Source organism: Mugil cephalus, chromosome 4, assembly GCF_022458985.1.
Source record: "Mugil cephalus isolate CIBA_MC_2020 chromosome 4, CIBA_Mcephalus_1.1, whole genome shotgun sequence".
Taxonomy (NCBI): Eukaryota; Metazoa; Chordata; class Actinopteri; order Mugiliformes; family Mugilidae; genus Mugil; species Mugil cephalus.
In genome coordinates this window covers 2065393-2206227 of record NC_061773.1, presented here as the reverse complement: position 1 = coordinate 2206227, position 140835 = coordinate 2065393, and the positions used below count along the sequence as shown (strand labels likewise).

Sequence of the window (140835 nt, the reverse complement as noted above, 5' to 3'; positions counted from 1 at the left end):
GAACTCATCCGTGCAGCCACAGTCATTCGATCAGACCAAGAGGTTTGTCATAAAAACAAAAAACATGATGAGTTTTTTTTTTTCAACAAATCATCCCCAGGTGAGAATCAAAGGTTTGGAAGGTTTTAATATATATATATATATATATATTTTTTTATATGATATGTTTTTATGTTTTGTCTTTAATGGCGTAGTGATTTAGTTAATATTTAGATTTTTAAAGGAAAAAGAAAAAAGCTCATCTTGTAAGCCTTGAAATACACTTATATTTTATCTATGTGCACTTTGTGAAAACAATTAGCTTTTTTACATATATGTTTGAAGATGATTAAATGAAAAGGCCAAACTAAAGCAGCTGTGTAGTGTTAGTGTTGTCTTTATTTTTAGACCCACTATTTGTTAAAAATGTAAATACAGAATTATTCAGAGCGTCTCTTCCTGTGTTCTTATCTGTGTTTCTTATATTCCTCTTCTGTTAACTACAAAAATAATCTCTGTATCAATGTAACCACAGATAACCTTCCACAGATCACTCATCCACTTCAACACTTAAAGTCTGACTGTTTCACTTAGGAAGCTGAATGAAAGTAGATTCACAAAAACATTAAGCCAACTGCAGGTTTGTTCATATGAAGGTGTTAAAAGCACGACCTTTCATATCTGCTGTATATGGGTGAACATTAGGCGCATTATCCACACTGTCAACACTCCATGGGAATATTATGCATGTATAAAAGAGTTGAGGTCACATGATGAAGCAACACAATCTTTTATGACGTGACACTGACAATATGTTTCTCACTGTGGGGGTTTTGTATTTAAATGTTTTTAATTTAAATGAGTTCCCTTTCTGTCAGTGCAGTCCCTGGTTTATTTAAATTAGATCTGGATGTATCTAACTTGCTTAAGATGAATAATTCTTCTTCTGAAACAGACAAATTTTACATGAATAAATTTTAGTAGTTTGTATTTCAACTTAACCATATAACTGATGCTAGCAATCTTGTGTTACGACTTATTTGACTTTTCATAAAATAAGTTAAGAGGAGGTAGAAACTGAAATGACTGTTTAGTCTGGGTATAAATACAAATTTCACTTCATTTGATTTTGTAATTACTTATTAATCTGGTTTTGACTGCCCTTTAAATGAAATATAGATTGGTATTAAATGTGAGCTGTGATGGACGTGATTCCCCTCCCTGCCCCAGGGACAGGTCTGAGGGTCCTTACCAGCCCCTCCTCTCCGGGTCGCAGCGAGGTAACTGCCAGGTCATTGCCGCTCTCATCGAAGGCGTTGATGTCGATTCCCCAGTTGGTGTGCGGCTGCTTGAACCAGTTCTGCAACACGTGCTTAAAGTCAATACTTTGCCAGTGGCCCACCCTGGAGTTGAGCTCTATCTTCAGCGAGCGGATGCGGATGTGGCGGCTGCCCTGCTCCGTGACGGGCTTCAGTCGCAGGATCTGCAGGTACACGGTGGAGGTCTGCTGCAGTGGTCGCAGGTACACCCAAAGCTGCGCCTTCAGCACCTTGGTGAACATCAGTTTGGGGCTGAACTTGAAGAAGCAGCAGCTGGGCTTCCCGTTCACCTGCACCAGGGGCTCCGCTGTGGAACAGAGGACAGTCACGTTTCTGTGTTTATACTCCGTGATCATCATTTCACATGGACAGGCTGTTTCAGCCATTTCAAGTCACCAACACATTATTATTTGTGTTTCAATGCACAAAGCTGAGCGCCTTCTATTTTTATTCGGTCTCCCCCTTATGTAAAAAAAAATATCATTATTCACTCTAAAACAAAGCAAAAGAAAAACACTGTTGCTACAGCTTTGTTAAACACTGACTACATCACTGCTGCTCCTCTCTCTGTTTTTCTGTTTCTAACTGACTGGCCTGAGGCAGATGGGTCCCTCCATATGCCTGGGTTCTGCTTAAGATTTCTTTTTGCTAAAAGATCATTTTTCCTTGCCACCATTGCCTTCATGTTGACTTGAGGGCCTTGAAACAGTGTGTATTGTTATTAATGCAAAATAAATGAAATTGAGTTGAACTGCGTCCTGCGTCTCAGCAGTTTTCAGACCAACTTTTTGCTACTGTTTTTATACATTTCTAAAGTAAAAAAGTGCCCCCCCCTCAACTAAATAATCTGAAAAATTGCTATAATTTCAAGGAGTGAACACATTCTGCATGTCATGGAGAAATTACAATATTCTGGTAAATAACAAGAATAAGGAGTACTGCACATTTAATATAATTTAAAAAGCCACAATGATAATGTTAAGCAGTCACCCCCAGACTTTACTAGCAGACATCCTCTGCCTATCTGGACGAAGGCTGTGGGTGCACATGGTCCTGTTGTTTGGTCTACTCATTTACGTTACATTTGTGATTACATTAAGGTTGGAAAACAGATACATTTGCATATTAAAACAAGAATCAGCAATGGTGGCTAGTGGCCAGATGGTAACCTTAGATTCCCCTGGGTCACTCGTAATGAAATGGTCTATCACGACATTAAAACTAGCCAAATTAAAGTTTTTTTTCTTACAGCCCCCCTTGTTGAAATTATATTTGAGGTGTGGATTAAGGGTTATGTCAGAGAACACCAGGCTTTCCCCTAAAATAGGCAGATTTATTCCCGTCATGATCTCAGGCTCTGGTGTTTCTGTGATTTGCGCCGCATGTCAAATCTGCACATGGTTCATTTACATAGACCTCCATCTGATATAATGACATCCATCCATTCGATTCACACATTCATTTCCATGTAAAGCGTTCATTTATTAAGGGAAATTTATTCTGTATCTATCTGGCATAATAATGTCCCAGCAGAGTACAATAGAATATTTAATTTGCCCATTTTCTCTGAGGTCACTCAACATATTACAACTACAATTTTTTTGGGAAAAAAAAAAATGTTATTTATTTTTCAGAGCAGTTGTTGTTGTTGCTCCTCAGTTTAAAAAAGGGGGTAAATAAAAGAAAAAAAAAAGAAAAACTGTATGGAGCTGTCAATCATTGCCAAATCTGGGGTTGCTCAGGCAAACTGCAAATGCTTCCTGGGTCAAAAGGTTATTTGGCACCTCAGCCTAGTTAAGAAATGGGATCAGGGGTCAAAACCGTCAGCCTCTTTACATCTCAGGGGTGCCGGGGAGGGGCAGCCCTAACAGCCAGATTGAGTTTGAAGGTCAAGGTCGACCCTATGGCAATGGTAATATGTCTTTCTTCACATCACGCCTTTTCACCAGAGAATCATTTGAAATCTCTGAGCCACAACAGCGCTCAATCAGCCACAGTTTGTTTTTGTTTTGATTAGGGTGGAGATTCTCCAGCCAATCGTGAATTGTTTATCAAACCCCAATTGACCAGGGGAGAACACTGCACCGGGCTGTTTCTTTTTACACTAAACAAGTGTTGTAATTGAATTACGGGCATGCATTGAGGGATATGAATTCACTGAGGTACAGATGGACTATCCATTAGAAGAGTCCAGGGCGAACCTTGAATAAGGGCCAAGCCAGGGACAGACGTGGTCCTTCAGCCTGTATTTCCAAGGACAGTCATTAGCGAGTGTAAATTATACAGTGTCTCACGCTGGACAAACAATATGTCAATGTTCCTTTTGGTGGGTTGTTGGGGTCACAGCAATTAACGTGGGTCGTGTTGTGTTTGCTCATCAGCACAAAACTGGGAATGAATGATTCTGCAGTTTGCTTGGGGTTTACTTGTGATTACTACATTTGTTGTTTTTTTTTGTTTTGTTTTGTTTTTTGTGCAAATGGAGACAGACACACACACAAGCTCTTCCCCTGCAAATTGCTTTTGTTAAGTTCCTGGAACGGAGAAGCAACAAACCAGCAAACACTGCAGAGCTGAAAACGGTTCAGTTTCTCAAGCAGAGGCCTTTCTCCAGAAGGAGTAATCTGAGAAGGAGGGCCTGTGCTCCGTGATCCAGTTAGGACCCCTGTTATTAAACACACATGCACAACATATGAGCTACATGACGTTAAACAATGCCTGCATTGATAGGGGAAATCAATTTGTGCCTTTATAGATCCTGTAAGTCCGAGGCAAACCATGGAGTATAAATGCCTGCTGCTTAATTGCACCCCACATCTTGGCAGAGCAGTCCACTTGGGCAAAATGAGCCAGGCTGGCTTGTAAAGATCAGAAAACCAATGGGACATTTAATCCTTCTACCTGCTAACGATTCTCCTGTTACCATAACACACTGAAAAAATGATTTTACTGCAACCACAAGACTGCTTTTATGGTTTAATTTCCTGGGTAATGTGCCTAGTTATAGCTCAGAGCTTTAATTTAAATACTGCAGGGCGGATATGAATTTGTGAGTTCGGCGCCACCTACTGGAGCTATAACTCAGAAGCTGAACTGAAGATGAACATAACAAGCTAAAATCTGTACTTTACTTTTACTTATACTCAAACTCAGGTGAAGCATGGACTGCATTTTTCCAGAAGAAGAAGAAGAAGAAGAAAAGGGGGTTGTTTGCTTTTCCTCCTCATGTTTCCAGCCTGATTCATTATTACAGCAGCTTATTTCCCTGCGGTATAATTGCAGCATATGCAGCGCATGAAATTTACTGCCAACACGCAGCGGGCCTGCAGGTGAGCCTATCAAACATCTGGCGGACTCCCTGGGTACCTGTGTTCCATAGTTAGCCTCCTATACGTGTATGTAAGGGGAGGCGTATAGAATATAAGGGGTTTGTTCACCGTGCCATCTGTCCATTTTTATATGATTGCAGCCCATTTAAATGCTTTTAATAACCAAACGCTGTAATGTTGCTGAGGGGAGGAGGAAAACTGAGCCAGTTAAACTGTTGAAACAGACAGGGGGAAATTAAAGTGCGGTTACACAATAAATAAGGAGCATGTTATCATTGAGTGTGCTTAAAAAAGGATTATAAGCTTTATTAGAAAAAAGGTATATTAATATATCCTTGACTGTATAAATGTAAAGTCTGTTCAGACTTTCACTGGTGACCAAACTTTCTCATTCTACCAACTTTTGCAATATAGAGTAAAACCACTTTATTTGCTGAAATGACAACCACTTCACTTAATTATCAGAATATGTGCATGATTTTGTCAAGCAGCAGACGCAAAAGCAACAACTTGATGATGAATTTGTTTTACAGTACACAATGAGATAGACCAGCAGGCACAGAAGTTTTTAGCTTCCAAAACACCATTTCAAACTCATGTCAACAGTGCATTTGATAAAACAACAAGTAATTCAAGTTGGCTTCTTTATGCGAACTGTGTGGCAGCATATGCCAATCAGGTGAAAACACGCAGCTCAGATGGGGTGGGGAGAGAAATGGTCATCTATTGTTAATGTCCAAATGGATAATGCATAATGGTATAAACCTAGATAGGACTTTCATTTGCATATATATCTATATTTTCTTTTCTTAATGGGAAATGCAAATGTGCCATTTTGTGGTGAGTGTGTGTTTGAGAGCCTTTGCGTTGAATAAATGTGACTCTAGGGTATCCCCACGCACCTCGGCATATTAATCATCGTGACACGTTCACGACCCTTCTAATAAGACAGGGGCCACAGTGCACCCCCCCAAACATCCCATCCCACCCCAGCCGCACTCCCTCTTTGTCTCTCGGCCAGTCCCAAGGGAGTGGAGAGGGTGGTGGGGGAGGCCAAGCTCGAGCGGAGGATGGAAGGGGGTGTGTGTGTGTGTGTGTGTGTGTGTGTGTGTGTGTGTGTGTGTGTGTGTGTGTGTGTGAAGTTAGACCCCTTCATTCAGAAGCCCTCCCTTGGGACAACGGCAGGCACAAGACTCCTATTAGGACTGGGCACAGTAGCCCCCCAGGAGCAACAAAAGACACCTCCTAATGCTCCCTGTTCTTGCTCAGTGAACACACACATGGACAACACACAGCCACACGTACACACACATTGAACACAAGCTCCGGCCTGACTGTCTTCAACAAACATACTGAAAACTCATTCTTAGTAATGTTATATACGTTGTATTATAGGGGGGCGTCTGCTGGACAGCAGGGTGGGGAGAGTGTGCGTGCAGTGAAGTGCAATAAGGTGGACAGCTGGACAGCATGAAGCATGCTGGGGTCTCACCGGCTTGTGTTTGTGTGCATCCACATATACATGCAAGACATTAATGTCACGGGACAATGTTCTGCTCTGTTTAAAAAAGTCTAAACTTTTTGCATACTATACATAAGACAGATGGTTTTGATTGATTTGCAGGCTTGGTTTGTAATGCTGCTGTTTTGTGTTGATGACAGGCTTCAGTCAGAGTATGAACAAATGCTGATTTATCTGAATGCAGAGGTGCCATCAGGTTGTATTTTTTAACAGTATTTAAAGGAAACTTCACTGCAAGATGATAACAGAAAAACACATATTATATTATTAACAGTTAAGACTGGATATTTGGACCATCTGAATTTCAGCTTCACGTGAAAGACAGAGCAATTTATCCTCTTTAAGCTAAAATGAATATTTTTGATATTATATTAAAATAGTAGAAACACAGGTTTACAAGGACTTTACAGACACGATTTGCACACACACAGCACGCAGCAAACTAAAATGTAGTTGTAGGAAAGTTGCCTTTTACCAGAAATGTGTTGCATAATGTGCCTCTTCTAACTAAAACAAAGGAAAAATCTTATTTAGAGATTATAATGCTAGTACATTACTGATCTGGCCCCTTTTGAGATCAAATTGTGTTGTACATACTTGTAGTCCCTGAACTAAAATGAGTTTGACACCTTATGCTTTGGATGACAATTCATATTCACAGCACCAAGAGTTATAGTGGGTCCTAAGAATGGGAAACCAACCGCTACCAAAAGGAGGAACAAGTCAAAATAATATTTGGTATCTTACATTAAAGCTATGACCTATAATTTAACAGATTTTAATAACTAAGCAAAATATTTCTCTGAAGCATCAGTTCACATGTTAATGTGCACACTAAATGAGGTTATCGACGGGGGCATCATTCTGGTCTGAAGCTACTGGCACTGTTGATCCTTCTACATGCTTGATAAAGGAGGCCTGAAGTTTATTGGGTGGTTTCCTGTCACCACCTTTTGATTTAGTTTACTTAGGTCTGTATGGCATTCATTTTGGCAATTATCATGATTTCAAAAAGGGCCCAAGGCTTAAATCATCCATTATTATTTAAATGGCAGCTACGTTAAAGTAATACAGTTGTAAGACAGATATAGACATATATCACTCATTATGGTGATTCAATAAGTGTGTAATCTACAAGATGGTTCTACACAATCAAACTACAGCTGACCTATAACTAACCTGATGCACAAAGACGGGTTTCACATCTGAGAAGTAGTCCTTGGATACTAGAAAAGGACAGAGACTGACTGATGTCAACCAATCAGATTGCTTATTGCTGCCGCCTCCAAAGAGTGTCGTCACACCTAAAACACGCTTGTCGCTGCTGTCAGTAATTCCTCAAAGGACACAGACTGATCCAAAACCTGGCTAGATGGCTTCTCACGTGATCTTGCGAATCTTGTGAGAATCCAGCTGGTTAAACTTACAACAACACAAACAAATAGAACCGCTGCCTGACACATTTCTGCTGTTCTTACTAACACTCCTCCAGTTTGACCTTTGGGATCACATTCCTTTCTATTAAGAGAGGCATTTTATAATTTTCACATGGTGGTCAACAAGTAACCTACTTGTTTAAGTGATGTTGTAGTCAACCCTGAGGTTGACTATTACTCAAAAAGTGAAGTTATCACTTTTTGAGTAATAGTCAACCTGAAGACCCTGATCCTTCACTGACTTTCCACCTGTGAAATAGTATAATATTTTTTTGTAGGGAATTAAGCTTAATACCACTGGGATCTTGATTGTATACATGATTTTTAATCCTTCATCACCAATAATAATAAAACCGCATTTCATGAATATGCAGACGACACCTAAATTTAGCCCATCACTAAAGTGACAACCCTCTTACAGACTCTGAGCAGATGTGCATTCAAAAAATCGAGATCAGAGGGGTCTCAGCTATTTTTGGCCAAACAGAAACTATAACAACTATATTCATCCGCAAAAGGGAAACAATCTTGTTTTCTTTCAAACTAAAATGAACAAATTTCACACAAACTTTGTGTGCTGGAGGATTTTCTTACATTCCTCATCATCCACTCTGAAACCGTTTGAAATGCTTTAAATAAATATGTGCCACATCCTGTCACATCAGCTGTGTGAATAACTTTAATAAAGATGAACCTGAGCCAAGTCTCATGCTGACTGCAGTTCCAGCAGGCTGATATATGAACTGCTGTCTTGTGTTTGTTCTCAAAACTCTCTCCGTTTCTCACATTCCATTTCATTTCATCCACCTAAACAACAACAAGAATGGCAACACTTCTGCCTGGAAGTTTTCTGTCCAAACTCTGTCAGTTACTGAAAAACTAAATCCCTGAAGCCACCCAAATCTGTCAGAGCCTGAGCCAAGAGTTTTCTCTAAAGACAAAGTCAGTGTGACCAGATTGTGCCAAACCTCCCTCTAGGAAGCATGCAACATAAAATATCTATAGCTCCTTTTGTGAGCTTCTCTTTATCCATCTGTGTTGTACGTTATATAAATCAAACTTGGCTCCTGTCCCTAAAGAAATCACTTGATCCGTGTGTTCTCACAAGGTCCATAATGAATGTCCTGGGGGTGATACTGTGAAGAGAAATACAACCACAGGTATAGCAAGAAGCTGCCCTGCTTTGCTGCAGAAAGGAGGCTAATTAAATTTTCATGTAGATAATCACGAGGTAATCCACCGTTAATTGTGCTTCTTTCCGACACAGTAGCTCCCTTGTGGGATCCAACATTATGTCCATGCAGCGTTTTGTTTGCTTAAACGCCTCTTAGATTTAATGGATTCTTCCATAAACTGATCCTCAGCAGCTCCTCGCACGACCACACAGAGCCTGAACGCATCCATCAACAATAATCCCCTCAATGATCTCCATTTTATCTTTCACTCCCCTCCTCCTCCTCCTCCTCCTCCTCCTCCTCCTCACTCATGTCCCTACATAGAGCTTAATTACTGGTGTGAAGTAATTATTTCCTTTATTAGTGAAAAGTAACATCTGTTTCGGGTCTTTTTAATTGTACCTATAAAACCCTTCCATTATTTCTGTCCCTTTAGGATAGGACTGCGCTGCTTGTTGCTCCCTGCGGACTCACTCTTCCCTCCACCCCCTTCATACCTTCGCAGCATGAGCTGCGAAGCACCTAACTCGATCACGATCTTATAAAATCCTTTAAATAAGCATTGAGGAGCTCAGCAGTGATACACACCAGCAGAAAGGCCGTGCCTTTAAACTTAGATCAATGGAGTCATGCATCCAATCTCTTCTCATGTTGCTGTATTTTTGAAAAAACACGCATTCAAGTCTGCAACATTTAAGGCAGCATATTCCCAATTGCCAAGAGAAAAGACCGACTGCAGGGACTGGTACATTGGAGCGTGGGAATAGAGGAAGGAGGGTGGAAGGAGTGAGATTCCTGAGGTCCCAGGGAAATTTTGTCCCTGTATTAATAGACTTTGGTCCCTTTGAAATTTTATTAGCCATAAAGTTGACAGTATGTTGTGCAATTTCTACAGTCCTACCGACCTTTCTTAACTTTTTACTTCTTTTTAAACAAAGCTGTTATGCCCCAGCGACCAAACAATTTAACAATTAACTTTATCTTTCTCCAAACTGATGCAGCAACTACACAAGGAGAACAGGTGTCATCGTCAAACAGAGACCTCCATGGAATAAATAAATCTATAAAAACCTCACATAGTCATCAACTTGCAGCAAACACTGACCAGTGAGTTGAAGACAGTCCAACTTCTGCTGCTCTGTCCTTTTAGCGCTCTCCCTCTTAATTTTTATGGTTCCTGCACCTTCAGGAAATGACCCTTTTATAGGGTCAACACTATAAAAGACTTGTTTTTTTGTGGGAGTGGTTAGTGGATGAGTGTGTGTGTGTGCGTGCGTGTGGTGGGGGATAAGTGTTCAAGTTACTACCGGTTCGTCTTTGCTGCCAAAGAAAGAGACCTGATGAGGTTAATAGTCTCCTCTTCCAATATATCACATAGCTGTGAACTCTGTGACCCTTTTTGTCAATAGGAGAACTTTTCTCTGGAGTGTGTGTGTTACTGTGTGAGTAGGTGTGTGTGAGCATCCTTATGTGTCCACACAAGTGTGCACATGTGGAAATTTGCACATTCGTACCTTTACATGCATGCAGAGTTGTGTAACCTGGATTACATAATAGCACCACAGTGATGTTTCCTAATGTTAGTCTACACATAATGACAGTGCACAAAACTAAATGTGAGCATAAAGTAGTTTAAAAGTCTGAATTTGATGTCTAAATCTCAGTCTTAATCCAAGTAGAGGTGATTCTCTGCAAAAGGTCACTGCCTTCCCATATTTTGGATACATTGATACATTCATGTATTTGCTGGAATAAAACTTGAGGAAAATAATTCCACAAAGGGAGGTTAATGAAGTGCTGTTCTCTGCTGGACTCTCTGTTACTGGACCAGCTCAAAATGACAGTTACAGCACACAGAGTAAATTAACCAACGATACAAAAAGCTTTTGTATCTTTTAACTGTCCTGCACTAAACAATGATATAACCACCAACCAAGAGCGGCAATCGACAGAAAAGCTGTTTCTCCCCCCTCTCTCTACTTCTTCTTCTTCTCAGTGTTTTTTGACGGGATTCTAGAAACTGCATGGCGTGCAGATAATGAGCATCAAAACATACAGAGAAGCGCTAAACAGACAAAAAGAAGAAGGAGGAGGTCACTGGTGGCATAGGAAGACCTGGTTTAAATACTTTGGACAGGTGACAAATGGGAGACTAGTGGGGTCAAATCCTCACTCCGCCTCGGGCAAAACAAACTCAGCTCCATAACGCACACTTTACACACAATTACACACATAAATCAACACGTACAAATACAACCAGTGCAGATCATAGTTTGATGCAAATGTGTTTGTTAATAAAAATAAAAAAAGAGAAAAGAGGCTGCACTGGAAAATGACCCCGATGAACTGCTCACTTTTTATGCATGGGCAACAAGCGGAGCTGTTACCTACACGACGCACTGTATAGTGGGAGATGTTTAGAACATGAAGTGCCGCGATATGATAAAAATAGATGTACTTTTCCATGAAATTTCATAGTAATTAGAGACCAGGAAGCATGGACCCTCTCAACCCCCACTGCGGCACCCACGTACCTTGAGTGAATACTAAGAAGCAACTCTGGCACAGGTCCAGTTCAGTATGTACTGTGTGAACCCCCGTGGCCCATCAAAGGCAGTGTGCACGACCGTGAAAGGGTGATTGGGTTCGAGGTGCGCAGGGAATAGTGTTTGAAGTCCTCCTTCTATCAGAGAGACAGAAAAAGGCACTTTTAATCCTGTGGGATCGCTAGCGCGCCACGGGCAAAAAGAGATGCACTCATTCTCTCAACTCTTCCATGAGTACCAGAGAGAGAGAGAGAAAAAAAAGAAGAGGAAGAAGAAGAGAGGGGGCTAACGGGGAAGAAGGTGGGGGCATGCGTGATGGGGGAGATGGGGGGAAATGGGTGGGGGGGCAGATGATAAAAACTGCAGCTGACGTAGAGAGATGAGGCAAACAAGAGGAGAGAGGAAGTGCTGTAACATGACAGATTCAGCAGTAATGTCAGTCATTAACTCCTCTGGCTGGCACGGGGTCCTCAGAAATGCTCAATTATGCACCATCATGTGCACCTTTTCGCATCAAATGACTTTTGCACTGTAGTATTTTGTGCATGTGGAGGAGGCAAAAGGTTAAAAATAAAGTGTGAAGCTACTGTCTTCCCTGTAATGTTCAGTGAGAGCATTACGCATGCAGAGATTCAGCTGGCCTGTATTCATGAATAGGGAAATCAGCCCAGCAGAGAGATAACTGCAAGATATTACATAAAATCCTCATTGTCAGCATCCATCATATTCATACTGTGTGTTGTTGCAAGCGAAAGAAACAGACACACATACTCTGAAGTAAAGAACAACAAAGTACGTTCTCAGATTAAATCTTTCCAATGCCTCCACAATTCCTGTGTAATATGTAAGACATCCATTGTGCACTGACAAATGAGCAGCGTTATCATCAGGTACACCTTCAGGTAAAATAATCACTTCCTTAAAAAGAGCATCATTCAAAGAGAACAAACTGCTTCACCACCATGCCTGTCTACTCCAGTGTCTAGAATGAAACTTACTCTGACAATGATACGTGTGTTGCATGCTTTTATGACGTATTCTGAGATTGTGGACCACAGGATGTCTGTCCCTGTAGAGGGAGCTAATGTGGGAATCAAGTAAATGTCATAAAATAAAAACAGAACAAAAAAAAAACAAGATAAATCTCCAGAGGAAAAACTTGCTTGGAGACATAGATTTCCATGGATGATAAACGTGGCACCTGGAAGAAAATGATAGCTAAAAATTTAACAGCTGATGTTTTCTGCTACAGTGAAAAGGAGCGGTGGGCCTACCATGACAGGTGAAGAAGGAAAGGCTGCAGCATTGCTAAAAAAGCTGATTCTGAAATTTTAAAACTAACCAACTGATGAAGGACTGGAGAACAACTAGAGATCATTTAAATAGATAGATAGATAGATAGATAGATAGATAGATAGATAGATAGATAGATAGATAGATAGATAGATTTTCTGTTTAGTCTTTGTTCAGTCAGTATAAGGCTTATCATTTGGAGTGTGTTTCATCAGCCTTGTGCAGAATATATTACGTGTGTAAATGTTGTTGAGCCCCGCGATTTGCCAGGAAAAGGTCACACACTCCCCTCGACCCTAAGTGATTCTCCGTCTTTGTGTACTCGTGGTGAAAAAAAAACCGAGCTGCGCCTATAAACTTCGCATTTAAAAGGCAAGTGCGGCCGACGGGGGGTGGGGGGCTGGGGGGAAGCTGCATGAGGGGAACAATAGCAGCTTTTTGGACACACTTTTTCTCACTGCGATGAACAGCAGGGAAACCGGTAGAGTCTCCTATAAAAGACCGATAGAGGACAGCTGCCAGGGTTCAACAGTAATTTTATAAAATGTCTCCAAGGGCCCTGGCTGCGGTTTATCTGGGGATTTATGGGAACCTATAAGAGGGCGAGCAAATTGTTTAGGGGCCAATAATCAGGGGGGATAGCGACAGGATCATAACTCCAGAATTTAACGCTACTTTGGAAATAAATAAATATAAAACATCCCGGCCAAATGCAGCATTACCGTTAATAATGCACTTGACATTCAAACAGGTCTGCCGTCAAACACAAACATTTGGTGGAACTGATGGAAAGTTTGGACATGACAGCAGGAGGTGGACCGAGGAGTCCAGCAGCTAAACACAAAACACTCAGCTCCACCATCATCATTATCGTCCTCATCATCATGAAAACAAAAGTTCATCAGGCCATATTGGAGCTGTCTGTCTCAGGGTGACGAGGCTCTTTATGCAGCCGATTATTGATTTATCAGGCTCACACATAATCCCTATTTTGACAGCCGTGGGTAACAGCTGAGCAGAGTCATTTGTCTAATGTTATCAGTCAGCTTCAGGCACACAGAGTGAACCCCCAATCTAAACCCCCCAAAAAGTAGGTTAGGTTCACTGACATGAATGAGCCCCAGCGGCAGCAGGCCCGAGTTACTTGAACCTATGTGCTCCGCAATTACGCGCATGACGCATTTGGAGACAATATCGTTGTTGGGTTGTAAACTATTACTCACGCTCAGAGGCCATAGTGATCACGGACTCCGTGGTGGCATGGTACTCATCCTCCTCCATAAACTCATCCTGCGACGACGCGTCCCCCTGGAAGTCGTGATGGTCCAGGAGCTGCTGGAGCGGTGGCGCCTTGGGGAGCAGCTGATTGACCACCTCCCGGCTGATGTTGGGCGCCTGCTTCAGACGCAGCTTGCTAAGGATTTGGGACTTGATGGTTTCCAGTCTCAACACTTTACTTTGCTCCCTCCAAACACACGCGGAGCACTCGTGGGAACCGGCGTCCTCGTCCAGCAGGGACAGCCCGGCATCCGTGGGCGTCTCGCTGGCAGGAGGCAGCAGCAGATTGGGCTCATCGCTCCCCGACAGTCCCAGGGAGATGAGAACCATCAAGCACAGTAAGAAGTTGTACCTCGGCATGACGATGCGCGGACACCAGGAAAAGCAACTTTTTCTGTCTTTTCTTGCCTTTTCCCTTGCTTTATTCCGTTATATCCCCTCTCTCGGATCTGCGCCGCTCCTTGCCTTTCAGCCTACAAGAGGCAGGGAATCAGTGACATGCATCTAATCCAATACGATCACCCAAAGTTGCGTTTTGTTTTGTTATTCTGAAGCAGCAGCAGTAGCAGCAGCAGCAACAACAACAACAACAACAACAACGGCAAGAGATTTGGCAATAAGTTTTCCCAAAAAAAGTGCGTTCCAGTGTGTCTCGGTTGAAGCTGTTTTGATTGAAAGTTAACAAATTATCTGCCTGGTGAATGCATAGCCCGCTCACGTGTGGTATAATGGCTGTTTTGGGGTCTTCTCTACAATTTAGTCCATGGAGGTGTGTGAATGTTCAGAAGTGTCACTGAAAAATGTGCAAGTGCGGTCAAAAAGGGGCTCTTTATATATCTCAGCTGCCCGGTGTCGTAATCCGTCTCCATTGGCTAAGATTGCAACAAAAGGCTTTTAGGTCTGTCACCAAGTCAAGAGGGACAGAGCGAAGGGAGGGTGCGCGCACTGTTATGAGAGTATAAATGTTTTTACAGTGCACAGTCTCTCACATTACGAGCATTCACCAGCTAGGTTATTAAGATAATTAATTATGATTTAAAGTGCATTTAAAAATAGAAAAAAAAACGCGTTATTGATTTCTTTCGAATTCATCACATACTCCTCTAAATCCAAACATTCGTGGAGCATTTTAAAAACAATTACATTGATGTGAATTATTTATATACCAGACTTTTATTGTACGCACATTATTCAGAAGTTGCGTGAGATTCTCCAGTGCAAGCCTCTCCAACCTGCACTCAAAGTATAAACCATTAAAAAGTCATTACTGGGCTTTCCTTAAAACCCAGGAACACTGAATGCACCAGCGTAGATTTAAAAGGTTTAATATTGTAATGATAATAGGCTAATAAAAAAGGTGTACTAGCCCGTGTTAATTCATTTATAAGTCATACATAAGCAGGTCGTTATAGACTCATTTATAGTGCTAAAAGGCTTGATAATCCATATATTTAAAACTTAATTTATAGTATTTAGTAGAAATATGAAATTCCTGTTAATTATTACTATGACATTAAATATTGTGTCATATTTGACTCAGTAAAATGCATATCAATATCAATACAAACGTACCAAGATCTCATCTCAAGGTGGAGAAGAATCTCAGACAAAAAGAGTATTCATATGAGAATAACTGTATTTTTTTTTTTTTTTGTCATCAAAGTTTTCATATTGCTGCAGTTGCGAGTCTTAAATCAGTGAGTTGCCTGTGTGGTGGTGGGCTACTAACCCACCGGTGTCACCTGCTGGTGGAACACAAAGTTGCAGTTGCAGAGCAGATAATTTTAGAGTTCTGAGATTCTCAGTCATACGGGTTACAGTGTGTCCAAAGCCAAGCTAAACAGAGGCAACTGGAAGTGCATGAGGTTTTTTTTTAAAGAAGGTTTCACCACTCATTCAGTTTGAAACTCATACAATTCACGAAACATCTTCAAGAAACCTTAAGAAAGTCCAGTCCCCTTAGTTCAGAGCTCTGTGTTACTGTGATTGGACTGATTGTGTGGAGTTTCCCTGTAAAATAGAAACCATGAGGTCAATGGTCTTTCTAAAAGAATTGTTAAAAGAACTAAAATAAATTATTTCTGTAGAGTGTGAAAATGGGCATTTTAACTCATCATGTGACATTAGCCTTTAAAAATTCTGCTTCATGTACCTGATACCTGAGTGGCGCATCCAAGGCATTATTCTAAAAAGTAAAACTCGTGTTTGCTCACTTCTTTCACTCTTGTTAAAAATGCCATCATTTAACAGCTTTGCTTCAGTTTAACTGAATCAAATACACAAACCACAGATGAAGGACCAGGATATGCAGACAGAAAAATAATCATTGACATTACCTGCGCTAATTAACATCAGCATGTAACCGTATCTTAACTGCAAGAACTAAATCTCAGACAACCTTTTTTCAGATGGTTGGGACTGTTCGATAATTAAAGAATGCATCCTATCTTCCATATAAAACCAGAACCTTTTTTATAAATTCACACAGGAACAAACTGTTCTTGGGTACACCACTCTACATTTCCACTGGCTGTGCAAGGTCTGTGTTTAATCACCTTAATCAGCCACACCTGAGAAGACTGAATAAAGGGCCTTGTTGAAGAGGTGTAGATTAGGATGACTTTCCAGCTGCAGAAGCTCACCATAGTTAACCTGTTGTCTTTTTGTTTTCTTTTTAATGAAAGAAATTTTTATTTTTTTGTAACTCCGTCATGTGTCATTTTTATGTTGCGCCTCTTGACTCAAGTCATAAAAATACCTTACATCTATTTCAGCAAACCATCAAAGACTTGTCTTGTGTTTGCTATGGGTATAAATAATTGTAGCTGTTACACACCAGAAATAACATTTTTAATTGTTTAATTGTAATTTAACAACGTAGTCATTGTTCTCAAAGGCCGATGTATGTCCCATAGCAGCTATAGTCAGCAGCACCAACTCTCGTTCTTACACTGTTTGCACTGCACATACTGTTTGCACTGTTTTGTATTGTTTGCATAAGTTGCACACTTTATGCTCAGTCACTTGTCAGTCATAGGACTTAATCCTATGTCTTCAGGTAGCTCCATGGTCCAAGAGGAACTTACTCTGATTTCACTATGTACTGCATTTGCTATACATGACTGAGATGACATAAAAACCTCTTTGACCTTTGACCAACCACTAAAACTATTCATCACAAGAGAGCTGAGGAAAGAACAAATAATCCAGGACACCCAGTACAGTCACGACCCAGACGAGCTGGTTCACAGTAGGAATGGTATATTTGAGTTTCTCTGACTTAAGTTTATCACCTCAGATGTGAGTAAATGTTAACAGTGCTTTGTTGATCCAGTGCATACACTGTACTGTACACTCCCCAGATCTAGATATCTGACCCTATCAATGTCAGAATGTTTGCCTTTTCCCTTAGCAGTATTTTTATTGTACACACGATCTCATTTTATGGAATCTGAATAAATGCTAGAGTTAGCTTTACTTGTATATGCCCTGTCTAAAGGTATATATGTATGTCTAAATATTTCTTGAATATCTGTGGGAGCAGTGGAAGTGAACCACAACTGTGGACTTGTGATCATATACTCAACACAGTCTTATTAGCAAACACAAAACATTCAGGTCTGTGGAACCAAGGAGCTTCATCCTCTTTAGCCATCTTCGGAGATAATGGCTTCAGGAGCTTCTGAGAAAAACAAAGCAAAAGCAACTTTAGATGCATCTGATAGCAAAGATGTAAAGTTGTACATTTCTAATCCTCATCTGCTTCAGTTTCATGGGATACAAAGTTAATATTTCCTAGTACGACAAGGCAGCACATCGGGTGTGTCTACAGTGGTGATAAATAACCTGACAAACCCAACACAGGTTCATGAATAAATCAAGACTATTATGATTAAACAGAGATACATCAATGTAAAGGCTGGTCTCTGTAGATACACACGCACTTTGCGGACGTGGTACTGAGCTTCTTTTCTTCTGACATTATTTTGTTCTACATTTATCTGCGGTCCTTACCACAGCCCCCATCAGTGGTGGAGACCATCAACACTGTGAGCATATGGCATAATGTTCACACAGTATGTTTTTGCATTGAACATGTTGACAAATGGAACTGACGGAGCCATGAATTCTTCATTGTAGCTGCTTTTTTTTTTTGTGGAAAAAAATGGTGTTTATTATATTTTGATAAACCATGGCTCACCATTTTGTTGACACTGACCCATAACTACTTTTCACTGGCATTATTTGGTCATTTGGGACACAGTTTTGTTTCATATACATGAACATGATTATGTTCTTACAATATTTTAAATTGACTTCAGAATCAAAATGCATTCATTGTCCTTGCACGCAATACAACAAGAGTTTAGTCATCAAGTGGTTTTGTGTAAGAGCAAAAAAGACTAGTATAAAATACAATGAAATAAATCTGTTTTAAAAAAGAAAACCAATAAGGTGCAGACAAGAGAACACAGTAGTGTTACTCCAGTAGACAGTCAGTCATTATCTGGGCTCTAATCTGAGTTGCTGTTAACTTGCGATTTCTGAGGCTGGTGACTCGAACTTATCCTCAGCAGCAGAGGTGACTCTTGGTCTTCCTTTCCTGGGGCGGTCCTCATGTTAGCCCATTTTATCGTAGCACTTGATGGTTTTTGCGACTGCACTTGGCACACTGACACATTCAAAGTTTTTGTAAATTTTAAGGACTGACTGACCTTCAGTCCTTAAAGTAATGATGGGCTGACGTTTCTCTTTACTTAGCTGATTGGTTCTTGTCATAATATGAATTATATATAATAATATCAACAGTTGTCAAAAAGGGCTGTCAGCTGTATACCGATCTGACTTTTGCATAATACAACAAACCCATTAAGAAGGCAAGAAATTCCACAAATGAACTCTGACAAGCCACACCTGTGAAGTAAAAAACATTTTTTATTCTTATGTTTGTTTTATTGTTTATGTGTAAAATGAACTTTAACAAATAAACTATTTCAGATGACTACATCATGAAGCTCACTGAGAGAAGGCCAAGGATTTGGACCACAGAGTGGCTACTTCGAGGCATCTAAAATATAAAACATATTTAGAGTTACTTAACAATTCCATATATCTTGCTTCACATAGTTGATGTCTTCACTATGTAGCCACAATGTAGAAAGTGAAAAATGAATGAGGAGGTGTGTCGAATCTTTTGACTGGTAATGTAAATGTAACTGCTAAAGAATATGTTGTGTTTATCTTGGTTGCACAAGTTTGTATGCTTTATATCTACAATATATTATTCATTCATTTGGACCTGAAACGAAAATGGTTTCAGTGTTTAAACACTTTTATGTTGTAAATTCCAACAGTTGCACAATATTTACGCCATTTTCAAATTCAATGAGACATGTGCTTCTTAGACATTCTAATTAGATCAATAGTGTAACATTTGATATACATACTTAATATGGAGAAATTCTTGGTCTGGGTCAAAGGCATTAAATTTGGACAGAATCTAGGTCTTAAGAAAAATAAGGGCAATTTTGGCACATTGCTGACATCTGCTGTTGAGTTCTGGGTCCCAGTGTTGTGTTAAAAGATTGCAATCCTTTGTGGACAGATTTGTGTAGATTGTATATAAATTTTGACAAGTAAGTCGCACCACACTTCTTCTATTGACCAAACTGAGGCTATTGTCCCGAGTGTACAGACGCCGCTATCTTGCGTGTTTTGAGCCAGAGTGTGCGCAGTACAGTGAGGAAGTGGAGCCACATAAAGACAATGACCCAACTACACGTCCTACTTGTATACTACTTGTATTAGAGATACACACTTGAAAGAAATGAAACCTAAAATTACGGTTAAAGAAATTAAAAAAAAAAATAAAAATAGCAAAAATATTTATACCACATTTACAAGAGTGATATCCCTCTTACCTCTGAAATCCCAGACACTGAAAAGGCATTAAACTATTTTTCAAAGAACCTCCTTGCAATTGTGGTGGTGTAGATACTCTTCACCCATTCTTTTTAAAACTCTCAGTATCATTAATCACGGAGCAAATAACACACATATTTAACCTGTCTTTATCAACTGGTATAATTCCCAGTATCTGGAAGTCAACTAATGTAATTCCTTTGTACAAAGGAGGAGAAAATAGTGATTTATAGTGATTATAGACCAATATCCAAACTTTCTTGTCTGGCAAAAATTCTAGAATCGCTGATGAATTACCAACTCAAATTATTTCTTTCAAGATACTCCATTCTGAGACCTCACCAATCTGGTTTTAGACCCCTGCACAGTACAATATCTGCTGTTACAGTGGTTGTGAATGATTTTGTTACCGTTATGGACAAAAAGAAACATTTTAATGTTGTTTTTATTAACTTGTCAAAAGCTTTCGATACAGTTGATCATTCTCTGCTAATTCAGAAACTGTGTAATATTGGGTTCGATTCGTCTGCCTGTGGATGGTTCCAGAATTAGCTATGGGGAAGAACTCAGTGTGTGAAAGCTGGAAATGTCCAATCAGAATTATTATCAATATCAAAAGGTGTACCACATCTTTACGCAGATGACACTGTTTTGTATTGTTCTGCTGACACTGTAAAACTTGCAGCTTAGAACCTACAGCTCTCTTTTACTGGACCCAGTGGGGTTTTATTCAACCCGCTTAATTGACTATCTTGAACTTCAAGTCCCACAGATTCACTGTGAACTACGAAAATCTGCTTTTAGTTTTTGTGCACCAACAGCATGGAACCATCTCCAAAATATACTCATACTGACACTCTCATTACTCCTTTTACATTTTAAGATACTGCTCTCAAACCACCTCGCCTCAGTGTGCACCTGCCTCACAGAACACTGAGTACTGTTTCCTAATGTTTTCATTTTTATTTTTTTTGTTTGATTTTGCATTTTTATGTTGTTGTACCTTAACATCATTGCAAATGAGGGAAATCTCAATGATTTTATGAGACTTAAATAAAGAATGAAATATATATATTCACAGTACTGTTGGTTACTCACAGGGCCTGCGTTGTAGAGTCGTATGTCCTGAGGGACAAATGTCTTCCTCAACCTATCCATGGAGCAGGACAGAAAGAGCAGCCTGTCACTGAGCGACTTTCCCTGTCCCACTATGGTGTCATGTAGAGTTTGGTGGACATTGTCCATGATGGACCAGAGATCATACATTGTATTTACTTGTTATCGCAGGGCTTTCTTCAGGGTTGGCTGGCAACTAGCACTCACCATGATGTCACATCCTGTCTAACGTCATAGCTTCAAATAAAACGAAAAACCCTCCTTGACGCGTATTTTACATTATTTTAGTGTTTTAGTTGGGCCCTATCTACTAACAGGGATGGGGTGGAGTTTATGACCTTATGACCTAACCTTGGCCAGACCAGCAGCCAGCCGCAGGTAGCTAGTTGCTTTAGCTTAACTTCAGAGGACCGTGGCAAATAACATTATCAGTTTGCCTGGTGAATGATTGCAGTTAATCTTTGCACATCTTTGGCTGTGCAAACGCATCCCGCAAACTAGACTGAACCATCTGGTGGGCCGCAGGTTGTTAATGTCTACTTCATGTTTACAGAAAGTACTTATAGCCCATCGCACTCACCTTGGTGCTTGGCAAACCTTGTCACTGATTAAACAAAGCGTGTGCCTTGTTGCTTATTTGAACTTTAAAACAAACTAAATCCCATTTAACGCCTCCGTGGTTCAGGATTGACTTGTGTAGTCGTCTCGTGTGTGAGCCCTGATCTATGGTTCAGGGGTTGGTAGTGGGCGGAGTGAGCACGAAGGCGGTGTTTAAGGCGGTTTTGGTCCCCGTGGCTTTCCGTAGATCAGGGCCTGGGCGTCGTTCGTTGCTACAACCGCTTCGTAGGAAACAAACACCAAACACCACTTGAGCTCAACAGTTCGGAGGTGTCTCTTATATAAAACTAAAAACTCAACCTAAACCATAAAAATGCATTCAGTAGACAGTAGCTCGCCAAAGAAGCGGAGCTTTTCTCGGGGATTAAGCGAGGACGAGTCTCTCCGCAGTATTATTAAAGAGGTGAGGAGAATCACGGCGTCCCTACTGTCTAACGAAGGAGCTAAATCTAACCTCGACGTTCACGTTCTTTTAAACCATATAACATTACTAAAGCTACTCAAAATCTTTTTTAATTAACTGTCTTTGACTGTATAACAACGGCTAAGTATGTTGTTGTTTTTAATAGACTCACGGTGTCCACTTCCCCATTATTAGCTCAGTTAGCTTCCCTGTATTTTTGTTGTGACTGTTAACCCCTCCTTTTTTTTTTCTCCTGATCAGACCGAGTCATCATCCAGACGTCTGACACGAAGCGACAGCCGAGCAGGCACCCTGAAGAGGAGGAGTGACAGCCAGGTAGGAGCCAGATAAGATGGGAATTCAGATATCTGGACACACTGTACCAGTGACTCCAGCTAATCGAGTCTGATTAGATAATACAGACATACTTTTTTGGTCCTGCTTTTTACTGCAATGCCTTTGTCTGACAGGTAACTTCTCAGATTTGTTTCTTACGTATATCACAAATTTATAAAATACAATGTACAGCTAAACATTAAACTCTTTTAACTTGTGTCCAGTTAGATAAAAGATAAAAGATTAAGCTTTACTGCCAGTGCATATAGAACAGGCACATACACAACGAAATGCACTTGAGCATCTAACCAGAAGTGCAAAGTGTACCCAGTAGTAGGGAACATTAATGCTTAATGCTGTATTATGTAAGTCAGTATTTTATAGTAATAATACATGTAAAAATAGAGAGCCTAAACCAGTAAATATGTACGTACACATATACATAGATGATGTGTCTTTGTGCTTGCACTTGTGTCCTTTTGTCACTGATCATATGTCTAAATTAACCATAAAAGGACATATTGTAGACTTTTTAAGTTCTCTTATCAATATGGGTGTGGACAAATATGCTCGCTCCATGCCAATGTATATTCAAGGTTCATTTATTCATCGACATTCTGGACACGTTGACACATGAAAAGAGTGGTGTTCATAATAATAGTAATAAGAAAACCAAAAACTTAACATCAACGTTTGGTGATGTTTGCAAACATTGCAAACTTTTCAACAAGGTCTGCTTTTGGCAAGTGGAGTGGGGAAACTCTGTGTCAGTGTACTCTGCCTATATGGCAAACTTTAAAAGATGAACTCGTCATTCAAAGACCCCTTTTTCTTTATTAAATTCTGTTCAAGAAGGTGTATGTCTGCTAAAAGTTAAACAGCTATCATTAATACACTTGTGTTTTCCTCATTGTAATGTAGGTGAATGGATTACATAATGGTAAATATAGTATTTTTTCTGCTTTGGTTATTACTGATAAAAAATAAAAGTAATATGAAAGTATGTATTTAAAGCCCTGTTTTTAAACTCTGGAGAAGACTTACAAGGACATTCTGTCCTGAAAAACCAGGATTATATCTCTTAACCTGCTGAAATATGTCAGCAATGAAGGTTTGATGTTGTGTGGTTTTATCAGCCATTGGCGTCACAGCACTGCTAATCACTGTTTTGGCTACGGCTGCAATCGAAATAAATGTGATATGACAAGTTATAAAATAACATGATCCAGTTTGTTTCAGTCTCAGTTAATTATTATTTTTTTACATTTCAGCAGTCTGAGCAGGATCTCTTCACGGGACTACCAGAAATGGTGACTGTATTCTCCTCTTATCTCTTATATTGTTGTTATAAAATCAATAATAGGTGTTTCTATTAAAAGTCTTGTTCATGGTTTCTGGACCAACAACATTCCCTAACATTTGGAGGTATTGTCACGTTTTCTTGTGAGGCCTCCCACAGATGCTTGCCCCCTGAGAACTTGCTAAGCACTTGTTCTCCCACTGACATGGCATGCTTTCCTGGGAAGTTGCCCACACTGATTTGTAATTGTGTTTGTGATGTAGCTGGAGCTGCAGGCCAGCTATGACGAAGCGGTGCAGGAGCTGCGTGGGCTGGAGGTCGAGCGAGAGGCTTTGTTGTTCCAGGTGGACGTCCTGCAGGACACGCTGGAGGGGGTTGAAGAGCTGCTGGCTGAAGCCCAGAGGGAAGCTAAAGAGGCTAGATTGGTAGGTGGAGCACTCACCACAACAGCACTTAGCTTTAACTACATTTTAGAAGTTTATTGATCTTTCCTGCAATGATTTTGAGGCACTCATCATCAGGCCCGTGTCTCTGTGCGTTTGCAGGAGCTGGAACAAGAGAGGCAGGCCAAGAAGAAACTGGAGAACATGGTTTGCTCTCTCATGAAAGAGGTGGAGAGATTACAAATGGTAATATAACAACTTCAACATAACATCATGACTATATTTAAAGATGTAAAACCTAATGAAACTATTTGGAACAATTAGTGGGGTCACTGGTTATTGAATGGTGATTGCACATTTAGGTTTTGTCTGATAGAACTAGTTCTTGTCCTGTCACATGTATTTATACAGCCACGCTGAAGTGGAGTGAAAAGCTGATAGTAATACAGAAGAATAAATACAGACATTTTCAGTGTTGTCTACACCCAGTAGTGATAGGTTACTGTAATAGTAGTGTAATATTCGACATAATATATATATATATAGTAATGTTATAGTAATAATAATATGTTTTTCATGTTTTGTCATATTAGTAATTGTCATACATGTGTGCACACATGTGTCATAGTAACCAGTAATATTACTTATTTATATTACTTATTTATTACTATAATGTACTATTACCCATAAATATGAGTTATTATTTAATTATTTATTACAATGATTACTTTTGACTATTTCATTTTTTTTACAAATTAATATTATTACATATTACTATTTATTACTTACTACTGTTACATGTTACGCATTACTATTCTCTGTTTCTTATCTTATCACTGTTACACATTACTGTAATGCCCACTAACAGGAGAGCAGAACTGAAATGACAGCTGACGACTGGAGAGAAGAACATATTTAAAGCTTGTGGTTAAACTGGAAACTTCCTCAGTCAGCTGAGCAGAGAAGAGGGGTGAACATTCTGTAATTTTACTTTCAGTTCCCCAAAAGGAGTCATAAACTGGTCGTTATGATGACCGCTAGTCATTATTATTTTGTCCAGACTACCAGAATATAAGTTTGGACTGACAAAAAGATTCAGTTAAATACCACTTAAACAAATCCTTAAAAATACCTAGCTGTAAATTTAAACTTCTCAAATAATCAGAATGGGTAGAAATAACTTCTAAATTATATTTTTATTTGAGCCTGAAATATAATTTTCTTTACTAATGAACACTTTGTTTTTTCTCTGCAGGAGCAAAATAACGAACTGGCTGCTCCAGCGACAGATGACGCATCAACACGGGAACACCAAATCAAAAGTGATGCCAAGGAATTGATTGAAGTTGCACACAGAGAAGAAAATGAGGCCTCAGTGTGTGAACCTGACAGCACCAGTAGAGGACAGGCAGTGGTGGACGGAGGGGGGCAGGGTGAAGGGACGGAGGACGGAGAAAGTGTCCTGACAAAGCTGCGGAAGATGGTCAATAGGACAACGACCCACCTGCCTTCTCTTGCACTGGACAACCTCCTCTCTGAGGATGGGGTTCTCCAGAGGCCTTGCGAAAACGGACGGGATCTGTCTCCGGACAGGAATGACTCAGACAGCGTAAGTGCCTACGAGGACGCATCTGCCGAGACTCCAGAGCTCGAAGATGCTTTGGAGCTGTCTGAGGATAAAGAGGAAAATCCGACTAACAACCATCAGGACATCGATGGTGAAGAGCCCAAGACCCCTGATGGCTGCATTTTGTCTTAACTTGGATCTTATTTCTCTACTACTGGGCCAAAGTGGGCCAAAGATAGCTATAAGTAATTGGGTGAAATTCAAGAGCTCTCTGCAGTTTGCTGTATCTCTGTAAGAAAACCAGCGGTTATCAGACTTGTTGTAGTGCAGCAGTGATTAGTCCACCAGCCAATCAAAGGACAATCAGGAGCTGTTTTGATAATAATCCGTTGGTTGTTTCAACTTTTCAAACGTGAGGATTGCTTTTCTTTGTCGTACATGACAGTGAAATATCTTGGAGGTCTAGATCTCTGAAGGCAGTTGATTTAGGATATTTTATCACTAAATGCTGAATAGATTAATTGAGAAAACGATTAGCTGCTAGTTCAGTGCACTGTACTAGAAATGTAAGTTACTGTTTTAAATTCACAACAAAGGAACTCAGGATGCAGAGGGTTTACTAGCTATATAATCCACTAATGACTATTTTATGTTATTTGCCAATCATTTCTTTTAAGTCTGTCTTAATCTGTTCTTTTTTAAATATAAGCATAAACATGGAAAATGCTTTCCCTGTTTATCTCTTTGGTAATTTTTTAAGGAAGTTTTTTTTGTACGCTATCAGCTGCCATGACACAAATCAGGATTTATCTGTATACACAGTACAGTGAGCTCTGCTGGTATTTGGGTGGGGTTCAAAATGGGATGAGTACAGTCTTGTTTACTTAAAAATAAGCATGTTTCCATCATGTTCTTTGTAAGCTGCCCTAGTAAAAAGCTGCTTTAATAAGGTTAAATGGAGGGATTCTTCACCTAAGGGAAAATGCCATATATTTACTGCCTCATCGGTCTAATAATGTACAGTCATTTCTGATGTTACAGTCAAGGTTTCCTTTTTTGTTCAGAAAATTGTAGGGAACTTGATTTTGGCTGCATTTGCACTTTTCAAAGCTCTTGTATTGTGGCATGTATTTGTCAGATTACATTAGAAACAACATTCCCTTTACAACCAAACTTAGCGAGAAATGGTCAGTCTGACCTGCTGCAGACTGTCTGTCTGTCTGTTTGCATGGTAATACTGTACATTTGCACATTTTTTAGCAGGACATGCTAAAGGCAGGCTCTTAAGATGCCTCTGACTGCTGTAAACACTTTATATGTCGGTCCAATCTTTATATAATTTTTTTTTTACTATGATGTTTTTGTGGCGGTAGAGGCAACTCATTAGTAGTTTGCATGAGCATCTACGAATGTATATTCATTTGCAATCTCCACACAAGTTGATCAGTTATCAGTAGGTTTGTATGCTGAACCTCCACACATGCATTAGATGATCATTTTATCTAAGATAAGGGTTTTAGAGGAATTTTAATTTTGTTTTCCAAAGTGTGAGTTGTTCTTTCATTCCGCAGTTTCTGAGGTCAATCCTGTTTTTAGCAAATTTAACAAGTGATTGCAGTTTTAAGCACATCAAGCTGCAAATATTTAAGCATACATCACCATACTGATGAATATTTTTTCTAAAGACAAATGCAGATTACTAGATTACAGGTTACGTGTTTGTTAACTTGAGAATAGGCTGAAGATTTGCCGTTGGTGTATTTTGGTTACATATCATAATTCTGTGGGTTTACTGCAGCATATTGAAGTCAATGCATTGACTCATTTGCCTTTCCAGTTTTTATCAGTCCAGTTTCCACAAGCTAATGTTGACTCGGACGTGACATGTTACATCCCTCGGGTTACTGATATTCTTAGTGCTGTGCGGTGGCTCTGTGGTCAGGTCATATCAATGAATCATAAACGCTTGTCCTCAACAATTAATTTTATTTTTGAACAGTTTGGTTTGCTGTAATGATTCTATTTAATTTTAAAAAAATGTCACAGGTACTGTTTGTTGTTCAGTACATGGGAGACTTTTGATAAGTTGTTGTGTTACATTATTGCCTTTTTTGTGTGGGTCCTGTAAACTGATTTATATCAAAATAAAATAAGTGGGCAAAGCTGATACCTGTTTGCTACTTCTGTTTGACTTGCCTTTACATTATGGAAGAACTGTTTTTAATATTAAAAATAAAACAAATAGCAGTGAGTAAATCAGTTTCTGCAGACATGTTATTTAATGAACATCAAATTTTGGGAAGTGTTACTTCAGGAAACAAAAAAACAAAAATAATGAAAATATCACCTCACGCTCAAAGTTGACTTATTTATCTTATTGCTGTGTCTAATTAATGTGACCTAATTCTAAACAGCCTGTTGGTCTTTAATCATATAAAGTCATTTAACTTCTATCAGGGCTACAAATGCCTCAAATTCAAGATGATAAGTTGAAATACTTTGCCTCTTACAGAGGTCCGCACATGTAAGCACAGGACGATAGGTGAAGACATGTTACAGTGAGGGGAGCTGAGGCAGAGAGCTACTGCTCACCGAGCGCTGCCCAGGTGGCCGCCCATGAGTTTACAAACTACTATGTGAATGAGTGGATGGGTCAAATAAAAAAACAAAAAACAACAGCAAAGTAAATAAATCCCCATTAAATACAGCACATGGAGAGACACATTATTACACATATCTGAGGAAAAAAGAGGAAACTCAGTAAAAGTAGGTGACATATCCAGTTTTTAACAGCTTATCTCACAGACAGAAACAACATCAAAACAACCCGTTTTTCTTTTTCAGGTTCAGTTGCTTCCACTGCGGCAGGCTCACAAAGTCATCTTTGGTCATCCCGAATACAGTACTGAAGTCAGAGTCAGAAAGGTGTTTCTGAAAAGGATAAACGAATAAATTATCTATCTATCTATCTATCTATCTATCTATCTATCTATCTATCTATCTATCTATCTATCTATCTATCTATCTATCTATCTAGTATTAGATTTTGTACTGTAGTATTGTTTTTGCATGGACATATAGTACTGTATCATCAGCATAAAGTTGCAGATAACATTAACAAATTTTAGGTAGGTCATTTACATAGAGTCTGAATAGAATTGGTCTGAGAATGAAACCTTGGGGTACACCAGTTGAGCAGCTGGTGACATTGAGTTTCCAATCTGCAGTCTGTTTTCTATTTGACAGATACGATCTCATCCAGCAGAGTGTGCCATCAGAAAAGTTGAAAGTTTTGAAAGGAGAATGTTATGGTTTTATGAGTCAAAAGGTCTTTTCAAGTCCAACAAAACAGCTCCTACATAACCACCCTGATCAAGACAACCTTTGATGAAAAATAACAAATTGTGGTGTTTACGGAATCTGAACCGCATTGGATAGAGTGGGTTATGCCCATTATTGAGAAGATCTCTTAACTGCAGTGCAATCCATTCTGCCATTTTTTAAATGACTGGCAAAATACTTATCAGCCGTAAAATTGTCTAGTTGGGTTTTGTCACCAGTCTTTAGAACTGGAGTAACCTTGGCAGTCTTCCAGGTTGGTGGCACTCTACCCTATTTTGTCAAGTGTGTAATTGGGTGTGCGAAAACCTCTCTCTGATGTTTTATAAAGTTACTGTCAAGACCAAAGACATCTCTAGGCTTCAAGCTTTTCAGAGATGAAATGATTTTTAGGACCGCAGGAACAGTTATTTCCCTTAAACTAAACATTGTGTTTCTGTCATCTACACATACAAATCATTTATCAGAATGCCATTCACCTGGTGGTGAATTATAGTCAGAGAGCCCAGGCAGAAAATTAAACGTTTTACTGACTCTATCTGGTTTATTTGTGAATATTAAATCACCCCTTGTCCTATTCCCCTATCTCTCCTGAACACATTGTATCCAAAGATACTGATGGCAGCTGCTGGTGAAGAAGAAGTTAACTATCTTTCAGATATGCCTAATATATCAACGTTGGAATCAATCAATAAGTGTTCAGTTTGGTTGTTTTTTATTACAGATGTCAATATGGCCCAGTAGTAGGACTTTTGGCTTAGAACATGAGTCCCAGATGATCTGAGCATTATTAAGAGTTTGAAAGTCTTTATTGCCGGATTCAGAGATTTCAGTCTAATTGTTGGGATGGAGCGCTTATTCTCAGTTAATGTTGTAATAGATGAAGATGGGATTGAGGTTACACTGGTGTGATACTTAAATGGATGCTGTTGTATTGAACCGGTTCAGCAGGTAGGGGGAGCTATAGGGGGATTGGGTGGGGCTGATGATGCTCCATGATGCAGGAAGAGAGAACTGTCCAAGGGGATAAATATTTTCTGTATATTGTGCACTGTAGCACAAAAAATAATATAAAATAGCCACAGCTGTTTTCTTTATAAAATAGCTTTAAGCTTTCTTTTAGTGGTTCACTTTGCCTTGATTGAGCTTTATTTCTTGGATGATTATGTTGATGTAAAGATTTAACTATTCTAGCGAACAATTGCACTAAAGGGGTGTCTGCATTAGGCCATACTATGCTTTGCCCCTCCTTAGCTCAGACACACACTGATATACACACCTCTTTCTGGGAGGGGTCAACACCTTCCGGCAGCTCGCTGACATGCTTGTTGACCAAAGCTTCCAGTGGAAAAGGCTCAAAGACTTTCTTACTCTCGACACAGTCTGGCTCCTGGGAAGTCACAACAAATGAACAAATTCTTAATCTCCGTATTATGATTAATAACAGAAATCTTTTTAGAACTTTGACGTAGACTTGGGCTTTATTGTCTCCATGGGGAAATTCTTTTTCAGAGCCCATCTCCATTCCACAGACTCCACCACATTACAGCACAGAATGGGACACACGGTGAAAAACACAAGAGACACGCATTTTTAAGACAGACAAAACAGCATTTATCCATTTAGCGAAGCCTTTTGTTAAGGGCAGGTATAGCAGCAGGTATCAGGCTTTTCTGAAGTGAGCCCTTCTGCACCGCAGTGCCCTGTATCTCTGTATCGCCCTGAGTGGAGTGGGGCGAAGTGTGTGTTTAGTGGGTGTGTGATGTCCTGCTCTAATAGCCCTTTTATTGAGTTTTGTTAGATTTGGTGTGGAGAGACTGATTATTCTGGAAGCTGCAGTGATTATGCGTGTAAATTTAACAGGTAGATGTTTTCTGTTTTATTTTCTACTTCTGTGTCCAAACTTTGTCACAAGTCTGTCTAAAAGTTTAAAAATTCTTTCTGGTCAGCAGGATGTGAACATGTAATCGTTACATGTCAGTGTCACAATGGAAAAAGGAAAAAATGGCTGGGACATAGTATGGATTTTAAAATCCATGCATGCCCATCCGCTGTTACTCTTAAGAAGACACTGTTAACCTTATAATGACAATAACTGCTCAGCTAATACCACGTCACCTAGAAACCTCAACAAATGAACTTTACACACAGTAGTTTTAACCATGACCGGTTCTGCGTCCTCTCCCAACTCCTTCTTCAACTCCTCATAGCTCTTTCCTCCCTGAAAGAAAGAGACACTTGTTAACAAGTTGTTAACACTTGCTAATTTAATAAACCGTATGCTTTCAGTTTTTAAAAACACTCACACTCCATTTGGAGGGATCCCAGGCCCCGAACCAGCCAGTGAAGGTGGGCGGCTCAAACCCTTGCTTGATCAAGACGATGGGGGTATCTGGGTCTCTGTTGCCAGGGTGGGTGCGCAGATACTCTTGGCTTGTGGCCACTGCTTCTTTGCGCTCCACCTCATTGGCCTCTTTCCCGATCCAGAGAAACACCTGGAGAAAGGAGAAAATTGATTAAACTATTGCTAGGTTTGCACAAAACATAAAGGTGCGCATTTGCTTTGGCAACAGATTCACATCATACTTGGTCCCATGTGTCCAGCAGCATGACATCGTCCTCACTGAGGTCGTCCTGTATGAACTGAGACACCTCAGTCACTCTGAACTGTCCCGTCTTATTAGAGCATTCAAACAGGCGAGGCTGATGATCCAAGACCTGCTGCTGTAATCTGTGGACAATAGTGGAAAATGCTGTAATGCATTTCAAAGCTTGTTAGCTCTGATGTTTGAGTTTGTATCATCCTGACCTCTTGTCATTCGCATAGGGAGTTTTCCCTCCAAGCAGCTCCCAGAATTCAATGGGCTCCTGACCCTCAGCCACAGTCTCTTCAGAGAGTCTCTGTGAGTTCTGGCCGATCACTGAGCTCACCTCTTTGGCCATGGCTCTCTCATCTCCACTTGATCCCTAGTGACAGAAAAGAATGATTGAAATTTTAGTGAGCAACTAATGAATCTTGAAAGGATAGTCAGACCAGGGGAGATGCTTGACGGCAGACAGGCTGGAACCATATCCTTTCCTCTGCTTTGTAATATAACACTGGATTGCCAGAAGTATCTGGACGCTCACGAATTTGACCCATATGCGATTGTGGTAAATTAATCTGTAGCTGTGGCTGCCTTGAGTCTAGGAAGGACTCTCCCTTCTGCAAAAAATGTTTCCTTTTGCTTCAAGAGTGTTAGTGAGGAGTAATCCTAGTGAGGAGTAATCCTGATTGAAGAAGAAAAAGTCTGGTATCTGAGTTCAGTCCTAAGGAATGCAGTTAGTCTAGTTGCTCCTTCACAATAAACTGGGAAAACTGTATCTTTATGGATGTTACAAAATGTCTGTAACTCCTTTCCAAAGAAAATGCCCATGGCGTTTCAAAGTGAAAGACTCAACAAGATGGGCTCATTCAGCAAGGGAATTACAACCATCAACCTTCCTGTAGAGCTTAGACTGGCAAAATGAAACTCATTGTTTATACAGCTTTTGATGAAAATAAATAAATAAATAAAAATAGATATAGTTGGTTGTTATATACATATTATGTTTCAGTGTTGGACATTAAAACAGTAAATATATAGATAATCCTTTAATTTATCCCACCTTTCCACACCACAGATAAATATCCCTTTGGCTCTTGAGTAAAAACACATCGTTGGAGTTCAGTGAGGAGGCCAGCGCTGGAACCTCGATGGTTTTTGTGTTGGACGGGTTAGAGCCATGAACCTGGAACAGCCTCACTGGAGGCTCTGGTTCAGAAGAGCCTTTCCTAGACGTGCCTCCCTGACAAAAAAAAAACAAAAAACAGAAACATTCTGTGCTAAGGATAAGAAGAATATTTCCAATAAAATCTGTGTGAATTCAGTGAAGTGTCTTACTTCAAAGATGACCATTTTCCCCTTGAAAATTGTCATGAAGTGCCTCGGCTCCTTGCCCATTGTTACTCTGACTTGAACAGGCTCATCGTTGTACTTCTGATCTAAATCCACAGCCTGAAACGCAGACGCTGCCAGTTCATCCTGTGTGGCATGACGTCCCTAAAACAGTCGGCAACATTAGTAGTAGTAGTAGTTTAATGTCAAACAGTGCAGCGATTTTTAGCAAGATGAAAGGCAGAGTGAGAGGACGCAGATCTTCATCTTCACCTGCCAGATGTAGAGCAGGTAGCACTTCTTGTTGTTAACTAGATAAGTGTAGAGGATCAGGTAGCAGTCTCCTCCATAGAAGTATCCGAACCATTTAGGGTCCACAGGGACAAGCTCCAGATCCTCAATTCTCCACACCTGCTGGGTCAAATGCAAGTAAATTGAAACTGAAAGTTTTAATTTTCAGTTTTGTTTGTCTAAAGGACGCTGAGCAAACATTGTTGTTCTACATTAAAAAAATAATGTAGTCGGAACTCAGATCAGCATCATCTTTGTTGCTCTGCATATTCTGCACTGTCAGCAAGACCTTATAATCCCACTAGAGGCCCTCATTGACATGTCACTGTATATACACTGATCAGCCACAACATTACAACCACTGACAGGAGAAGTAAATAATATTGAACCTTCTAACAGTTCAGTGTTCTGCTGGAAAACGTTTGGACTTGGCATTCATTCATGTGGATGTTACTTTAGTTCATTTAGTACCACCCACCTAAACCTGACCAGACACCCCCACCCCACATCAATGACACTCCTTGATGGCAGCCATCCCCAGTAGGATGCTGCCAGACACACACACACACAAAAACACTTTAGGAACAACTCAAAGAACATGAATAACAGCACATGTTGACCTGGCCTCCAAATAGATCCCAAACTGACCAAGTATCTGTGGAATGATCCACAGAGGCCCCTCCCCTCAATCCATAGGACCCAAAGACCCCCACTAACAACACTGTGTTCCCAGACACCACAGGACACCCTCAGAAGACCCATGTCCATAGGAAGGTGGTCATAATATTATGCCTGATCAGTGTAAAACATGAGTATGATGGTTTAGCGTCTTCAGTCTGAAAGTATTGTTGTTGCACACAGCTTAATTCATCGATGTTTAATGTGTTCATTTCCAGTTGTGTTTAGTTTTAATTCCACACAAAAATCCTTTTTGTGAATTATCTGTTGATGACAAAAGTCCCTTTGAAAAACCTCCTCTTGTCACATTCACCACCTCATAGCTGGACATTTTCAATAAGGTTAAAGCTCACGAGATTCAACGTGCTTGCTGATGTTTTCAGAAATGTTAACATTGTATAGAGATGACTTGGTAGTTTTATATGTGCGAGTAGAATGTTGTTATTGCTAGTGACCTAATCTTTTTGTTACAGTTTTATATTTCTTACATGTGAACAGTCGCTCAGATTGCTAACTGATGTTACCACTTGAACAACAAGAAGTTTGTGAACACAACTTTGCAACCACAAGTTCTCGACTCGACCATTTGAATGCAGTGTTTGGTTGGTAGTGTTTGGGGGTATCATGAACTGAATACACTTAGCTAACAAAAAACAACCACGACAACAGAATTACTAAATCTAACTTTAAGTACTGTACCTCCACTTGACCTGTGCCATTGTCCACCATTCTCTCCTGTGCAGCAACCTCTGGCATCATATGCATCAGAGAGGCATCAAACTTCTCCTGCGTGATATGAGCTAAAGAACACATTCAAATGTATCACAATCTTTTCCTAAAAGGCAAAGCTGTGTGTGTTTATTTATGATCAGAAATCATTATTGATTTTTATTTTTTTTGCTGTGGGTGTCACGTACCAATTTTCCCTCTAGTGTTGACCTTTCCAAGGCCTTGAGTCTGATCTCTCACAGTCCACCTCTGGAACAGCTGCTTGAAGAGAGCTGACTCGGCTCCGTCATTCACTGTCTCCACATTGGTTGTGATGGGGTAGTTTTTCATCTTGATGAACTCCTGGAACAGCCAAGTAAATAGGCCATGCTAAGATGCTAGATGAATTCAGCACAAGCTAACGGTGTAGTGTCACTCACCAAAGCTCTGGTCATAGCAGCCTGTTTTTCAGCTTTGTTTGCTTTCTTCCCCTTCCATACAAAGATCTTCACTCCTCCCTGGTCCAGCAGATAGCAGTCCTATAATTAGAAGTAAACAAAGCAAACCCATTTAATATTTTGTTTAAGGGAATATTTAATCTTGCTTGCACAGAGGCTTAAAGAACCAAACCACCAGCTCACATCATGGTTGAGGAGATCCTGAACCAGTGGTCTTGTAGCAACCTCTGTGACCTTCATCTGACCGTCTACATCTGACACACTGAAATGAAAGGTGCCAACAAACACAATCAAACAAACCTTTACCAGATTATGGTTCAAATTCTCAAACATGAGACATTTAAGGTATTTGATGTCACTGGTCAGGGGGAAGCTCACTGGTAAAGTGTGAGGTTTGCTTTCTGTTCCTGGTCGGCGGTTTCATCTGGAGGCCCGTCCTTCAGCTCAGAGGTTCTTTCTCCAAGAATACTATTCATGATCTCCATGTTCTGAGGAGAGCTGCTCTCTGCATCGCCCTCGATCACTCTGATCTCTGCCCGACCTCCTCTCTCCCGGTCTCGAATGTCTTTTGCCAACAACATGCCCTAAGAAGCAGAGATGCAATAGAAGCACAATCAGACTGTCTCTAATAAAGATTTGTAACCTTTGGTCGGACACTGACACATGATTTTTAGGTAAAGCCATGCATAAATATGTAGAATGTCAACTTAAATTTTCATACACAGCCCTCTATTTTGAGATGCTCAATAGTTAGGCCCTTTACTTGGGAATTTTTTTGTCATGCAACTTTGTGTTTCCATCCAATTGAGAGCCGTGGTCAGAACATTATCAACCTATATGTGTCGTTCTAAATGCAAAAACTCAGAAATATGACACAAATATTCAACTGGGCTCTAAAATTTGCTGGTCAGAGGTCAAAGGCCACTGTGACATACTTTTGTCCAAAACATGTCATAACCCAACTATTTTACTTTTTATGACACATACCATAAAAATGAACATATGTTATATCCACCAGATTATCTTCATGATACAGTCAATTATAAGCAAAAAAAAACCTTCTCGGATTTATACAAAATCATGTAAACTATTGTGTATCATAATGTAATCTATTTAAGAGGTTTAGCAAGATCCCTCACAAAATTTGAATCTGAAAACAAGGACCCATTTTTCTACATAAACACAGATCCTGACACAGAAATCTTACTTTCAGTTTTTCCTGTCTGTTACTCTTCGGACCGTTCCACTGAACAATTGTTTTTCCAATATCCAGCAGGAACACATCTCCTAGGGTAAAACTCGTCCAGCTCATCTCCACCTGAAACCAAGGAAAAATGGCACTTTTTAAACATGATATCCTCTGTCCCATTATATAATATAACCACGTGAAGAACGGCTCACCTCCTTGGCAATCACTCTTTTCTTTCCTTTCACATGAAGCAGCCTCTTCACGTCATATGAGTTGGTTTCAGTGTGCCTCATACCTGATGCAACTCCCCCTTTCTTGTAGCTAAACAGAGCAGAGTTATTATTATTTCTATGGTTTGTATTATTTTCCATAAATGACTGCTTTGTTGACATTTTTCACTCACACAATGCCTTGTTTGAAGTAGCCCCTGAAAGCATCAGATTCCTGGTTTTGCACCTCTCTGTGCTGCACCGGAGTGGAGCCCAGAAATTCATCCAGCTGTATGGTGTATACGGCGGCTGCACCCTGTTCATCCTGAGAGGACTGTAAGCCGATCCAGTAGTGGATGTCATAACGCAGAGAGCTGCTCACTTTCTGGGTCTGGAAAAATGGAGAAACTGAACTGTGTGTGTGGGAAGGTTAATGAAGGAAGCTACAGCCTGAAGAACAAAAAGTTAGTCACTTTTCACAAAAAAGAGCAGAATCCAGAAATGCAGCACTAGTAGCAGTCTTGGCACCCAGAGCTACAGTGATTCATCACCTTCCCCTTACTTACAGACAGAAGAAGGTAGCAGTCGCCTTCGTAAAAGTTTCCATAAGATTTCTCAGGAACTTGAACCAGCTCCATTTTCTGTGTCAGGGAAAGAAGGAGGCCGTCATTTCACTTCCACGTTCATGTTAAGAGATGTTCAGTCATCGCTGCTCAGTGGCTTTCTTTATCCTGGCTGAGCAGCATCCGTTTTTGTTTTTGTATTTTTAATGATAAAATCATATAGTTGAAGTGAAAGAACAGTCACTATCTTGACAACTGAAATTAAATTACCTCAACTCTCCAGATTATAATCCCAGGATTTTGAGTTACTGCTCTAAATGTATACTCCATGTTGCTCAGACGCACACAGCTTCTTCTGTGACTATTGTAGCTTGTGTTCCTTTTCTGGAAGAGGGAAACATTATGAAATACTGATGCAAATTTACAATTTCCTTCATTTTCCTTCAGTAAAATGAATACTCAACTGAAATTTAACCAAATCTCATAGTTTCTGAATGATCAAACAGCGCTTACCTGGTATTCTTGTATGAAAAGCTTCGCCAAAATTTCTAATCTTCCAACAGCTGATTTCCTCTCTGACAACAAAAGACCCTCATTCCCTCTCCTGTCAGTATGCCTAAGTGATTTGCCTGTGTTTGCATGTTTCAGGCCCTTTCATTGTGTTCGCCCAATCACTGAGCCAGAGACGAAATCCTGTAGGCAAATGTGCTTGAAAAAAAAAAAAAAAAAAAAAAAAAGATTGACTCATATTCAAATACACAAACACACGCACAGTAACACTAATTATCTACGTCCTTCATTTCCCAGCCCACTCGGCCCTGTGTGTCCACTTTCGCACCATATATGGATATTGTCACAGCTACAAGTAGAAGGAGCAAATCATCTGTAAGTAAAACACATGTTAGAAGAAGCTTTTATAAGAATAAAATACGCAGATGAGGCATAATTGAAGCTATATAAATAATGACTTGAATTGAACATTATAACCTAATAACCTATTATTCCTAATATTGTGTGTTTCTCCCTCCTTTTTTGATTTCTTTCTAAACTGTTTAGCATGTGTGCCTGAGTCATTACTATGGGGTGGGGGTGCCTGATCTGTTCTAGGTGGGAGGTGGGTGCTACAGGTCTAAGTATCATCCACATGAATGAAAGTCCAAAAGTTTCCCAGCAGAACACTGAATTGTCAGTGGTTAATGTTATTTACTTCCCCTGTCAGTGGTCATAAAGTTGTGGCTGATCAGTGTATATACGACAAGTCAACGAGGGCCTCTAGTGGGATTATAAGGTCTTTAAATGATATATAATACTATACTATCTCATAACCCTTCTCTTTTTTCTTTCTCTTTTTTTAAATTTATATTATAAAAACATACATGACACTTTCTGTTAATATTATTGTGTACCTTCAGTTTGTAAATGTGATGATGCATTACATTATTTTAGCACGACCAGGTAGCAAGATTCACATGTTATGATTTATAGTGTACACACCGATTTTAAAACAGCACGTTCGTTCTAAAACCAAATCAAAGATGAATCATATCAGACCCTTTATTTTATTAAAATGCCATTGAAAACCAAGGGGGGTAAAAAAAAAAAAAAAAAAAAAAACTGTGGAATAACCTAACAGCACAAGTGAGGATATTATTACAGTAATGCCAAATAAATATAAGCTGCTCTTGTGGGATTTTCTGGGTGCAGTAGGATCAGTTGCAGTAGGATCATGTTGTTGTAGGTGGCTACTCAGGTGAGCAAAAATTAGATATGACATTAGATATGATATTATTAAAAAACGCAGTGAAGAGAGTGATCAACAACAGGAATATGACACAACAGGTGATCATATCAAGAACAGGATGTCCCTCTAAAATTCACAAAAAGACAAGGAGACAAGGTTAATAATGCGCACCTGTGTGTTGTTTTGTTTTCTTCAGTTCCTTGAAAGACGAAACTTACATCACACACCAACAGACTCCTATTCAAATAAGCACATCCATATACAAACAAACCTCAACCAATGATCATGCAAAGCAAGGAAACGTCATATATGCCACACACTACAGACAATGTTCAATAGTAAAACACACGTTATGTTGAAGTGATGCCATACATCAGCTCACGCATTGGTGGACTAACCAATCATATATGATTATGCTATTAGGCTGGTTGTTTTAAAAAGCTGTGAGCTAGAGCTAGAGGAAGTTTAGGTGTCCGTAGTACCTGCTCTGTTTTCAGACAATACACACCGGAGGTCGTTCTGTAGATTTAAAAATTGCACAAAAGTTGTAAGTTTATTATTTAAAGTTATTATAATCATGATGGCTGCACATGTGATGTGTGATGTGACGTGGGAGAGAACTTTTAAACTTTTGTGCATTAACTAGGTAGAGTTTATATGGACTGTACAATCCAATGTTTTAAAATCTGCCTTAACTTCAGTGAGGAAAAGGACGGGTCAGATTTCATGAAGTATCACGATTTCATGAAGTATTTGAATATATAATGTATAATCACTGATTATATCGTGACCATGGATGTTGCCCTGTGACCCTGTTTTATGATGGTGGAATTAAAATGGTTCAAGGAGCAGCAGCAGAGAACAGATGCAATCTCTCCCACTTTGGTTGGCTCAAGGTTAAAGTCACTACGCCGTCAGTAGAAATAGTGCCAGTAGTGTGAGCTGATAGACGCACTGCGGCTGTCCTGCAAATATAAACATGCAAATCAACATCATTGTAGTTCATAGAAAATTAAAATAATACTGTTTTGATTTGCAAAGTCCATTTATCACTTCAGATGGGTGCACTAGTGTACTAGGAAAATGAACAACAGGCATGTGTGAGTATAAAACCTCCTCTGTCACAGAAAGTGTACGATATGTGTCTCTGCAGGAAATGGTGCTCTCATTATTAGCATATGTTATTCTAATAATGAGAGCATCATTTCCTTTAAGAACTCAATTTGGAAGTGTATTCAGTGTATTTGTGTAATGCCTGGTGGTACATTAGAGACCTGAGCTATATTTTAACACTATTTATTCCCTTTGCTTTGTGGTCCCCTCTTCTAACTCTTGTTTTTATTATGCTATGGAAAGTATTATTACTGTATTATTACTGCAGCTGGAAAGTTACACAGTTATTTACCTCAGACAGTTGATTCCTTGTTGGTACAGGGACAGTCCACAGAGAGCGACTGCTGTGTTAAAAATGTAAAAGACAGGCAGACGGATTGCATCCTCTACTTCTTGTGTTTGTGTTTACAGACATGTGTTTACAGACAAGAATGAAGGTCTATCTCGAATAAAGGGACTTTGTTCATTTCTCACTCTTGACTTGAAGGGGTACGGTGAGCAGCTCTCAGTTCTCTTCACATTTCCCCACCTACCTACTGTATTCCTTGTCCTGTATTCTAACAAAATGATGCGGCCAGCCTTTTTAAATTCAGATAAATCATTTTAAGATGAAATAAAAATAAAATAACATAAAATAAAACACTGTCTTGTCCTCTCTCTGCTTCCATCTCCACCAGATGTTTCTGGCTCCTCCCAGACAGCTTAGTAAAACATTCCAGCCCACCTCTGGGAATCTACTCCGCACACTCTCACTGAACCCCAGTCAGGATTTTACGGGAGCTGAAAGAGAGCGATCTGACACAAAATGAGAGGACTTGTTCTCTTGGTTACTTTGGCCTGCGTCGCCAGAGCTCAACACCAAGCATTGATTGACTACTTGGAGCGGAGGCTGCTTGCTATTGAGGTAAGACTCCCTTCACCTCCCTGCCGAGCCCTTGGCTCCAGAGTACCTCTGAAAGGAAACTTCCAGGGACAAAAGCCAATGGAATGCAGATGTGGGCAAATACTGGAAAATGCAGCTTTTCAAATGTACGGGCACTATGTGCTTCCTGCGTTGGTTATGAGTTACAAAGCAGTCGTTATGATATGAATATGTGAAACACTTCAGCATATGGACTGCTACATCATTTAAAAAAAAGAAAAATGTATTTAGTGGATGTTCATTTTTGAATCATAATTCTGTTTAATATTATGGCTACTTTCTTATTACATAATCCCCGTCCTCCGGTCCCTTCGTTGCTCTCTAAGCTTGACGTTTATTGGTCACCTGCATAAGACGATCTCTTTTCATTTCCTTTCTCCGCTGCAAGGTCAGAGGTCAGTGTCTGCTAGAGAGCTAAGCTGGCAGCATTCAGCATTTTGCTGTGAGACATTTGAGCAGATTACATGCATGTTTGCCATGAGTGGGCTGAACCTGGTTGTTTGAAGGATGGGTTTCCACCTTATTATGGTTTCATGTTGGAGTGTACTTACTGAGACTGAAAAGAACGGAAGATTATGGCCTAGAGGACTTTAAAAAACCCATTTACAGTTCAGTACATATTATTGGATGCTGACATAATTTCCTTTGGTAGTTTTAGCTATTTACGCTGGAAAACATATTTAAGTTTTAGTTATATAATGACCGTGGTCTGAAAGTGAAGACTCCTTCATTTAAGGTAGTTACATAAATTCTTTGAGATGCAGCGCACCTTTCTTTCAATGAACCATGGTAACTGGATGTTTAATTCAAAGTCTGTTTCATTAACAAGTGTTGAATTCTTCTTTCATCACCTGGAGCTGATTTTAAGAGGCACTTGGTAGGAGCAGTCAATTCAAGTGAAACCGGCCATCCTTTGTCTGGAAAAACAAAACAAATCAGAGCAATAGTCAGATAATTAGAGATTCTAGATTCAAAGAGTTTATTGTCACATGCACAGTATAGAAACCTGTTTCCCTGCACAGTGAAATCCTTCTTTTGCCATCCACCCAAATGCAACAATGTAAAATCTTAGAAGAAGACTATAAAAAGAACAATACATCAATTCCATCATAATTTCTGTTTAGATTCAGACAAATCTGATTTGGCCAGTGCTCAGCTGTGCACATGAATAATGATCCAAAATGTGCCGTGAATGCTTCGTTTCTGATGATAAAGACATGGAATATACTGCAATGGTCAAGTCAGTCTCCTGATCTCAGCTCAATCCAGCTGCATCTGATTTTCTGAACTCAAAACCAAAGGCAGAAAGACCCACGTGCAAACAGCTGTGGTAAAGGCCTGGCAAGGCATCACAAAGGAGGAAACCCCAGTCTTTAGTGATGTCTGTGGGTTTATGTCTAGCAGGCAGTCATTTCCAGTAAAAGGATCCTCTACAAATTTTCCTCTGAAACATATTTATCTACAATTTTGTTGATTTGTTCAGTGTTTCCGATATATTAAAGCTGTCTATACTTAAAACCCATATTCATCATCTAACTTTGACTGTATTATGGTTTTATAAGTAGACAAAAGGATAAATATATCTGTCATTTTTCAAAAAATATATGTCTTCAACTGTATATTCACTGTAAATCACACATCTGTGTATTAGACACTGTAAATCACAGACAAGATGGGGGCATGTCTGACCATCTGTGCTTGTGTTTGACTCAAATGCAACTAATGACTATTCTTAAAAACAGGACAGGATCTCTCTGTGGCAGGAACAAACCACCCGCTATGCCTCGGACCTGCGGGAGCTGAAGCAGCAGATGGTGTCCCAGCTGGAGAACCTGGACAAGGAAAAAGAGACACTGAGAATGAATCTTGATGGCGTGGGGACCAGGGTGGACCGGGTCGAGCGGGAACTGGACTACCTGGAGACACAGAATGGGGCTCAGCCATGCGTGGACGTGGACGACAAGCTCATAGAGCAGCAGGTGACTCAGGTGAAGGAGAAGCAGAGGACCAAATATTTAAAGCTGTCAGGTGAGATATGAAGTATTTGTTACAATGAACACAATGTATCACAATGTTTGTGATGGTAGACTACAAGCCTACATGTTACTAGAGAAGATAAGTATTTTTTTTTAATTCTTTTTAGTTATGTCCTAAAATAATGAGGTCAGTTTTTCACCCAGTGGATCAGTGAGACTCACCAATACTGCTTTCAATCTGTTTTTAAACTACACAGGCAACACTTTTCTGCATCTCTATTACCACTAAAGACAAGAGGCTTTCACAGATTTGTAGTCATAAACCAAACAACTGGACAAATAAACTTAAAGTTGAATCCAGTAGTAGTCAAGGCTTTCAAATGACAGGATCCCCAACATCTTTAGTTAGTCTTTTGGGTTTGGACACGACCAAACACAACAGCAACAGCAATGTCTGCATCAACTGATCTAATAGATGCTGAGATAGTTCACTGGTTAAGTGACAGTTTGGTGCCAGAAGGATTCATCCTCTTGGCACCATGAGTGTACGTACATGCCAAATCTAACGGAAATCCACAAAGAAGCTTCCGTTAAAAATATCTCTGACATGTTGAAGAGGATGTTGGAGGAGGGCCATCTGTCATGTAACATCTGTGCCGGTCTAATTTCAGACTGCAGCGACATGATCTCCACAATAAAAGCCATGAAGATCCTGAAGAGAGTTGGAGGGCAAAAGGGCATGTGGACCAAAGACACCAGCAGAGTCTCAGGGAAGGTCTACATTTTCAACGGGACAGATGAAGACACCTTCAATGAGTTTGCCTCTGTGCAAGACTTCACCCGCTCGCCAGGAATGTCTCTCTCCACAAATGTGAAGCTGCCGTCTGCCTGGCGAGGCATGGGACACGTGGTCTTCAACAGCCACGTTTACTACGTGAATCAGGCCGAAGACATAACGGTGGTTAAATATGACACCAGGAACAACTCTGTGACGGACAGTGCGGTGTTCCCAGCGCAGGATCACGTCCCTGTGTACGGGCTGAACCCAGAGACAGTGATGGACCTGGCTGTGGACGAGGAAGGCCTGTGGGTCATCTACGCCACGCGGCAGAACGAGAGGTACATCTCTCTGGCCAAGCTGGACGGCAGCTCGGTCGACATTGAGCAGATGTGGGACACAAACTGTCCGAGGGAGAACGCTGAGGCAGCCTTTGTCATCTGCGGGACTCTGTATGTGGTTTACAACACCAAGCAGCCCGGACGCTCACGGGTGCAGTGTGTGTTTGACGTCAACGGCATGGTGACCAACGAGGAAGCACCACTGGTTTACTTTCCAAAACGCTACGGATCTCACTCCAGTCTGAAGTACAACCCTAAGGAGAAGCTGCTCTATGCCTGGGATGATGGCTACCAGATCCTCTACAAGCTCGTAATGAAAAAGAAACTAGAAATTTGAGCTAAACTATAACTTAGGCATGCCAGTACTTTGAAATGTTTTAGCTCCTAAACTACAAATGTCCCCTTACTGCTGATCATTTCAAATCAGATAGTGCAGGATTTAAAATGTTTTCTCACCCTTTGATTCTTAAAACTTACTTGAACTTTCCGTCAACCAGTTTCATTATTAGAAGTGATTTGAGTCCAGACACAACAATTACATAAGAACTCTGAGAAATCAATACTGTGACTGTGCTGCAATGTACGACTCAATCGCGCTGTATGAGTTTGTCATCATGACCTTTCTATGCACTGTGTAAATCAATAGGAAGCAATGAATGCCTATTTTGAAGCATGTCAATCAACATATTTCACATTATACATCACATCACGTGCATTGCTCATAGATTAAAATCGATTTTGTCAGCTTTAAGAGTTTGTGATTTGTAGTATAGGAGCCAGTTACGAAACAAATACTGGTCCTTAATGTGACGTCCAATGTCTAAAGCACAATCTAACGACAGCCCAAAACCTTTATTTCCAATACGACTACGCTGCACTTCTGTCGTCAATCATTTCTCTATCTCCTGGACTGGAATCATTTACTGTACTAACCTGGTGGTTGTTCTGACTACTCCTTTTTTTTGTTCACATAAAGGGTATGCAAATAAGCAACACTCATACTTTTAAATGACTCTAAGACCACTTGTTTTGATCACACTGTCAAAATCTGTCCATTTTATACTTCCTTTGACACATTTTTGTTTTTCTACAACAGAAATATTCACAGCCTTGCTGAGCACATTGAATAGTGTGTTGATTCCCATAGAAATCACATTTATTGAAGCTTATTTTTTCTTCCCACTGCTCATAGTTGCATACTTTAATTTGTGCAGTCGCTTTATGAAGTTTGCAAAGTAAAAGTATGTGCAGCATCCAACTTGTCAGATCTGTAAAGAGAAAAAGTTTGGTTCAAAAGATAAAGTTAAAAGTCCTGAATTATTCAGCTTTATTGATTTAACAATCTTCTTTTCTCATCTGCATAAAAACCAACAACTGTCATCTCCAAAAAACATCTACATCCAACTATAGTATCTCACTACAGTACGGAAGCTTAGATCTGCAATGAATCTTGGAAAGAAACTGCTAGCTGGCTAGCACTCTCTCCTTTTAGTGTATACTCCAGTACTTTTTGCTAAATAAAATGAATTCAGCAGATTGCACCACTACTTTAATTGTATATCTAAAATAATCTTTTCAGTAATTTATACCTGAATATAACATTTTCTTCAAATTATTGTTTGTTATGATAGTTCACCTTAATAAGAAACACCACACTTGTTAAACAAAACAAAGTCTGTTGATTTCTGTGTAGCTACAGTATGTACAAACATATTAAACCCAATATATAGGATTTTTTTTTCTACTTTGCCACACACAGTGTTGGCATTTTAAATAGTTGTACTGTGTTAAGTCACTGTTATACTTCTTTATCTAGTGCAACACTTTACTTGAAGGTGACCCATGTGTATTGACTGACGTGTTGTTTCTGGCGTGACCAATAAAAACTCATATAGCAGGAAGTCTGTTGGTTTATTTGAATTATATTTATATTTAATTATTAAACACTTAACTTTTAGTTAAGGCCTAAAAATCAGCTTAAAAACACTTTACTGAATTCAACAAGGAGAGATCAAGTGAGAGTAAAGAATGAACATTTATTTCTAAATGCTGGTGGAGCAGCAGGTGGATGAAGGAGACCTCTGATGAAGACTACTATCAGGCAGAACATTATGACCACCTTCCTAATATTGTATAGGCGGTGCCGTCTGTATTCACGGGGAACGCGGGGTCTTGGATGAATGGTGAAATGGATGGACTGTGTGCACTTGATCGGACCCAGAGGGAGTGTGTCATGAGAAGTGCTTTGGAGACCTGGTTCACAGGACCACGGTGCGTCTGTGCCCGGCTTCAGACTCTGCAGGCGGACACACTCTGTTGAGTGACTGCTGAATTATATTGAACCATTAACCTTATCATCTCCATTCAATGCATAAAGAGATAAATGACCTCTTATCGGAACAACAACCCTCTATTTTAATAACTCAGCTGCATAACACAAAAATTCCTGCCCCTTAATGCGCCTGTGGGCCTGTAGTCAAGTCGCTTAAGATTAATGAAGTGTGACCTGAATTGAATAAGGAGAGACTGACTCTTGTATTTGGGTTTCATAAAATATTTGGCACGTTTTACTCCAGACCTAACAGTTTGCCAATGCAATCTTCAAAATAAAGAAATCTGCACATCAAAACTAAGACTGAGTAAATAAAATATGAAACCAGTAACAGTTATTTAAGCATGTTTATTTTTTTCCAAACTGTGAATAAACATCTATAAAAATAGCTGATTGCATTCGGACAAAATCCAGAGTAAGAAAGATGCAACAGCATATTAAATCCTGTAAAATCTGAATTACAATGAGTCAAACTTGTGAATCCTCCAATTCTATTAGGAGAAGAATCCAAACCTAAACAAGTATTAAACATTAAAAAAAAAAAAAAAAAAAAAAATCAAAACAAAAAGGTGCCATTTTAAAATTACTTCAAGACATTTTGGACCTCAACATTGAATACAACTGAAATAAAAAGTGAACCTAAGAGAATAGTGCTGCAATCCCACACTGTTTTAGCTCCAACAGTTTCATCGCACCTGCTCATTCTTGTTATTTGCACTTTCCCACAAACTTGTTCGACCACATGTTCTTCTGAATGGACTACTTCAATTAGGACACCCTATAAGATAACATGGAAATGAGATTGGGATATACTATAGCACATAACTATACTGTCAAAGATAACATTTACATCAGATATGGTTGTGGCACATAAATATGCAAAATAATAATTTTGAAAATTACAGTTGAACGCTCACAACAATTATAACATTATGGCTGAAGGAAACCGCAAAAAACCCTCTGATCTAGCTTCTCAGCGGCTGGTTTTAGACACCCGGTGTCGTCTTCCGTAGTGTCCACTTTTTCTGTCCATTTCAGCCAAGGACATGAAGCTAGGCAAGGCTGTGCTTATTGCTCTCATATGGCTGGCGTTAAGGCAGCTTGATATTTTGAAGAACTCAGAGTCTCAGATGAGGAAGTGGCATGGAGACGTCTCGGAAGAATCGATGTAAAAGGGCGTTCTTGGCCGACAGACGTTTGTTTGGATCGTAATTCAGCATCTCCTGTTAGACAAAAGGAGAAATACATCCAAAATGTCTGTTACTTCTTTGTCTTGAATAAAGTAGTCCAAGGAAAATTGACAGGTTGTTTCTCTTTTTGAGTACACAAATAGATGAGAACATGCTTAATGCAGTGAAACATTCACTAGTATCTCACACTTCCTTGTTCAATTCACCAACCGCTTGAAACCAGTCTTTTTTAAAGATGTGCTGCTACCTAAGAAACAAACATGCACATTCTAAATATAGGAATGTAATAAAAAGGTTCTCACTGCGAGCAGTTCTCTTCCATCCTCCTCAAGAAGAGGCACGACTTTGGATAATTCCTGTCGGGCCCACTTGGGAAAAGATGGTTTGTAGTCAGGCATTGATGTGACTCCAGGCCAGACGGTCTCATCGGGGGTGCCCAAGGTGCGAAAGATTCGGAATAACTGATCTATCTCTGAGTCACCAGGAAATAAAGCCCTCCTGGTGATCTGTGGATAGAGACGCATGACCTTTAATTTGATGTTCATAGATGTTCATGTTTCATGTTTCATTAGCATCATACAGAGAGTATTCTCTGTGCCATACCATTTCTGCAAAGATGCACCCAAGGCTCCAGATGTCGACAGCTGTAGAGTAGTATTTGCATCCCAGGAGAATTTCCGGTGCTCTGTACCAAAGTGTCACCACCTGAAAAAAATCACAAGAGGAAGTTTGTGATGAGAAAAATATTTTTTGTCATGAAAGAAGCATTGACACGCACATGCAAAAGACCACTTTGCACTTGAAGTGCTGCTGGATTAGATTGGTGAGACAACTCATTAAGACTCAGATAAAGTATAGTCTGAGTTCACGAGGCTGCTATGTGTGGTATAAAAAAAAAAAAAAAAAAAAAACTATTCAAGGTGTTATTTTTGCATAGCACAGTAAAAACTGCAGTTTAGACCATATCATTCTTCCTTTATAAATCCCCCTTACTAACAATACTAAAATTAAAAAATTAGAAATATAAAATCTATGAAGAACAAAATATAAAGAAAACAAGGTGCAAGAGAAATTTGTTAAATTAACTGCTAAAAAGCTTTTTAGATGAAGTCCTAACACAAGCTTGCTAGGACTCTGATGGCATGTGTGTATCAACTATTTGTTGTCCTTAAATGTGCTTGTATAAATCATTTAACTACTAACAGGAGAGCTGCACACCTTACCTCATGCGTGTACGTGCGGACAGGTACTCCGAAGGCTCTTGCCAGGCCGAAGTCAGCCAGCTTGATCTCACCCTGGGCGTTGATGAGGAGGTTTTGAGGCTTCAGGTCTCTGTGAAGAACCCTGTGAGAGTGGCAGAAGGCCAGACCTTGGAGCAATTGAAAAAGATAACTCTACAAAAAGACAAAAAAAATATATAGGTCCACATGAGTCAACACAAGACAACTGCAACACATTCATTCTGAGCATCAAGATACCAGAAGAAATCTCCACGAGATGATTACCTTAACCAGCGGCAGCGGGATACCAGTGACTGAGGAGGAGTCCATGAACTTTTTCAGATCCTGATGAAGGAACTCAAATACAAGGTAGAGTTTGTTCTCTGTGTGGATGACGTCCCGCAATCTGCAACACGATATCAGGTCAGACCCAAAACTCACACAAAGAAGTCGTAACACAAGCATCTTGCGAGCAGGAGTGAGATGAGGTGATGACATCGGACACTTACTTGACAATATTGGGGTGACTGAGTTCTTTGAGTAGTGAGATTTCTCGGATGGCTGTGCTTGGTACGCCCTCTGTTTCCCTGAATGAAACAATCAATAATAGAAGTAATGTTATTCTGTTTTTATTTAAATCAACTACTTTCCAGAAGTTTTTTTATCCAGTAGTGACTACTGCTCATCTCTTATGAACACAGGAGACTGATAAGACACATACACTAGAGATCCTGCTTCCAGTGTTCTGACACAAAGGTCAGGGAATCACTGGACAAAGGCTGACCTGCTGAAGTCAAGGAAACTGATTGTTCTCATGCATGATTCCTGCACTCAACCAACAATTAGAGCTGCCTTAAATAAGCATTATTTAATGATATGTAATAAAAAAAATGTAATAATTAACCATTGGGCCGACAGTCTCCGCTCCCAGGATTTTTTTTTTTATCATTTTACTGTTCCTAAGGTCCGAACAGAAATGGGGAAGAAAGCTTTTGAGTTTCTGCTCTGAATACATGGAGCATCTTGCAATCAGAGCTCAAACTCCAAAGTCTGGTAAATGTTTTATTTGAGTCCAAATGTTTGACTAATCTTGCAAAATCTTAACTAATTTTGAAAATGCATTGTTATTTGTATATACATGTATTGGATCAATGTAATTATGTGATGAAACTTTTTGTGCTGCCATTCTTGGCCAGGTCTCTCTTGCAAAAGAGACCTTGGATCTCAATGGGAAACTTGGTTAAATAAAGGTTATAATTTTTTCTGCAATAATTTGTTAAATGGCCCTCAGATTTACCTCAAATTTGTGACATCTACCTTTGTTTGTTCGGATTGTATACTGACATTACATACATCTGTATAAATACTAGTATATTGTATAAATAAAGCAATTTAAAAAGTTATTATTATTATTGTGCAGCTTTTAGTGTGGTTGTAGCAGATGGCAAGGCGCCCTGACGGACCAACGCTGCGGGTAAAATGGTTTCATAAATGTACAGCAGTGCCAAGTTGCCGTTAGCTTCGTTAGCTTAGCGTCTCGCTGTGGACGTTAACTTACGTGTCCAGTCTGATTTTCTTCAGGGCGACAGTTTCTCCCGTCACTTTGTTCTTGGCTTTGTACACCACGCCGTACGTCCCTTCCCCTATCTTCTCCACCTTCTGAAACGCATCCATCGTATTGTTTTAAACGTAAGGGCAGCTTTGGTGGATGTTCAGCTGGTTAGTGAGAGCCCTCTCTTTGTGTCGGAGCTAACTGCTCAGACGTCGACCGACGCATAAATAGCGGCTCCTCTGGCTTCTTCTGACGCGGTCCGGACACGCCAAGGGCCGGGGACGAGGTCTCTGTCAGGTCAGAGTAAAGTAGATATAAACAGAGGAAACTGTCCCCTGTAGACCCTGGTAATGATAGTGTCGGTTAATATGTGGATTAGCCTGGCGGATACTCTGCTGTAGAAAACACTGAACCAACACAACAGCGTTTCCCGCGTTGTGACGGGGACGTTCGTTTTTGTCATCAACACTCACCGATTATTTCCGGTGTTATCTTGTTTTGTATTTTGCAATTTCCTAACGAGCAGCATACCCTGTGGAAAACCTCGAACCTTTTATTGTTAAATTGATAAAACGCATCTTAAATATAACGTCAGTACTTATTCTTAGTTTTGTTGCGAACAGATGCGAGCGAAAATCTGGAGATGGAGTCGCGTACTGTCGGGATAAGAAAGGGGCAATGAACAAACAACCCCTCGCAAGTCACATGGTCGAACGGCGATGACGTTATACGTAATGAACGTTCGAAAGAACTGACAGAACATGTCCCAAAGTTTGAGTTATTAGTACTATTTAATATTTTTTTTAGTAAAGTCAACGAGGACACTCTTTCTACCAACCTCTAATATATATATATATATATATATATATATATATAATATATTATATATATATATATATATATATATATATATATATATGTATATATATATATATATATATGTATGTATATATTTATATATATATATTATATATATATATATATAGTTGTATATATATATATATATATTAGTATATATATATATATTATGTATATATATATATATATATATATATATATATATTATTATATATATTATATATATATATTATATATGTATATATATATATATATATATATATATATGTATATATATATATATATATATATATATATATATATACATATATACATATATATATATATATATACATATATAATATATATATATATATATATATATGTATGTATATATATATATATATGTATGTATATATATATATATATGTATGTGTATATATATATATATATATATATATATATATATATATATATGTATATATGTATATATATATATATATATAAACTATTGTAAAGTCGTTCTTTCTGCTGTATCTCCTACCTTATTAATGTGTAGAATATTTTTATTTTTTTGCGTAAATGAACTTGTACCTCAGTGTGCGTTAAGGTTTAATTCACCTCAAGGGATCCAACTCACTTTTTCCCGCAGCATCATTTGAAAAAACGAAAAACGAAATACAGTGTTTTCTTAGCCTGAGACAGATTTACTGTGACTAAACAGATATTACAGACGACTGTAAAAAAAATAAATAAATAAATAAAAATAAAAATACCACACATCTACATGCTTCTCCTTCCCCCACTCTACCCTATAGAGAATGAATAAATATTTATAATTTGCTAACACGAATTCACGTCAATAAAAGCACAATCATTTGTTTTTACAGTCATTAAATTGAAAGATAAGTTTTATGTAAGCAACACTCTTATACCACTTAAAAAAAGACATAAACAAAGGGTTATATTCACATCATGGTGAGGATAAAAGCACAACATTAATCTGAAAAGGAGAAACTATAAAGGGCATTTCTAACGCAATGCTCTCAGTATTCTGTGACATGCAAATCAATATGTACCACAACTGTTTAGAGTTGTGGTGCCAAATGTAACAGTTAAAAACATCTGTGGAAAAAGTCTATTTAACTAAGGTTTCACTTATGTTTCCCTCTGGTCACCAAAATGGATTCATCAAACACATCAAACACTGGGCCCTGAGGCAAACAGGACCTGCTGGTTTCCTGTTTAAGCATTTTAGAGCTCTGGAAAAAATAATGATACAGTTGTGACAAAATGCTGCATACAAGGAGAAAGCCACATAACATGGCAAACAATTTATATATGAATAGATGTATACTTGTATATTTTAAATCCATGGATCACTAATCTTCCTACATCATGTGGCCACACAATCCAGAGAAACACTAGAGCCTTTAAAGCTGTTTTACAAATCTGAATAAGATCTTTAAATGCATAAAGAATCGCTGTTTTATTTATTTCACCGACTTCTTTCACACAGATCATGCTGTTTGGCATTCTGGTGAATGTCATATTAATGGACTACATCTGTCTACTGTAGAAACTAATGGAGAATGACTAGTGCTATCTAGGGGAAGTAAGTGTAACATGATCATTTACTTTTCAGATTTTCTGTTTTTATTTCAGTCACTCAGTCCTCTTTTGAAAGTCCACCAGTAACTTGTACAAACTATTTTTTTCCCTTGTTAATCTTAAGTCAACCATTTCACTGACATTTTTCACATTGGACATTTTGATTTGTAAAAACAAGTGTAACTAATGACATTAATGATCCCACTGCTCCAGCAATTACTGCAACAAGGTGCAGTAAGGTTCATTTAACAGTTAAAAAACATCTGTGGAAAAGGTCTATTTAACTAAGGTTTCACTTGTGTTTCCCTCTGGTCACCAAAATGGATTCATCCAACACTCAATGGGCCCTGAGGCAAAGAGGACCTGCTGGGTTCCTGTTTAAGCGCCCCCTCTGTTGAAATTAGGTAACAAATGCCCCCAGGTGGGATCAAACTGGGGACAGTGGGGGACACAAACTGGGTCTTTTAGTCTGCCACAGAGTTTGGGGATAAACAGTGAAAAAACAGGAATGATTTGAATGTTAAAAAAAAAAAAAAAAAAAAAGCAGGATTTAAGGACGTCTAGGCCACATCACTCAAAGCTCAGCGGCACTGGAGTCATTTGAACACAAAGAATACAGAAATCATTATTGTTATTTTCAACATCTCACTTTTTTTCTGCTGTGCCAATACCAATATGTGATTTTTAAAGGCTCTGTATTGATCTGTGTTTGAACTGGGACTGTTTAGAAATCATTACGTGTCCCCTGCCGCATGGAGAAACATCCCCTGTTGCTCTTAACACACTTACAAAGCCTTTATACCACTAGGGCACATGATCAACACCCACAGGCCTGACACCTCTGTTCCCAGCAAATTTATATGTGGTATTCTATGTCCCAGTTACATCTGATTTCATCACGTCTGTAGCAATATGTCAGTTTAAATTGGTTGCTCCAAAGCTGGTTAGTTTGGCGATTGTGATTTATATAGCAAAGTGATATATCCAACTGCTTTTGAATGCCTCCTCCATGCTCCCTAGGTTTTTTCTTGTTCTCCCTGAATTATCACTCTGATGTGGATTTCTTTTCCTCTGAAGGTCTTATATAACCTAAGGCTCTGCTTTGTGTTTCTGTTTTATTCAAATCTTATGTTTTTTGTATTTGTAATAATGAAGAAATCAAATGATGAACACATAGAACTAATTGGCATTGTGAATACACCCAATGACCATTCCTGCGTGCTTCCTGTGTGAACTTATTTGACTGTCTGGTCTGATCTTGTGCTGGCTTTTCACGAACCAGATGGCCTTATTGATCTGGCTCTTGGTCAATGCTAAATCCTCATTTAGTACCAGTGCCTGAAAAGAGAGTGCTCGTGTGAGAGTGTTTTCTGTTTTTATTTCTTTGCATTTTTCACAGTTAAATTGTCAGCAGCTAAAAATGCAATTGTTAATTATATTTGAAGAAGTTTCTGAAGATGCAACACATAACATCCAGGAATATTCCTGGAAAGAGAGCAGATTTATGATGATTTTACATGGTTTCTCTTCAAGCTCTTTTAATTCCAGAAAATCCCCAAATTAAGATAATAAAATGTAAAGACAAATGAGGATTGGAGCTAACTCATACCTCTTTGCGGTATGTTAAGTCAGGTGTTCTGTGGGAGGATTTATTTCCCTCCTGAAGTCTGTTGTGAGCACATGAGAGGTCACATGTAGTCGTGATCAGTCTCACAGGCATGAGACAACATCTCTGGGAAAACTACTAATCAGCTGTCATAAGATCTCAGAAAAATGTTCTGCTGATTATAATTAATTTAATGAACCGATGTCATAATCAAAAACAAAAAGAGATTAATACTTACAATAAAAACAGAAAATTAAAGTGCCAGTAAAATAAACCCTCAACCATTATAAATATTTATAAGTTTACAGTAAATATGGTGACTTCCTATTTCCATTAATTGTTAATTTATATATTCTATGAGGTTTATATACAAATAATATATGAGTCTGTAAAAGATTTCTTGTTGATTTTAATATTTTTAAACCTTTCCAACCTTGTAGAATACAGTTTTTAAACCAGAATATCATAAATAATTAATGAGGATGTTTCGTTTCTTCGTCCATCTACTGACGATGCTACACATACACAGTTCTTCTTTCAACTTACATTTGCAGAGAAAAGAGTAAAAATGAGCAAAACACTGTAGTTAGAAACCAGTACAAACACATTTATACAGCAGTGAAACATGCCACGTAAAATGGAAAAGTGGTTGCAGTCGTTAAACATTAAATGTATTCCTCATCCTCGTGAGAATGAAACTTTGGCCTAATGAAGGAGGATCTGTCTCTGAGGCCGAGCACGGGTGCATCTGCGTCGCTGCAGCAGCCTGAGGTGAACAGGCGGATGCTCAGGAATGGTGGAGGAAATAAAAGGATGCTATTGATTTGCCTGGTCCACACTCATCTTGTGATGCACATGCACACATAGCTGTGAGGGCATATGTCAAACATTGGCATGACTTGAGCTTTGAGCGCAGTTCTCAGTGCTCTCCATCCCAAAGCGGGCTAACATTTTCATTTATGACGTAAAGAAGGTACTTATTGGGTTTCCAGTAATGCACTTATTGAGAATCTCCGTCACTTTGTCTTAATTTAAATTATTAACACTCCCTCTATCTGTTATTTCTTTTGTGTTACTGTACAGTTTTGGAGATATTGCATTTAAAATATTGACATGCAGAATGAAAAAGGAATCAATTAATATTAAATATGGCTCACCAGTTAAAAAAGAAAAAAGAAAAAGCTGTTCCCATTAATCATTACCTCAGGTGTAATGTTAAAAAGAATGTGAACCAAACTGTACTTAATGTTGTTGAAGGGGGTGGTGCTAGTCTGCAAGCTCCCAATGATGTCAGAGGTGAGAAGAAATTTTATGGTAATTCATGTCCAAGGCCCTCTTAAAGGGAGTGAGGAGACATCCGTTAAGTCTCTGCGGTGAGTTGTGTTGGGGTTCAGGACAGCAGGGTGAGGATCGGGGCACGGAGAGGAGACAGACAAGGCAACCCAGGATGAGGACTCTGCTGCTGCTCGTCGCGGCTTTCAGCTTGGCCCACGCAAGTGAGTACATCTAAAAAGAAGATAAAAAGCAAGAGTGTAGTTTTAGTTTATTTTTTCCCATAAAAAAGCATCAGTTGAGCTACTTTGACTTTACTGAAATCTTTTTGTAATTTTGTGTAAATTTTGTGTAAATTGAAACTTTCTATCAAATCCACCGCTCTTAAATACAAAATAAGAAAAAAGGAAATCTGCAAAATAAAATTATTCGACCTCAATGTCAGGCATTAAAAAGAAAGTTAAAGCTGAATATGTGCCCAGATAGTTTCTTAAAAGTTTACCTTATACATGATTTGTACTAACATAGAGGAAGCGATTAACTGTGAAGACTGTGACTAATTTAAATCCACACATTTCCAATCGATTACAGGCTTACATCTTTGAGTTTGGACAACAAATTGAAAAGCCATTTAACGCTTGTTTCAAACCTGAAACTCTCTTGAAAGGAGGAAAGACAGATGTGTAAACTTTTAGAAACTATTTCTTATTAAGAGACTTATCTGTCCATGGTGTGTACTTTGGTTTAAATTGTAATTTTCATTTAGGAAATTAAAAAGAAAAAAATCCTCAGTCTTGTAACAGAGGTTGTAGTTTACATGATAACATCTCAAAAAAGATCTCTCTCCCTCACACACACACACACACACACACACACATCACTAGCTGGGGAACAAAGCCGGCGTCTGGGAGCCCTCATTCCTCTCACTGGGATTACTGATGCTCAGCTGAGAGTCACATGAAAGGGATTGAGGGGGATTGCAGGTCGTGTGACTCCCACCGCCAAGAACCCTCACACTCCTCACCCCTGTCAACTTAAAAAAAAAAAACATGGATTCCTTCACATAAGCTCACAAAAAATGGTTAATATTTCTAAAATCCTACTAATTTATTTGAATACAACTAAGAAACATTCTCCTGCAGCTTCTTACAAATGAGCAGCTCTACAACAGAAGTCCTCTCTAAGTCCTCTGTAGCCAAAGACACTCACAAAACACCGATAACTCCACCAGACCCCTCCGGTTAAGTCTGGGTGTCATCCTCAACGACACTTTATCTACAACAACAACGTCAACAACATTAATCGACTTTGCCCATCCCTCATTACACACCACCAGCGCCATTCCAGTCCACACCCTCGTCACCTCACGTATCAGCTACTGTAACTCTGTTATTTTTGTTCTGCCCTCTAAATGTCTCCATAAACTTCCACTGCTCACAAACTGCTGCAACTCGTATCGTGCCCCAAACTCCCTCCATGGGCCACATCACCTCAGTTTTTCAGTGGTAGCAGCAGTAGAAGGTCCTGCTTCGTAACTTCAAGGTGCTTCACCATCATATCTGTCTGAACTTCTCCAGTTATCCTCACCCTCACGTACTCTCCGATCCTCGCCAGCCACCCAGCGTGTTGCACCACCACAGGCTTCAGATCCAGACTCAAAACTCATCCTTTTAAAACAGTTTCACCTGTTTCCCTTTTATTTCATTTCTATGAACTCTTTAAATCTGCTTTTATTTGTATATTTATAATACATTGTACGTTTTATTCTTATGATGTTTTATTTAAGGTGACATTGACTCTGAAAGGCACCCACAAATATTATTATTATTAGTAGTAGTAGTGATAGTAGTAGTAGTAGTAGCAGTAGTATTTACTAGATGCCCTATTAGCAGGGATAATTTCAGAGACTGACATGCAATATTCCTGCAGAGCAAAGAAGTCAGTTTACACGTTATCGATCATGGAACTCCAGGATGTATCCGGTGTGGAGAGACGGAGACGCGAGGTTCAGAAACTGTTGGTCTGGTGAGGCCCATTATTATTTCATTTGTTTCTAAAAACCAAGATGCTGTTTAATTCTTTCTCTATCTAATGATGTTAAATATTGCTTTAAGGTGGTGAAGTGACCTTTGACCTAAAGAACGACGCACCCACCCTGACTGGAGCAAGAGCAACCTTCAACATTAATCTGAACTTCCCACCAAATCAGACAGTGCTCCCTGATGGACAGGTGGTCTGGGCCCAAAACTGCACCGTGGATGGTAAGACCACATGTCCAGTAACATTGCGGCAGGTTTTATATATATATAGAAGTTAGCAGATTCAGCAGACATGGCAACAAAAGTAACTTTAATAAGCAGAATTATCTCTACATTGCAATTGTTGTCACTCCAAGATTCATTCCATATAGTAGTTTAAGAGACTCCTTATCGTTAGCCTAATAGCATAATTGCCTAAGTCATATTTGACCGTTTGAGGAAAAAATATATATATTTTTAGTAAGCATATTGGTATTTTTATTGATTTTGTAACAGTAAGTCAAAAAATTACTTTTATATATATAGCAATTATATTATTATGCTTATAATGTGTTGACATTTAAACCACTTTAAAACCTGTGAACCACCGATTTTCATCATAATAAAAAAGAAAAAGACAGTTGAAGTTATTTTTTACTATTATTTTATTATTTAAATTTACCAGATGTCCGTTGTAGCTGTAGCTACCTGAACCTGTAGCTGTAATTGATATTTCGTGTGTTTTTCAGGTCAGCAGTATCAGGAAGGTCAGGCTGTGTATCCAGACCAAGACACTGGGTCAAATGGAGTCTTCCCTGATGGGACACCTTTCACCAGGACCCAGAACAGGAAGCCCCACTACGTGTTTGTGTGGAAGACCTGGGGTAAATTCAAATGATCCATTTGTCACATTTACTAAGGTTAATTTGAGTTCTGTTATTTGTCAGGCTTCAGAATCTGGTGCTATGTTGAAAGAAAAAATATTGTAAATGCAATTATTACTTTGTTATATCGACAATTCTCATAAAAAACTCTGTTCACAAACATCCGTACAGACATAAAAAAAAAAAAAAAAGGCTGTAAAACTGCTCATGAAAAGTCTCTTTCTTAACATTTTCCCAAATCATCTCACTGACAATATCTCTGAATTTTAGATTCAGGCTGAAACAATGACCACATCATCTCAAAAACGACACTCAGGCTGGGCTTCAAGAAACTTAAAGAAAAAACATCTGTGATTTTTTATTCAGTAAATAAATAACAGTAAAAGAAGTCACACCTAAGCCTAGCGTCATCTTTGTCATTTCACAGTGAGCAATAGCAGTGAAGTAATCTAAAGTATGGTTGTCTTGAACTAAATTTCACAAAATTTCAAGGCCACGATAAATAACCATAATGTTACTGTATCTAAGGGCGTTACTGGCAGGTGGCAGATGGACCATCCTCCTCACTCACCATCGGTACAGACAATGTGCCCCTGGGCTCCTACAACATGGAGGTTGTCATCTATCACTGCCGTGGCAAAGACAAGTTCATCCCCCTTGGTTATGCCTCCACAGTGTTCACCATCACAGGTGACCCACCCCACATTTCCTTATTTTGTATTTCCACATGACATGTTAAGCAGCTCTCTTTTTAACATCCCTACATCCTCTCTGCTCCGTCATCAGACCAGGTTCCATTCACCGTATCGCTCGCCCAAGTCAATGATGTAAACCAGGACGACCAGAACTTCATCCAGAACCGAGCCATCGCTTTTAGCATCAAGCTCCACGATCCCAGCCAGTACCTGAACAACGCAGAGATCAGCTTCAGCTGGGACTTCGGTGACAACAGTGGAACGCTGATCTCCAGAGATCTCACTGTCACACACACATACCTGGCAGTTGGGACGTTCAAACCACAGGTTGTCCTGATGGCCAGCATCCCCAATGGCTGTGGAAACCCCACTGCTGGTGAGATTTTAAACTAAGTGCTTGTTTTTTATTTTTTTTTTAGTTTATATACTTATAATGTTTGCTCAGCAGATTCACACTTTTCTTTCAGTTGTTCCTATGGATGCCTCTGCTGCTCCAGCAGTAGTTGTGGTACCAGCCACCCCTGCAGCCATCCCAGCTGCACCAGCTGAGGGAGGAGATGCAATTGCTCTGGACGTTCCAGCTTCTGATGCCACTCCACTCGCTGCTTCCGTGCAGCCAGCTGATGCAGTCGCGAACACAGATGATGCAGAAACAGTCGTTGATGCCGACACAGAGGCGGCAGCGGTGGCTTCAGTGGCCCCTGCAGAAGCTGATGCGGCCGCTGTTCCCACTGGAGAAGAACCTGCTGACACTGCTGTTCCTGCTGCAGAAGCAGATGTTGCTGCTGAGGAGACAGTTGCTGCGGCAGTAGAGGAGGCCACCGACGCCGCGGTCGCACCAGCAGCTGAAGAGCCAGCAGATGCTGAAGCAGCTGCAGCAGATGATACCGCAGTAGATGCTGAAGCAGCTGCTGCAGATGATACTGCAGTAGATGCTGAAGCAGCTGCTGCAGATGATACCGCAGTTGTGACAGATGTAACTGTAGAAAATGTGCCTGTGATTGATGCCGCTGCTTCAGTTGCCCCTGCTGCAGAGGGAGGAGAAGTAGCAGTTGAGGTCGCTGCCACTGTTGCTCCTGTGGCAGATGAAGCCGTAGAGCAAGATGCTGATGTGACTGCTGGCGCTGAAGCTGCTGTTGAAGCTGCTGTTGAAACTGCCGAGGCCACTGCTGCTGCCACAGGCGCTGTCCAAGCTGAAACAGAAGCTCCTGTGGATAACATTGTAGCTGCTGCTGCCACTGAGGCCACAGTAGTGGAGGAGGAGGCACTAGCTGATGCTGTAGCAGATGCTGAGGCTGAAGTCCTGGAAACTGAGAATGAAGTTGCTGCTACTGTAGCTGCTGCAGGTGAACCTTCACCACAAATGTACATCAAATCACAACAAATCCCAGCAAAAGTATTAAAATAAAAATTTCTCTTGTTTCACCGGCTCCACTAGCAGGTGAAGAAGAGGTTGCTCCAGCCGAGGGTGAAGTTCAAGTTGAAGTGGAGGCAGAGCCAGCACAGGTTGCCCTTGTTCTGGCCAAAAGACAAGCACCAGAGCTGACTGCTGACTGTACAGTGTACCGTTATGGCTCTCTCGCCACATCTGTAGATGTTATCCGTACGTCCATCAGCATTCATTATACTTTAGCCTATGCCAATATGCTTTATTCTATTCTATTCTATTCTATTCTATTCTATTCTATTCTATTCTATTCTATTCAACAGAAACAATGTGGTTTAATCATATTATCTCTGTCATCGTCTTTCAAACCTGCAGAGGGAATAGAAAGTGTCGAGATCGTACAGATGTCCAATGTTGTAGCAATGGCCACTGAGTTGGATCAGAATGCTGTGGATGTCACCATTACATGTCAGGGAAGGTGAGTAATAACATTCATAAAGTGCACAAGCTTCTTAACTATTCATCAATTAAACTTCTTGTTGTCATAACAGTCATAACAAACTCCGACTGACTTAAAACTGACCCAGCCCTTTATTGATTTTGAAACATTTGGAGTCTAATTTACAAAAACCTGTGTTATATAAACACAGATATACAACACAAAAGTCACTTTATTAGGAAGTGTTGCAAACTCCCATGCAGAAAAGATATATAGAGAATAAATCAACATATAAAGACAGTATTACTAACCATTAATAGATATACTGTTCTTATAATACACTATTTTGATTATCGATTATTTGTCGTATATAGTTTAATATAATTTTCTCATTTGTATTTATGAAAGTAACACATAGGCATTGGGGTTGTTTTCCTTTTAATTATTTAATAACATCTTTTCATCCTTACTCTCCTTCCTGTAGTTTGCCAAGCGAGGTGTGCACTGTCATCTCTGACGCTGACTGTATCACACCGGTACAAACTATCTGTAGCGCAGCCACACCCTCTCCAGACTGTCAGATGATCCTTCGTCAGTTCTTCAATGACACCGGCACTTTCTGCCTCAATGTCTCCCTGACTAATGATGTCAGCCTTGCCATGGCAAGTGCTAGAGTCAGTGTGACAGTGGGTGAGTGAATAAAAAAAAAATGAATTAATACCACTAAAATAACTTTATTGATAGTTTAGATAGCTTAGAGATAGATAATTGTTTTGTAATTATTGGTATAATGTGCTTCTATTTCAGCCTCGGGGGGTTCCCCAGCTGGAACTGCTGCTACAGTGCTCGGTGTTATGGTTCTCGCCTGTGTCATCTGTTGCATTGGTTTGATGTACAGGTGAGTTTATTTATGAAAGTAAGATATGGACAAAGGCACAAAGTTACAAATAATGATGGAGCATTTATGAAAACTAATTTGTTCTGGTCTCATTGGGTATCAGTGGTCCTGGTGGTGAAACACAGCAGATAGTTAATAACACAGCAGCAAAAGGAACCTACAATACACACAGTTACATCAATTACAGGTACACATACCTATACAAATTATGCAAAATAAAAAAGTGCAACTTCTAGGAAATATTAATAAAAATTAAATACCTTCAATTATGTAGCTTTAGGTGAGAATATTGGCTTACTGAAACTATAACAACCAACAACGCACTATGGGGGGAAAAAATCTATTTTGAGTGTGTATTGAACCCATGTCCCATGTGGCAGCCAGCATCGCTAAGCATTCAGCAATGCTAAATAAGCCTTTCCATAACATGAACAGCTTGATGCTGTTTCCGATGTGATTTGCGCTGTTTTGATGTTCTCTAATTTTGTCCGCCAAATGTTTCAAATGCACAATGCCTTGTTGTGTCCATGCTGTAGTATCTGCTCCAAAAAACAGGCTACACTTGCTGTTAACCACTCATTTCTTTCAAACCAAGAAACACAAAACTTACGAATTTGTCGTTTATCCCTTTAAGTTATATGAACATCGTTTGCCCGACACAATTCCAGTATCTTTACTTCCAACTTTTCCTCCAAAGACATTGAGGAAAATAGATTAGATATCAAGTAATCCACCTCTTTCATGCTAACGCCACCAAAGATGAACTTCTTGCTCCTCCTCCCACTCTGACACCAGCAGCACTTTTGACCAATGACCAGAGGGCTGACTGGATTTACCAAATGATAAAGGGGCCCGACACCTGTCAATCACTTATAAGAATTAAATGAATGAAAAAGTAGGTAATGTTATTTGAGAATGAAAAATCTGCCCATGTAGAGATTTTTCTTTTGACTTTTTGGTGGTGTTGCTACCATTAGTTTCATGAAAACTTAAAACAATCTGTAAGTTATTTAAAAAAAATAATTTTGTCATATCTTGGGAGGACTTAGCCCTGTTAGCCCATTTATACCAGCCATCCCTCATTCTTAGGATCAGTAACTATTCTCTGTTTTGTATTTTATTCCTAATGTTGTAAAGCATGAATATCAAATGTTAACTTACTTTTAACTGTAAGCTATGCCGTCGAGTCAGTGCACTCACAATCAAAACAAATTTGAAGGGACCAGGAAAAATGTATAATCAACAGTAAATCAACACTGGTAAACAAATAAATAAAATCATGTAAAAGCCTCATTAAAGAGATGAGTCTTGAGCCTCTTTTTAAAAGTATCAACAGTCTCTGTGGCCCTGAGGTTCTCTGCCAGGCTGTTCCACAGTCGGGGGCCATAATAACTAAATGCTGCCTCCCCGTGTGTCCTAGATCTAACTTGTGGTATTGTTAAAAGCCCGGTGCTGGAGGACCTCAGGGTTCGCAAGGGTTGATACGGTAAAAGCAAGTCAGACAGATAAGAAGGCCCAAGACCATTAAGACATTTAAACACTAATAAAAGTGTTTTTATCGACCACACATATTTTTGTCACGCATGTTATTTTTCGCTATAGAAGTTTAATTAATGCCACTGGAACTGATAACTTTGTCACTTTGTCATAAGTGAGGTCTCCTCACCTGTCTCACCTGTGTCACATTTGTAAACAGGCGGTTCAAGCAGTACCAGCCACTGAGAAACGACTCCAGCAGTGGAGGCAGCTCAGCAGTAACATCGGTGCCTTTGCTGTTGTGGAACCTGCTGAGCCGACAGTCACCAGGTGAAAGCCGTCCACTGCTTCAGGGAAGGATTGTGTGAAAACCATCATCGTCATGAAGATTTATGCACTCCACCTTTACTTCATCTGCTAACATATTGGCTTTCTACGCATAATACTGTGGGTAGCAATACTGTAACTCCAAGCCAATAAGCCAGAACCAGATAAGTGAAGGAGAAACCACATTGAAATCAGGAGTTATGTGTGTCATTTAAAAAAACAAAAACAAAAAACACATTTGTAGAGGTATTTATTTTGACCTATAACATTTGTATTAACACGGCTTTAGAGAAGCCGTAACATATTCTCCTATTTGTGGCCTACTTATACTGAAGCAATTGGAAAATCAGTGTTAACACATATTGTTCAATTTCTTGATAATGTCATTTAAATCGTAACAGAACACTATCATGTTTGTTAAACTGAAACAAATAAAATGGTATTTTATCACTGTGATATGTTTCTTTTCATTTCACACATTTCTGTTAATTCCTCAACGAGCTGATGAAACTAAAGATGATATATCCCACCCACTGAAGTACCATGATAATGAAATAATCTGTGTTATTTATTCAACAACTGATTATGATCAGACAGTCATAATGTTAAGGCTGCTCGGTAGATTTACTGTAGCATGACTTGAAGAAGCTGTAAGTTGAACTAAGGATGTCAGCGATATTAATGTGCAGGATATAGACAGTTAAGCTTAGCTCAGATACAGTTAGATTTTTCAGTGCAGGGTTAAAGGAAATAGATCTCAAATAACATTAGCTACTGTAAATCTGTTACAAGGAACAGTCCTGCTTTGAAAATGACCAGACAAATGTGTTTTAAGTATTGCATTTATTATGTATCATAAGATTCAGATTCTGAGTTGGACAGGATGAGAAGTAGGTTTGTAAAAGAGCGAACCAATGATCAACCTGTTGATAATTAGCAATAAATTTAAGTAATCACAAGGAAATGTAGCAAACCGCACAGTGAAACTGCAATAATGACGTATGGGGAAAAAAGATTATCCAGATAATTAATTAATTCAGGTAATTAATTCTGTCATGACAGAATTAATTGTCTAATTACAATTTAAGATTTTGTTCATCATTTTTGATCCATCTCATTAGCATCATCTAAAGCGCTTTATTAATTTTTAGACCAACAGAAGATGATTTCTAGTAATTTAGACAGATTTACAATTAACCAAATAATAGTTTGACATGCAGAGTAAATGATCAAACCACCAACACAAAACACACACAAAAATGTGTCTTACACAAAAACACAGTCATGCAAGATGATTTGTCTGGACTACAGCAAATTAAGGCTTGCCTACAAGCATGTTGTGAATCTAAACGTACACAGGGCAACTGATGTGTGGTTGTAAGCACACTAAGGTTAATGCGCGTCTTCTCTGATCATAATAATGATTATGATTATGACTACACTCGTGCATTAAACTGATAGTAACATTCGCATCATATGACACACTGCAGTGCAGGAAAAAAACTGACGTCAGTGCAGCAAATCTTTAATGGAAGGAGCTAAGGCTACATGGCAGGAACAAAAGAGGATGTGGAGTGATAAGGAAGTAAAGGGAAATATGGGTTTTGATGACATGTCTTCTGGTTATAAATCATTCTGTCTTTAAGAAAGTCTCTGCTTCATTTCTTTTTTTGTTTTTACCAATAATTGTTGTATTAATGTCTTCATACAATTGTGTGAACATAAGAAAAAAGATAAAAACAGGTGCAACAATTCTCACCTCAACATGTTGAGAAATCAAGAGGAAAACTTGATCATTCATTGCATCGTTCATGCATGCACCACTCCACAATGCTTACATGCATGAGATTGTGTCACGCTGCAGCTCTCCATTACAGTAAATACCAAACACATGGCCATCAATCACTCTCAACCATTAACGTGTCTCTTGGTCGTATGTAGCCTGTGCTACTCAGCCATCTCCGCTCCCTCCTGACAATGCTCTGCAGCCGAGGCACAATAGCCCTTCAGGGAGGTCATCGTTTTCCACAGATGATCCCTTGTCTCAGCACTGACAGGCCTGTAGCTTTTAATAGGTCACTGCATCCTCGCCACATGTTCCAGTTTCCCATTCCTGTTAGAAAATACCACCAAGCTCACATAAAAAGATACAAAGGTTACTGGGTTTTTTTTCTTTGTCAGATTGTATGTATTTTTCTAATTTTTATCTGCACAGTGAAACTAGAGATGAGTCTGTGACACCACCCAGGCAGCTGGACAGCTCTGATTGATCTGAACGTCTCTTTATTGCTCACCACTCCCTAGGAACAGATCTTTATAGGGATGCAGTTTCCTTCATCTGTCCTCAGCGCTGTGATGAGGAGGATGTAGAAACAAGAACTGCTTCAGCATATCCAGGGTAATAACCAGTTCATGCCTTCACACAAAACACATATCATACAATATTTCTTCAGATCTTTGCATTGATAATAACATGTTTAACATATCTCAGTTATTTATACCATTAGCCTAATAGCATACCGGTTATTACAATTACACCATTGTAGGTCAAATAGATGTTTTGTAATTATAATTATAATTCTAATTGCCCAAGTCATATTTGAATGTTTTTGGAAAACAAGAAAAAACACATTTTTTAGCAACCACGTTGGTATTTTTATTGATATTGTAACAGTAAGTCAAAAAATGATTTGGGCACCCCCAGAAGGCCCATGTCCATTCTTTGATGGGTCACAAATGTTTTGGAGGCACAGGGCAGATCTACACATTAGGAAGGTGGTCATAATGTAATGCCCATTCTGTGTAAATTTAGGTTAGTTTTACGAGTTCCCCTGTCTTAACTGACACCAAATTCTACTGATATTTAGGGGTATTACAGGGTCAGTCAAAGTTGATATGCAACATCTCACTTTCATTATCAACTTAAACACAATTTAAAACATAATTACACTATTGTTTCGCTGCAACCTTTATGTCAGAACTTCCAGAACAGATATTCAGTCCTATTAGCGTATCCTAAGTTTATTTGCAATGACACCCATTTTTGTGTGCATGGAATTTTCCAGAGCCTACACACACAGAGAGTGGTTAAATTATGATCGGTGAATGAAATAAGATTACAGCTGTAAATATGCTGCTGTGTAAGATGAGCCTTGTCAGGTTGGACCCCACATCACCTTCATAAAAGAAAAGAAATCTTAGCAGTGTGTTTATTCCCTATTTCCCCTGTTTGACTGAGATATCTAAACATCTGTTTAGGTTTGAAACACGACACACACTGAGTTCAGTGTCTTGAAATGCTTACAGATATTCTACACCGACAGTGTTGGAAAAGAAAAATTGAATCTATGACCCCCATGGGAATTCCTTGAGAACCAGAGGGATCAATTGCTAATGGAAACATCTGGTTGGACGGCTAGTATTACTGATAGAGTCCAGCTCAAAGGCAGTTGTTCGCTTTTTTTGTACGTGAGTGTTAGTGCCTGACACACAAGCTGTTAGAGGGTAGAAATGCCGGCGCTCTTAATGCTGATAGGAAACTTTGAAAGGGGCCATAATGACAGGTCGGAGCTGGATCTGGAAAAACCATCGAAAGTGAGATGAGCAGAGAGAGCGAGACAGAGGGGGAGGGAAAGAGAGGAGAGCGAGTTCTCCACAATAAAGCAGGTTGATTAGATTACAGAGCTAAGTCAAGCAGGCCATTTGTTACACAGTGAGCCAGACCTGACCATAGATGCCATACAGATCAAGACAGAAAAACCACATTTGTGAATGACACAAGACAAGAAATAAGAAAAAAAAAAGGATTTTTACTACAGTGTGCTGCAGACGATCTAAGAGGAAAGCCCAAATTACATTTAGTCATAAAAATGCTGCAGAGTGTGAATGAAGGTTATAGATTGACACGTAATAATCTGTGTGTGTGTGTTTAAACCAGAAATTAATTTGACAGAAAAAGTGGTCGTGTATTATAAAATGTACACAAAAGCTTGCACGAATATGTCTCTATCGCAGGTACCAAGCATCAGTGGGGACACAAAGGAAAGAAAGTGCCACACCCAGTCAGCACAGAGCATGCTCTGTATTACGTCAACTTTATGCTGGATTGGTACCACTGTCTGCAGGCACAATTAAAATGACCTTACACACACACACACACACACACACACACACACACACACACACACACACTGTAAAGACTGCAGAAGGATTTGAAGATGTTGCCTCACAAACTACAGCCTACGCTCATGTTTGACTTTTCATTTACCCTTGTCACTGCACATATCTAAATATCTAAAACTCTGTAATGACACAGAAAATTGTGAAAGCCTTGATGTGTGTAGATTGTTCTCTTATTTAAAGAAAAGGTCAAGTGGTGTGTCATAACTTTTTAGTTGCCAGCCCTTATTCTTTTTTTTGATTTATTTTTTTCACTTTACATTTCATTCATATATTTTTATTCAAATATGACTTATTTCTAGCTTCTTTTTTGACTCTTAGCATTAGGGTTAGGGTTAGAGAAGTATCATTAAGCATTAATTGCTTAGTTATACTGTGCATCACAATATTAAATGATTCAGATGCATCAAATTCAACATGTAAAAGATGAAAAATAAGTCTTTTGAAGCTGGTTGTCTGTGACCTGTGTCATCTGTGAGTGTCAGGGCTATGTCAACTAACTGGTTCATACCTGGACCAAAAAAAACTCAAACTCAAACATCTGACCACTCATACTCTAACAGGGATTACTGGATATAGAGCATTTTCAAAGGATAGAATAACTGCAGAGTCATGGCTCTGCCCCAGACTCCCAGAATATCAATAAAGTATTCCATTACTGTAAAAGGAGAGGCGGCCAAAGAGAAGAGAGGGGAGGGAGACAAATGGAAGGGGGAAAGGAATGTAATCAATGTATTCGTTTGATTCAATTTAGGTTAGAATTTCACATTTTCTTGTGGAGAACCAGGTCACAGAATCTTGAACAGGCACATCTGATAGTAGTGTACTGAGAGGTGCAGGCGAGGAAAGAAAAGTTAGTTTTCACAGTAGTGAATGTACAGGAATCATATGGATGAACGACTAACACTGACAGAGTAAGCATGAGTGAGAAGTGTCAATGAGAGGACAACTATGAGAGGGGAGGAGGGATGGGAGCGAGGAGATCTTCTGTTATCAGAACAGTAATGTGGATGGTAGTTGGGCTTCTTGCCAAGTTCTCTGGTTAAAAGGGTGGAACTGTCGAGACACAGGGAAGAGACAGAGCATGGTAAAAGCAAAGAGGGGGGGAGGGTCTGTCTCTGAAGGGTAGGGAGTGGTCAGGGCTTGTATGCTGATGAGTGATTGAGAAAGGAAGGCTTGTGTGGGTGGGGTGAGCAGACATGAAGGAGGGGGAGATGCGATGCTGACCAGCCTGAGTGCATAAAAGCCCTGAGCACTCTTCAGTCTGGTGTCCTGTTGCTTGACGAGCATCTCGAAGCCTTCAGCTCTCCACTTTCACACAGCGACAGAGAACAGAACCAGACTGACCATGAGCCATTCTTCAGCGCATACCTCCACCTCCTACAGGCGGACCTTTGGAAGCCCACACCCCATTTCAATGTCCTCCTACTCCCCCGTGTCCTCCCGTATGCCCATGTCCGGGGGACGCTATGTGCGTTCCATGTCTCCTGTGGTGACATCCCGCTCCACCACCTACCACCAACAACGCTCCCGTCCCAGCCCTCAGCCCCCTCGCCTCTCCTATGACAAGGTGGACTTCACCCTCGCTGAGGCCATCAACCAGGAGTTCCTCACCACTCGCAGCAACGAGAAGGCCGAGCTGCAGGAGCTCAATGACCGCTTCGCCAGCTTCATTGAGAAGGTGCGCTACCTAGAGCAGCAGAACGGCGCACTGCAGCAGGAGCTCAACCAGTTCAAGGGTCAGCAGCAGCACGGCCAGCCCAACCGTGCCTCCGAGCTCTTCCAGGAGGAGCTAAGGGAGATGCGGCGCCAGATGGATGCTGTTGGCAAAGAGAGAGACCAGTACCAGCTGGAGAGGGACAACCTGGCTGAAGACCTGGCACTAATCAAGCAGAGGTTGGTTTTCTCACCTAGATTCCAGTGCTGTTGTGATTCAGTGTGTTGTTGTGGGCCTCACTTGTGGGCAACTATGTTAACCATCATCTCATCTTTCTCTGACACTTATAATACACTACACATGATCCACTTTAAGCCCAGCTGAGGGGAAGTCCTTTGGCAACTGCCACTTAACTCCAGTAATAATGATGGTGATGTAGGGCGTGGCACAAGGGCAGCAGCAGGATAGAAGAAGCTGCACTGCACTGTGTTGAGTTATTAGTATCAATTATGAATGCCTGTCTTTGCTGAACATCATGAGTAAAAATGAAAAAGCAAGGTGAGTAAAGGTGGTGCAGGAAGTCAGGAAAAAGTCAGAATGTCTCATAACACAACTTGCGCACAATTATGCAATGCAATACCAAAAAAAATGACAGCAGAAAGTAAGAGGAAGGACACACCAGACACAGGGTGGGGCCGGCTGAGGAGAAGGGGGAAATGGTACCAGAGGAAGAGAGGTTGGATATCAGGCGTGGCAAGAACAGCGTCAGAAAAAATCAATGTGACTCAATGACTCCATTAGGTGTGTTTTCAGTCTCCCTGTGTACTGATGGGATGGTGCCAGAGAGCCCATTAGGACAAAAGGGCCAGTGTAACACCACATGAATTAAAGATGAGGGGAGCAGGACCCACTAATCTACTTTATGTCCAGCCCGGGGAAGACTCCTGTCCTCCGACAAAACAGATGAAGTCTCACATCAGGACAATGAGCATACACGCAGCGCATCACTCACTGTGTGATAAAAGTAAATGTTTAAACTGAATGAAATTAAGGGATTTTAAATAAGAACAATTACATTTTGGCTCTGAATTCCTTAAACATCCAGACCATCCAAATCGTCTGTAGCTTTGCAAACGTGACTAGTTGTGTTGTTTCCTTATTACTGCAAAAGAGTTAAAATCATTAAAAGATGGGAAGTGTGTGTGCAGATGACCTTATTGAATTGTAGAGATCTCACATTAGTTTAAAGGAGCAGCTGCTGATCCCAGTGGACATGCTCCCAAACCCCTTTTACAGGACAGTGAATTAACAAATTGATTCACAAAGCTTTTTGCCAGCTGATGCCCCGGTGCAACATTTGACAGAAAGGGAGCTCTTGGGGGGGAGGGAAAATTGTTCTCTTCTTTTCTTGTGCCTTTTTGTTGAAAAGGAGATTGTTGGTGTCTGAAATAAATTTGATTGAATTACTTTCTCTCACTCAGGTTGGAGGAAGAAGCCCAGAAGAGGGCGGATGCTGAGAGTAACCTGGTTGCCTTCCGCAAGGTAAACACTCACTGGACCATGATTTCTCTATTGATTTCAGCATTCTTCTCATCAGATAACATGTCAACAATGAACAGCTTTGTTCTGTCTGTCTCCAACACTTCCATTATAGTGTCACAAAAATATGGCATGATAGATTTCTAAAATGGTATTGACCCAGACCAGTATATCTTTTGCTAATGGACCTTTATATATGTGTGTGCATGTGTGTGTGTGTGTGTGTGTGTGTGTGTGTGTGTGTGTGTGCGTGTAGTTACACATCAGATGTATCCGAGTCACAGTTGCAATAGATAATAGAGTTTATTTGTGTGTGTGTCTCTTGAAAAAACAAGGATGTGGATGATGCCACACTGGCCCGTCTGGAGCTGGAAAGGAAGATTGAGTCTCTGATGGATGAGATCGAATTCCTTAAGAAACTCCATGATGAGGTAAGTGATGGTATCTTTCTACCGGACTCATAGAAATGCAAAAGTATTTTTCTGTCATCTATCAACGTAAATAATCTTTAGACGAGTAGATTAACAGGCTGAACATATCTGACTTCAGTAAACTCATCCCAGTGATTAGATAATTGACAGTGTGTAAAAACTCTTGTTTGGCAGTTTGTTTGATCTTTATACTGTATATAATAAAAAAAAAAGATATGAGATATGTTTTGGAAGACTTTTTAAAGGAGATGATTGTCATAATCGTCACAGTAACTGTTAAAGTCGTAGGGTAAGCCATCCTTATTATTGAAGCAAGAAATTGCAAGTTAACCTGGATTTGACCCTGTAAATATCATGCTATAATTTATATTATTAGGAAATCCAGGATGTCCAGGTGAGTGTTCAGACCCATCAGCTGAAGATGGAGGTGGACAGCACCTCTAGGCCCGACCTAACTGGGGCTCTGAGGGACATCAGGGCCCAGTACGAGACCATTGCCTTGAAGAACATGCAAGAATCTGAGGACTGGTACAAGTCCAAGGTAGGAAAGACAGGCAGAAACATGCACTGCAGGGTTCTACAAGAATGTACAGAAATTAATTTTTTTTTTTTCTTACAGTTTGCTGATTTGACTGAATCTGCAAAACGCAACACTGATGCTCTGAGGCAGGCCAAGCAGGAGGCCAACGAGTCCAGGAGGCAGATTCAGTCTCTCAACTGTGAAATTGATGCAATGAAGAACACTGTAAGGCCAAATGCCGCTTCTTAATAATCCATATTGTTTGAGTATTTCAGATGTAAAAGCTGCTTCAAATCCAATTCTTTCAGAATGAAGCTCTGCTGAGGCAGATGCGTGAAATGGAGGACCAGTTTGGCAATGAGATTGCCAACTACCAAGACAATGTAGGCCGACTGGAGGACGAGATCCGCCACCTGAAGGACGAGATGGCTCGCCACCTGAGGGAGTACCAGGACCTCCTCAATGTCAAAATGGCTCTGGACATTGAGATCGCTACTTACCGTAAACTGCTGGAGGGGGAGGAGAGCAGGTGAGGGACATAAATCAAGCCTTCAAGCCTGCATAAATCTAGCAGTTTCACATTAGATTTCTCTCTTGGGTCTTTTTCCTTCCAGGATGTAACAAGCTAATTGTTTTCCCCCTGTTTAGGATTACTGTTCCCATCCTCAATATTGGGATGAGCAATCACTTTGGTGACCGAGGTGAGTTATAGATCTTTTTTTTTATTTTATTTTTTTTATGAAAAAATAAAAGTTTATTAAAATCTCTTTCAGTTATAGTTGTGCTGGAGAGCTGCTTGTTTTGGAAGTACTGTCCCTACACTGATTTTTTATTTTATTTTAAATGTTTATATCTTATCTATTATTCTCAGCATGGGCATGCCAAAGTTATGAGCATCCACGTTTTATTCATCAGTTTGTTTCGTGGAATAGCTACAAAACCCTCGAGCCTCAGTATGTATGGAGATGTAGAAAGTCAAAGGTACAAATCAGAGTCATCGTTTAACTTAAATTAAAAAGAGTTGCTGCTGAATCACATTAATTAATACAAAATTAATAATAATTAATTAATACAGAACAAAAGTAATTTATTTCCTGCAGCATAAACTCTGTTGTTTAAATGTACCATGGCAACTGTACTTAACTTCTCATCTTTTTATGTCCACAGTTAAATTAAATAAATAATAATAATAATTATCAATAATTATTAAGATTAAAGATATTTTGCAAACCAGACTATTTTCATGCCACTGTCAGCTGTGGAAGTGATCTAGTTGTCAGTCCACAGTTCATCATTGATGGGATTTTTACTTCCAGAACTAGCGCTGTACTGAAATCCCTTTTAACTCATCACTGTTCAATAGCAACCCTTTATGTGCCTGGTGGTTTCAACTTTTGAAATGATTTTGACGAAAATAATAAAAATCGTGTTATATGTGTATAAAAGTCTCAGCAGCGCTTTAATCTGACTTTTCATAGACTATGAAAAACCTCCAGAAAGCCAGAGCAAGAGGACTGTGGTGATAAAGACAGTTGAGACTAGAGATGGAGAGGTACAACAATGACTTGACTAAACATAATAACTAGCTTGGCAGCATTGATGTGAAACTGCAAGCAACACAAGCAAAATATACTGAGCCTTGTGTCATTTTTTTTAAACTAACCTAGTGTTTTATTTATCAGGTGGTGAAGGAATCCAGGAGGGAGAAAGAGAGAGGCTCGGATAAAAGTGACAAGGAAGACAAGGAGGACAAGGAGGGCAAGGAGGACAAGGAGGAGTAAAAATTCATTAGACAATGTGAAGGCCAGTGCCATGATAGAAAAGTGGAAAAAATAGAAAAAAGACAACTCTGATCTATATAGCCCTCATTCCTACTAGTTATGTGTTTCAGTGTCTAGCAAAGTGAGTCTAAGCATAGGTGCAATGTTGGATGAATTCCTTCAGAGAGTCCATTTGGTGCTATTTGGAGCCACCCGACTTTTGCTGAACACTTTGTGTCTTCTTTAGAACTGTGCAAAACCACTTATTAACATACCACCCGAGGCCTTCATTTACAGTGCAATCCCGCAGAATCCTTAGACGACCACACATTTGTAGTCGAGCATTAAACTACTAAATAGGCAGGATTTCAATAGAGTGTGTCCTAAATATGAATATGCTAACACACATCCTGACACTGCCCTTTGGCAAACTCACCTTAAAAGACAGACCGCCTACATTTATTTTAGGAGCTTTGCTATCGTCTTATTGTGCAAACTACCTTTTCACCAAAGACATGCATTCTTGGTAAATAAGTAACACACAAGAAATGTTGACAATGAAAAATCTGACAGTCACCAACTGAGTAGACTTTTTGCTGAATGTGCTTTGTAACGCTGTGGTGTGTATCTGGCACAACTGATGAAAGAATATGTTCGTGCAAAATAAACCCAAATGGAGCAAATCAGTGTCCTCTGTGCTTTCTCTGCTCATTTGTTGTGCTCTACTGATTTCCTCATTTGTTCCATCCAAGCAAGGTCTCTGTAGCCTACGCTTTTTGTGAAAACAAGATAAACGGGGAACCTTAATTTATTAAATAATTTATTTTAGTTGTGTGTAAACTTGTATGACATTCACTCTTAGGCCTTAGTCCTGGCTGAATTCCTCCTGAATCTGGTTGTCCAACACAATTGAGGAATAACTGGTCATGGTCAAAGATATCATAGTAACCCACGGGGCGACAGTGCAGCTCAAAATAGGGCATGAGGATAGGATATAGCATTGGGCTAAATGACACCTGGCTGTTGAAACATGCCCACCCAACCTGACCCTTTCAATCTAGTTAATGTTACACACAAATTAGAAAAAGAGAGTTTATAGTAAAGTTGATCATTTCAGCTTGAGGGGATCGACAGGAGCAATAAGGCTGCTTTAAATGAGAGCACTTTCGAGTCAGCTAGTTGCAATAGGTTGTCGTCCCATGGGACAGTGAAGTTTCATTCCTAGATTTTCAAAGAAATTTTTGACACATCAGTTTCTCGTATTTTTGTACGAGTGACATTTTCAAAGAGCTGATGAGATTTGGTCATTTTTTTCCAGATCTAATTATATTCACATTAAATCAAATTAAAATTAATTAATAGGAAAAGGTCAACAAACTCTCTGCACAAATACTGATGTTTTATTGGAAAACCATAAATAATTGGATCAAATCTGATGTTTTGTCTCCATCATACTCGTCACCATTATCATCCTCATCCTCCGTCATCGACGTCATCACTTTAGAACGACATGGAAAAGACACTTGTACTCAGAGCAGAAATCTCTCAGGACTCTCAGGACTACGATCAGCAACGATCAACGCTGTAACATCTGTCAACCGACACCGTCAGATACTCTGAACAACCGTTCACACATATCCGGCATCGTTAATCACTGGCAACGAGCGCCACCTAGAGGGCGTAACTGTCAACTACAGTTTCCTACAAAAGATGCATCCTGATCACAAATGCACTCACATCAGCCGTCGAGGAGAGCACAGCTCACACACATCAGCATCGCTCGCACTGAGATAACATGCAACCTGCAGGAGTGCCCCCCAACTCAGATATGCACTCACACGCCCCCCAGCATCCCAGGCCATGGCATGACATACAACCTGCAGAGATGAGTAATGGCTCAGATGTGCTCACACTCAGAGAAGACCTTCATTTTGCTAAGAAGGACCTTTGGAGGAAGGAAATCAACAATCGCTGCTTACAGGGCAGGCTGGGGATAAAGACATCAATGAGTTAGAAAGAGCTTTAGACACCACAAGGATAGACAAGCAGCAGAATTAGAGGAGGCAGAGAGAAGAAAAATCTTCTGGATGAAAACCTGTGACCAGATGAAGACTGACATTGAGAATGAGCTAAACAAGCTCAAATCAACATATGACACCCAGTGAAGCTCTGACCTGCAGCAAATGGAAGCTGAGTGTCAGAAGAAGGTGAATCAGCTGCAGGAGCAGATCACTGATAAAGACAATTTGATCAACACTGTAAGAAGTGACCATTTGGCCATTTCATCAGAGCTCAGCCTCAGACAAGCTGCACTGGACCAGAGCATCAACAAATGCGGAGGAGGAGAAGTTCTAGAAGGAGCTAGCTGAGGGAGACGAGACCTCAAAGACAAGACTGAAAAAGATGGAGAAGCTATGGCTGGAGAAAAGAGAAGCCCTGAAGGAGAATGCCAGCAAAGCTGAAGAAGACCTGAAGCTTGTGATCACTAAAAATGTCTGTCTTCAAGAGCTTGCCCTTCACAACAAGAAGAAAACAAAGAAAGAGAAGAAGGGCTTCATGCATGAAAACAAGCAAAACAGCAGCACTTCAGAAGATTAAACCACAAGGTCTCCACCACAGAATTACAAAAAAGACAAGAAACACAGTTTCTGGAGAAAACAACCACCTAACTCTACCCCTCTACCCCTAACCCTCTATCTGTAACTCTACCTCCCCTCCCACTCCCCCGTTTGTGAAGATTCTCAGTCATATATATGTATATATATATATATATATACATATATATATATATATATATAAACAACCTGGACTGAACTTTTAGAGATTTCCTTTCACCACTCACCCAGGACTTCCTCAGTCCTAAAATGAGCTGAGTGGTGAAACAAGTCCAGTTGACTTTGTTTTTGCTTTGTTTATGGATAAATATGACTAAATTGACAAAAAAATAATATTAATTATTTAACCACTAATTCTCTTATTACTAACACTAAATTTACAATCACATATTCCTCCAAATTCTCCAGACAATGGACATGAATTTTAAAGACGTTTCACCACTCATGCTAGAATCTTCCTCAGTCCTTAACTAAATGACTGGTGAAACCAGTATAGTTGTAGTTGTTCTGGGTGACTAACAACTGTCACAGTCCACCCACACTGTCCACCCTAATAAAAATAATACACATTAATATGAGCCTCAGTGAGAGACATAAAGAACTAATCTGTCTTAATCATTATGTTAGAAAGTGAACGGAGACAATATCAAGTTGAAGTTTTATAGGAATGATTCTGTTTAAATATTTATTTACATGGTATTAAGGTTTCTGTGTGTTTCACTCTGTCACATTAAAAAGTTGTATTCAGGAATAGTTTTAACTTTTCAAGGTAATGTGTTAAACATTATGTAAATAATTACTAGATTATGATGGTTGTTCAACTGGCTTAGAAGCCAAGAAGTTGACCCTGTCCACTGCAATGGACATCATAAGCATCAGAACCAGACCACGGCGCAATGGAAGAAGGTTCTATGGGTCTTTAACATTGTCCAGGTGGTGGTGTCTGTTAAATTAACAACTGCCCCGAGTTTAGCCTTTCAGGCACTTTAAGTAAAACTGCAAACACGTTCCACGAAGTTCATAAAGTTTGGCACGTAAACGAACAAAAAATCGAATTGGTCTTAGTCTCACTTTCAACTCTCTCCATCTAAATCTCGCATACTTGTTGGAGAGACGTCTTTTGCCACCGTCACTGTCCAGCAAAGTACTGCCTGAAAGGCTAAACTAAGGGCTGTAAGATCCCAGGATGTGACGACATTCTACTTCCGCTTTCTGTGTGTTCGCTCGCTGTCTTGGCGCGAGACTTGTTGGAGTTGTCATATTTGTGAGGCAGCAGGTTCAAAAACAGACTTCATTGCAAATTAAACCGCTTTAACAGTATATAGCGACTGTTATTGACAACGACAATCGGAGAGGGACCACATTTGAACCACCTGGTGGGTTAGTCTGTTGTTGTTGTTTTTTTTGTCTTTTTCTGTACTCGGACTGTGTTCATTTTAAACTGAAGCTAACTGAAACTCTTGCTACATAACAGCTTTGTGAGGAGTTTAATTACATTAATATACTCGTAAAGTACTTAATTACACGTAAAAGTACAGCAATATTATCAGAAATATACTTAAAGTTTTAAGTTAAAATACTGTGTATGTTATTAGATATTTAAGCGTTATTGTGTAGGTAGCATGTTAGTGGCTGCTGGAATCAGATAAAATAAAGAATAGTTCTCATATCTGTTTTCACTGTTTAACTTTTTTTGAAATTAAACTATTTGAGAAGCCTTAAAGGTAGAAAAACATATATTCTGCTTTTTGTATTATAATCGTTTTAACAGAGCGGTTGGTTAACCATGTTTACATTTGGAGACTGTATTTTTTTATATTTATTGTTATATTATGTTGTACCGACACATGTTTCTATTATTTTCACAATCCCATTATTTTGACGTTGCCATTTTAGTCACTGGACTAGGCTATATAACAGAAACACTTTTGTTGTTTAAGTCAATCCGGTTTAACAGCACCACAAACTGCATCCTACAGATCATACTATTGAATTTAGACCTTTCTTTCACTGTTGCAACATAAATCAAACACTACAAAAGCCATGAAAGCGGATTTAATTGCATGACTGTTATATTAGAATACATTAGTGTACCTAATAAAATGGCTAGTAAACAAAAAACCATGAGCTAGGTTAAGACATGGTTTTGTTGTCCGTTCTCTCCTAGCAGGAAATATTACTTGCATTGATCTGATCCTCAAGAATAACACACAAAATACAATGTTAGCAGAAAAGCTTTCTATAATGTTTTGTTCATCTTCTGTCCAGACGGATTCCAGGTGATGGTGAATGAACTTAGTCAGGATGAACTGTGAACTGTTGGCAACGTGCAGCGCTCTCGGTTATCTGGAGGGAGATACCTATCACAAGGAAGCGGATTGCTTGGGTGAATGTTTTGAGATCAAAAAATATTTAGTTGCGATTAAATTTGGTTGGAGACCAGTCCTGCTTTAATAGTAGTCATATCCTCGTTTTACAGAGAGTGTGAAAGACTTGATCCGCTACTTACGCTATGAAGATGACACTCGTGATGTCCGCCAGCAGCTGGGTGCAGGCCAGATTGTACAGAACGACCTTCTTCCGATTATCACTCAGCACAGAGAAGACAAAGCCTTATTTGATGCCTGCATCAGGTATGACACAAAACAAAACACATCTCTCCAAATTAAAATGCATGCAAATCAATCAATAGTTTAAGTAGACATGTAACAAAACCAGTTTGTTCATTATTCAGTTGTTATAAAGGTAAATTAAACATCCTGACAGTAAGTTCATAAGGTAATGTGGTGCCTCTTGATGTCATAAGATTGTATAAATGAGGAAGTGTTGCTGAAATGATGCTTCTGTTTTATTCTCAGACTCATGGTCAACCTCACACAGCCGGCAATGCTTTGTTTTGGTAAAGTCCCAGATGACCCAGTGTATAGACGTCACTTTTTACAAGTGACATCTCATTTACAAGCCTATAAAGAGGTACTTTCATAGTATATTCAGAATGTATACGTTGATCAGCCACAACATTAAAACCACTGACAGGAAAACTATGTAACATTGACCATCTTGTGACAATTCAGTGTTCTGCTGTGAAACTTGACCTGGTATTCATTCATGTGGATGTTACTTAGACATGTAGCACTCACCTAGACCAGACCAGGCACCCCCACCCCATAACAATGACACTCCTTGATGGCAGCAGCCATCCCCAGCAGGATGCAGCCTGACACAGACACACACACAAAAATAGTTTAGGAACAACTCAAAAAAAAAAAAAATATGAAGAAAATAGTATCTGTGGGATAATCCACAGAAACCGCCACTAACAACATTCTGTTACCAGACACCCCAGGACACCCTCAGAAGGCACATGCTCATTCTCTGATGAGTCACAGCTGTTGCGGAAGCACCCACACAATATTAGACCATATACATACATCATAATGTCATGTCTGTTTGGTGTATTTATGTGTGGGATAATTTCTACAATTATGCTCATAATAACTGCAACGTTTGTTACTTTAAAAGCACTGGTGTATATTTTCATGCTCTTTTATTTTCAGGCATTCGCCAGTGAGAGTGTGTTTGGCATTTTAAGCGAGTCTTTGTACAACCTTCTACAACTTGTGAGTGCTGTTTCCTTTCAATAATTTGGTCCTGGTTTTCCATGGGTTGTTTCTATTCTGTGTCTTGACTCTAACCATCCTTCATTCAGGACTGGGAACAGAGACAGGAGGAAGATAACCTGCTGATAGAGAGGATTTTGCTGCTGGTCAGAAATGTGCTTCATGTCCCTGCAGACCCATGTGAAGAGAAGGTCTGACTCTAACAGGAATATATTAACTTGCCTTGTGTGTGGTCTCCTTTCTCAGTCTGTTTTTCCTTCTGGTTGTAGAAAGTGGATGATGATGCCAGTGTCCACGACAGGGTGCTGTGGGCCATTCACATGAGCGGGTTTGATGACCTGGTGAAATTCCTGGCGTCCGCCCAGAGTGAGCAGCAGTGGAGTATGCATGTGTTGGAAATAATCTCCCTCATGTTCAGAGACCAGGTTAGACAGAATAACCTTTTTTGGGGCTACTCTTACAGATTTCCAGCTGTTCTAGCTTTTTTTTCTTCTCCTTTCCAGACACCAGAAGCTTTGGTGAGTGCTGGCCACGCTCGTTCAGCAGAAGAGAAGCAGAGAGACTCTCAAGAGCTTGAGGCGCTGAGACAGAGGGAGCTTGCAGAGAAACGTTCTCGCACATTTCAAAGAGGAACCAGGTACAGACCAGCCGACGTAGCTGCATTTATATACAGTGAACACACTTGTATTGTCTGCTATGCTTTTGCAGACAGATACACAATTAAGCTCTTGTCAAACCACGGTTGTAACTGTTTGTTGGTTTTGCTTTCAGACACTCTCGTTTTGGAGGATCTTTTGTTGTTCGAGGCCTCAAGGCCATCGGAGACAAAGATGTGATCTATCACAGAAATCTTCACAATGTAAGTTGTGCAGCTTCCTTAGCACTTCTCTGATAGACAATATGAATCTTGCATTATGACCAGTAAAGGCAACAAGGATCATTTGTGTGTTTATATCTTCTTCTTCAGTTTAAAAATTACACTCACGACATTGGCAAAGCAGTGAGACGCGTTCCCAAGAGGAATCGACGGGCTCAGGACTGTAAAGAGAAACGGCGCTCAGCCCTGAATGTCCGACTGTTCCTGCGAGAGTTTTGTGTGGACTTCCTGGAGAATTGCTACAATAGGCTCATGTATCTTGTCAAGGTCAGCCACTGTGACATAACTGGTGTAGTATTATTTATTAGAGACGGGATATCACACTACATAAATAAAGCAAAGGATTTTGATCCACTTCAGACTGGGATGCTTCAACTAGCATCATACTAAATCATCTGGGGTCATCTCATCTTCTAGTACTGTTTATCCTCACTAGGGTCACGGGGGACAGGTTCTAGACCCCCGTGACTCTCCAGGGGACAAGTTATTACAGAATGAATGAATGGAATGGATAAGAGAAAAGTTCAATTTTGCTTTGACAGAAAAGTTCCCTCTCCCCCTGTAGGAAAGTCTGATCCGAGAACAGGCTCAACAACACGATGAGACCTATTACCTCTGGGCACTCAGCTTTTTCATGGCCTTCAACCGTGGCAACGGCTTCCGTGCCGACTTAGTTTCTGAGACCATGTCTATCCGTGCTTTCAATTTTATTGAGCGCAACATTACCAACTACTATGAGATGCTGCTCACAGACCGCAAAGAAGCCACATCCTGGTCCCGCAGGTAAGAAGATCGATGGGAGTTGGTTTAATAGAAGCAAACATCTGAGTTGGCCCCAGACTACAAACCTTTTCTTCTCTTTAGGATGCACTTGGCACTAAAGGCCTATCAAGAGCTGCTGCTAACTGTGAATGAGATGGACCATTCACAGGATGAAAGCATCCGTCAGAGCTCCAGTGTTATTAAAAGTAAGATAAGTTTAAATATACTCAATAACTCATAAAAGAGTCAGATGTTTCAGCATATGTTAAACCTATTGTGAAACCCATTTTTACACACAGTGCCGTCAAGTGTATTATGTACTTCTCCAACAATATTCATGATTTACTATTGATTACATCAGAAACTATGAGAAAGTGTCTTATCTGTTTGGTTTCACCTCCAATTCAGGTAACATATTCTACATGATGGAGTACAGGGAGATTTTCCTGACCTTGCTGAGAAAGTACGATGAAACCAGGCAGCCTCACTCCTACCTCAAAGACCTGGTGGAGTCAACTCATCACTTTTTGCGCATGTTAGAGCGCTTCTCCAAAGGCCGCAAAAGCTTGATGGTGCAGGTGGGTTCTTGCGTTAAATTTGTAGTGTGTGTGTACATTTGTACTCTCTCGGGCCTTCCTTTAATATGTTAACATATAACTCCACAGAAGAAAAGGGTGAAGAGGAAAAGGTCTCAAGGTAAAAGAAAGCCGTCAGCGCTGGAAACAAGTCCTGAGGCCCTGGAGGAGACCTGGAAGGTTGTGGAGGAGGACCTTAAGGCTACAGGGTTGCAGGTCAGAATCGACCTCCAGGGGGAGCAAAGTGCTTAATGATGATGCCCAAGAGGACTTAAGTATTAAAACATACCAGTCTGACTTTGATGAATTGACGACCTAAATGGAGTCCACTGTCTTCTGTCTGCAGCTGTCAGAGTCTTTAACTGAAAGCATTGTGCCATTTGATGCCACATCTGAAACTCCTCCTGAGGAGCAGCGTTCCGAGGCCATGGTGCGAGTGCAAGATGCCCTGCTGGCTCGACTCGGACCAGAAGCACTGGGGTTGCTGCGTGCCGCCCGGTCAGCGAGCCTCCATTCCTTTTAACTGTCATGCATGTTTTTTCAGTTTAAAATAACTTCTGCCAAAGATTTCAACCACAACCAAAAAATCTATTTTTTTAATATAAACATGGAAAAAATCAAGTCTTTATATTTAAGAAGCATCTAAAAGATTAATCCCTAGACATCTTTTTGCAGTTATTTATCAATGTCTTTCCTCTCTTCAAAATCAGAGAGGTGTGGCCAGAGGGAGACGTGTTTGGTTCTGTTGATGTGGAACCCGAAGAAGAACTTGAACTGCTTAAGCAGATACTTCATGCCAACCTGCCAAGTAAGTTTATTTACTAACCTCTGTGCCACCATATCTATGCAGAATTTAAACCTGACCTTTAAATATCAGGGTCATCTCCTCCTGAGATCCCTGTGGAGGAAGAGGAGGATGATGGAGCAGAGTTAGAAGAGGAAGAGTTGGAGGCTGTTTATGTTTCTGAAACAGAGTTTAACTTCCATGACTTCATCAAGAGGTGAGGATTATAGCAGTAACCTGCTGTCACAAGCTAAATAAACACATTATGTTACCCTCTTCACGACGTGTTTGCTTTTTTTCTCTTGCAGGTTTGCCAACCCTGGCATTGTGCATCCATACCTTCTGCTATTGAAGTCATATTCAAAAAATACACCACACACTAACCACTGCATCATTCGAATGCTGCACCGCTTGGCAGTCGACCTCAAAATGGACGCACTGCTTTTCCAGCTGTCAGCTTTCCACCTTTTCAACAAAATCCTGAGTGATCCAGCTGCAGCTGCCTACAAGGTACAGTCGTAACACAAGAGAAATTAGCAGTCTGTTGTGTCGTCCAACTTTTAGAAGGTTATAATCTTTACTGTAGATGGTACTCAGGCGTTTACCTTCTCTCTCCTTCTCAGGAACTTGTGACGTTTGCCAAGTATGTGCTGAACCGTTTCTTTTCAGTGGCTGCACAAAACAACAAGGCATATGTTGAACTGCTGTTCTGGAAAAATGTAGGGGCTGTCCGGGAGATGACGGAAGGCTACAGCAAAGATGGGTGGGTGCTCTTTTGTGCTTTAAAAAAAAATATCAGGTGTTTATGTGTACTTCAGGTAGAACTGACCATTACATTTGTATATAACAGAGATGAAAAGAAACCATCGTGGACTGAAGACGAGGAAGAGGAGTTGCGTAAGCTCTATGAGGAGCACCGTGATGCTGAAGGTTTTCTTTTTGTTTGTTGTTTGCACCGCTTTTCCCTTTGTTGGGCTATAAGTAACTGGATTCTGTCATTGATGTTTAATTCTTATGCTCAGTCCCGGACATAGTGGAGACTCTGCTGCCATTACTGAGCAACACCACCCGCACTCGGCGGCAGGTAGTGACACAGCTGGTGCGCATGGGTCTGGTGGATAACGCTAAGGAACTAAAGAAGCAGAAGTATGTACACCAGGTTATGTGAGGAATGTAGCACAAAATGACTGCTATTAAGATTTTTTTTCTTTTTCAAAGCAAAGGCACTCGAATCGTTCTATGGACAGAGGAACAAGAGCAGGAGCTGCAGATGCTCTTTGATGAGTTCAAAGACTCTGACGGTACTGGATGTCATGTTGTTTATATATAAAATACATGACAGAAAAATGATGTAGCCTGTTATTGTGTGTTTGTTCTCCATATAAGTCTCTTTTAAGAGTCTCTGGTATAATCAATGATCTATTTTTTACAGATGTCCTGGGTAACATCCTGAAGAAGATCACAGCCAAACGCTCCCGCGCACGTGTGGTGGACAAGCTGCTCAGTATGGGCTTAGTGTCTGAGAGAAGAGAACTTTATAAGAAGAGAAGTCGCAGTGCTCAAGGAAAGAGCTCTGGGAGAATGGTACAGTACTGGTCTTTACACTGAAGCTAGATATATACACTGATCAGCCACAACTTTATGACCACTGACAGGAGACGTAAATATCATTGACCATCTTGTGACAATTCAGTGTTCTGCTGGAAACATTTGGACCTGACATTCATTGATGTGAATGTTACTTAGACATGTAGCACCCACCTAGACCAGACCATACATATATGTATTAATGCTCCATACACTAGCTGGGCAGGACCTCCATAGAAATGTACCAACAAGTCACTGCAACATAGTCCACAAATGACAGCTGTCATTGGTCCAGTATGTGCCCACATCTCTCCGTGGCCAGAAGAACATCCTTCTGCCTCTTATACACTATCTACTTAGATGTCTTCTTTCTTTTCTGTGTTGCAATGGTTCCAGTGTAAGTAACTGTTCAATACTTACTAGTTCTAACATGAGCTGCTCAGTTCCAGTCTCTATTGTTTGAAGAACAAAAAAAAACACAACTCAATGCAGCTGACTAGCATAATTACACATGATAGTTATTTTTCTGTTTGCTCATCTTAACCTACTGCATAGTCTTCATCTTGGTTTTAACTTTGCAGTGGTATTAATGTAACTAGAATAAATTATGTTTAAAGAAACATTGACTAAATAAAGATTTCAAAACTCTTCCACTGCAGTCTGAAGAGGATTTCCTAGCTGAGCTAACACAAGGCTTCCCAGATGATCATGTGGACAGAGATGATGAAGATGAAAGAGAGGACGAGTCCGAAGAGAGTGATGATGATGAGGAGGAGGAGGACGACGACGACGGCGACAACAATGAAGAAAAGCAAGAGAGAGAAAAAACCCAAAATGGTGGAAGGAGGAGCCAAAGCATGCACACCTCAGTGGAGAGGAGGGCTGATGTAGGCACCATTGTGTATGCTCTTCATCAAAAAGGTGAGATGAAGGCTGAGCCTCAAAAATGTATGGATTAGTTGTATTTATATCGGTCTCATTCCTTAGGCAATGACAGAAATAAAAAGCAAATGTATTTGTGTTAAATCCTTGTTTTGAAAATGTGATTTGAGAAGAAGCTGTTTGTTTTGACAGGCATGTCTGAACCTTTGCTGTGGCTGCAGAAATGTCTAAACAGAACTGCGGTTGATCGTAAAAACGATGGTCAGTATAACTTGTCTGTTGTGGACCTGTGTGAAACAAATCTTACAGTAATTAGTTCTGTTCATGAAATTATTGTTGTCCATACCACAGGTTTCTCGCAGCCTGTCCCACTCGTCCCTCTGACTGAGACAAGTGAAGATGCCATGGAGAACAAGACCTTCCAGAGGCTGTTGAAAAAACTGGGGCTGCGACAACCTGCAAATGGGCAGGTGTGTGTGTTTTTATGTGAGATATTTAATGACCTAACCAGTCCTCTGACCTCATTCTAATTCAAAAGATACCCTTTGCTCATTCGGATTGATTTGATCATTTGGTTGAAAAGTCTTTTTGTAATTATGTAGTCTAAAGATTTAACGGCTGGTCCCTCACTGTACTTGGTGTAAATAGTACATTTTTATTGTTCTGTCATTAGGAGTCCTTCTGGAGGATTCCTGCAAATATCACTGTATCTCAGCTTCAGAGTGCAGCTGCAGCTCTTAGTCCAAAAGAGGAAGAACCTAAAGATAGTGAGGTACAAGACGGGGCGAGAAGCCCAACTGTAGAACTCCAGGAGGAGCAGCAGCATCAGCAGGAGGAGGAGGAGGAGGTCTCAGGTGAACAGAGAACACAGGCTCTAAGAGACCTGGTGCTTGCACGCAAAAGAAAAGAGCACACCATCAAGGATACAGGTATGTGTGGGAGTTTCATCTTCTTTACATTGTCTCAGCATTTAATTGCAGCTCTCTCTCTCTAGGTGAGAATTAAGTTACATGCGGCACATATAGAAACCCTTCCTGTTTTACAGCGTGTGTTGGCTTGTCACACAGCTAAGAATGTGGTAGTGAAACCACAAATAGTTTTTAAATGTAAACAGGTAATTGCTTACGCATCAATTGTCCGTTTAGATTAGATAGACTTTATTGATCCACAAGGAAAACTGCTTGGTAGCTCAGTTACACTTACAATCTACAGTTACAGTTACAATCTTGAAAACCGCTAGTAAGACAAAAATGGATAAATAAATCGATAAAATAATAATAATAATAATAATAATGAAATAAATAAAATACAATTGTATAAGCAAAAAAATATTAAAGATTGTATATGTTTGGACCTCAAATAAATTGCTGGGAAAAAGCAACAACACAATGCCATACTGGGAAAGGAAAGTAGCATACAAAGCATAATAGTTCATCTGGCTTATGCAGGCTATTCCTGCTCCTGTGAAGCAAACACAGAAGAAGAGGATTAGTGACCATCTTTAATGGACTGTAAAAACTGCAGACAGGAGTTTACATAAAGGTCCCTCAAGCTGCTTTGAGGTGAATCCAGCCCCCTGGAGGTCGATGTCTAGACAGCAGAATCTCTGTTAACTGAATACCAAGCAAATCAAAGCAAATGGGACCTTAGACCTGCTCCTTTTGATATATACTGTAGGTCCTGTAATGCTGCTTCCGCTTTTTCATTTTTATGGGTGAACTATTTCTGCTTTGTTGCTGGGGAAAAAGCAGCACAATTAGATACATAAATCAGATATAGATATATAAAATATATATAGATGTAAAATCAGTATAAAATGTCCTGGTTTAAAAAAAAAAAAGTGATTCAGCTTCACTAGAATCAAAATGTGAAGCCACTGCAAGGGATTTTTAATCAAGCATTTTAGACATAGCATTTTCCACCTGTCAAATCAGTTTTCAGTCTTTAATCTCATGCTAATCAAAGATAGGTCAATGATTCATATGAACTTGTTCATATTTTTCCTCCTTTTCTTTAATTGGTTTCAGCTTCTGTGCCAGTTGTGACTCCTGGTGAAGATGCAGACGCTGTAACTCCAAGGTGAGGTATTATTTTATTCATAAAGTTAAGTCAAACCTCAGCAGTCCTTTTTATGCTCTTTCTATGTTCCTGTCCACATCAGGTCCAAGAAGAATACTTCAACCAAAAGAAGTAGAAGCAGAGTTTTGGACAAGAATGAGGAGGAGAACAAAGGTATTTGTTCTCTTGTTGGTATTTTTACAACAACTTGCACAACATTCACATGGAAAACGTATTTTTTCAAATGACTAATCTATCGATTAACATTTTTCAACTAGATGTTCAAACTATTATTACTCCTTTAGTTAACTTAGCACCAACAAATAACCACCTACTATTAGATCTTCCGTTAAACTTTAAGTCTTGTGTTCATTATTATCTAAGATGAATTCTGTGAATAAAGAATCCATTGCAAACTTGTACCTCATTATACGCGAACAGTCACAAAGGATTAGACAGATTCGGTGCATACATTGTTGAGTATGATTTAAGTTTAGTGGCTTGTAGTTATTGTGTCTGGAAATGCACTTTTATTATTTATCTGCAAAAAGTTGCTTACAGCTGCTTGGCGTACTCTGTTAATGGACAGCTATGTTAGTTTTATAGGACTATATGTGCACTAACAACTTTCAAGTGCACTGGAAAGCAGTGCTGCCAAACTAGCCATTAGCATCTTCTCTAGGGAGTCACAACAAGAATGCCAGGCACTGACCCCCTAACCGACAATCTGTAATAGCCCAAATACTCACTGCTGCCCCCCTACTGTGATGGATCTTTATTTCATGCTAAGCCTAACGTCCATACCTGGACCATTAGAAGGTCTTTGACATTAGTGGTTCTTAGTGATGGCTGAAGTGCTGCATTCCTGTCTTTACAGAAGATGACTCTTCCACTGCGATGGACATGGACACAAATGGTGATGCAGATTCGGACGGGGAGGAGATCACTGCTCCTGTGAAGCGAAGACGAAAGATGGTCGTAATTGATGAAGAGGAAGATGAGGATTAGAGACGGCCTTTAATCGGCTGTAAAAGCTGCAGACAGGAGATGGATAAAGGCTTGTGGCTCAGAGTTGGATGCAGCTCTCTGGAGGTCTGCTGTATAGACAATATCTATTAATGGAATGCCAAACAACTCAAGGAACAAGACTTTTTTTTATTTGTGTCTCTATGGATACATTAATCCTATTTAGCAATATCTCTTTAGTAAGCTGTTGTGCTGTGCCCTTGTTTTGTTACTGTAAAAAGCTTCTGTTAGTTCTTCCCAGCAGTGTCACATGATAAATAATGTTTGATAAACTCAGTAATGTTTTTTTCGATCTGAAAGTTGTTACCTTAAATACTTGCATACGTTTATTCGTTTTCAACATCGACTTCACAGTAAAATTTGTGCATACTTACTAATAAATACCACTGTTGTCAGAGTACATTAAAGGCTCCATTTTTTTCTGTTTTTGTTGCACTACACAATTTTTAACACCAGGGGGCACATATACATTATTATTTATGTAAAAATACAGGATTGATTCCTTGTAACTGTTAATTTTACAAATCTTCTTTTCATTAGCGGTAATTTCATTGTGTGTTTCTGAGTAAGGAGAGGGAGTGAAACAACACAGAGAGGAATATCTTTTTACTTTTGTCATGCTTTTGCAAAAACAACGTAAAGATGATTCCACTTTCTTCCACCTATGGATCCCATATCGTGTGTGTATATCCGCAGTCACTGCCTGTGACCATGCACGTTTTCTAGCTCTGTCGGAGGTGGTCTTTTGTCCTCACATCTGGACCATGTTAGCAACTTCCTGTCACAGCATATGCTCTGCCCCCATCCCACACAGCCAAGGAATAGACCTGACAATCCACAGATACTGCTGTGACTTTAGCATGTGAACTCAGTGATGTGTGGGTGTAATTCATGAAGCTACAGGGGCAAAGGTACAGCACTTCCTCTGCAAAGCAGAATGTGTAATGGGTCTCTGTGAAGTTTGGCTACACCAGGCTTGGCGAGTTTGTATATTAAACAGGGGTGACTCATTGTTTTGTGACCAATTGCAAATTGTCTGCAGGTTGTGTGTGTACATGTGAGCAACAGATGGTTTGAACTAGCCACTAAATCAAACCTCCAGTAACTGAAAACTGTATAAACAACTTGTTTTTGCCAATGAAGAGCTGGATTTTTAAGATATATTTTACTGAAAATGGCAGTTAAAAGATAAAGCTTTTGTGAAATGAAAGGATTTAGAGTTGGGGAAAAATTTAACAGCTATTCTGAAACGTTTAGCCAAATTCCACAATTTTTGTCAATAATGGGAGTTTGTTTTTCTCTCCTGAAACTGAAAATCTTCTTGTCTACGTCTACAATGCCCTTTTATGAAAAAATAAAAACAAGTTGCGAAAACTCTCAAACATGTGTCTTATTTTTAAAACCATGCATAATTTGTTACGTCACCCTCATTGCAGAAGGCAGCAGCAGCCCTTGAGGTTACCTCGGAGGCACAGACTAAATTCTCAGGGAAGAGTGTACTTGCAGTTGTGAGCTTCATGTTGCAACACAACATCAAAAGACACAGAGCCTTTACCTAGCAAACCTCAAGTATAGGTATATTGATATACTTTTCATGGATTAAACCGACGTGGCATGACTCAGATATGAATAAGAAAACAATATCTTTTTACTTACTTACCACTAGTACTTTGTTTTAGTATGTGTTTAACCATACTAAAAGAAAAGGACATACATTCTTCACTATGAAGAACACAAGAAGTTAAACTTTCACCTATTTATTTTCATCTCTGTAAAACACATTTTGTTCCTGAAAATGCAGTGTAGGGGTTGACATAACACAGAAATGCTCTCACTGTTTCCAGGTAATGATTTATACTACTTGTGATCTGTCAAACGTGACCGAACAGATCAGGTGACTGTGTACATTTCAGTTTGGAATACATGTGGGTGTAGGGTTTTAACCGTTAGTGTTGCAGCTGGAACGACAAACCTGTCACTGGCTCACAAACGTCCTCCGGCAAAAGAAGTGCTCATACTAACAGCGCTCACAGCTGCAGCTCATTCCTGTGTGTACCAGCACAATCCTCAGGGTCCCGTGTCACCAGTTGTTACCCAGCAAATTCCCAGGCTGAGTATAAAAAGAAAAGCCATAGAGTTAGCCTGTAATTAAACCAGTCTACCTAACGCTGCTTGCTGCCTCGATACACAGAACTCATTACTGGCCTAACTACAGACAGCTGTAGTCATGCCTTCAACTGCAAAGTTGAAGTAAAGTTCCATCCTTATTAAGGAATTGAAAATTCTTTTGTGATAGTTAAAATATTTACTACATCTTGACGGGGCTGTTATTACATTTTGAATAGGCCCACTGTGAAGCAGTAAAAAAAAAAATCCCTCTAATGAGTCTAGTCATGATTAGATGATAAAAACTAGATCTCTTTGACACTGGCCTTGCAGTGTCAGTGCAAGGCACTTCTCTTTGGATGGTGCTTGCTTTGATTAATTATTTGTGGATAAAACGTCATGTCTCATACCTGGAGTATCTGTGCATGTTTGATCTTGATTTATTTAAATTAACAGTTTGTGGGTCTTCTGAGGGTGTCCTCTGGTGTCTGGTAACAGAACGTTGTTAGTGGGGTCTTTGGGTCCTTTGGGTTGATCATTCCACAGATACTTGATCAGTTTGGGATCAAGTGAATTTGGAGGCCAGGTCAACACCTTGTGCTTTTTTTTTTTTTAATGTTTTTCGAGTTGTTCCTAAAGCGTGTGTGAAGTCTGAAGGCTTATGGTAAATTAAGTGTTGTGACTCCATTATTATTATTTCTTTAATATCCAGACAAAGGCAGGAATCCACACTATTCAAGCTGTTAGTAAATTATTAGATTAGCCCAGGTAGGCTAGCTCTCTGGAGCTGGCCCTACCTCCCTCCCCTGCCTCTCCTTCCCCCGCCCACCAACGGCCCAACGGCCGACGCTGGATGGAGATAGAGAGGGGATTACCTCGGAGGGGGGTGAGAGGGAAAACTTTCTCCCTTTTTTTCTTTTTGAATTGCCATTAATTTCAGAGGAGAGAAAGGAGAGGGCGAGGGGAAGGTTTTATTCCTCCGAGGTGGGCCGAGGCTCAGTTTTAGAGGAGTCTCCGTCGGGAAGTTTAACGGTTAATTTAGTGAGTGAAGGAGTGAGGGAAGAGGAGGAGGACGCCCGGAGAAGAATGGAAACGAGCTACCCTTCCCCTACATCTGCCGTGAGAGCTAGCTTTAAAAAGAGATTTCCATAAGGCAGGGACAGGAACATAAAAAGGGAGAAAAAACATGCCGCAGTTGTCGGTTTAGTGCGGCTTGTGAGTTTTAAAAAGTGCCCCGGGATAAGTTGAGACAGAACCGGTTTTCCCTGGTACCCTACCGCTGCTTTGTGCTCGTGAATGGTCGGCTGTTTTTCCTGCCTGACAGGAGAAGTTAGGACAGCTGGGCTCATCGGTAAGTCTTTTTTCTTTTTTAAGCAAGAGTTGCTAAACGTATACGCTGTAGTCACTGACAGACATCTACACCAACAGAAAGTTTCTAATCCAAATTCCAGGAGTTCCTGTGTCATTTAATGTGTGTGTGAAACAACAGAATGTGTTTCTAGCGTTGACTCTATGTGATTGATCCCACTCCAGACTCCGGCTGGTGATCAGTGCCAAACTCTACAGATGGAAATGTTTGTAATAACACGTAGATAGCCAGGCTGCGTCCACGTCTGCTCCTTTTACACCAGTCACATAATACAGTTTATCCTCCAAACTTAGGGGACAAAGATGTAATCATCCAGGATAATCGTCAAGGCTTTATTGGTGTGCACTGAACCAGGTACCTCAACCAAAGCAGCTCAGTCATGTCCTGTAATCAGCAGTGTTTTAACTTAAGTTAGCTGTTGTGCATGATACATCATAGGTCTCCTATCTTGCAGGTCTTCACTGAAGTAGTAAATCCTCACAGATTTGTGACTCTACAGGTAGTTTGAGACTTCTTGTTTAGTCTATTGTGATGAATTGTATAACTGACTGTAGAAATTCTTTTTTATACCGTACTTTATATCCTTATGGTCCATGTAGTGTGCAAAAAAAAAAAGCCATGCCCTGTGATCCTGCTGTGTGACCCAGGGTGGGAGTGCCTCTTGGTTTTTGGGCCAGTGTGATGACAGCCTACAGGTCCTATCTTTACTGGGGAGCATGGTCTGTAGTTAACCCCCCCTCCTACTTGACCTACTCTGTCAGCCTACACCAGATGGTTTTGCCCCTTTGAAAAGGCAGAGAGGAAGCCCTTCCCTGCTTTTGGGAAACAGAGACGACAGGAAAGGAGGCATGAAGAGCAAGCGTTGGTGAAAGATAGACTGCACATGTTGTTTTTATAGTGCCTTTTGATTAGCATGGACTCAAGGGTCTCAATCTTGTCTTGGCTTTGTTATTTTAATATGCCTGGATCATGCTGACGATTCTTATCTTTAATGGTTAGACACACATTATAACATTTTGTAAAAAGTTGAATTCCCAACTTCACTGAAAATAGCAGGAGCAGCTGACCTGCACAGCACAGCAGGACTTCCCATTTTATCAGGAAGAACTTTAGTTTGAAGCTTGGATAAAAGCTGGGTTCACATCTGCTTTCTTTTTAAACAGCAACATGGCTGTGTGTTTTATTGCAGTTAAAGTTTTGGCTGTTTGGCCTTCCTCACATCTACGGTTTCAAACCTATATGAAACCCCGTCACTGATGAATCTAGTCTGTAAAATATATATATACACATGACTTTGTCTATCAATATGCACTGCATGGGCAGATCTGCAGACTGAGAGGTGACTCTAAGCTTTGTCATTATGAATATGAGTAGTGTTAAAGAAATGCTGCAGCGTGCAGACTTGTTTGTGTGGTTAATCTAATAAACCGCTGTGATCTGTGTCATTGGCTTTCTCTTCTGCTTGGAAAATGCATCAATTCCTGCTACAGATTTATCTGTTCCGCACTTTTCATTCAGTTTGAACTGTCCCCTGCACAGTTACAAATGTATTGTGAAAGTAACATAGAGGTGATTTTGAGTTTGAGTTACACGGCTGAATGTTTTAACTGGGAGAGCTGACATGAGCAACACCCCTAGTTTGTCTCACACAATTGAGATGGAAGGATCTGTTGGCTCCTGGGTGCGACAAAACATCTATTGTCGCATGGAAACCACAGAAAAAAGTGGTGGCAGAGGTTTTCAAACATCATCCATGGATTACTTATAGCACTTTAAACACTGCTTTTAGCTGTGACATGAGAGGGAAGATGAACTGACTGGGAAAACGAAGGACATGCGTGATATTTTAGTCTCGTGAGATCGCTGTAGGAGGCACAATTATTGCAGAGCGGAATTTTAGAAAGAAGCCTGCTCTAAATGATAGAGCTGCAGTGGAAGGGCTGTAGACAAATATAGGCACTGACTGCACGGGAGGTCTGAACCACTGCTGTGCTACTATATCATATATACTTCATCTACGGATGATTACAATTGAATCACTTAAGCTCGTAGACAGGTTACTTTGGCAGTCTGCCTGAGTAACCGAGTACCTTGTACATCAACATAAATAAATGTAATAAAAGCTAAACAAAGCTTTAATATATTTTATAACGATATTGTGAAAGGGCGCAACCTTGACTATAGAGTTGGAGACAAAAGCTGGTTGCTCTCTCTCCACTGTTCCACCCAAGCTAGTGTTCATGAGGAGCATATATTATCTGACATACAGTGATACACTGTCATGCTCTCGCTGACATATGGACATCAGACCTCACCACACCGCCTACTAAATGCTGCTCTGCACCACAAACCTTAATAGAGCGTTGTGGAACTGCTCCTCCTAACTGCAAACACTGTGCACTCCTTCATCTACCCACAGTTCTAGTAGTCTGCTGCACAATGTGTGGATGGATGTTATCGCTTTAATACATTACACACTCATGCACTGTTGACATGTGACTCTTTTCAAAAGCCTCCTTGTTATGTTTTAGACCATTTTATGCCCATTTATTCCATAAGTAGTTCTCTGTCATTTCAGGTTGAAAGAGTCTTATTGTTTACAGCAAAGTCAGGCAAGCATTAAATGAAGAGATTATGAGGGCAAAAGATGTTAAGATGTTAGATAACTTTAACAAACGATAGGTACAAGTTGACATCACAGCGACCCAGAGCTATACAGGCAGCCAGGTGATTTGGCATTGAAATATAAATGTGAGTGGAATCAAAGTCGGGGATTTGATAGACCTTTTCCACAGCAGGAAAACCAGATGAGTCTTGATGCTGGCTGCACCCGACTTCTGAGAGGTCCTGTTTTGCTGCATTTTGATTCACTTCACTTTCATGACCTAACCTCATGGAAATGAGCCACCAGAGTTGTCCTTACTGTGGATTGGCAAAATGTGAAAAGGGTCTACTAGAAATTGTTCTTCTGAAGCTGTCGGGTGAAAGAATTACATTTTGTGATTGTAGAATTCCTAGTTATGGTTTTAATTTAAGAAGACTATCTGGATGTGACCATTTAGAGGAGGCAACTCCATCTCAGATTTGTACTGGGAAAAAATAAGTAGTACTGATATTTTGGTAGTTACTGGAACACTTCCAGTGTTGGAGTAGTATGTGGAAAGTTACGGACGTGGCCACAATACGTGGCATGAGTGGACTCATGCTAAGGCTGCCAGAAACACATGTATATTTAGAGGGTTGTGTGTCTAAGTGTATCCCGTTGGCCACATACAATATCAACTTTGGCGTTTGTATTGCTGTAAATATTAATTTGTGTGTGTTTACTATTTCAGCAATCAGGAAGAGTGGGTGAGTGGTGGAAAATAAATCTAAGTTAATTAAAAAAATAACAATCCACCGGACACTGGGGAGTAAAGGTATGTAGTTTGGATAAATTTATGTGCCAGAATCTGAATTTAATTTATTAATCTATTAATTACTGGATGATAATAATGAACAAAAGTTTAGTTGTTTAGTAGACATGACTACAATCCCAGACAGAAAATTAAAAAGTCTGGGAAACGTGAGACTGTCTGTCAAGCGGTGCTTTGTTTATTATGCAAAATGTTACAGCACACAAACATAGCACTAGCTGCATAAAACCTCTTCTGAAACAGTCTTAATCACATAAGCAGGCACTTTAACACAATAGCGAGTGTTATGTGAGGATTTGCCTGCAAGACAGAGAGATTACAAGCTTATTTTTATTGTATCACAGTCCTACTATCCTGCTGCTTCCCAATGGCCAAATTTCCAGTGTTTGACTGTGCTATTTTTTTAAGCTGAGCAAAAAACAAACGTATGTGCATGAAGACGTGCTGGGGGTCTCGCGTGTCTGGAAAGAGGGTCTCAGGTCTTGTTGATAAGCTTCAGTGCTGATAGTCCGACACTTCGGTTCTTTCTCTGCTCAGTGTGACAAACACAACGGTCAGTTCCTGCTGAAACTTGATGTTCCACTTCCTCATCTGGTCCTGAGCTTCCTGCTGTGGAGGGGCAGGAAGCTCAGTAGTGGGGCATATGATGACTTGCTTAACATGCTTCAGAGTGGAAGCAGATGGTATTATGATGAACTTAGATTTTCTACAGTTTTATACCTAACACGGTATGGCAGAATGGTAATAGCCCCACTGTGACACTTTATTCCTGTGGTCTCTGTTATCTAGTCTTTCAGCTAGTTGTGGTGTTGAAGCTTAAAGTGGCGTGATTTATAGCTACAACCGTTCAGAGTCTTGTGCATCTCGCATTCTTCACAGAGTCTTCCAACTGAAGCTGTCAGACAGCCAAGTCACAACACTGAAGGTTTTCAGCTCAGCTGGCCACAGCCGTCAAGTCAGTGGAGAGCTCACAGGGATCTTTGGCTGTGATCACACACACACACCCCTTGATTAAACACACCCAAATTAGCTATGTGGGGAACTTTTTTGTCAGCCTTGCCTGTTTCTCAGCAGCTGAGCACTCAAATCTGCACTGCTCAGCCCCCCGCTAATGTTTACTCAAGGGGAGTATACCCAAGGCTAACATAATATTCCAATAGGTCATATGTAGCTAATACTTACTTGTGTGTAAACTCACAGTTCTTCTCTGTCACACTTTCTTGTCTTTATCACCTAACGATGTGAACTAGAAGGGGGTCTTATTTGTTCAGGCAAGTCCGTGTCTGGACAATGTACAAATGTTTGTGGTCACAGTCAGTTCAAAGCAACATATCTGAACAGATAATGGAGGACTTGCCAAGGAGACTGACATTTTTGTTTTTGTATGAAATACTTTCTTGACTTTTCACGGCATCACATAAACATTACTCTGTAGGTAATCATAGGGGCATCCAACTGTCCACTTACTTGATTTGCTCTAACGTCCCAAGAGGATGAATTCTTAGTGTATTCGTGAAGCCTTTCCTTTCACCTGGCATCGTTATTGGGTCAAAATCTGCACGGTATCGAGGTAAACGTGTGGTGAAAAACATTAGCAGGATACCATTGTCACTTTGAGGGTATTAGCATGATTAATTTACCATGTAACTCACAGCATTGCCACACTGAAGGGCAGCCTCACAGAGCTGCTAGCATGACTGTAGACTCTCAGTCTGGTTGACTGGCATTGAATCAGTTGCCAGGCAACTTTAGCTTGAAGAATATTCGGCATTGGGAAAGACCTCCAGAGAGCTCAGTCATTAACGCAGATAGCTCTGCTTCTAGTTTGGACCCCCCTCCTGCCATCACTCACCAGCCATCAGAAGGCAAATACTTGGCACCCATCTTAAAGCAAACAACTTGGGATGTAGCAGTTTCCTTGCCGCTCTCAGCCATCCTCATGTGGTCTCCTTTTTTCATCCGCATGGTTTCCTCTGAGTGCCACTAGAGGTCACAGCATGGGCCTCAGAGTCTTTGTTTTGCCCCATAATGGCTCTATTCTCCCGCGGCAGCAGTGACTTCCAAGTCTGCTAGACATAGGACACCATTGTGACGAAGGGAGGTGGTAACACGAGGCAGAGACGTGGGAGTGCATGGGTGTATATTTATCAAGAGTTAAGTAAATTACTGTTGAAATGCTGTTGAAGTATTTATTCGTCAACATTCATAGTGCTGTTTTAAATTAGGACTAAGTCATTTTTGCAATTTCACTATCAAATTTAACTGTAACCAAATATGATATGTGGTGGACTGGACCTAATAATTTTCTGCTACTACTGATGACTTTTCATGGTTTAACTCAATCTAATAAGCTCCCCCAAAGGCATCCATTCATTCACTGGTATTGGCCTGCTATGTGCAATAGAATCTCACTTTCTGTAAAAATAAGCTACAGCGTAATGTCTATGATTCACTTTATGTAACGTTAGTTACACAGATTTCCTTAAATAACTCCCTATATCTAGTAAAGCACAAATTGTCTCCAACAGAAATGCAGTTTGGAAAAGGAATCAGCTGATTAGCACAGGATATAATTTGAACCATATTAAGCAGAGTCACATTTCCTTCCACAAACGCAATGCCTACAAGCGTAAATAGTGAAAGGTCACCAAACAGGTTCGCTTCACATATGAAGCGGCTGGTTCATGCAGGTGTTTCATATCCGAGCTGACCATATGGTCCCTACCAGGTGTCATATAATAGAGCAAAATGTTTAAAACAGCTCTAATAAATTATATTTATTTTAAATAATCAACTCTCCTCAGAAGCAACACGTATCTCCTGAAGTTGTTAATTTCAGCACACATCTTGCAGTGAATCATTTCACCATTTTGCATTAACAATCTTATTTTCTTCTCATACAACTGCATTTAAGGCAGATCACAGTACCACCCACACTAGAGGGAAACAAAAGCTCATTAACTATTTTTTTTCTAAGCCTCTTTTCCTGTTCAGGGTCACGACTTAGTGACTAAGGGAAGTCAGACTATCCCAACATGTAAAGACAAAAAAAGCATCGACCCTCAAAGTCACATCTGGACATTTTTGACTTAATCAGGATTTCCTAAGAGGGAGAGTTAACCCTTACAGAGGGTGCTACCCTTGTTCATAGTTTTATATTATCTCAGATCTCGCCAGCAGGGTTTACTGTGTTCGAAAAGTTTGATTTCATTTTGGATCTGTTTCATTCTCTCACTTTACTATTTCTATCTAGTTCCTCTAACAAAACAAAAACAAAAAGCTCTAACTGGTTTCCACAATACAGTTTTTTTTTGATCAGCCTGATACACATGATTCACAAACAAGCATAAAGGTTTGTTTGTATCTGTATTTTTATATCCTCAGCTGTCAAGATAACAAATAACAGACTGCAACTGAACACATTTTTCTTCCTCAGTTTGATCTTTCATTTCTGAGACGTTGCAGCTGTCAATGATAAAAAAGCAAATAGGGAGAGAAAAAAGGTACTGGAGAAGTGCGAGTGACCGAAGAAGAAAAGAAAACTTTCCAGTCGTCTAATTTTTTCCATGTAAAGTCATCCATAGGCAGGGCATACAAATTACACAGCCAGAGAAAACAGCAAAACAAATGCTCTTCGTCCTCTTGAAAAGGGATTTAAGGTGGGGGAACTTTGAGGTGAAGAAGGAGAGGTCAAAGACAGACAGAGAGGAGCTGGCAGTTAGAGAGGAGAAAAGGCAGGACCCTCTGTTCCTGACTGTTTGTTTCAAGTAGAAAACGTGAGTTGGCTGTAATCGGATCTCAGCTGTGGTGAGCTCATACAGGAGGCCTGCCAGCAGCCTCAGAGAGAGCAATCCACCCATAAGCCTGTAGTCCCCACGGCTGCCCTCTGTGGCTCTCTACAGGCCTGCCAGATTAAATATCATCTATAATCTTTCAAGAGGACTAGTTGGTGCACTTCCACTGAAACTGAAATTATAAGGGAGGAGGAGAAAGGAAGCGTGAATGCCAAATGTACTACTAGGAAAAAGTTTTTAGCAGCGTTTTCCATATAGCTGGATAAAAAGTGAGCGTTTTAGACCTCAGCATGTCTCATAACTTGTCAGTTTAACTCAAGGATTAAACTGAAAGAGACAAAAACAAATTAAACTAATGAAAAACAAAGAGAGGGTTAGTTTTAAATGATGGTAATGTCTGCAGCTCTCGCAGTTATGAGTGGAAAATCAAAAAATAGGTAATTTCCAAACACAAAAGAAAAGAAAGCATTGTTTACCGCCTTTACCTTCTTGTTAAATGTTTAAGGGACAATTCAAACTGAAGTTAATCCGGAGTGCATAGATGTACAATCACTGGATGAGTTCATGACCCTAAACATTTCATGAAAACAGATCTTGCCTGTGGATTATGGGGAGTGGAGGAAGTGTTTGTGTGTTTGCTGCAACACACTTGTCACTGAGTTGCACTGACAGCTGCACATACTGAGAAGCTCGGAAGAAGTCACAGCTGAACCGAAGATTTCACACTTCACAACCTCTGCTATACTTGGGTTCCCTAAAATCGAGTTTTACATTTTATTTTTTTTTCTTTTATTCATCAGCATCTTTCGCTCCTCTTACAGTCACCAAACCTGCTCAGATGGGCTTGAGATAACGGCAACTGAAGTTCTACCCCCATCCTGAACTTCAGCCGAAGCCTCCGACTTTCAACCACGATGGCAGATCCCACAGGGTTCAGCTCTGAGGGTGCGGGGGCCGGCATGGCTGAGATCGACGCTTGTAGCTTGGAGATAGAGAGGAAGTATGAAGTCATCCCTGCCGTCATCTGCTCAATGTGTTGCCTGTTTGGCATCATTTACTGCTTCTTTGGTGAGAATTATTACCGTCTCACAGGCTGAGACCCTGAGACACTATCAGATTTTCACTTACCCTGACTCTGTATGTGCCAACAGTTGTATTTTGGCCAGACAATGGGATGAGTGTTCTCTTCCTTAAAAACTCCTCATTCTCCTCCCCCAGGTTACCGCTGTTTCAAGGCTGTGATGTTCCTGTCAGGTCTGATGTTCGGCTCCGTCATCATTTTCTTGCTGTGCCACAAGGAGCATGTGCTGGACACCCAGCTCAGCGTCGAGGCCAGCGCTGGTATCGGCCTGGGTATAGGCCTCCTGTGCGGCCTGGTGACTATGCTGGTGCGAAGCGTCGGCCTCTTCATGACGGGGCTGCTGCTGGGGCTCCTCCTGGCTCTCGCTGCCCTGATGCTCACCCACCAGTTCTACACTCCAACCACGGTTTGGCTGCCCCTGGGTGTTCTTCTGGGAACCGGCATGCTGTTCGCCGTGCTGACTCTGCAGTGGCAGAAGACCTTCACCATGCTCTCCACAGCCGTGTTTGGGGCAGCCATCATGACAGTGTGTGCTGATTACTTTGTGGAGATGCTGGCTTTGGCCACGCACGTGTATGAATGTTTGCGCCTCACTCCGGGGCCAGCGCTCTGCTGGTACAGCTGGGTCATTCTGGGCATCTGGCCGGCCCTCAGCCTCATAGGAGTTCTGGTCCAGTGGAAACTGACGGATAACAGCTTCTCGCACACGGAGGGTGAGGATAAAATATTATTCAGGGTTGTTCATCACTTAACTTTAAAAGTCAAGTGATGAATCAGACATACTGGATGATTGACTCATCCTTGATATAAAGTCTGTCACACCCTTCACACAACGTCAAATGTGGTTTGTCACTTTGTGTCTGGCTTCTATTGAAAAGAAATTGTGGCCCGTTGCCATCCCGTCTGAGAATAAGACACATTTAGCAACCTATCCATAAAGTGTCTAAAGTAACATTTAAACACAAGTCTGATCACAAGTGATCATAGGACCAGTCACAAGTTCGCCTTGGTACAGGAACATAAAAGTTCCTGAACACAGTTTTATTAAATCTTTTCTCTGAAATATCAATGAAATTATGATATTGACAGTGGCATTTATTTATAACATCAGACTGAAGAACTCTTGTATTTTGTCATGTGTAGGAAAAAAATACTATATAGTTTTCTAAATTTAGACCCAGAGGTTTTAGTCAGGATTTCACAGACATATTTAAATAGTGTAAAAACTGATGTTGGATTCCTCTCCATAGTTGTCATCAGCCGGAGACAGAAGAGAGTCCAGCTGATGCGGATTCGAGAGAAGGACGCCAAGAAGCGGCAGCAGGCAGGTGGGCAGGAAGGCACGTACCGCCGTAAACCCACCCCAGTGAAACGTTACGCTGGGGATCTACTGGCACCGGTCAGTTTCACCCAACATGGCGTGTGCTGTAGTTGTTAGTGTGTTTTAATAGCATCAGTACCACTAAGTTCAGACACCTTAAACAAAATAGGAGAATTGTTCCTATCTTGTCAAATTCATCTGTTAATTTTTTCGGCCTCACTCATCTGTACCTGTGTTGCTTTTCCTCTCAGAGCTACCTACAAAGTCTGCGAGACAGACAGATGGGCACAGGCACATCCCTTAGCAGCCTGGGCACCGCCAACCACACCACCATCGACCTGGACTACGACACGGGCTCCACCGCGCCCCTCACCGCTACTACTCCGGTCGTCAGGGTCTGAGAAACACAGAGATAAGAAGGGACTGCTTAGCGCTGTCTGGTTCTCCAGCTATGTCTTTCTAACGTAAAGTAGAACTTAATAACAGCTCCGATATCTGAGGGGTTTTATTGCCCTTAAATGGGTTTGGAGCGAGGATGGATTGGAGTTCAGCGAAACAGAAAGATTTCTGGGGAGAAACTAAAACCACTACAGCCGCTGTGATACTCAGAGAAAACACTTAAGAAGAGTTACTAACAAACGAACGTCACTCATTTCCTCTCATTATGTATTAAATACATAACAGCGAGTACGAGCCTCAAAACCATGTGCATTTCCGTTTTGATAGTGATTTTGCCGATTTGTTGTTGACATTGTGTGTACTGTACTACAGAGGTTAGCCATTGCCGAGAAGTGTTGTCTTACTGTTTAACTGTGTGCTCATAGGATTTGTGGAAGTTGATCAGTAAAAGACTTTTTTTTGTAAAAGGAGTGTGGTGGGAGAGTCTGACAAAGTGGAGCAAAACTAAATGATACAAAGAAAAAAAAAACATTTATTGCTGGAGCCTTCGAGAGGATCGTTTTTTAGCGTCACTCTAAAAATGTAGCTTGGGAAGAATTTTAGATTGTTGTGTTTTTATAAATTAATTTATATAATGACCAAGTACCTGGTAGTGTTGAAAAGAAAAATACACAAAAAAACAAAGCATGTTTGTTGTTCATTTGTAGATTTTTTCTTTTTTTTTTTTTCTTTTAAGAATTATCTGTTAGTTTGGGCAACAGACACCTGTTACCTGAATCTGTAAATACCTGTTGATAGAAATTTCAAAGATAAATAAATTTGTTTGATAAAAAAGAAACAGCTTTGAGTGTGTTTCTCTCTCTGTTTGTCTCCTCTGGATCTTAGCAACACTGGCAGCATTACTCACCAGATTTTCCGTAGCCAGTAAAAGAGGTCATGGGGAGGATTTCCTACTCTGCAACTGGTTGGGGTTTCCATGGCGGCAGGGACAGACCAGCCTTTCTTTATCATGACCAGTAAATATCTCTGTTGTTATTCATGTGATTGTGAAGCAACCTTTCTGCTGATTGAGAACTAAAACCAGGAAAGAATTTCTTTATTTGTTGTTGTCATGTCTTGTTTAAAAGTACAAAATGTTACATTTCCACTTAAAATCAGTAGACAAATCAATGCCACATGATTTCTCACAGTCCAGCGTGATTCATGACACAATGGAAGTGTGCATTTAAGAAATTGATTAAGGAGTTGGTTAAACAAAACTGAACACAAAGTGCACACTCCCATCATAGTATTACATCTTACTGAAAGCATTACCACATAATCCAACACATGTGCCAAAGAAAAAAAAAAACATAAGAGGGATCATTTTTCCCAGAGACCATATGAAAGCTTTTATAATTCTGCATTCAAGTAACCCTCACAAATATCAGCCTGCACTGGAGGGTAACTTAGCTTTAGTCCAGTGAAATGAAAATTACACTAGTTTTCCCCTAATGTTGTCAATGCTCATCTAGTATTTGTGACTACTGTTGAGGTTGAGTGGTTGTCAATGCCCCTGGGGACTGGAACCCCTGCTTCACACCTCTTGGTAGCTGCTGCCCCCTGATGGTCGAGGTTCAGCACTGCATCCAGCGCTCCTTCTTGCTCAGGGGGTATCCTCTGTCTGCTCTGAACAGATTGTTCACCCGCCAGTACTTGTCCCCCTTAAAGAAGAAGATCTTGCCGTTGGTCCAGGTGAAGGCTGCGTCAGGAGTGGACGGAACTCCAAAGAAGAGCGTGCTGAGTGGTTTGGGGTATAAAGTCAAGTCATTGTACTTCAGCTCGTCCCACTGCCAGTGCTCTGAACCCTGCACACAAGAGACAAGAGGCAGAATAAAAACTGGTCTGTGTGTGGTTCTCCGCCCCCCAGGCCATGGTATATGCAAAAAGGAAAGCTGGAACCAGGGCAAGATGGATTTAGTCTTAATCCCAATGGTTCATTAGTGTATGATTCATTGGGATATCTGGTCATTAACAGACCCTAGTGAATTGAGTTTCAGGTGGACAACACCCACAAATGTTCCTAATAAAAATTTAGTTAAAAGTGAAGAAGCCACTTGGATGATGGTGAGAAATCTTCAATAGAAAGTCTAACTGCCTTTGTTTCAACTTTGCAGAAGCTTTCTCAGGAAGGCTGAAGAATTGATGTGGAATGATGTAGAATATCTATTCTGCTCACAGATACCTTAATGAAGACCAGTTTATTGTTCTTCTCCAGGTACAAGGCAGCATCGATGTTAGGAGGGATCCGTTTCACCTGTTTGGGGTAGCCGTAGTCCAGCGTGAACTTGGTATACCTCCAAACTTCACTGCCTACCACCGCAAAGACCATACATTCAGCAGCAGAACAGGAAATCATCAAAACAATCGTCAAAACGAAAGAAAGAAAACAACAACAACAACATACCTTTAAAGAAGTATGTCTTGTTGGTTCGTTGGGAGTGCACAGCAGCATTTAGGTTTCCAGGGAGTTCACTCCACAGTCTGTTAATTTTTATTGGTATGTTGTGTCCCATATCAGAGATGGTCCACACATAATCCCCGCTAAAAGCAAAGGTCTTTCTCCACGGACCTGATCAAATAAACAGGATTTAACATAAAAAGCATCTTTAAAACTGCTCTTATTGAGTGATACATTGTATGATTTGGCCCTATATCACAGTCTGTGTGGCCTCATACATGTAGGCGTGCACTAATAACCTACCTAATATGATGGCGTCCAGGGATGCAGTGCAGGGATCAGGGGCGCTCTCAGTCCCCTGGCTGTTTTCAGGTGGAGTCAGACTCTCTGAAGTTGTTGGACTGGATGTTGTGCTGGTGGTGCGTTTGCCTAAAACAGAAAGATTTTAGGAGGAATACAAGCTGTTTGAGCCATTTTGATATTTAAAAATACAGATCAAAGTTTAGTGGTCAGACTTCGAGATGGTTTAGATTTGAGGGGAATGTCTCAGAGCCAGGAAGTTTAGTTCACTGCCTTTTGTGAAGATAAGCCACTTCTGCATCAGGCAGCATTATTAGCAGCAATAGACACTAATCAGGCTAACATTATGATTATCCTAATGGTCTTAAGATTGTGTCTGTCTCCCTTGTGCCGCCAAAACAGTTGGGACTCATCAGAAAATGGACAAGAGCCTTCTGAGGGTGTCCTATGGTGTCCAGTAACAGTGTGTGTCAGGCTGCATCCTGCTGGGGATAAAGGAGGAGTGTCATTGTTATGGGGTGGGGGTGTCTGGCCTGGTCTGGATGGATGGTACATGTCTAAGTAACAACCTCATAATTGAAAGCCAGGTCCTTAGGTTTCCCAGGAGAACAAGATCAACACAAAGTTATGCAATTCTCCTGTCAGTGGCTTTAATGTTTTGGCTGACCAGTGTATACTGGCTGTTCACAGCAACAGTTTCATGTAGAGACCATACAAAATATTTTCCATTTTCAGTACACTCACCATACAGAGCCTGGATGCCTTTCACATCATCTGAATCCAGTCTGAAGTTGGCACGGTAACCAGAGTAGACGGGCGCCATCAGAGCACTCCTGAACTGAGAGTGACCCAGGCCCAGGGCATGGCCTATTTCATGAGCAGCTACAATACGCAGATTAGTGCCATAATATTTTTTCTCGGTCCAGAACTCATCCTCATCAAAGTGGACAATACCAGATTCTGGTGACTCAGCGTGGGCCAGTACGTGACCTGTAAGAGGTACAAACACACAGAGATGACTGTAAGTGTTGGCTAAATGCAATCATTAACTTCTCTTAAGTCATTGTCAAAACAGCATTTTATTAATGTATAATGTTGAATTTAACTTGTGTAATTGTTTAACCTAAATTTGTAGCTGTGTTTATTTATCCATGTTACTTATTCACTATATTATCCACTGTATTTGTAGTATTGCATTTTGTATTCAGTATATTGTTTCCTATTTTAAAGCCTGACCAGGGACAGTAAACTAGCTCAAGCTAGACATCTTGTATGCATCGTATTTTCCATTTCTGTGTGGCAACGCTGTATGTATTTTCCCTGTTAAATAAACATTAAATAAATAAATTAAATAAATGATTTCTGTTTTATACAAACACTAACCACGGCCATCAAACGGGACGGCACAGTAGCTGTCTTTTTTGTGGAAGGAGATCTTTATGTCTGCTCGACCATAGTTGACCTCTCTGAAGTTCAGAGGCGCCACGTCGCTCCAGTATTTGAAGGCAGCTTGGATGGCTTCCTTGACTTCTGACTTCGTCATGTCAGGAGTGTAGTTGTAAATGCGGTACGTCAGACTTTTTTTTCTCCAGCGGCCTGAAACAAGAGAATATTTCTAAAATCTTCATAAAACCAAACAAAACAAGGAGAAAACCAGTGTTTGCAACCGAGGAAAAGCTATTACAAGAACAACAGTGAGTCTTCAGGTGTGTGAAGATGTGACACAGCAATTTCGTTCAAAGTTTTTTATTTTTTTTATTTTTCTCTCTTAAAACCGTCACATTAGTTTCCAGTGGCACTGCATAGGTTGTATTTTTCCAAGGAAAACTACAAAGGTTCTCTCATATGATTCATCATTGTTCAATGGTAAAATTAATGAGAGTGTCACAGACATTTTACATCTGTCCTGAGCAGTGAAACACCCACGATCTAATCTGTCACACACTTAACAATCTGAAACCAGTGATGTAACATTGTTAATATAGTTTCATCCTGTGTTATAAAACAATTCAATGATATGATTCAGCCTTGTAAAAATGGACCGTTCTAAAAGTAACTAATATAATTTGAACTTAAATAAAGGTCAACAGATGTATTCTGCATTATCAGAGCTTTATTACTAGAGACTGAAATAAACAGTGATGCACAGATAAATTCTACGACTCACCCATCACTCTGTACTTGTGAAATTTCTTGTTGAAGGGATCCTCCATACCACAGCGGGGCTGTCTCATCACATCCAGAGTTGGTTCATCTATTTCTCCAGTAGGTGGCAGATCATTCACATTCTGGAACACTCTGACAGAACAATAGAGGATCAAACATCTGCAGACTTAGGGATTCACATAATGCACCGACCATTTACCCTTTTAGTAAATATATCCCTACAGACCCTGGACTAACAGTTCTAGTCAGGTAAAACTGAATCTGATTTCTCTAGAAATGATAAAGAAAAAGTCTCACTTAAGAGCTTCAATGAGCTCCTCCAGATAATTAGGGTCCTGTGGATCAGCAGGGTCGTTCAGGTAGCCGTACTGCCTCAGATAGGCCTGTACATGTGTGAACAAGCAAAGAATTTGAAAGAACACTTTTAAAGTTAATTTATCTTGCAAAATAATCAAAAGCCACTCTTCTACATTCAATACATGGTCTTACATCAAACAGGTGAGGTCTGACTGTTCAGACTGATTATAAAGTCAGCTTTCATCTCACCTTTGCTTCGTCTAACTCGCTCCATTGCACCACTGCACAAAGAGCTCGTCTGAGGCTGAGCAGCAGCAGCAGCAGCAGCCCCGAGTAGTCCATGATCAAATCTCCACTAACAGATTCTGTCCCAGATCCCCTCGCCCGATTCTTGAAAAATCTTGCAGAAGTGTTGAGCAGAAGCGTCCCACAGCAGACTCTGTTTGTTCTCAGAGCGCTCCAGCAGTTTTTAACTCAGCCGCTGCATGAGTCAGACCTGTGGCTTCGATGATCCACCTCTGAAGAATGAGGATTACAAGAGCAGCCAGTTGACCCACAGCCAACATGTCTACTGTTAAATAGCACAGTTGTTCAGAAGGACCAGACTCCCCCTTTTATACAGTCAAACAACTGCACTTTTGCCTCTTTACAAGCCGCTAAAGACAGTGCTCTCTCCCTGAAACTACCCTGTATTGTTCCGCAGGATCACAGTCGGTTTGTTAATCCTGTGCTCTTTATTCCAGGTTAGCTGTCCCGTGTGTCACAGTTCAATTATGGGGCCAAACCACAGGAAGAGCGTCACCCTGTGTCTACACATGCCTGACTTTCCCACACCGAAATTAACTGGGTCAGATATTTGTGTTTACAACTTCATCCATGATCCATGACCCATCTGAGAAGAAACATGTCCAGCTATGTTTGAGTTTTGATTTTTATGGCACCGAGGTTGTTTCAGTAGCAGAGGAAAGGGTCATCTCCAGCAGCACTGAGTCCTTATTATTATTAATAATGATAATAATAATGAGCTTATTTCTATCTCTTCTGTTAATGAATACCTAAAACCAAATAACATGACTTCACAAATAACCACATTTTTTATTATGAGATTAAGAGATGATTACAGAAGAGTGAACAGTAAATAAAGTCAACATAACATAACATAACATAACATAACATAACATAGCATAGCATAGCATAGCATAGCATAGCATAGCATAACATAACATAACATAACATAACATAACATAACATAACATAACATAGTTCTGTAATACACAGGCTGAAATACCTTTTTTATTTCAAACATGTGCAACAGAAGGGTGACAGATAAAGAAAATAATTGGCAGATTCAAGTTATAACTTTAAACATAGCTAAATGTATTAGAGACAATAAATCACGTCCAATCAAGTAATTTTGTCCTCAGTAGCTGGTTGATGGGAGCGAGCTACACTGTCAGCTTCTCTTCTCTTAATATTGCAGTATGTCTCTGGGATTTCACCTGGGAACTGAATAGGCTCTTGGTCAATTGCGGGCAACCTGACAGAGTCAGTGTGTAATATGCGGCTTTGTGATTGGCTCAGCAGCGATAGCGGTGTGTCCTACAGGCCCCAGTGTACAGGAGGCTTAGACTGACAGGTCTTGGCGAGCGTGGTGCTCTGCATGAAGGTGCGCTGTAGAGACAGCTCCTGTATCGCTGAATGAGTGAAGAGTTCAAGTTGTTGAATATTTAAACAAAAATATATAAAATCTCTAATCAACAATAACCTCGGCAGACCCCCTGTTGAAGACCTATAGTCTAAGAAGAAGGTTTTGTCAATTACCTTGTATTGTTTTTTCAAGTGTTTTTATAATTACCTTAAAGACCAAAAACTTACCAGTCTCCATACTTCTACACTGTGTTCTGAGAAGAATAAAAAGAAGAAGAAGAAGAAGAAGAAGAAGAAGAAGAAGAAGAAGAAGAAGAAGAAGAAGAAGAAGAAGAAGAAGAAGAAGAAGAAACTAATCTGCTGACCAATGTTTTTCTATCTTTTTACCAAACAAATGTTGAATGTTAAGATAATTATAGTTTTGGCATTGTCAGCAATTTAGATTCCTTCTGTTTCCTATAACGGCACAGCAGCAGTTTCATGTTGGTGATAAATTTGGATCAGTTTGGAGATGAAAAGAAACCTGTTTTAACAATAAGACTTTGCAACATCTTAATATATTAGACATGTTGATCTGCAGGAGACAAAAGGCTGTTTATGATGTAAAGAGGCCTTCGTGCTTAAAGAGATTGCTGCATGTGGAGCTGGTGTGAAACAAGCACCTGGTCTCAAGATGTGAAGGCATAGTTGGCGTCATAGAGCCGCAGAGGTAGCACACATAAAGTTTGTCTTTATACCGTTGGCCAATGGCCCGGCTTCAGTTGAAATCTAACAACACAGAAGAGTAATAACCTCTTCAACTATTGTCTATAATAGTAAAATGATTGATTAACATTTGCAGATTAGCATAAAGCTAAAACCTTTCCAGTGCAGACATGTACCGAAAACCCTTGGATAGACTTCATCCACATCCTGCACATTCCTCAGTGTATCATGAAGCACTGCACGAAAAAAAAAAAAAAAATGAAGCCCTAATGTGGTGGTTTAAATTCATCACCAACGTGACAAAGTTCTCTGTGTTTGCTGACGGGGAGAGCAGTAAAACCCTGGAGTCAGCTTTGTGTTTCCTGTCCACGTTATTTGTCATTGTCTCATTTTCATTAGAACTGAAAGGAAAAGGACAGTTGTGGGACACATAGTGAACTTTTAGGAATGAGGAAAGTTTTGACAAAATCACATAGTAGCATGAAGGGTGAGGGACAGGTCTCCAGTCCATCACAGGGCTAACACAGAGACAAACAACCGTTCACACTCACACACACCTAGAGTCAATTTAGAGTCACCAATCAACCTAACCCCTAACCCAAACATAACTATCATGTCTTTGTGGGAGGAAACTGGAGTACCTGGAGAAAACCCACGCAGACACAGGGACAACATGTAAACTCCAAAACCCAGAAAGGCCCAAGCTGGACTTGAACCGGGACCTTCTCGCTGGGAGGCATCAATGCTAACCACAGAGCTGCTTTGTTGCCCTCTAGCTCAGCTTATCGAAAAGAAAAACAACTTATTAACTATTAATTACATTTGAAATAATGCGATACTCTTCACGAGTGTGCTTTCCCTCACTTCCTTTCATTTCTCCTAAGTCTTAGTCAGTTGTGCATGACTGAACATTAACATATACAGACTCATACAATCATCATGTTTTTTTTGGTGTAAAATCAACAAAATACATAAAAATTGCACAACCCTTGTATCCGCTTGACGCAGTTCTACTTGCACGTTAGTCATCTGTGAGTCAGGAACAGATGCATCCTACAACCTACTGAAATAAATCTTTCTTAAATAAAGACTGCTTCATGTTTTATCCAGTCTCCCACCAGTCAGAGAAAACAACACGGATTGTAACATGTAGAGTTAATCTTGAGGACTAAAGGCCAGGACAAAAGACTCTCATCATGACTCACAGCCCACTAGTTCATTAGAAAAGCACAGAATTTAGTTTACATGGGTACATACAGTCATTTATCAAATGTTTACTATATATCTGATCAGTTTTTACCCCAACAATAAGCTCTCCTCCCTCCGTGTCTCATCTTCAACCAACATCTTTCCTTTTTTCTGTGAGTCAATTCATATCCTGTTTCCTCTGTGAGCACATCTGAGAATCACCAAGGAAAAGCAGAAGAAGATGTGACCTAGAAACCTGTATCACTCGTACGTCAAAAGGTCACATGTTTTATTTCTTCATCTTGTTGTCCATCATTAGCTCTCAAAATCAGTTGTTAGGTTTAGGAGGCAATCACTTTTCCACACAGCGCCATGTAGGTTTGGATTTTGTTTTCCCTTAATAATGAAAACTTTCATTTAAAACCTGCATTTTATGTTTACTTGTGTTATCTTTGACTAATATTTAAATTTGTTTGATGATCTGAACCATTAAGGTGTGACAAACATGCAAAAACACAGGATATGGGCCAACACTTTTTCACACCACTGTATGTAACACCAAGGCAGGCAGGCGTCATATTTTGGCAGACTAATTTTATTTTTTATTTTATTTAGCCTTTATTTAACCAGGTCAATCCCATTTAGATGCAAAGGCATCTTTTCCAAGGGAAGCTTGGCCAAGACAGCAGCCTAGGAAAGTTTTGACAATTAATGGGTCGATAATTATTCGAGCAGGTAGGGTCCCCCGCTTTCAGAAGGGGAAGAATGTAAGCAACCTTCCAAATGTCAGGAATACAATTTGTACTAATAGTGAGGTTAAAAAGACAATAGAGTGATTTAGCAATAATAATCAGCACCTGACTTTAAAAAATAAGGCTCTAATTTATCTGGGCCTGCAGATTTTCTTATGTCCAGAGATAGAAGAGCTCCATGGACCTCTTCCAATGAAAACAGCTTAAAACTGCTTATTGAAGCAATAAAGCAATTTGAATTTTGAGGAACTTTAAGGGGAACAAAGAAGAAAACTACACAGCTAAAGATGAAAATTTATAGGTGTTTTAAGAGAAAAGTTGTATGTGCAAACCTGCATAGGAAAAGACATTTTAAATTATGTTGCACACTGAGTTTGTGCCTGTTACAGTGCAAGTCACAGCAAAGATTTGACATGTGAAGAACATTTAGACCTAATACCTATGGATGTTTTCAGGGGCTAAAAGATAAGACCTTAATTTGTATAGAAAACACCCCAGAGGTCGAGATGCTGGTGAAGGGCGATGAGAAGATGATGCTGGAGATATAGATGGATGGAGAGAGGACTCCGATGAACTCAGACTGAGCCCTGGATGGAAAGAATGGAGGCAGACAGAGTGGAGGAGGGTCACAGTGGGTTTTTTTTTCTTTTCTTTTTTTTTTTTTTTTTACGGCTGAAAGTTGCGGAGAACATGCCGGACTTAAATCTGACATGATTGTAGAAAAAATCTGAATAAATTTTGAATTTTGAAGGAGTGAGGATTAAGATCTTCCTGAGGGAACTTACACTGAGTAAATGAACAGTGTAGAAACATATTCAGTTTTGATTAAACTCACTCTGAATTTGTCACTCTGCTTTCAGGCCATTGATCCTCCTGCTCTTCCTCCTCCACCTTATCCTGATTGTTCTTGGGAGTCTTCATGTAGAGTCTCCTCAGCTCCACAATGCTGTTCCTCATCTGAGTCAAAACTTCCTCATGTTCCTCATGTGCAGTAAAACGTTCATGCTGTACTGCTACTCCCTTATGATCTGTTCTGAAGATGATGCACTGGGTGGCATTGAGAATTCCTCACTAAGCTTTTAAGTTTAAGTTTAGCTTTTAGGTTTTAGCACTTAGCAGCAAATCAATCAAAAATCCAGGTTAAAATTAGAGGTCTTTATTTATCATTAACAATAACCTAGTACTCAAAATACATTGTGTAGTCCATGTTTATTTAATTATTTCACTTCACATTTGTCTATCCAGGTTAGTCAAATGAGAACAAGTTCTCATTTCCAATGACGACCTGGGCCAGAGGCAACAAACATAGAAAAATACGTGTACACATACAATTGCACAATTCATTACATTCATTGTGTGTATCACCAGGCTGCTTGGCATGATGGGAATGCAGCACTGTGTCTTGAATTATTTAAGAGGAGCTGATGATGATGATGAGCATGTTTCTGTAACACCGAACAGAGCTGCGTTTGGGAAAAGTTGTGCAGTTAGTTCAGTAAATATTTAAGTTTGGCATTTCAAAACCCTCCACTGCACAATGTTTACTACTCTTCTCTCTCCATGAAAGTAAAGGTTACTTTACTTTCCCTGAATCCCATTTTTTTTTTTTAGTTATTATTTTGTTTGGCCTCTCCTTACTTGGTATGAACACAGAGACACCTGGCTCACTTCAGGTCAGACCTCAGACTTCTGTCATGCGCTGTAGTGTGGAGCATAAACACAGCTGGATTTTAGCTGCTTACTAGGTGGAGTTGGTGCTTAACATGGTGTCTGAAAGAGAGGAGGACAGTTCCCCATGATTCACCTCTTATGTGCTGACTGAATTCAAGTATGGATGATCTCAGACACTGACAGCTAGAGCTGGTTGAAGTTACAAATAAGCTTTAAATATTCCAGGTTGTTCTGAGTGTCAGTATCCAGATGTTCTACATAAAGTGAACATTTATAATTTCACTACCCTTGATTTAAAATAATAAAACTAAACATAAAACTTCTACACTTCTATTAAAATTAAACTTTTAAATCTTTTAGGTTGTTAATCAGAAAATGAACTCAACATTGTGAGTTTATCCTCAGCAGTAAGAATGCTGACTATAAAAATAAATGTTTTGCATAAACCCCAAAGACTCAGAATTAATTAAGTCATGTTTTCAGAGTGTGATCGATAGACACAAGCAGACATGTTTTTGTTTGGCTAATAGCTTCCTCATACTGTAAATACGTACCACTGCAATCTTTTAAAAATCTCACAAGCAACATGGCTGCATAAATACTGTACTTCAAGGCTGAGTTCCAAAAATACTTCATGATATTCTTTCCAGTTTCCTTTTAGTTCAAGAGATAGATTTAAAACAGTCTACTCTATGGTGATTCTGTTGCAGGAGTAAACGTTTTGAATTCTGTGTCTATGCTTCCCTCTCGTCCTCTCTAACCTTCACCTTGACTCGGTGCCAGGCGTTGCTCAGCACGCCCCTCAGGTTCCAGATGGGGGAAACTGTGTCCGGCTGTGCGTTGTAACTGCTGTCAACGGCCTTGCAAACTATCTCCAGCTCTTCAGCTTCATGAGGAAAAGGAGCCGTTATCTCCCACAGCTTCCAGGCCCAGGCTCGTCCTGGCGGAGGAGAAGACTCGGGACCCTGACCCTCCTCGCTGCCCCTCAGCTGGGCCACCTGCCACGTCTTTCCTCCGTCCAGAGAAACATCCACGCGTACCACCTCTCTACCCCCACCGCTCCACGCGTAGCCCTTCACAGTCACCGTTTCTACACTGCGATCGATTGTGGCGCCGTCTGCCGGTGTGGTGATAGCAGACTGAATGGGCAGCTCTTGAATGGCTGGAGCGGATTTGAAGTCCACCGTGTCCCAGTCTGTCCCGGGGGAGAATCCTTTGTAGTCGTTCTGCTGCCAGTGGCTGCTGCTCTCCTCTGCACTAACTACAATCTTACCCAGCCATTTGACGTTGCGAGCGCCCACTACGCCTGGTACTACAGCCCGCACAGGGAAGCCGTGGTCCAGGGGAATATCCTCGCCGTTCATTTCATAAGCCAGCAGCACATCACCTTCCTCACTTATCGCCTTGTTTATAGGGATGGAAGCACCATAGGTGGTTCCAGTCACATCTTTATCCAGTCCTTCAAACTGTACATGGTGAGCCCACTGGGCCACATCTGGCCTGTAACCAGCAGCTAGCAGCACATCCCTGAGCCTGGCGCCGCTCCATGTGGCATTACTGATGGCAGCTATGCCCCAGTTGAGTCCCTTCACCTGCTTCACCTTGTTCATCTCGCTGCGCCGGTTACCTGCACACTGCAGTGTAGCAGTGATGGTGTGCTTGGGGAATCGAGTCTTCAAGTCTTCCAAAGACAGCGTCAGTACTCCTCCAGGTAGTCCCTCCACTCGCAGCTGATATGTAGCTGGGTCCACATGAGGAACTGGCAGGTGGTTTCTTTTGAAGAAGAAAGCGGAGGGCGTGACGTAGCTGTCGGTGAGGATCTCAGGAGGTGGCTCAGCATTGAAGGGCTTCAGGCTGTTAACGTGCAGGACAGGGTGGCGCTCAGGGTCAGAAGCATAGGGGTCAGAAGATTTAATGGCCTGCTGCTTCTTCTGGTCTTCCACACTCAGCTCACCAACCTGGTATGAAGCACAGACACAAAGGTTTAATTTGGCCCTGGACCAGATAAGAGACAATGAAAAGAAACATGTTTGCTCATGAGAAGACTCTGCAGGTGACTTAACGCTGATAAATGAAGACACCAGATGAGCCAATTTCCTCAACCACCACCTGAGGGAGTGCCAGTATTCAGCCTACAGCTGTTTTCCCTCAGTATACAGTATGCAGTAGACCTTTTCATATGCGTCTGCAGCGACCAAGTACTAGACGTGAATGGCCAGTTCATTTAAGGATAAACTGTAGTCACATGGATTCACCATTCAATACCTGCGCCAACATTATTGAATGGCTCTGAATAAATTCAGCTGCAAAGTGTATTGTGAATGAACTACAACACAAACAAGTTTAAGCACGTTAAAGAATCTATGGTTATTTTTTAAGATAATCTTTGTCAGCTATACAGAAAATACTTCTTGAAGCATTTGTTGTAATTTGTTGTAGCATTGTGCAATAAAACAAGTGGTCATGTGATCATAAGGCTGTAAACAAGTCAACACATGCAGTGCCCAACCAGTGCAGCAAAAACAAGTTAAACTAGAAACTGTGCTTGTAATGTGTGATGGATGAAGGTGCACACTGTATGTTATGGAAAACTGCAAGTCAGTGATGGTTGACACATAAAGTCAGCTGCACTGTTAAAGTCTACACATAAACCATAGATAGTTTCCACACACAAGACTGTTTGCTGCAAACACACTTTTTTTCCTTGAGTGACTCTGTCCTCTTTCGCTTCACAGCATAAACTGATCAGCTTATGAAGTCGATATCATTGATGATGTTCTCCTGGTGTTTATGTATATCAGGATTTCCCAAACAATATTAAAACTGCAGTGGCCCGGCAGGGTCTAATTTACTAGTTGGTTTCATAACAAATTGCTCATATCAAAACACGTTGTGTGTGTTGTCCCTATTCTGAAACCATCTCTCTTTTCCTCCTCTTCCCAAATCTGCCTCGCACCAGAACCAGGTCACCTGCTCTGTACTGAATTTCACTTGTCAGAGAAAACGACACAGACAACTCACGTGGCATGTGAAGCTGTTGCTGTTGTTCACTAATAAAAGAGATGCCGCTGTTTAAAATCTGACGCTCTTGATTTTTTTAGACCATGATGATTATTTTAAATCCCAGAGGAAGCGCCTCCTTCCCTCATTGACTTTACCAGTAATCAGAATAGTAAAATAAAAATCTGTGTGTGTGCTAGACATCACTATACAGCTTTACATTTTTTTTTTATCATACTGAATTTAGATAACAACTACTACTTTATTGTTTCATTACAATACAGAGCTTGAGTTAAATCAGTAACAGAGACAAACCTTATATTCTGAGAGGATTTCCAGCACATGCTCCTGGTTGTGTACAGCGTACAGGGCCCAAAAGGGTTCAAGAGCGCCACCTGCTGCCAGCAAGATTTTTTCCCCCCCAGGGTGCATAGCCACAAACTCTGTGATGTCATAGACGCCACCTTTATAAGTGACCCACACTCCATTTTCCAGGGAGCGGTGCTTTGTAACTTCCTCTTGGCTGTAGATGGGAAGGCCGGAGCGCTTCTTTAAGTTCTGGACACTAATGTCTTCCTGCTCAGCCTGAAAGAGGAGAACAGCAACATCACTATTGCTGTGTGTATAAAAGGCATAAAATTATTAACTACACAGCAAGTCCAGCTGACTGCTTACATTCAGGCAGAAAAATGTCACACACAAAAACTTTACATTTAGGCTTAAGTTTCCCAACCAAAACAGTGACCCTGGAGACCTGCGTCTTAACTGTGCAAACATCACATGGTGGTCAGGCAGATGGTTTTTGTTTGTCAAGTAGCAGCAGTAGCATGTTCCTGAGCAGTTAATGATTATTTTAAATTCTCTGAAAAGTCCATTGGAATAAGACAAAACAAGGGAGCACAGACAGGAACAACTTTTCATGGAAATACATGCCTTATGCTATTTATACTGTGCGGTCTTACTGTTAATTATTCACACATTTATAGTCGGACAGGGGAACTGTACTTCTGCACGGAAAAGTTAATATTTTCTCATACATTATTTCACCTTACTTTTTTATTGGACAGCAGTAAAAAAAAAATAATAATAAAAAGCATGTGTAATTGACTTAATTTAGCCTGGGCCCGACAGAATCAAATTAAACATCCACTCTTTTTACTGATCTTGTCTCATTCTAACCTTGTGGTTGTGTAGGCCGTAGGCCAGTACAGCCCCTGATCCAGCCAGCAGCCCCGCCAGAGCATGTCTCCACCTGGGCCTGTGGGTGTGCTGGTAAGATCTCTGGTCCTCACCACCACCACCACCACCACCGCTGCTGCTGCAGAGACGCACTGCACATAAAGCTACAGTAGGGGACACCTGATGCCTAAGAAAAGAAAAAAAAATGGATATGTAACTGTACAATTTGATGAGTTAAAATAGAAGTCTGAAGGAGTGTTCAAAGAGAACTAACACCACAATTCAAACTGTATTGTACGCTAAAGAAAAACATAACCATTTGCAAAATTAAGTTTGACAAACACAACTTGAGTCTTTTGTCTTTTGTAATATCAGACTGAGACTCAGCTAAACTACTGTGTCAAGTAAAGTAATGATGATTCCTAAGACAATACCTAACAATGAGCATTTAATCCTGGGACTGTACCTCTGACTGTTGAGAGGGCTAAATCGAGCCAGACTGAGGCAGCGTCTGAGAAGCAGCATTGCATTGATGTTCTGGAAAGAAAGTGAAGCACACAGTAATCCCTAGATTAGTTTAAAATAATTCACCAAAAAGATGGCAATAAATATTCTGGAAACATATCTCTGGACCATACTGACTGTTCATTCTACTGACGAGGACCGTGACTAATGCTTTCCTTATGTTGTTCACATTCCCAATACAACCTGTTTGTTGTGATAGTTTCTCCATTCACTGCCTGGCACTTCATTTACAAAACACATGTTCTTTAGCACAGTTTACCATGAACAGAATTCTCCAAAAAGCTGAATTATCACCATTCTGACTCTATCTCAACATAAACTGAAAATTGTAACAGTCATGGGTTTAGTGTAGGGCTGTTGAATTATGTGTGTGAGTGTAGTTTTGATAAAGAACCCCATATTTGAACCATGTTCGTCTTGAGTTCAGAGAGAAGGGAAAAAAACACACAACAGTGACCCACTTGTACAATTACACGCTGTTACACCACTCACCAAATGTCCTCTTACATTTAAAGCCAGTGTGTTCTTGTTAAATGACAAATGAAACCTTTAAACCTTTAAAGTACTCCTACTCAACTGACCAACCTGCGCTAACTTCAAATGTCAGCAGGAACCAACCAGCTGAGGGGGAGTGAACAGAGACGACTGGGAAGCCTCAGCTTCTCCAACCACAGATAGGCTGTGGAGATGTTACTGTCCATAAAAGTTAATACAGATGGGCTGTACAACACACAATAAACACGACTGCAGGAAACCATATTACCCTTTAGCTTTAAATAGTTATTTAACAGGACTTTGTCTTCTGTGTCGTGAAGGGCTGGTGGATGTGGAACCATTTGTGACTGACTGGAAGAATAAAAGATTATAGACTTCCTCTTGTCACTGGAACACTATACCAAAGCATTAATTACAGGGCCATCATATAGTGACAGATAGCTCTGTTTTATCAGTAGATTAGATCCGCCTTATCAGTCTGCTGCAGTCGTTTACTCAGACTTATCTTGAACTACATTTCACCGTCGTCTGACTTAAACTGTTTGTATAGGGTGTAATGGTAATCTCCAACCATTTCTCTGACTCGCTACATAGTCAGTGAGCTACGTGCATCATAGCTGAAATAAACCTCCCTATTCAGTTTTGTCTTTTAAGTCAGAAAAATCTCCCAGTCAAATATGGACCAAATATACAGACAGAGGAACCCTCCTTAACTTCACACATAGGAGCGGTTTTGAAGATCAGAGTGGGCGGCTGCCTGACTCCACCTAACACCCAGCTAATTCAAAAACGGGCACGGAGGTGGAGCGTTTGTTGGATTGAGGTGGACATGTGACACCCAGAAAGACAGCTTTCTCAATACCAAGGACGCGAAGTTTGACTTGTGTACGTTATAAATCGAACTTGACAAGTTTGACTGAAGAACAAACAGGAGGACGCAGTATGGTCGTTCTGTATTTGGAAAAATTGTATTTTCCTCACCTGCTATCAAGGTGCATATATAGAGGTGGAAAAGAAACTGTAAAAAAAAAAAAAAAACCTTCAGCAGCACTTATAGTAGAAGGAACAACTTCATTAGAGGGATGCGTCTCAGCTTGTGGCCTTTATCAGGGTCATACTGAAACTGTCCACAAAATGCATTCAGGGACACCTGGCTGCCCCAAGGTCGCAAGAGACACTTACAGATACATCCTCGCTAGTTCACCCAACTGTCTGTATGATTGCGGCATGTCATGCGCACATGCTTGCCAGTTAACTAGGTATACTATTGAGAACAAATGTCTTGCAATTTAATAGTCCTTCACCACATCCTCCTTCATGACTGTTGTAATATTTATTTTATGTTGAATAGTGTCAGAAAAGTGGTGATTCTGTGTGATTATCTTGTAGATTGTGGTACAAAGTGTTTATGTTATTTATACTAAAATAGGTCAAAATAACAGAAACATATGCCAGCACAGTGCATTAAAATTCAGTAGTACTACAAACCACAGCCTCCAAAACAAAAACACAGCTGAAACAATTCTCTGAACTATTCCCAGATACTGTGAACTCATAAAATCTGCTATTAATGCTGGCTTTTCCTCCAACATGATGGCGATATAACAAGCTATGCTTTAGCTGTGTCCGATTGATGATAAGTAAAGTTTATTGTCACATACTGACACCTTTGGACATTCTGACAGGACGACTAAACACACGACTGTCTTCATTGACTGCGTTTCAAATCATAAGTTTCGGCAGCATCATTGTAACACACTCAACTCTAGTCCAACACGTTTACTTAGCCCTTAATGAGCAAATATGAGTTCGCTGATAAAATAAATAAATAAATAAATGTTTCTATCTGACGCTGCTCCTCATCCTCATCCTCTTTGGCTAATTTAGCTAACGTCCAAGTTAGCAAGCGCGTCGCTCAGCCTGACTGTTTTAAACACGTTCATAAACGCAGCAAACCTTCATGTTAGTTCACGTTGTTTTAATGAAACCAGCAATACTCACTGTTCTTGAGTCGGTCTCCTGCTCGAACTCAGATGTTTATCAAGATGCACCACAGAAACACCTCCAGTGTCCCAGCTACGGTCCCAGCTCTGAACGTTACACAAACGCTGGCCGAGTTGTATTCAAGACAACTACTGTTGATCTCAGTTGCGTGTGGCGCCCAGTGTGTACACACAGGGCTCACAGGCGACATCCTGTTGGTAAGACTACATGAGAAGAGTTTACTGCTTCAGTCTACTACAGGCATGTGTGTGGAGATATTATTGTTCGGGATACAGTGCTGGGTAAAAACTTTTATGTACATTACACCACAAAGGAAATGTGTGACTGGCCCAGCTTCATTTTACAGTTGGACAATAAGTGCAAACACACAGCCATAGTCAGAAAGAACTGTATTTAGCCTTGAGAAGAACAAAGAGTCCTTCATTAGATGAGCTGACCCTCAGAGCACAATGAGGAGACAGAAGATACTGAGACAGACTAAATACACTTGACTTCAGCATGCTGGATTAACCTTCCTGCCAAGTATCTTGAAAACTATCCTATACATACTTCAATGACTAAAAGAAGAAAAGGGGAATTTAACAAAGTAATAACTCTGAAAATATATTTTTCATATTGTAGACGTCATTTTCTTTGTTCATACACCTTCCTGTTGATAATGAGATATTTATTTTCATTCATTTCTATATATAATGTAAAAGTGGCACAAAATTGACTGTAGCGCCTTCATTCTGACTCAGTTTCTCCTCTGTTCGAGTTCAGCAATCTCAAATGTCACACATTTCAGAACAAGAGTATTGTAGGTCGGTGTGTGTGCAAATATGACCACAGTTGCGTAAAATGTGGCCGAATGTTTACCCTGTTTAAATTTAGCCAAGGTGAGCTGTGCCACATTTGAGGAATCCAGTCAAAACAGGACAGGGGGCTGAGTTGATATGGCAACAGCAGATTCACTAGACTGCTGTCTGTTTATATGAAGTAAACCAGGTCTTACGTGTGTTCAAGAATCTCCCTGACACCTTCAGGTCAATGAAGTACACTTTGTGAATGGACCACAACATCTTGTTGTTCATTGAAACATTTTTACAGGTAAAACAGCATAAGCTTGTGTGTGGGGGTCAGACTTGGGACATTGTTATGTATTATTATCACTCAAACTTTACACACACCTTCAATAAATATTAGTTTAACAGTAATGGTATGCCCATTGTGTGTAGTATGCTGGAACTGTATAGATCCTATGGCGGTTTGATGCAAACTATAGTCTGTATAGTCTCTACATGTAGTCCAAATTTCATAGAATTTGAATCACAATCCAAGAATGGAAATAGCAGTTTAAAATACACACTACAAGTCAAAGGTACCTGAATTAAATGAGAAGGTGACTGGTAGTGTATTTTGACTTGATAATTATAAAATTATTAGTGTTTTTATAAATTAATTATGTTTGAACTGAATAATAAAAAGTTAAAGTGAGAAATTGTTCTGATCTCAGTCTAAAATGAGTGTGCAAGCAAGGACACCTACAAACCTCAACCATTATACACTAGTTCAGTCAGGAGGAATGAGCTATAACTTCTGCAGGTTGCAAGAAGATTGAATAGTTCGACTCAACTTAAACAAAGCCACTGCTATCAAGTACTATGTGTTTGTAAATGTTTAACCCGCTAAAAAAATGTGAAGAAAAATGAAAAAATGTCCTCTCTGCTTTTGTTCTGAGATTTCAAGTAGTGATCCTGACTGAACTAAGACAGGGAATATTTATTTACTAGTATTCATTGTCAGGATTTTCAAAAGCTTATAAATCTGTTTGTTTAAGGTGTATGTGAATTTCTGACTATATCTGTATCTGGCATCTGTAACTTTACAGCAAATGAGGACTTGAAAAAACACACACAATCCATTGAATAATATAACAACTGTACAATATTTTTATGCAGTAAATTAAGCATTAATTAATCACCTACAATATGCTTAATGCATGTTTACACACCAGCATGGGCTGTGCTCTGCTTTTTTCTGTCTTCACTGTTCAGTAGTAATTGTTTTGATGGTTTCAGGTCTACAGCATTTTTTGGATTTGATTATTGACACTATATAATATTTAATTCAACCACTCCTGTATATCCTGTATCCACACATGTAATAGAATTTAGAAACAGTGACACACTCCTTAGCTCTCTATGGCCCTCTACTGGCAAATTGTGTAAAGTCAAAAACACATTGCCTCCAATTTGGGTTTTGTTGTTTACATATACTGTACTGTATACTATAATGCTAATACTTTGACATGAATTTTCAAGTTCTTTGAGATTACTTTAAAAATCAACACAGGACAAAACTGAGCAATAAGTCCTTCAGCTCAATTCAGTGCATACTTTATGACAGTCTGCAGAACCATGTCATTATGTTGATCCTTTAAATCCTCATGTACACTGTGAAGAAAGTCAGTGCCCAGGCACCAAGTACTTTCACTTGCAATATCTCTGTGTACTGTTTGTGAATCTGTTTTCCTATATAACAGATAAATCAGCTAGAAAGACATTTTAAAAATCCGAAATAACTAAATACTTTCTTGCTAAATAGATGGAAACATTCAACCCAAATTGAAGATTTGAGTTTGTCCTTGCACATTTGCGCATGTTAATATGTAAAAGTATCAACAGACTCAGAGAGAATTGAACTGCAGAAAACACTAGGATGAGTGTATACAAGTTTAATATGCTGAAAAAGCTTTACTACACAATTTAAATACAATGTATTTGGAAAAACTGGAAAAAACAACTGTGAGTGTGTCAACATTACAACATGAAAATATCCACACGGCAAGTAAAACCTGTTATTTTGCTGCAGTCTGTTTGAAATTCACATTTCAGGTGAATGGGTAACAAAGGCCATTGTCAGTCTGATTCTTTGTAGCACTGGTGGGGATCCACGTGACTGGCATGGACCCGTTCTCCTGCTGGGTGTCTGGCATTTACTGCTGCGTCATCTTGGCTGCTTCAGCTTTTATTAGTGAGATGAGTTCCAGGTTAATTAGAAACACAAAGCGAAGACCTGCAATCTGAAGAGACAGAGGCAGATAGGGACATTTGTCACTCAGCATCACTGAAATATTTGTCGCAGCTTTTTTATTTAAATCGTTCATTGATTGACACCCTCCACACAAACCCACCTCCACTACTGAGTTGTTGTTTAATTTCCACTTGTTTCCCGACAGGACCGGTCTGCCATCTATGTAGATGGGTCGTCTGCCCTCATTAGCGATGAAGAAGTCTCCATTGTTTTTTAGTTTAATAATTCCTGTCAGCACAAATGGTAAACATCAGATACATAAAAAAATAACCATCTGATAATTACGAGTGTATTTAAGCAGGATCATAACTTAAAGCTTAACCTCCGGTTAAAAATTAAACCTAAACCAAAATGAGTTTGTGAACCCTAAAAGACAATTTTAGCTAATAACAACATGTTCCATTCAAATCTTTGTGTCAATATTTCACTGTTTCACAGCTGTTTCCATCCTCAATGAGTGATGACAAATGATTTAAGAGTTAAATCACCTTGTTTTCTTGATATTTTCCAGGCAGGTCCCTCTAGTGAAAGATCTACATCTATCTGTTTGTCCTTGGTCGCTCTTCCCAAAGTAATCTGTGCAAAACATGAATGAAAATATGTTTAGTTTCAAATTCAAAATATATCCTCAGAGATAAGAAATTCCTTTTACTCCTTCCTTCCATTTTAATACATGACACCTTGAGCACTGTTTTATCTATAACCATGGTTACTTACCTCTCGTGACCTCATGAGGTAGCGTACCATTCGTCCTCGTAATGCTGCCAGTGTCTGGTTGTCAAAGTCGGGCATGCTCATCCCTGGGAAGAAACAGCAATGAATATAATCTGGATTTCTCAAAAAAAATGCACATAAAATGTTTTGTTTCCTTGTCCTTGAGGAGTAAAAGTGTATTATATACCTGTAATACTGTCCACAAGAACCTGCCAACGGGGCAACTCCTGCTCCAGCTGTCTGATCTCTCTTTTCTGGTGACGATCTGAAATCATCAGCTCTGAAAAGAAAACAGCAATGGGAGATTTTTTAACTGTAAGGAGTTGACATTTCCATAATCTGAGATTGTTTCAACTCTTAGTCAGTTGCAATGGTAAGTTAAGGGACATGTAAACAGAAGCAGCACATGCACACTTAACTCTTACACCAAGAAAACAAATCTATTAAAATCACAAATTACTATATATATGTGTGTACACACACACACACACACACACACACACACACACACACACACACACACACACACACACACGTATGTTTGTATTCATAAAAAAGTTTCTTACCATGTTCCAACACCTCATCTCTGCTCTCCCTGTTTGAAAAGAAACTGGATCAGTGCTACAAAATTCATAGACATACAATAATAATAACACTAAAATGTGATCAATAATCAATTTACTTTAACTTGACATCATCAACCATCTGCTCAGCATCAGAGAAGTTGAGGACTTGGTCGCCTTTAGGGAGGGGCTGAACTGCAACACATTATCAACACTAGTGAATGGATATTATTATTGTTATTATTCACCAATTATGCACATTATGCCTGATACACCCGACTCCTTATCATAGCATATGGCAAGTTTGTTTTATTCTATTACATTCTGTTTTCTTTTGGAACATCACGCTAAATTTCCTCATGAGTGGCTTAAGTGTCATTTCACAACAATCTTATACTCTTTAAAATTACACTGTCTCTATAACCACTTGCTATCAGATGCAATAAAAACACAAAAACTCTGTTATTAAAAGCTCTGTAATTTGAATTCTCTCCACTCACCACTCTGGTCATCCAGTAGGTAGTACTGCTTTAGCAGCTGCCAGTGCACCAGCAGGCTCTTGGGAGTTCGAGATGGGTGAAAGATGCCCGGGTGTTTGCTCAAAAGCTCCTGGAACACGTCCAGTTTGGGTTGACTACTCTGTTTACAAGAGAAATTCTAATATGAATACAACAGTCAAATGTTACTTACTCTAAACCCCCCCAATGAAACAAGCCAATTGTACTGAGTGAATTATTTTTTCCTGCAACTTTCTGTAGTAACAATGTCGCAGTGTTTCAGGTATTAAAGATGGACCTTGACTGTTACATCCTCCTATGGGCCATTACTTAAGTATTTATCTCACTTACCGAACCAATTTTGCCCAACAGTACCTCCTCAGCCTGACTGAAGAGCGCTTTGCTTTGGATTGCTGCAATTGCTTCAGGGTGAAGCTGCCGCATGGCCTGCCATGCCAGCCTAAACAAAGGACAAAAGCAGGAACATGCTCAAAAGAAAATTCAAGAGGAAACATCAAAACAGGAAGATAAATGTAGAAATATGAAGGACAGGGTGTTTTAATGTGGTTAGTCTCTTACTTTGAGATGACTGGGTCGTACAGCAAAGCATACCACCTCTCTTTAATTTCACGCAAAGTGAAACGACAACTAAACTTCACCCCCAGATGAACAGAGGTTAGGTCAGTAGTCTGAGGACAAATACAGAATAACACACAGTGTTAATGATGTGTGCTATCTACACTTATACCTCACTAGATCACCAACTGCACAAACAAATACATTAATTCAGAGCAATGTCCAACCATTCTGACAATTAATTCATTGTACTGCTCACCTGCAACACTGCGTTTATTAGCAGCAGGTCATCTGTAGGTTTCCATCGCCCCAAGTCTTTAGTAATATGTAAAGGCTGCTTGCTCTTCTTCACTCTTTTGGTCATAGGTGCAGGGTTTATCACCATTGTGAGAGGTGGTGTCAGAGCAGGTCCTGATTTCGTCACCTGACAGAGACAAATAAAGGATTGCAGATTAGGGATGTACAATAACTTTTTTTCAAACCGATACCGCTAACCGCTAACTTTCTGCTTCCAAAGGCCGACACAATAACCAATAACATACCTGGCGATAAGAAAGACTAATGAGCAAACAGTTTTGACTCTTAAAATGAACATATTTATTTTTTCAGATGAAAAACTATTAGCAAGCCAACATTTGCTGAAAGGTCAAGGTCAAACAAAACTATTTGATATTTTAAAAGAACATCACAAAATAAAGGCTTTAAAAGTAAGGTTTAAAAGTAAATAAAGTGAAAAAGCGCACTGACACAAGTTAGAATCCAACATTTCTATGCTATTTCTCCCTCACTGTGGTATTTTCTTTAAACATTTATTGCACTCAGCCAGTGAACTGTCTTCTTTACTTTAACTTTAAAAAACTCCCACACTACTGCCGCCATCTTGTATATTTACAAACATATGCACGTTGTGATGCATTCAAGTGGTGATGGAAATTCCCCTTTTCCCAGTTTGCAAGTCGTTTCCCCGACCTTTTTATGTTCACCTTTCTATGATTTATGTGTAACATCCAGGGCAATGAGTAAAATACTGTGGATAAGACGTTAATATCAGTCAAATACTACCAAAATTATGACAAAGTTGACAAGTTGTTTTCTGACATGAGGGAGTAATGCATTTTTTCAGTCAGAAGGTAGTTTTTACGATTATACTGACGCCACTTTACGCATCATTCACTGCAGGCCGTGCAGGTCTCATGTAGGAGAGGGAGCGTTTGATCAAAACGTCGACTCAGTGCTGACAAAAATATTATAGGTTATTGTGCCAATAAGCCATGATATCGGACTTAATGGAATTATGTTATAATTTCCTGATATCGATACTGATATCAGGAAATTCAATTACAATTCAATTACAGATGTAAACCCCCATCAACTTTACCATGAGATTTTCTGAGGATTTGTAATGTCTTACGTACCTTTTTTTTCTCACTAGATGAAGGTTCACTTCCTGAACAGCGGACAGGCTCTATGACGGGAGGGCCTTTGACTCGAGTGGACGACTTCACAAGACTGCTCTCCACTAGCTCATCATCAAACTTCTTTCTCTTTATTGACCTAAGGACATAAACAAGTCATTAATTTTAAGAAACTGGTATTTGATGTAACCTCAAGCGAAGAAAAAAAAACTGTTACTGTGTGTGTAATTGACTGAGAGAAAAGTTCTATATAAAAGGTAATCAAGAGTATATTGTATATCAAACCTGGATGAACTTCTGCGTTTGGGAACACCACTGCCAAATGCTTGCGTTGCTGTCCTTTTCACATCTTTGACAACAAGTGACTCTTCATCCTCTGATCGACTTTGAGCACCAGCTCCTCCCATTGTCGCACCCACTATAGAGTCACCTGCCTGCATCTGCTCAGGAAACACATCAGAAAACTATTAAACCCATATCACAACTTCAAAACAATGAAAACTTCATCTCTTTGACAGGCCAGGTGTCAGTACAAGTTTGTGTGCATTCCATCCAAACAACTTTGACAGGATTGACAGGAACTACTCAGAAATACGTCTCTCTGTGTTCACCTTTACAGGAAACATGTAAATGAAACTAAACACAGTTCTATGTACTGAATATTGCACTAGTTTAGTAAGATCATGTAGCTACTGCTTATTATTTATGCATTATTTAATGTTCTCTTATCTGTATTTTGTATTGCCTAATTTATCATCCGCCATTTTTTTCTAATATAAACGATGTTCCTGTTTATAGTCTATTTAAATTTACCGCACAAATCCATCTGTATAACATTTTCATAGTAGCTCAATCAATCATTGTGTATATCTTGCTCACTTTCCTGTATATAAGGTCTCACATGTACATGGGTTTCATCTTTAAATATTGTCCATACCGCTTATATACACTATTTATACTACATGCACTTACTGCTATAGCACTTCTGGTTAGATGCTAAATTGCGTTGCTCTGTACCTGTACATGTGTAATGACAACAAAGTTGAATCCATTCTAATCTAATCTAATTTTATCTAATCTAATCTCTACATTAGTTAGCGAAGATCATCAAATAAACTAACTAAAATGACGCCATACATACAGTAGAGTGAAATGTTTACCAGGCGAATGGAATGCGTGTTAGATATTATTCCAAATTTTACTTTACAGCCCATAGATCCATTTTCAAGAAGCCGTGTTTCCGGTTTGGCGAGTCTTGGCAATACACTGATGATTTAGCCAACTGAAGTCTTTGTTTACATGAAATGTTAGCTAGAGGCCCTGCCCTTCCGCCTTCAATATTCAGTATTAAGAAAGAAATTAATAACAGTGAGGGCCAGGGTCATAAGCTTGGACAATACTGCGCTTCAGTCCGTTTAGAAAGCATAATTTAATCACAACAATGCTGGTTTTGTGTTGCTAACTAGCATTACCTTAGCTAACATAGCGTTCATGCGACAATTTACGTTGGTTAATTAAAAGGCTAATACAGACAGTTACGGTGGGTTGCGACTCACCTTTCTTCACTATCTTCTGTCGTGCTTGTATTTGAGTTGATAAATAGAGCTTGCGTATTTTATTTATGTCTTTTACTATTAAGTAGCAGTCTCGGCTACATGGCTAACTCACTCAAATGACGTCTACCGTGTTAGCATAGCCGCTCTGTTGTTTTCTTCCGGTGTAGATTAATCGCGGGTGGCCAACAGCTTAACGGAGCATTACCGCCACCTTCTGGTCCGAAACAATATGGACACGGATCACCTGTGCTTGCTTCAGCAAGAAAGTCACACCATCGAAAATATTTTTGAGTCTAAATTCTTCTTCTTCTTCTTCTTCTTCTTCTTTTTCACTTTTTCAACAGACACCATAGAGTAAATATATATCTTTTTTTAAAAGTCAATTTTAACTTTTAAGTATATTAGTACAACCTTCAGCTCTGTCTCCAGTCTGATTATTATTATTTACATCTTCACAGTACCTTGGTTTTGGACCCTGGGGATCTAGTCGGTTTGACAATAAAGACAATAAAGATATCTATCCATCTGTCTAGAGTTAATACGTTTTAAATTTGTGCTTTTTTTTTAGTCGTTTTATGGACATCTACAACTAGCCATATTTGCAAACCCATCCATGCACAAAATGTAAAACATACATTTTATTGATTTATTACATCATTTATTAGTTTAAATTCAACTTTATTTATCTTCTTAACTTCCCATAATCCAGGAACCACACCCAGCATCATGCAATGCCAAAGGGGCCCCCACAGGAAAAGGAAACCAACTTTTTCTAGCCACCTTAATTTTAGAATTTATTGCATTTTTTGTTCAGTGGACCACACCTCATTTGTTGCTTTTTCTTTTCCCACTAGGAATCTAAAAGGTTTCCATTATGGTTTTATGGTATTTCCAGTGCTCTTAGGTGAATCCAGTATTTGACAATACTCTCTAAAAATATTGATTTTTTATGGTCTTTAAATGTGACTGCTCCAATAAATATTTTAAGGTCTGATATGGACAGCTGTATTATGTGTAAACATTTAATGTATGTGGCAATTGCTTGTTCACTGGTGTCAAACTAATACATGTTTGATCGGCTTAAGACTTAATCTGCTGATGGTGTTAAAAGAGATTTACAGTAAATAGTGACAGAGGGGATTCTTTCTCTAACAACAATACAAGAAAGCATCCAATTAAGAAACAGGTGATATTATTGTTGCATGTAAAATGAACAACTAAACCAAGATCCAACTGGAAACCTTTTATTGACATTTACAGTAACAGTTTCAAAAGGTGTTAAATTAGAAATAAATACAATGTTCATATCCTAAAGCATATTATTTACAAAATGATGTAATATTACTCATACTAGGTTTAAATGGAAAAAATTATTAAGACAAAAACAAACAAACAAAAAACAATATAGACAGATTTACAAAGCCTGAGTGCAGAGTTTGGGATTTTAGTGGCATTATGTTCCTACACAGGAATAATTTCAACAGCTGCCTTTTTTAATAGTACCCATCACTAAAAGTTTCTCCCATAAGCACCGTATAAATATTGACATTTTTTTAGTGGAATCAAATGTTTTCAACCAATCCTTGAGGTACCAACACATGTGAAGTGAGATGCAGCTCCAGCCTTTTCCTGAATATGACGGAAGTGCTAGACATAGTCACATATTTAACAGGTTTCTGCTATGTGTAGTATATACCACACTATGGAGGAGGTGAAAAAATCATTGTTTAAAAATAGTAAGGTACCTTCCTAACAGCACATCTAGCAAGGCTGTGTGATGATTTATGTGTCACATATTATGTCTCATATTATTTATTTTCATTTTATTACACCTATGACTACACGGATAAAGAGTTATCCTTCTTCTAGATGACAGTGGCTCTTTTATACTTGTAGCTTTTCTCAGTTGAAGTTTATTTTATTTTTAAGTGGTATACCTCAAGGAATGTATCTGGGACCATTTCTGTTTTAAATTTTGATCACAGCTTATATAGGCATACTGTAATAATGGACACTTACGCACATTATGCTACAACCACATACTTGTTGAGTAGTGGCATTTGGTTGGATTAAAACAAATAAATTTGCCTTAAAGATATTCAAACATGTCTGTTGGGGCATGACACAAATTGGTTTCAAGATCTTAACTGGAGTTATCCATGGTAAATTGGTAAATCCATACAGAAAGCTAAACTGCTGGATGTTCCTATCATAGACTGAGCTCACTGATGCAGTGGTTACTGAAATGGGCAGAGGCATTGCTGTCAAAAGAAAGTGCTTCTCCCTATATACAATCACATATTCTAGGATCAAGTATCTAAATGATTCATTTTGTGCCACATACACTACTGCTCATCTGTTTTGTAACAGCACACTCATGATGGAGATATTAGACAGAGCGGCTCCATGTCCCAGTCTGAGTCTCTCCTGATACTCTTGAATAATTTAAAGTGCACTGCATATCTCAGACTCTGAGAGACATGCAATCTGCCCTCTTAGTGTACTGGACATATACAAAAACGCTCTTGAAAATGAAATGTTTGTGCTATCAGGACACGCAGGAAATGGCTGATAGTACACACATTTCAAAATTCGATTTAAGAAGGGGTTATCAGATTCAGGGAAAATCTGCTTAAACGCTGCCATGTTTTGTCAATTTCAAGCACAAACAGAGACTGACAATATAATCTGAAGACTATCTGTTGAAAAGTAAAGAGAAGATCCCTTGTTCGCTCTTAGCCTCTGTGCAAATAAGCACTTAATGGTAATGTTCTTTTTGAAAAGAAACAAACTGGTAAATTTATCATTTCACGTTTCACGTGTAAAATCACAGTGATGAGGCATCAGCCCCCACCTTCCTTACATTCATCCTCCAACAAGGATCAGGTCAGCCCGAATGCACTTGTTCACAGGTGAGGAGGGCTTTGTTCTTTGTTATGCTGCAGGTCGAAGGTCGGTTCTGACTGAACAGCTGCTTTCAGCCAAAGTCAGCAGGCATGCAGTTCCTGTGATAACGCCGCCTGCTAGTTCTCCCTACCGCCCAGGGACTCACATTAACGCAACTGATCAGGTCAAGAGAGTGGGTCATCGTTCAATAAACTGGAGGTTAATGACATTTTCAGGAACTAGAAGCGTCCTTGTCATGGGCTTCACGGACACCCCTTCCGGGTCCGGGTTCACGTCGAACTCTGTCAGGATCTAATGAGACCAGAAAGAAAGACGATTAAGAACAGCGCCAATGAAATGGAAAAAAGAGAAAAACTAGCACTGGGCAGTAACTGGGAAATCCCAGGATTAAGTAATCAAACTAATGAATTAGGAAGTGGATTTGCACAATTGCTTAAATCCCCTTCTTCTTGGTTCTTACATATTTTCAAGAAATGGGAGGCAAGAGGACGTGTTGGAAACTAAACTACACACTTAGCAACTGCTTGTTAAATAATTAAGATAAACTGTTCATGTAGCATGTTCCAGAGTGTGTTACTTGTTTCACTGTGACAAGCCTCTCCCAGTTTATGTCATATATATGCTGTATGTTTCATGAACAATTACACAAAGTCAAGCCATCTCACCCTGGACAGAGCAAGGTAGAGCTCTAACTCAGCGATACGGCGACCTATGCAGCTGCGCTTTCCTACACCGAAGGGTACCGAAGCATATGGGTGATGACTCTGGTCCTTGTTGAGCCATCGAGAGGGTTGGAAATCATCTGGGTTTGGAAACACGGCTGGATCTCGCGACGTTGCAAAGTGGCACAAAGTAATCAGAGTCTGGAGGAGAAGATTTTACGATCAGATATGTGCCAGACTGAAAGCTTTGAATTAAACTCTGGGGGATAAATGGTGTCAAGACTCACATTTTTAGGGATGAGGTAGCCTCCAACTTCGATGTCTTTTTCTGTAATGACCCTGGCATTTGCAGGAATAACGGGGTACAACCTAAAAAGCAAAAGGTTCAATAATGTGAGCAAAATTACATTTAAAAAATTGAAAATGGCTTAAAATATCTCAAACACCTTGAGTCATACCTGAGCACTTCTTTGACAGTGGCCTTCAGGAGAGGCATGCGGGCCACATCTGCAGCCTCTGCTATTTTTCGGCCCTCAAGTACAGTCAGCACCTCCTCCCGGATCGCAGCTTGCATGTCCGGGTGACGGGACAGCTCGTACAATGACCAGGACATAGTGCTGGAGATCTGCAACACAGAAGAGGACAGTTTTAAATGCAAGCTGGACTTAAAAGCACGATCCAGCAAAGAAGATCATTGGAGTTGTTCTTACAGTGTCAACTCCTGCCAGAAGCAGCTCCGTGATGTTGCTGTAGACTGTCTTCATGGGCAGCCCCGTCCGGGACAAGAAGTAGGTGAGGTAACGGCCCTCCACCTTCTCTCCTCGAGCAACCTTCTGTGCTTCAGCCGTCATACGTTGGTCAATGTGACCCTTAGCTACAGGCAGAACAGAGACCACAATGACAAAGGTGGTACATGCACTGTAAATGCATTCACATGCTCATGATGAGGCTTGAGCTTTTCTTTGTAAAGTGAGATCAAGTTCTTCCTAAAACCACGCATTAACTCCACGATGGACATTAAAGACGCTGCAGATGATCTTGTGGTGCGTGAGGGTTAAAGACTTTAATCTCCTGCTTCGTGATCTAGCTTGGACCAGTGTGATTATTTTAAACATGTTTGATGTCCCAGATCTGCATAAGTCTTAGTGTGCTGTAAAAGTTGAGTGGCATGAAAAAAAACAGTGCTGAGTGGATACCAGCAACAGCCAACAAGAAGTGAGGACTTAAGTACATCCAGTGTGGAGAGATGTGCAGTATGTGCCACCTTCATGTTTGCTGTGGTTGTGTTTGGTATCTCCATTTTGAGTATGACTAAGAAAAAGCTTCTTTATAATATCCTCTATAATCTGTTGGATGTTTCTGCTGGTACATCTTTTTTAAAAACAGAATATACTCCGTTTGTTGATTTTTCCATTTTCCATCTATTTTTCTCGACTGCCATTTTCTAAGACAACCCCCCAAACTCAAAGGTTGCATAAGGGAAAATAATAACCTACCAAAGTCAAACATGTAGTCCCAGCACTGACAGAACACACTCCAGGGTTTGGGGAACAGCTGGTGCAACCAGCTTGGCATGGCCATGGTGAGAAGCGTCATCACAAACATGGTGTTAATTGACTGGATAAAGCGCTCCGTCTCTTCAGGAACGACCTGATCCAGGCATCCGATTCTGGATTCAAACAGCACCGAAGAAATACCTGTTGAGAAAACAAACAAACAATGAGGTGAGACAAAGAGGGACAGATACCAAGAGGCTTACTGTACTGACGGTCCTGGGACATGTTGGTAGACCCGGCTGGTCTGCTGCTTTTTGATTTTGTTTAAAGGTTCATTTGAATCCAAACTAACACCACAAAGTCAACACAACACAGTTAACACAAACAACCAATCAAGACCTGGTTTTAGATCGTTTTGCAGCTAAAGCCATTCAGAGCAGTTCTTTGCTTGATAATATAGAAAATATTAGGGCCTGCCATGCTTTGACGTGGATGTCAAAGCATAAAATGTCAAGGATTGTCAGTGAATATTCCTGTCTACGACTGGCCCTGATTACTAATATTTACGATGTCATGGATGTACGGATGCACAGTCCTGCTGCATAAAGACGCATTAAAATCTCACCCTCGAGGCCAAAGCGGTAGAACTCGCTGGCGATGTCAGTGATGAGGCCATGAGGACGTCTGCAATGGCGAAGTTTGGCAACAAGGTCACTCACGACGCTGTTCAGGGTTTTATCGTAGGCTTCCACTGCCTTTGGCCGCAGCATGTGTTTCCCCAGGAGACTTCTCACTGCCTGCCACTCCTCCCCCTCACTGTGAACACAGACACAATTAACACTGACACATAACCGTGCACTTCAGCTTGTTTAAGATTTCAAGACTATTTAACTGCTGCTGTAAAGAGGTTCTGTCAGCTGTACTTTGTTCACATTTAGGAAGAAGCTAAAGAAGTAGAAGAGTAGAAGTTGATACTAAAACTTGGCATGAAGTCAGAGTGAATTATTTTAGACTTCTCATTGTTACACTTGGTAAAATCTTGGACTGTGACTGAAAGACTCCCTCACAGCATTGCTCTTTCGTATCTCAAACATAAGTGAATTAAAGTTTCAAGAAGGATGACATGATGTCTGAACGCCCCAAATATGCATGATTATTAAATTATTATTTTAAATGTCTTCGCATTTCCAATAATAAGGTCCCTAACCAAGTACCACTTTGTCTTGTTGCTTCTACCCAAAGAGTGTAGTGTTAAAATAAACTTGAAAACTATCATGGGTGATAGACAAAGAAGCAGACTCCTACTCACGAAGTCAGAAGTCCACAGTGATGTCCTCTGAGCTTCCTGTAGTCCTTCCAGGAGGACAGGTCCGAGCGCATGGGGTGCTGGCCCTCCTGCCTCAGCACCTGCTCAATGAGCGCTGGATCGGCCACATGAACTGTCAGGATGGGGCCGAAGCTCGCCTTCCACATGGGGCCATACCGCTGCACACCTTCCAGCTGAGACAAAAGACAAAGGCGGTGAAAAAAAAGAAAAGAAAAGAAAAAAGAGAAAGAAAAAAAGCTGCAGGCTGCAACATGAAGCTCGCGCAGAAACTCCTACAGGCGTTTTTCTTGCTGCACTAATGATTAGATAATTTTCACTCAATATGCATCACTTAACGTGCACAACGTGACACGTTGATAGATGATGGTTGAATAACTGCAACTTACATAGGAAATAGAGAGGCTCTCACAAAACAAACGCTCGAAGACTGACTTTAAAGAGCCCAGTGAATTAACAATTTATTTGATTTTTCACAGATGGCGTTGTTAGATCAGGAAACTACACTTGTTTGTGGGGGCCATACATGTCAAATGCGATTTTCCAATGCGCAAAAAGAGCATGTGCACAAAAAACATGTATTTTAGTGCTGTGTTGTTTTGATGCAAAATGAACTTCATATCTTACTTGTAACTCGTGCAGTCGTGACAGACCCCGTTTGGCAAATAAGTTCCAGGCGAAGCTGGCGAACGACGGGCCGGGCATGTCGTCCAGAGTCCTTACCTCCTGGCGCTTGGTCCCCTCGGGACCGGCTGCAGCTGTTGCGCCCTCAGACCACCTCTCCATCCACTTTAACAGTGGGGAGGCGCTCCGGCCGGATACTCTAAGAGCTTGCTGCAACATCCTTCTCACTAAGATCATGAAGCGATGACCGGACGCGGGTCTGTCGGATGTCGGTGCTCATTTTGCTTGTCCGGCTGGAGGCTCTATTTATAACGCGCGACCTGCTCCTCGAACCCAGGGAGAAAAAGGAGTAAATTCTCCCATTTTGAGCCAATCATGAGGTGTAGATGCTGCGAAGCTCCGCCCCGTCGAGATGAAACTGCGAAGGCGTGAGCCGAGAAGAAGGTGTGTCCAATCAGAGGGCTGAACCTGGACCATCCCAGAGACAGCACACGTGGAAGCCCTGGATAAATAATACATTAAACCGTTCCTCCTTATCTCTTTCCCTGGGAAGCACTTTGCTCTCCGATAATCCAGCAGACTGACATATTTAAAGTGACTACTTACTTGTGGATATGGAGGGAAACCATGTCTGTGATAAGACTCCTGGAGGTTAGCTGCTCCTTGAATGGATAGAGCGCAACCTATGCATGTAACAACTACAAAACAGCACGAACTGGCTGATCATAGTTAAAGCCTTCCTTGAGCTTATTCTGACAAAAGGTTTCTGGCAAAAGTCGGAATAAGTGGTCAGAGAAGAGGTGGTAAAGGTAAATGTGTCCAGTCCATTGACAGCCTCCCTTTCGCATCCTCATTTACAGTCATTCACACATGTGTTGCTCCTTATTTCCTTCCTTACATCGACGGAAAATCTCAGTAATTCTGAGTCTGTCCAAGCAGAAAGAGCTTGTGTCTAGTACACATCTCACTTTCTGCCTGGTGTGTGTCACGTCTTACCACTTGGAGCTATATTTCCAAGTCTAGGTACAAAACATGTAGTCTGGGAGGCTGGACACACTTTGTGCATTAGTGTAGAGCAGCCAGCCTCGGGGACACATCCGTGCATATTTAAGTGGGTCACCAACGCGTTGCTTGTTTAACATAATCATCTTGGTCTGTGTTTAATTTACCCTCCAGTACTTTTTTGCATGTGTAGTTATGTAGCTAGATGTCTGGCTGGGAAGAAGAAGCATTTATGCTGTATTACACACCAGGCTGAATGATTGTGTTCTGTTGTTGCAGTAGGAGTTGTCGCTTTATAGCTTTTGACCTTTAAGTCTGTGATTTCCTGACCTGTTAAACTTGTTGGTTAAGTTTGTCTGTAGTGTGAATTTGGCTACTGATGTACTGTTCGTGTAGATGGGGCCTCTGCAGATGAGTAATTGCATAATCCCACTGATGACATGTTAAAAGCTTTTAGTAAGGATCAGAGATTTGGGAGCAAACATTTTATTAACTTTAACAGTACATCTTATTGAACACTTAATGCTGCACCCCGTTCTGTTAAAACCTTAACTCAGAAAGATCTTCTTTTTTTCTTTTTGGTAATTTTGCAGCTTCTCATCAAGTTCTCTGAACCTGGGGATTTTTTTGATTCTTTTTTGTTTACCCTGCTATGACCAGTTCTGTTGCTGGTTTAGTGGGTTTCCCAGTGAGAAAGAGAGAAAATCCTGACCTGATTTCATTTGAACTGGAATTTGTCCAAAGCACCATGTGTGTGGACTGTGAAGTAACAACCCCAAGGCTGTACTCAGAATCTGCTGTGACATTTGCTCCCTCATTTCGTATGCTCTTACTAGAAATCTTAGATCACCCAGTTTCAGAGAAAAAGAGGGGATTGGCAGACTGTCACCAGCATCAAATAATGAGGTCTGATCACGTTGAGTAAAAACTAAAAACTAAAAGTGGGTCTGACAAAAACATTTAACTTAAGTGAAATATGTGTAAAAACTAGACTGCTGATGGAAACAAACCCCAAAACTAAAGCGATATTGTGTGCTAACAAATTTAACTAAAATAAAAATAAATAAATAAAAAATCTTTATGGGAAATGTCATAAGTTGTAGCGCTTGCCAGTTTAATCAAATTTACATTTCAGTGTTCTGCTGGGAACGTTTGGACCTGGTATTCATTCATGTGGATGTTACTTAGACATGTAGCACCCACCTAGACCAGACCAGACACCCCCATGTCTGTGCAGCCTGACATAGACAAAAACACTTTAGGAACGCCTAAATGTTTCAGATCACCAAACAAATTTAAATATTAAAGATAACACAAGTAAAAGTCAGTTTTAAATTAAGGTTTTTATTATTAGGGGAAAACAAAATCCAAACCTTCATGACTCTGTGTGAAAAAGTGATTGCCCCCTAAACCTAACAACTGGTTGGGCTCCTTAGCAGCAACAACTGCAAACAAGCATTTGTGATAACTTGCAGTGAGTCTTTTCCAGTGCTGTGGAGGAGTTTTGGACCACTCATCTTTGCAGAACTGTTGTTACTCAGCAACATTGGAGAGTTTTCCAGCATGAACCTCCTTTTTAAGGTCATGCCTCAGCATCTTAATAGGATCCAGGTCAGGACTTTGACTAGGCCACTCCAAAGTCTTCATTTAGTTTTTATTCAACCATTCAGATGTGGACTTACTGGTGTGTTTGGAATCATCCTGTTCAACTTTTGTCTCGTCAGTCCACAGAGTATTTACCCAAAAGTCTTGAAGATTATCAAGATGTTTTCTGTCAAAACTGAGATGAACTGACCTTAACTGAGCCAAGTGAGGATGTTGTTGTGGGGTCTTTTGTGACCTCTTGCAAAACATGCACAAAAAAGACTGTATGCACAGTGTAGCTCTTGTCAGACCACAAGGGAAGAATAAATAGTTGATTATAAGTTATTTTCCTATAGTGTTGCATCTCTTTGGACACAGTCAACGTGCAACTGAGAAGTGAAGCATGAACACTGCACATTACAGCAGCAGGACTGTGACATAACTAATTTAGGTTAGGTTGCACATCACAAACTAAAGTTAATGAAATCAATGCAAACACTTGACAACAACTTCAATTGTATTGAACAAAGCCTTTTGGGAGAGAGGGAGTAAGATCACTTCCAAGAGCTGCAGCGATTCCTGCATATCTGACCTCACTATTTACAGTACATGACCTGAACATGTGAATTTGACTTCTGTTGAAGAAGCTGATTGTGAGTTATGAGGTTGAAAGGGCAACGCAGAGCACAAATCAAACATGCTCTCTGAGAAATCGTCTGTACACGAGACAAGCACACGAGACTTCCCACATCAAAAATGCACGCTTATCTCGCCTAATCAGTTCAACTTTATCTGTATAGCCCCTTTCATACTGCACAGTGAAGCTCAGTGAATGCCTCACACCAGACTGATAAGGCTAGTGAGCAAGTGTAGAATAGTGTGAAACAATAACTAGATTTAAAAATCAATACAATGAAACAAAATTAAGATGATAAACAGATTACAATCAGACAAAAAAAGAGTGCAATAATAAAAACTGCTTAAAAATACAATCAAATAAGTGAATGAAACAATATGTATAGAGCCAGACTGGAGAGGAAGGTTTACAGTCTAAAGATTTTAGCACTTCCACCTGCTCTCAGGTCCTTAGGCCAGGTGTTGCAGTAACTAACGCTGGCTCACTGAACATTTTAGTCCTGCACTATGGAACAACTTGACACACCGATCAGCCACACCACTGAAACCCCTGACAGGAAAAGTAAATAACATTGACCATTCTGAATTGTGACAATTCAGTGTTCTGCTGGAAAACCTTTGGACCTGGTATTCATGGATTTTACTTAGACATGTATCGCCCACCTAGACCAGACCAGACCAGACACCCCCACCCCATAGCAATGACACTCCTTGATGGCAGCAGCCATCCCCAGCAGGATGCAGCCTGACACAGACACACACCCAAAAACACTTGCGAGAGGTCCCTGTCATGACCTCGCATGACAAAAAACAGGGAGATGCGGGTTATCAGCAAAGAAGACCGATTTATTTAAACAATATAACCACCAATGATGAGGTGTGTGCAGGACTATGTCGATGCACGAGTGTGTCTGTCGATGGATGCACGAGAGTGTGTGTGTGTGTATGTGTGTGTGTGTGTGTGTGTGTGTGTGTTGAAGAGTGCGAAAATAAATTAAGGCCCGAAGCCAACAAAGCAAAAACGTGACGGTGGAGGAACATGAAGGAAAATGCACACAAAGACAAGGGGGGAAATACAAAACAGGCCCTATAACAGCAGGCGAACAACTCAAAAAACATTTTTTCTGTGCAGACCGTAGAGGAGCACATGGTAGAAGTCAGTGCAGTTCATTATGAAAGAATTCTGTAGGTTCTTGTTGTCACTCGGAGGACAAAATGGATGAAAGGCAGATTTGGGTTCCCTCCCCCACCCCCCACCCCTAAAGTTCAGATCTGAGTCAGAGACCACACCAGTGTTTCTTGTTTCTTGTTGGCTTGGGTGAGAGATAATTGAAGAGTGGGAGATAAACAGTGACCTCTGAAAGTTTCATGAGCACACAAACAACTTTTTAAACAAGGTCACTGGTGCCTTGATGATACCTGGTCTTGCACAATGCACTGTAAACAAATCCAACCTAAGAGTTTGCGCTGGAATGTTGAAAACCTCTGTCCCATGGATAGAAAGACACAAAAGACAACGGGGCTGTTTTGGTCCAGTGAACCGACAGAAATACATAAACAACTACACAGGCTCACAGAAATGTATGTGTTTATGCAGTGCTGTGTAAGTAGTCGATTAATTGCACACTGGTGTTCCATTTTAACCTTGTGATTTTGACTGCATGGAATAAAAAAATTGAAATATTAAAAAAAAAAAAAAAAACTTCTTCCACTGTTTTTTTAGAAGCACATGTCAGCAGATTTTGCGCTGGCTCATATTCCTCCCTTCAGTTTCACCTCACTAGTTGTTTAAGACCACACAAGGAACACAAGCCTTTTAATTAGTCAGCTGTGCATGAAAAATTAGGGAATTAATATTGATTCTGATAAGCACAATAAGAAATCCTGTGAATGAATGGCTTCTTTGTGAGGCCCAGCAGCAAGCAGTTGATGTGGCCTGGTTGTAGATCATACTATGGAGCATGGTGGGAATAGCCTCAGAGTTATTA

The 140835-nt window shown here is 40.1% G+C and overlaps 13 protein-coding genes across 23 annotated transcripts in view; 6 read left to right on the top strand and 7 right to left on the bottom strand.

The window, feature by feature from the left end:
* The window catches only part of gdf11 (growth differentiation factor 11), a 20732-nt gene extending 5866 nt beyond the window's left edge, over positions 1-14866 (bottom strand). The window contains exons 1-2 of one of the 2 annotated variants that reach the window (XM_047583924.1): positions 13823-14866; positions 1232-1605 (exon numbers count right to left, since the gene is read on the bottom strand). In XM_047583924.1, the coding sequence (XP_047439880.1) occupies positions 1232-1605; positions 13823-14237 (789 nt within the window). In that variant the 5' untranslated portion in view covers positions 14238-14866. The remainder of the gene's footprint in view (positions 1-1231; positions 1606-13822) is intronic. The other variant, XM_047583925.1, reaches the window with a different exon arrangement.
* Positions 14867-21708: 6842 nt separating this feature from the next.
* Positions 21709-27689, top strand: si:ch1073-456m8.1 (leucine-rich repeat flightless-interacting protein 1). 2 transcript variants are annotated; one of them, XM_047583556.1, is made up of 6 exons: positions 21709-21936; positions 22198-22272; positions 23547-23582; positions 23836-23997; positions 24118-24201; positions 25211-27689. In XM_047583556.1, the coding sequence occupies exons 1-6, from the start codon at positions 21847-21849 to the stop codon at positions 25712-25714; spliced, it is 951 nt and encodes a 316-aa protein (XP_047439512.1). In that variant the 5' UTR covers positions 21709-21846; the 3' UTR covers positions 25715-27689. The 2 variants fall into 2 exon arrangements, with proteins under 2 accessions (XP_047439512.1, XP_047439511.1); XM_047583555.1 differs by having other exon boundaries at positions 21710-21936; positions 23544-23582.
* Positions 27690-27876: 187 nt separating this feature from the next.
* Positions 27877-37468, bottom strand: avil (advillin). Its single transcript, XM_047583554.1, has 20 exons — positions 37388-37468; positions 37145-37258; positions 36878-36952; positions 36506-36702; positions 36315-36423; positions 36121-36231; positions 35292-35497; positions 35097-35175; positions 34896-34994; positions 34665-34818; positions 34447-34547; positions 33052-33189; positions 32785-32943; positions 32510-32689; positions 31671-31828; positions 31448-31592; positions 31168-31356; positions 31011-31082; positions 30141-30251; positions 27877-28453 (listed from the first exon to the last, which is right to left on the bottom strand). The coding sequence occupies exons 2-20, from the start codon at positions 37202-37204 to the stop codon at positions 28340-28342; spliced, it is 2457 nt and encodes an 818-aa protein (XP_047439510.1). The 5' UTR covers positions 37205-37258; positions 37388-37468; the 3' UTR covers positions 27877-28339.
* A 2984-nt stretch (positions 37469-40452) lies between these two features.
* olfml3b (olfactomedin-like 3b) lies at positions 40453-46633 on the top strand. Its single transcript, XM_047582235.1, has 3 exons — positions 40453-40632; positions 42393-42678; positions 43298-46633. The coding sequence occupies exons 1-3, from the start codon at positions 40534-40536 to the stop codon at positions 44080-44082; spliced, it is 1170 nt and encodes a 389-aa protein (XP_047438191.1). The 5' UTR covers positions 40453-40533; the 3' UTR covers positions 44083-46633.
* Positions 46411-50703, bottom strand: cdk2 (cyclin-dependent kinase 2). Its single transcript, XM_047582236.1, has 8 exons — positions 50513-50703; positions 50046-50383; positions 48997-49074; positions 48773-48893; positions 48491-48661; positions 47871-47972; positions 47570-47773; positions 46411-47300 (listed from the first exon to the last, which is right to left on the bottom strand). Exons 2-8 carry the CDS (start codon positions 50159-50161, stop codon positions 47196-47198), a joined length of 897 nt encoding a protein of 298 aa, XP_047438192.1. The 5' UTR covers positions 50162-50383; positions 50513-50703; the 3' UTR covers positions 46411-47195.
* A 4719-nt stretch (positions 50704-55422) lies between these two features.
* Positions 55423-63945, top strand: pmela (premelanosome protein a). Of its 2 annotated transcripts, none has more exons than XM_047582234.1 (12): positions 55423-55589; positions 57295-57390; positions 57480-57626; positions 58133-58267; positions 58796-58957; positions 59054-59338; positions 59430-60308; positions 60404-60565; positions 60725-60827; positions 61273-61478; positions 61596-61686; positions 63383-63945. In XM_047582234.1, exons 1-12 carry the CDS (start codon positions 55541-55543, stop codon positions 63528-63530), a joined length of 2463 nt encoding a protein of 820 aa, XP_047438190.1. In that variant the 5' UTR covers positions 55423-55540; the 3' UTR covers positions 63531-63945. The 2 variants fall into 2 exon arrangements, with proteins under 2 accessions (XP_047438190.1, XP_047438188.1); XM_047582232.1 differs by having other exon boundaries at positions 60401-60565.
* A 4970-nt stretch (positions 63946-68915) lies between these two features.
* On the top strand, positions 68916-74258 carry prph (peripherin). 2 transcript variants are annotated; one of them, XM_047583945.1, is made up of 9 exons: positions 68917-69564; positions 70807-70867; positions 71200-71295; positions 71672-71836; positions 71915-72040; positions 72124-72344; positions 72464-72516; positions 73294-73367; positions 73498-74258. In XM_047583945.1, the coding sequence occupies exons 1-9, from the start codon at positions 69017-69019 to the stop codon at positions 73594-73596; spliced, it is 1443 nt and encodes a 480-aa protein (XP_047439901.1). In that variant the 5' UTR covers positions 68917-69016; the 3' UTR covers positions 73597-74258. The 2 variants fall into 2 exon arrangements, with proteins under 2 accessions (XP_047439902.1, XP_047439901.1); XM_047583946.1 differs by lacking the exon at positions 73294-73367 and having other exon boundaries at positions 68916-69564.
* Positions 74259-77429: 3171 nt separating this feature from the next.
* Positions 77430-88761, top strand: timeless (timeless circadian clock). 2 transcript variants are annotated; one of them, XM_047581768.1, is made up of 30 exons: positions 77430-77566; positions 78459-78576; positions 78670-78823; positions 79049-79163; positions 79748-79810; positions 79900-80001; positions 80080-80235; positions 80314-80447; positions 80582-80669; positions 80778-80954; positions 81253-81470; positions 81552-81655; positions 81858-82027; positions 82115-82240; positions 82371-82522; positions 82735-82832; positions 82902-83025; positions 83117-83318; positions 83432-83571; positions 83659-83738; positions 83831-83954; positions 84027-84109; positions 84241-84392; positions 85055-85316; positions 85470-85538; positions 85629-85747; positions 85951-86206; positions 87305-87356; positions 87439-87509; positions 88213-88761. In XM_047581768.1, the coding sequence occupies exons 2-30, from the start codon at positions 78480-78482 to the stop codon at positions 88341-88343; spliced, it is 3819 nt and encodes a 1272-aa protein (XP_047437724.1). In that variant the 5' UTR covers positions 77430-77566; positions 78459-78479; the 3' UTR covers positions 88344-88761. The 2 variants fall into 2 exon arrangements, with proteins under 2 accessions (XP_047437724.1, XP_047437726.1); XM_047581770.1 differs by having other exon boundaries at positions 77430-77570.
* Positions 88762-91315: 2554 nt separating this feature from the next.
* Positions 91316-102685, top strand: LOC125006613 (transmembrane protein 198-like). Of its 4 annotated transcripts, none has more exons than XM_047582813.1 (5): positions 91316-91818; positions 99868-100114; positions 100265-100840; positions 101378-101455; positions 101700-102685. In XM_047582813.1, the coding sequence occupies exons 2-5, from the start codon at positions 99961-99963 to the stop codon at positions 101750-101752; spliced, it is 861 nt and encodes a 286-aa protein (XP_047438769.1). In that variant the 5' UTR covers positions 91316-91818; positions 99868-99960; the 3' UTR covers positions 101753-102685. The 4 variants fall into 4 exon arrangements, with proteins under 4 accessions (XP_047438769.1, XP_047438768.1, XP_047438766.1 ...); XM_047582812.1 differs by having other exon boundaries at positions 101378-101467; XM_047582810.1 differs by having other exon boundaries at positions 91319-91818; positions 99847-100114; positions 101378-101526.
* A 229-nt stretch (positions 102686-102914) lies between these two features.
* Positions 102915-107638, bottom strand: mmp19 (matrix metallopeptidase 19). Its single transcript, XM_047582808.1, has 9 exons — positions 107300-107638; positions 107051-107136; positions 106755-106885; positions 105971-106183; positions 105332-105577; positions 104591-104716; positions 104294-104458; positions 104072-104199; positions 102915-103694 (listed from the first exon to the last, which is right to left on the bottom strand). Exons 1-9 carry the CDS (start codon positions 107390-107392, stop codon positions 103464-103466), a joined length of 1419 nt encoding a protein of 472 aa, XP_047438764.1. The 5' UTR covers positions 107393-107638; the 3' UTR covers positions 102915-103463.
* A 4844-nt stretch (positions 107639-112482) lies between these two features.
* Positions 112483-120358, bottom strand: suox (sulfite oxidase). 2 transcript variants are annotated; one of them, XM_047582807.1, is made up of 6 exons: positions 120214-120358; positions 117659-117729; positions 117193-117379; positions 116329-116598; positions 113781-114971; positions 112483-113112 (listed from the first exon to the last, which is right to left on the bottom strand). In XM_047582807.1, exons 2-6 carry the CDS (start codon positions 117715-117717, stop codon positions 113101-113103), a joined length of 1719 nt encoding a protein of 572 aa, XP_047438763.1. In that variant the 5' UTR covers positions 117718-117729; positions 120214-120358; the 3' UTR covers positions 112483-113100. The 2 variants fall into 2 exon arrangements, with proteins under 2 accessions (XP_047438763.1, XP_047438762.1); XM_047582806.1 differs by having other exon boundaries at positions 112483-114971.
* A 2559-nt stretch (positions 120359-122917) lies between these two features.
* On the bottom strand, positions 122918-128781 carry mcrs1 (microspherule protein 1). Of its 2 annotated transcripts, XM_047583746.1 has the most exons (14): positions 128613-128781; positions 127342-127496; positions 127057-127195; positions 125901-126065; positions 125645-125754; positions 125417-125525; positions 125069-125207; positions 124688-124763; positions 124572-124600; positions 124193-124285; positions 124009-124091; positions 123780-123867; positions 123392-123519; positions 122918-123280 (listed from the first exon to the last, which is right to left on the bottom strand). In XM_047583746.1, exons 2-14 carry the CDS (start codon positions 127494-127496, stop codon positions 123194-123196), a joined length of 1401 nt encoding a protein of 466 aa, XP_047439702.1. In that variant the 5' UTR covers positions 128613-128781; the 3' UTR covers positions 122918-123193. The 2 variants fall into 2 exon arrangements, with proteins under 2 accessions (XP_047439702.1, XP_047439703.1); XM_047583747.1 differs by lacking the exons at positions 127342-127496; positions 128613-128781 and having other exon boundaries at positions 125901-126067; positions 127058-127195.
* Positions 128782-129840: 1059 nt separating this feature from the next.
* LOC125007137 (25-hydroxyvitamin D-1 alpha hydroxylase, mitochondrial) lies at positions 129841-135927 on the bottom strand. Its single transcript, XM_047583745.1, has 9 exons — positions 135629-135927; positions 134987-135177; positions 134303-134493; positions 133678-133878; positions 132892-133055; positions 132640-132806; positions 132469-132550; positions 132185-132382; positions 129841-131810 (listed from the first exon to the last, which is right to left on the bottom strand). Exons 1-9 carry the CDS (start codon positions 135860-135862, stop codon positions 131697-131699), a joined length of 1542 nt encoding a protein of 513 aa, XP_047439701.1. The 5' UTR covers positions 135863-135927; the 3' UTR covers positions 129841-131696.
* Positions 135928-140835: the final 4908 nt, after the last annotated feature.

Coding starts and splice junctions, on each gene's coding strand:
- cdk2 (XM_047582236.1), bottom strand. CDS start 50,161: ATGGATGCGTTTCAGAAGGTGGAGAAGATAGGGGAAGGGACGTACGGC. Junction 49,075..50,045: donor AAGAAAATCAGACTGGACAC/GTAAGTTAACGT, acceptor TGTTTCATTCAG/GGAAACAGAGGGCGTACCAA. Junction 48,662..48,772: donor TCCCGCTGCCGCTGGTTAAG/GTAATCATCTCG, acceptor GTCTTTTTGTAG/AGTTATCTTTTTCAATTGCT.
- timeless (XM_047581768.1), top strand. CDS start 78,480: ATGAACTTAGTCAGGATGAACTGTGAACTGTTGGCAACGTGCAGCGCT. Junction 85,539..85,628: donor GGTTGATCGTAAAAACGATG/GTCAGTATAACT, acceptor TCCATACCACAG/GTTTCTCGCAGCCTGTCCCA. Junction 87,357..87,438: donor GCAGACGCTGTAACTCCAAG/GTGAGGTATTAT, acceptor TGTCCACATCAG/GTCCAAGAAGAATACTTCAA.
- avil (XM_047583554.1), bottom strand. CDS start 37,204: ATGGAGTATACATTTAGAGCAGTAACTCAAAATCCTGGGATTATAATC. Junction 33,190..34,446: donor ATGGCACAGGTCAAGTGGAG/GTACAGTACTTA, acceptor TTGACCCAGCAG/GTGTGGAGAATTGAGGATCT. Junction 31,593..31,670: donor CCCTATGCGAATGACAAGAG/GTCAGGATGATA, acceptor TATTGTCCACAG/ATTACAGCAGCAGGTCTTGG.
- pmela (XM_047582232.1), top strand. CDS start 55,541: ATGAGGACTCTGCTGCTGCTCGTCGCGGCTTTCAGCTTGGCCCACGCA. Junction 57,627..58,132: donor CCAAAACTGCACCGTGGATG/GTAAGACCACAT, acceptor TGTGTTTTTCAG/GTCAGCAGTATCAGGAAGGT. Junction 58,958..59,053: donor CACAGTGTTCACCATCACAG/GTGACCCACCCC, acceptor CTCCGTCATCAG/ACCAGGTTCCATTCACCGTA.
- LOC125006613 (XM_047582810.1), top strand. CDS start 99,961: ATGGCAGATCCCACAGGGTTCAGCTCTGAGGGTGCGGGGGCCGGCATG. Junction 100,841..101,377: donor CAGCTTCTCGCACACGGAGG/GTGAGGATAAAA, acceptor TCCTCTCCATAG/TTGTCATCAGCCGGAGACAG. Junction 101,527..101,699: donor CTGGGGATCTACTGGCACCG/GTCAGTTTCACC, acceptor TTTTCCTCTCAG/AGCTACCTACAAAGTCTGCG.
- olfml3b (XM_047582235.1), top strand. CDS start 40,534: ATGAGAGGACTTGTTCTCTTGGTTACTTTGGCCTGCGTCGCCAGAGCT. Junction 40,633..42,392: donor GGAGGCTGCTTGCTATTGAG/GTAAGACTCCCT, acceptor TCTTAAAAACAG/GACAGGATCTCTCTGTGGCA. Junction 42,679..43,297: donor CAAATATTTAAAGCTGTCAG/GTGAGATATGAA, acceptor GTCTAATTTCAG/ACTGCAGCGACATGATCTCC.
- prph (XM_047583945.1), top strand. CDS start 69,017: ATGAGCCATTCTTCAGCGCATACCTCCACCTCCTACAGGCGGACCTTT. Junction 71,837..71,914: donor AGGACTGGTACAAGTCCAAG/GTAGGAAAGACA, acceptor TTTTTCTTACAG/TTTGCTGATTTGACTGAATC. Junction 72,517..73,293: donor CAATCACTTTGGTGACCGAG/GTGAGTTATAGA, acceptor GACTTTTCATAG/ACTATGAAAAACCTCCAGAA.
- mcrs1 (XM_047583746.1), bottom strand. CDS start 127,496: ATGCAGGCAGGTGACTCTATAGTGGGTGCGACAATGGGAGGAGCTGGT. Junction 125,755..125,900: donor TAATAAACGCAGTGTTGCAG/GTGAGCAGTACA, acceptor ATTTGTCCTCAG/ACTACTGACCTAACCTCTGT. Junction 123,868..124,008: donor ACCTCATGAGGTCACGAGAG/GTAAGTAACCAT, acceptor TGTTTTGCACAG/ATTACTTTGGGAAGAGCGAC.
- LOC125007137 (XM_047583745.1), bottom strand. CDS start 135,862: ATGATCTTAGTGAGAAGGATGTTGCAGCAAGCTCTTAGAGTATCCGGC. Junction 135,178..135,628: donor CACGACTGCACGAGTTACAA/GTAAGATATGAA, acceptor CTTTTGTCTCAG/CTGGAAGGTGTGCAGCGGTA. Junction 134,494..134,986: donor CACTGTGGACTTCTGACTTC/GTGAGTAGGAGT, acceptor CTGTGTTCACAG/TGAGGGGGAGGAGTGGCAGG.
- si:ch1073-456m8.1 (XM_047583555.1), top strand. CDS start 21,847: ATGCATTCAGTAGACAGTAGCTCGCCAAAGAAGCGGAGCTTTTCTCGG. Junction 21,937..22,197: donor TCCGCAGTATTATTAAAGAG/GTGAGGAGAATC, acceptor TCTCCTGATCAG/ACCGAGTCATCATCCAGACG. Junction 23,998..24,117: donor AAGCTAAAGAGGCTAGATTG/GTAGGTGGAGCA, acceptor GTGCGTTTGCAG/GAGCTGGAACAAGAGAGGCA.
- mmp19 (XM_047582808.1), bottom strand. CDS start 107,392: ATGGACTACTCGGGGCTGCTGCTGCTGCTGCTGCTCAGCCTCAGACGA. Junction 106,886..107,050: donor GAGCTCATTGAAGCTCTTAA/GTGAGACTTTTT, acceptor TTGTTCTGTCAG/AGTGTTCCAGAATGTGAATG. Junction 104,200..104,293: donor CAAGACATACTTCTTTAAAG/GTATGTTGTTGT, acceptor TTGCGGTGGTAG/GCAGTGAAGTTTGGAGGTAT.
- suox (XM_047582806.1), bottom strand. CDS start 117,717: ATGCTGCTTCTCAGACGCTGCCTCAGTCTGGCTCGATTTAGCCCTCTC. Junction 116,599..117,192: donor ACGGCCTACACAACCACAAG/GTTAGAATGAGA, acceptor CTCCTCTTTCAG/GCTGAGCAGGAAGACATTAG. Junction 114,972..116,328: donor AAATCCTCTCAGAATATAAG/GTTTGTCTCTGT, acceptor GCTTCATACCAG/GTTGGTGAGCTGAGTGTGGA.